Consider the following 140753-nt stretch of genomic DNA (forward strand, 5'->3'; position numbering starts at 1 on the left):
ATTACCCACCTCAATTCGCAATATAAGATCTATAACAATGGTAATTCAATGTAATTCTATACGCGCCAACGTCCTCCTTCGGGGATTCACCTCTTACTATTTGTAAGTTTGTCTAGATAAATTACAATTAAGAATCTACAATCTACATCGCTTGGCAACAATACAAACATACCTTAAACTCAACTCGTTGAGATATATGGCATCAATTCCCTTCATATTTGCATAAATTCTTGCTAACTTAAATCCGTATTCATCACACTTCTTGATTCAGAAAGATATAACTATTCTTTCTTTTTGTTATTATTGTATTTAGATTCAGCTAAGTAAATCCCTTATCCATAATGATTTCATTAGAAAATCTCCTCTTCGTAATCCTAGAGAAAGTCAAATCAAACCATCATCAAGGTGGAATTCACTCTCTCAATTTTGAGTCGAGGAGGGCCAATTTTCTTGTATTTTTATGTTTCGGCAGTGGATCAAGCCCTCATGAAATTAACTATCATTTGAATGTATGAAATTCTTCGGTTACACTTTAATCAAAAGATTTTCATAACTAGTAGATATGGTGGTGCAATCTCTAAATCTCTCCTCTTCAACTTATCACCGATTTTCACGCTTAAAGTCGATAAATCCCAACATGTGGGATTTGTTAGCGATTAACTGAACTAATTTAGAGTTGGGACTAAAGTACATAATTATTCGCTATTGGCTATTTTAGATACTCAATCAGTCATGAGTTCAAAGTAAAGTTTCGCATCATTATTGGTCCACAATTGATATTAAATTTACTTACTAAATTACAAGTTTAAGTTTTTAAATGAATTGGTAACATTTTACAAAATCTTTCACTGCATTTAATCTTCCATGATAGCTTTTCATGAATTATTGCAGATTCATAAAAAAAGTGTTATGGCTTTACCGGGAAAATGAATTAATAGTAGCTTTTAAACAAATTTGGTCGCTTTAAATGACTTGGAGCGTGATTACATCGACTGCACTTAACTGGAGCACTCGAGTTATAATTCAATCATTTATATAAGTCTCATTTCAATGCCTAACGACTTTTGCTCCCTTCCTCCCTCCCTCTCCTTCCAAGTTTTGTTCAAGAAGAAAAGGAAAAAAATGGCCTTTGAACTTTTACCAAACGTGTAATGTCATTCCTAAATTTTCAATTTGTCCAATGTGATCTCTAAATTATTGATAAATGTTCAATATAATTCTTCATTTTGCTCACATGACAATCTAGATATTTTTTGATGATGTGGATTATTATTTGCTTAATTTGATATTTAAAAATAATGAGTCAATATATCCATCTTTCTATCTATCATGAGCGTCACTTACCGCTTTCTTTCGAGTTTGGACACGAGCTGGAGTCCAGAATGGGCTCATGACCTCTCTTTAGTCTGTGCTCATCACATGCATGTGTCACGGGTCGAAAGAAGGTCAACCCGAGAGGTTCCTCGGGTCGACCATGACTTGTCCGCGGTAAACTTCCTGTGCTCGCTTGGGTTCCCACCAAGACTTCTCCCGGAGATTTCCAAGGTGGACATCACTGTCATTACGCCTGATTCTAGAAGTCTCCTTTCATTAATGTCGGTAGCTGGTAGTTGAATATTTATGTCGATAGTTGAGGTGGTGGGATCTCGTCCGCCGATAGAATTCTAGATTGATGGTTGTAATCCAAGGCCCTCAACTATAAAAGGGGTGTCCTCCTTCATTTGTAAGCATCCACTACTTCCACAATATAAAGTTTCTATCTTTCCAGAGCTCTTCTCTCTAGATTCTTTCTCTCTCTACGATCCGGGTAAGGTGAGCGAGTGAGCGTTCGATCGAGCAAGGCTTGGCTTAGGTGCTTCGGCGATCCAATCTGATCCTTAAGTGCCCGAGTCGCCGCGTGGTCACGATCCCAATCGATTGGCCCCTGACAAGTGGTATCAGAGCAAAAGAGAGATCCGTTTCCAAGAGATTGAAGAGCGCCAACTGTTTGAGAGAATGTCAAGCCAAGAAGCGGCTATAGTTGGAGAGGCCAGGCAAGTCAAAGAGACCTACGGCCGATCAAAGAAGAGGGAGACCTCGATGGATGCTGCGGCTACGTTTGATGAGAAGATCGGGAAGGTCCGGAGTGCCATGCTCGAACTCATGGAAGGTCTTGACGATGTGCGAGACCGGATCATGGAGGTTGAGGGCTCGCTTCGTGAAGACTTCACGACCGGCATTAACCAAGCCACGGCTCCATTGTTCGACAAGGATGAAGCTCTCAAAGCATCGATCGATGGTTTGAACGAGCATGTCCAAGTGATCGAAGAGGTAAGTCTGTGTAGGGAAGAGGTCGAAGCCATGAAGGCGGAGATCCAAGAGCTCAAGACCAAGCTCACCCTATGCAAACTTAGCATCACGAACGGTGCAGTGCCTACTCAAGCGATGCCCAAAATTGAGGTGTCGAAACCAAAGGAGTTCAAAGGCAACCAATCCGCCTAAGAGGTGGACAACTTCGTGTGGAGCATGGAGCAATACTTTGGTGCTGTCAACATCCGAGACGAGTCGATCAAGGTATGAACCGCTTCCATGTTCCTTATTGATATGGCAATGCTGTGGTGGTGCAATAGGTGCGACGAGATTAGACGTGGCGCTGATCCCGTGAGCTCGTGGGATGACTTCGTGAGGGAGTTTCGCGACTACTTTTTCCCCGAGTTCGCTCAACAAGAAGCTCGTAGCATGCTTTATTGCCTCGAGCAAAGAGGCGCGATCCGAGAGTATGTGAAGGAGTTCGCGGAGCTCAAACTCCAAATTCGCAACCTAAGTGAAGAGGAGGCTTTCGGAGTGTTCATGGATGGATTGAAGCCATGGGCACAACTCGAGTTGAAGCAGCGGGATGTGAGTAGCCTTGCGAGGGCACTAAGCATGGCCGAGTCTCTCGTCGACCTCACCAAGGTTGAGCCGAGGAACAACCGAGCAAGAGATTGGAGGTTGAATCGACCCGAAGACGACACGAGAAGCACTTCCCGAGGCACGCATGATCAAGGCGGCTGAGCCAAAACATGGGGAGAAGGGACTTCTAAGCCGTCCTTCCAAAGGGGTTGACCGTTGACGGACTACGCGAGTAAGTTCAATCAACCTCTGCCCTCTCCTTGCTTTATTTGCAAAGGTCCACACTGGACCCAAAAGTGCTCGAAGAGGGGTCGCATCAACGCCCTCCTAGCCATCGAAGAGGTGGAGGAGGAGCCCAAAGAAGAAAGGCGACAAATCCGACTTGGAGGTGTTAGACGATCAATTCCGTCCAAGCTCGATTGCCATCCAAAGAAAAAGCTGCGTCGAACTCAGAAATGTTCTTCGTGGAGGTCGACGTGTGCGACCGAACACTCTTCGCCTTGGTCGACACGGGAGCATCGAACATGTTCATGTCGACCGAAGTAGCGAAGGCCCTAAAGCTTCGTGTGGAGCCAACCGGAAATACCTTCAAGCCAATCAACTCGGAGGGTGTCCATGGCGTAGGAGCAACTTCAGATGTGGACATCAAGATTGGCGGATGGAAGGGTAAAATGGATTTCGAGGTAATTCCTCTCGACGATTATGATCTCATCCTTGGTATTCAATTCTTCGATAGCGTGAGAGCCATGATCGACATGAGGACCAAGTGCATTGTGATCCTTGACCTACAATACCCGACGACGATCCCCATGATCAAATGGGTGGTCGACACCAAGACCATCGCCTCGATCCGACGCCTCGACAAGAACTTGAAGTCTGTGAAGCGACTAAACAATCTGGCTGAGGTGAAGCCGAAAGTAGAGTTGGATCCTACTCCAACACACGCCATGCCCATCCAAGTGCTCTTCCCCGAAGTTGAGTGCTCGCCACATGCTCCGTCCAAGCCGAAGATGGAGCCCCGTGCCAAGTCTGATTTCATCGTTGAAGGTTGCGGTCCTTCGTTCGTGAGCGTCCGAGCGAAGCAAAACAAGAACAAGAAAGCTCGTGCCAAAGCCCGTGCTCGTGCCAAGAAGGCCGACTGTCAAGCTATGAGCGACGAGGACGTCACTCGATTGAGTGGGGGAGAATGTCATGAGTCGAAAGAAGGTCGACCCGAGAGGTTCCCCGGGGTCGACCATGACTCGTCCGTGGTAAACTTCCTGTGCTTGCTCGGGTTCCCACCAAGACTTCTCCCAGAGATTCCCAAGGGTGGACATCACCGTCATTACGCCTGATTCTAGAAGTTTCATTTCATTAATGTCGGTAGCTGGTAGTTGAATATTTATGTTGATAGTTGAGGTGGTGCGATCTCGTCCGCCGATAGAATTCTAGATCGATGGTTGTAATCCGAGGCCCTCAACTATAAAAAGGGGTGTCCTCCTTCATTTGTAAGCATCCACTACTTCCGCAATATAAAGCTTCTATCTTTCCAGAGTTCTTCTCTCTAGATTCTTTCTCTTTCTACGATCCGTGTGAGGTGAGTGAGTGAGCGTTCGATCAAGCAAGGCTTGGCTTAGGCGCTTCGGTGATTCAGTCCGATCCTAAAGTGCCCGAGTCACTGCGCGGTCACGATCCCAATCGATTGGCCCATGACACATGCCTCAGTTAGTGTTGTTCCTTGTTGGAAAACAGATTCCCTTAAACGACAATCCAATACTCAATCGAATGCCGAAAAACGAATGCAGAAAAAAACAAGCCCATAAAACATGTTACATCGATCATAAGGTATATTACGGAGTCGAACGTACCTTGTCTTTCACAGATTAAACACCGTACACATATTAAATACCGTGCAGTTTGATGAGGAATTCTGATACTGTACTGTACTTTTTGGGAGAAACTTTGAGAAACTAAGAGAGCGTGAAATAGAGAGGAACTGTATTCTCTCCTTTTCACAGATTATGTAACTTCTTCAAAAAAATAAAATAATCAACTGATTAGATTTTATTTATTTTTATTCAAAAAATCCCCATTTTCTTTTATCTACAGTAACCGCCTCTTCTTCTATGGGCCCTTCATTTATGGGCTGGGTTTTTAGGCCCAACATGGGTGGACCCATCATTCCTAAAAATGAGACCGAGGTTTTGTTTGTTTCCATGAAAACATGTCATGGATCTATTTGAAATATTTTCATCTCACTTGGGAACCCCGTTGCTCGGGGTTTTGCTTAAAATGGAGCCGAAACGGAAACTGGGTCGGTCTCGTGCCTTTTGTCGAGTTTGAGCGTCACTTGCTGCTTTCTTTTGAGTCTGGGCACGAGCTTGAGTCCAGAATGGGCTTATGACCTCTTTTTAGTCTGTGCTCATCACATGCTTGATGTAATGCCTTAGTGTTGTTCCTGAAAATGAGACCGAGGTTTTGTTTGTTTCCGTGAAAGCATGTCATAGATCTGTTTGAAATATTTACATCTCACTTGAGGTGTCCGCCGATTGATGTAGGACGAACACAACACTGAAATGTCCGTTCATCGGAATGCTATATCACTTTTAGTTGAACGCTAAAGACTTGCTCGATGAAATGTTTATGAGGGAATTGTTTAAGAAATGGCTTATATTTTTTTTGCTTGAATCCGAAGGTACGTCTAGATGCGGTTGGTTCGGTCATTACTTGTTAAGCTTGATTTTCATGAACAATGAAAGTCACTGCATCTTGCGTTTCAAGGGGTGACCGGCATGATGGGCCAGTTTAATATGGTTTTGGGCCGGCCCAAATACGGAGCTTGGGCTTGGCTCAAGTGGGAATTGGGCTGAAGCCTTTTTACCTTTAGTGACTTAGGCTGAGCCAATTAGATAGGTGGGCTTTAGAGAATTAGGTTTAGGTGTAGCTTAGGGGTTTGGTCGGACCGGGCTTGGTAGCTCGGTGAAACCCGGGTCCGATTTTCTTTATTGAGAATTATTAAAAAAAATTAACTTTTAAAAAATTCGATTTTTTTTTTTTTCTAAAATTTAGGAAAAGGTTTTGAAATTAGATCTTGAGTAGTTTTTCTAGAATTTAATGTCAATTCTAGTTTAGAATTAGTTTAATTTGTCCTAAATTATAATTCACATAATTTTGATAAACATCTTAGAGTTAGCATAGTCTAAAAAAATGTGAAAATCTTTGGACAAAAATTCAACCCAATTTGAACAAAGCACATAGGGCTTTACAATAGGGTATTCGGTGCTCTTAGAGGCCATCGTTAGAGTGCTATTTGTGCATTTCAATTATGATTTTACTTGATTGCGCTTTTTCAATATATTGATTGTTATTATTCTTTTAAGCGTGGTTAGGATGAATCTTTGGCATTGCATGAACACTTATCGGATGAGAACCTTAGACTCATGATTAGTGAAAAGAACAAATGAGCACGTTAGTTGATAAACAATTAAATATAGGTACCGAAAGGATGCCGGTTAGATGTCTAGTTATGTAGAAGGTGAGATATACTTCCTTGCTTCACTTAGTTTCTAATTGATCCAAATTGACTAATGGTGAGTCCTTATACAAAATACACAAAGTCAATTAATTAAAAAAAAATTGAGTTTTTCAACATCACATGGATAAGGGCTTGAGAGAGTTCGTGCCTAATCGAGAGCTGTTGGCCCATCTCTTAGGGAATATCCGTAGATTTATATGTCTTTTCCTCTCTGATGGAAAAAATAGGTTGCGACAATTGCTGCTCAGACCACATCTCCCTCAAGGATTGCAAGATCCACAACGGCATGGGACTTGAGCTATATTACAATCGATCCATCCCTTGCCGTCCATGTCCCCTCCTTCCACTCTGGTGAATTCCTCTAGTCTATGGAAGCTTAGGTTTTTGTTTTTGGAATCGTAGAAGCCATCGCAAAGAGTGTGATCAGGTGGATGTGAGGATGATGTTTCTGCTGCTATGACTTTATTGGTGAAGATTCAGTTGTGTGCGTACGTGTGTTATAGGATCGTTTTTAGTGGTTTGTTTGATAGATGTATGTTTTTGCCGACACTATCATGGACTGCATGTTTGTCTTAATAGATTGCGATTTTTCTTATTCGGAATGAAATCAAGTGCTATGAAATCAAAGTCAAGATTGAATGTCCGAATTGGTTGGTCACGAAATGGTATCAATTTATAGAGGCAACTTTCCTCCTCTTTGATCGTATATTTAGTGGTGCAAGTTTTTAAAGAGTAATTAGGTTTTACGATAAAAATAAACCACATCAGTATGTGTTTAGAAAGATCCATTAAATAATCCCTACCAGTTGCAGTGATTTTTGAATTATGCCGATGGAATGGCTCTATAAATAGAGCTTGATCTTCATTCATGTACATATTCTATGTTCCTCCACCAACACCTCCTTCCACTATTGTAAAACCATTAGGGGTGATCGGGTCTAGGGTGGGTAGGGTCTCCACCTGGACCCTGTACCCTGTACTCGACCTTGTTATAATCAGTTCATTTTTTGGACCATGTACCCGACCCTGTTTATATTGGACCCGTACCCAACTCACCCTATTTTTCCAATCCGATTCCGGGGCAACCCTGTTTCCACTGGAACTTGTTTCGCAACCTCCTGATATCCTATATGACTTCAAATTTTACATTAATATGCGAGAAAATAACATAACCTTCCTAACTTGTATTGAAACATTAAGCACTTGTAACAAATAAATACATGAATTTTTTGACTAAATGAAAAAATTAAAGATCCATAGGACTAATTATCATAAATAAAATCATAAGACAAAACAAAAATCATAACATTGCATAAATATTATCAACAAACATGAGTCTAATATTAGTCTTATTCCCAACATGTGGGATTTGTTAGTGACTAACTGAACTAATTTAGAGTTGGGAATAAAGTAAACGATTATTTACTATTGGCTAATTTATATACTCTATCAGTCATGAATTCAAAGTAAAGTTTCGCATCATTATTGGTCCACAATTTATATTAAATTAAATTTACTAGTTTAAATTTTTAAATGAATTGGTACCGATTTTACAAAATCTTTCACTTTCACTGCATTTAATATGCCATAATAGCTTTTCATGAATTATTGCAGATTTATTTTTAAAAAAAAAAGTGTTTAGGTTTTACCGGGAAAATGAATTAATAGTAGCTTTAAAAAAAAAAAATTGGCGGCTTTAAATGACTTGGAACGTGATTACCTCGACTGCACTTAAGTGACGCACTCGGGGTATAATTCAATCATTTATATAAGTCTCATTTCAATGCCTAACGACTTTATGGGACCCTCCCTCCCTCCCTCTCCTTCCAAGTTTTGTTCAAGAAAAAACAAGAAAAATGATCTTTGAACTTTTACCAAACGTGTAATATCATTCCTAAACTTTTAATTTATCCAATAAAGTCTCTAAATTATTGATTAATGTTCAATATAATTCTCAATTTGGTCATGTGAACTAGATATTATTTGATGATGTGAATTATTATATGCTAAAAATGAGTCAATATAACCATCTTTCTATCCATCAATTTTATATGCTTACATGAATATATTATACGAATAATCCACATGTAGCTTTTTTTTTAATCGTTTAAACTTAATGAATTGAAAGTTATATTAGTATCATTAATTTGAAGTAATCATAAGATGACATTGCACATTTTCATATAGTATAGGAACTATATTGTACGTTTACTAATAATTCATTGATCATATCGAACACGTTAAAATTTAGGGTTGAAATTGTATATCAAAGCCAAATGGAGGGACCATTTGCGTAATTTTCTCTTTCTTCAACAATTGCACACAAACGGAGGACCACACAAGCCCATGAAGAATCTAAGTAACAGTTGCATTCAGCTTTGGAGCTTTGGTCTTCAAAACAATGAGATTCGGCTCCACAACTTCGCCATCTGGCTAAGAGTATTTTCGATTCTTGCGTGGGGACCTAACGGACATTTAGAACTTGGTGGTTGCTTTGGCAAAGTAGGTAAAAGTAAGGGGAAAAGTGTCAAAGAAATTCATAAATCCTTTATATTTGTACCAATTTAATTCTAAACATTTTATTTATGTCAATTTAGTTTTAAATCTTTTGATTTGGTGGCAACTCAATCTTTCCAGCTAATTTCGGCCAGAATTTGTTGATTGAGCGTTAGTCGGTTGATGTGGATAACTTTTAATAATATTTTAATATTTTTTGAATTTTTGAATTTTATTTTATTTTATTTTTTTTTTTTTTCCTTCTCCTCCTCCTTTCTCCAGTCGATCGCTAGACCTTGACGACTAGTAAGAGGCAATGGCTGGTGAGGTCAAGGTCAACCTTGCCAGCCTTTGTCGAGCCTCACCGGCCATTAGCAAGGGCTTGAGCCCTTGTAGGCGCGACCTTGCGGCCTCTAAGACTGGTGAGGCTTGATAGTAGATCAGGTGAGGGCAAGCCTCACTATCTTGAACTAGCCTGACTAGAGGCATTGTCGGTGAGGGGAGCCTCATTGCCTAGTGTGAGCAGCCCTCATAGCCTCGGTGAGGACTTGAGCCTTGCTGGTGGTCGACGAGGCCGGTTGCTAGAGGAAAGGGGGAGGAGAAAAAAAAAGAAAAAAGAAAAAAAAACAAAAATATTATTAAAAGTTGTCAATGTCAATGTTGATTGTGTCATGTCAGCAGACTGGTGCGTAGTCAGCAAAATCTGACTGAATTAGTCAAAAAGGACTGAATTGATATCAAATGAAAATATTTATGACTAAATTTGCATAAATACAAAAAATTTAGGATTTTTTTTTTTTGACAATTTTCCCTAAAAGGAAGTGCTTGCACCATCGAGCGCTTCTTGGCTGTCAAAAAGGATAAACGGAGTAATTGCTTGCCATGTGCTAGGCTTAAGAAACAGTCGGACTTCCTGTGAAATCAACTAACCTGTTTATGCTCGACGATAATGTTCATGTAATTTCCTCTAGGAAGCTTTGAATTTCATTTCTGATGCAGCTTCATTCGAGTAGTTGATCTACCGATCGAACCAAATAACCAAATAGCTTTTAGTTGAAATCATAATTCAAAATTATATGACTTTTGTATTACATCCTGTCAGCTTGGGGTTTGTCTTTTGTGTCACGCGATTTCGTTTGAGTTTTGAAGCATTCTTCCTTCTTAAACTTCACGTTGCAATCTCGCTTGTTGGGATTTTTATCTAGTTGATGCTTGAAAATGTATTGGGCTTCACAGTAGCATGGTGTTGGTTCACATTTGGCCTTCATTTCCTGTGAGCAATTAAATCGGCCATATTGGAGTGTTTCTATTGTTGCCATTTTGTGATTTGTTGGTTCTTCAGTGAGGAAATTAAAACATAGTCGGGGAAAAGAATACCTTCACTTGCTAATCTTTTTTAGTTATTCATTTAAATGTTGGCATTTTTTTTTTTACAATTTGCATGATCACCCCCCGGACAAATTTGCATTGTCCATTCATTTTTATTTTTATTTTATTTTTTTATCGTCCATTTTTTACAAGGATTATCTTTCCAAATTTTATACAGCAAGAAATGCATTTCCAATTTGAATGGTGTCAATATAAGGTAATCGCATAATACTATTGTTCTATTCCAAAAAGTATGGACGTTTCCCATACGGATAAATTTCGATGAGCGTGGTAATTTATGAGTAACTAACACATAATATCATGAAATTACCGATTTTCTTATAATCTGCAAATGACCAATTTTTGCAATAACTTATAACTTTTATTTAACTTATTAACATGTCAAGTTTGGTACCTTTTATATGAAATAATCAACCAAAATTAGAGTGATTTACTAACTTTTGTCAAATTAAGGTCCTAACTAGTTTTGGATCGAGTTACTTACAACTTTAATGGCTGTTTTGTAATTTACTAATTATTCTATTGAGTTACCATTTTTTTTTTGTGTGTGTGTATGTTAGCAAACTTTAACATGCAACTTAATTCCCTTAAGAGTCGCTGCTAATCTATCACGGGTCGGTTAGAGACCCAAGGGAGAACATTTTACTACTGCCAATAAGAGATTCATGGATTCGGGGGCTTCGTTACACTAGATAAATCTAATGACCTTCTGGTATTTTCTCTCTTTATTTCAAAAATAATTTGCATGCAGTCTTGTTCAATTTCAACCTTAATCCACTAACATGTAGGAAATGATTAAGTAAGAAATGATCATGCGAGTGTGTAAACATGATTTTTTTTTTTTTTTGATAACCGAGGATCCGCAACGTCCTCTTATGGGGTCACCCATCCCTAGTAGTGTCTCGGCTTAGCACATCCGGGCTCGCGTCAATACCTCGGGGGGACTAGCACATGACCCTAACACCATGACCCCTCATTTACAACGCTAGCAACTGCGGGTTTCTAACTCTCGACCTCGGCGATGAGGGAGGGACTCTCAATCAATGCAGCTGCCCACGGTTGGGTGCGTAAACATGAATTTGATACTCAATAAATCAAAGGGTGAGGAACCTCAATGTGTGATGCAAAGCAAAAGTGAAGCTTCATTATCATCCAATGCACCTAGTTTTTCTGCAAAATATTAACAAAAGGCCAAAGAATGCATGCATGCCCTAGACATGATTTCTAAATGCAATGACAGTTATTTTTGGGTTATTGCTCTTTATGCAAACTAAACTATATGCAGTGCATGAGATGCAATTTTAATCTAGATTATGTTTACACGAATTCCAACTTGAATTTATGATATATAACATGAGCTTGTATTAATGATATATGCCCTGGTGGCGCGGACACAGCGACGACCGAAACGACTACCGAGAACAGCATGCGATGACCAGCGACGCAAAGCCGAGAAAACTCTTCGGGCGTGAGGAGGTTTTGTGACTTCATCCCGTCTCCTCTCTCGGGTAAGGTGAGCGTTTGTATGTCTGATTGTTTGCCTGTTAGAGCCGAGACCTACCTTCACGCGTGTCCTTATAAAATTGAGGAAGTTGGAGAAGATATCTCCATTCTTACGCTCCCTTTTGTTAGTGATTAATCAAATACATCATCCCTTTGTTTGTTTCTTCCTTCTAAACTTAGACATAAATTTGGCTCTTTATTGTTTGTGCCCAAGCCATGAATCTCTCCCCGTCAAATCCTTCTTTCTTTTGTTAATTTAATCGTGTGCCCATTATCTTTTAATTACCAAAGACCACACATATTCAGCCCACATTTTTGCTGTATCTTTCCTTTTTGAAGGCCGAGAATTATAAAGAATATGCTCTCTTGCTTTCAAAATGTTTCCAACTTAGAACATCCATGTGCTAGGCACGTGCAAGGTAGAATTTTATGCTCTTACGGGTCTATCCAAATAATTTATTTAAGTTTAGAACCTCTCTGCATCAATCCAATTATAATGCAATTTATATGGGCTTATGATAATGCTCGGTAATATGTGAATTAATAATATTTTTATTTAGAGGTCAGGTTGACTCTTAATTTGCTACGTACTGAATGACTAAATATGACGCCAAAATTTATGTTATTAATTCTTATTCGAGTTTTTTTCACAATGTTTATTAATTTTTTTATTAGCCAAGTTTTTTTTTTCAAAGTTTAAATGGCTAAATATAAGGAAAACAAAACCTTTACCTATTGTCATAAATTTAATACGACCTTTCACACTAAAAAGAACTCAAAATTTTACTACTATGACAAATTTAACTAAACTGGTACAAAAAATATTGCACAACTTTGTAGCACTTTGACTAAATAGCACTCTCGGGTATTACATTTATTCTCGCCATTATCTTGGCCACCTGGCAACAAATTGACTCTTTCAACGTTGACCGCTAGTGTTGTGCCTCCCCCCCCCCCAACTTCTTTTTAAAGTTAGAAAGGTCGTGTTAAATTTGCCACAAAAGTAAAAGATTGTGCTTTTTTTTTTTTTAATAGTATTTTTCCAACTTCTATTTGCATTCTAGTAGCCCTAAAGTTTGCAACTCTTTTTAACGGAGAAAAGTTGCTATGTCACGTAGACGTGGTTGGTGATTTTACACAATAGTTGGCAAATTAAAAAAGTGTTGATAAGAAAGGTAAATAAAAGTTTGTAAAAGATAAGAGGCTTTTTGGATTGCTAGAGACAAGAGAAGTTGGTAATTTTGAGAAAGAATCACACTAATGTTAATAATTAAATAAAAAAGTGTTGAAAATGCAAAACTAGTTGATAACTTAATTGGAAAAAGAGTTTGTAAAAGCTCTAATTGAAGTTGATAATTTTTTTACAAGAGTTGGAAGTTTAAAAAGTTGAGCGAGTCAAGTAAAAGTAGTGACTCAATAGATTTGTTCGTGAATTTAAGGGGAAAAAAATATACATTGGTAAATGACTAAAAAATGAGATTCGGTGTTACAAAATTATTGGATAACCTAGTTAGAAAAAAAGGAAAAATTCACAGGGTTAAAGTGGACAATTTCATTTAGAAGTTTGTAGATTTAATCGGTGGTAAGAAAGGTAAATATAAAGTTGGTAAACACTTAGAGAAATTTCTTTTAGAGATGAGATAAGTTGGTAATTCTAAAAGAGAATCCAACAAATATTGTTCACTCTGGCTCTTTTAGAAAGATTATTGTTCCACGCGCAAGTTTGAATTTGTGAATAGCTAGTTGAAGAAGCATGGAATGTAAGTCTGAGCAGGGCTGACATGGCACTAGTGTACTTACTTCTCTTGTCTCTTCGTCGTGGGGACGGGACGACATATTTGGTACCCATGAGAAAATATTAGGTGCAGTTGGGGTGGCCACCTTAACATTGCACCAGTTCATTTCACGAGTAATGTGAGTGACATGTGTCGTTTGCGGGCTCACATTGAAGAAAAGTTGCAAGTCCCCTCTCTCTCCTTTGTTTCTCTCTCACTATACTCTCTCTCTCTCCCCGAAACCCACTTGTAGACTTCCGCCTTCTCTCTTTTTGTTATTATTGTATTTAGATTTAGCTTAGTAAATCCCTTATCCATAATGATTTCATTGGAAAATCTCCTGTTCGTATTCCTAGAGAAAGTCAAGTCAAACCATCATCAAGATGGTATTCACTCCCTCAATCTTGAGTCGAGGAGCACCAATTTTCTTCCATTTTATGCTTCGGCAGTGGATCGAGCCCTCATGAAATTAACTATCATTTGGATGTATGAAATTCCTCGGTTACAGTTTAATCAAAAGATTTTTATAACTAGTAGATATGGTGGTGCGATCTCTAAATCTCTCCTCTGACCCTTCAACTTATCACCAGTTTTCACACTTAAAATCAATAAATCCGAACTTATGGGATTTGTTTGCGATTAACTGAACTAATTTAGAGTTGGGAATAAAGTATATAATTATTTGCTATTGGCTATTTTAGATACTCTATCAGTCACGAGTTCAAAGTAAAGTTTCTCATCATTATTGGTCCACAATTGATGTTAGATTTACTTACTAAATTACTAGTTTATATTTTTAAAAGAATTGGTAACGATTTTACAAAATCTTTCACTTTCACTGCAATTAATCTGCCATATTAGCTTCTCAAGAATTATTGCAGATTTATAAAAAAAAATGAGTAATGACTTTACCGGGAAAATGAATTAATAGTAGCTTTTAAATTTTTTTTGGTGGCTTTAAATGATTGGGAACGTGATTACCTCGACTGCACTTAAATGATACACTCGAGGTATAATTCAATCTTTTATATAAGTCTCATTTCAATGCCCAATGACTTTACGGAACTCTCCCTCCCTCCCTCCCTCCCTCCCTCTCCTTCCAAGTTTCGTTCAAGAAGAAATGAAAAAAGTAATATTTGAACTTTTATCCAACGTCCCATATTATGTTTAAAGTTTCAATTTGTACAATGTAATCTTTAAATTATTGATAATGTTCAATATAATTCTTCATTTTGCTCACATGAAAAACTAGATATTATTTGATGACGTGGTTATTATGATTAATTTGATGTTTAAAAATAAATAGTTAATATATCCATCTTTCTGTCCATCAACTTTATATGCTTACATGAACATTTTATATGAATAATCCACATGAAGTTCTATCATTTGAACTTAATGGATTGAAAGTTATATTAATATAGTTAATTTGAATTAATCAAAAGACGACGTTGCACATTTTCATATAATTTAGGAACTAGATTTGACATTTATTAATAATTCAAGAATCACATTGAACACATTAAAATATAGGGGCAAAATTGCGCGTCTAACCTAAGTGGAGGGATCATTTACGTAATTTTCCCTTTCTTCAACAGTTGCATGCAAATGGGTGACCACACACATCCATGAAGAATCAAGTAACAGTTGCATTGGGCTTTGGAACTTTGGTCTTCAAAACGATGAGGTCCGGCTCCATGACTTCGCGATTTGGCTAAGAGTATTTCGATTCTCGCGCGTGGACCCGGACGTTTATAACTTGCTGATTGCTTTGGGTGAGTAGGTAAAAGCAAGTGCTTGCACCATCCACTGCCTCTTGGCTGTCAAAAGGATGAACAGAGTGATTGCTTGCCATGTACTAGGCCTAAGAAACAGTCGAACTTCCTGTGAAATCAACGAACCTGTTTATGCTTGACGATAATGTTCATGTAATTTCCCCTTGGAGGCTTTGAATTTCATTTCCAGTGCAATTTCATTTAGGTAGCTGATGTTCCGATTGAACCAAATAACCAAATAGCTTTTGGTTTGAATCATAGTTCGAAATTAAATGACTTTTGAGCTTACATCCAGTCAACTGGTGGTTAGTTTTTTGCGTCACGCGATTTCGTTTGAGTTTTGAAGCATTTTTCCCTTCTCAAGCATTTTTATCTAGTTGATGCTTGAAGGTGCATTGGGCTTCACAGTAGCTTGGCGTTGGTTCACATGTGGCCTTCGTTTCCTGTTAGCAATAAAATCGGCCATATTGGAGTGTTTCTGTTGTTGCCATTTTGTGATTTTTTGGTTCTTCAGTGAGGAAATTAAAACGTAGCCGGGGAAAAGAATTCCTGTACTTGTTATTGTCCATTCATTTGACAAGGATTATCTGTCCAAATTTTATACAGCAACAAATGTATTCCCAATTTCAATGGTGTCAATATGAGGCATGTTCTATGTCAAAAGTATGGACGTTTCCCATACGTATAAATTTCGACGTGTTGATAAGCAAGAAGATACGTTGGTAGAAAAATGATTGGTGACTGTTTCAAGCTAATTTATGAGTAACTAACAAACGTTCTTATGAAATTACCAATTTTCTTATAATCTGCAAATGACCAATTTTTGCAATAACTTATAACTTTTATTTGCATAACTTATTAACATGTCGAGTTTACTACCTTTTATATGAAATAATCAACCTAAATTAGAGTGATTTACTAACTTTTGTCAAATTAAGGTCCTAACTAGTTTTGGATCGAGTTACTTACCAACTTTAATGGCTGTTTTGTAATTTACTATTTATTCTATTGAGTTACCAATTTTTATTTGTGTATGTTAGCAAACTTTATATTTACTGATTCTTTATATAGCTAACAATATAAATGACTGTGACTCCCTAACTTTTCTCCTATTAATTTTACATCTACTATGGGGTGTATTGCGACCTTTCCTGAGGTGAACTACCAAAAGGAGAGCTAATAGATTACTAAGGCTTAGCGCGAAGTATCCCAAGCCCATACTAATTACAACTTTGGGGTTTTGATTTAATTAATTTAACATGCAATTCGATTCCCTTAAGAGTTGCCACTAATCTAGCATGGTTTGGTTAGAGACCCAAGTAAAATATGGGAGAACATTTTACCGTTGCCAGTCAAAGATTCAAGGATTTGGAGACTTCATTACGCTAGATAAATCTAATGAGCTTTTGGTACTTTTTCTCTTTATTTCAAGAATAATTTGCATGTAGTCTTGGTCAAGTTTAACCTTAATCCACTAACATGTAAGAAATAAACATGAATTTGACACTCAATAAATCAAAGGGTAAAGAACCTCAATGTGTGATGCAAAGCAAAAGCGAAGCTTCATTATCATCCAATGCACCTAGTGTTTCTGCAAAGTATCAACGAAAGACCAAGAATGAATGCATACCCTAGACATGTTTTCTAAATACAATGTTAGTTATTTTTGGGTTATTTCTCTTTATGAAAACTAAACTATATGCAACGCATGAGATGCAATTTTAATCTAGATTATGTCTACACGAATTCTAACTTGAAACAATGATATATAACATGAACTTGAATTAATGATATATGACATGGTGGCGCGGATACAGCGACGACCGAAGCGACGACCGAGAACAGCATGCGATGACCAGCGAGGCAATGGCAGATTGAAGATGAGAGCAGCGACGCAAAGCCGAGAAAACTCTTCGGGTGTGAGGAGGTCTCGTGAATTCACCAGCCGTCTGCTCTCTCAGGTAAGGTGAGCGTTTGTACGTCTCGTGAATTCACGTGTGTGTGTCCTTATAATATTGACGGAGAAGATAACTCCATTCTTACTCTCCCTTTTGTTAGCAATTAATACAATATATCATCCCTTTGTCTGTTTCTTCCTTCTAAACTTAGACAAAAATTTGGCTCTTTATTGTTTGTGCCCAAGCCATGAATCTCTCCCCGTCAAATCCTTCTTTCTTTTGTTAATTTAATCGTGTACCCATTATCTTTTACTTACCAAAGACCTCATATATTCAGCCCACACATTTGCCGTGTCTTTCCTTTTCATGCCGAGAATTATAAAGAAAATGTTCTCTTGATTTTAAGATGTTTCCAACTTAGAACATCCGTGTGCTAGGCACGTGCAATTTTCAGCTATGTGGTGGTATTCAATGGACTTGGTCGAATATTATGCTCTTATGGGTTTATCCAAATAATTTAGTTAAGCGCAGAACCTTTCCGCATCAATCCAATTACAACACAATTTATATGGGCTTATGATCATACTCGTAATATGCAAATAAATAATACGTTTGTTTAGGGCCAGGATTGTTTCTTAATTTACTATGCAATAAATGACTAAATATGATGCCAAAATTCATGTGTCAATAGGGTTATTAACTCTTACTCAAGTTATTTCACAGTGTTTAATTAATCTTTTTATTGGCCAAGTTTTTTTTTAAATGTTAATTGGCCAAATATAATAAAAACACAACCTTTAACTATTGTTATAAATTTAACATGACCTTTCAACTAAAAAGAACGCAACATTTTACCACGATGACAAATTTAACAAAACTTGTAAAAAAAATTGCACAACGTTGTAGCACTTTGACAAAATAGCATCCTGGGGTATTTCTGTCCATTCTCGCCATTAGCTTAGCCACCTGGCAGCCACTTGACTCTTTCAGCGTTGATTTCTCCTGATATCTAGTGTTGTGCTTGACTGCTTGCTATGTTTGAAAAGTCTCGTTAAATGTGCCACAAAACTAAAAGATTGTGCCTTTCTTAGGGCGTGCATGACAAACTTTCTATTTCTCGATTTCTCTGTTTCTCTGTTCCCCGGAACAGGTTTGGAATAAAAATCCGTTTGGTAACGCAATTTGATTTCTCTATTTCTGAAACAGATTTCTATTCCGAAATAGAGAAATTGAAGAAATAGAAGCTGAAATTTTTAACTTTTCAGTTTTAAATAGAAATCAGAAACCGAAATCAAACTATATAAAAGAACCCTGCGCTTTCTTGCTAACTTAATTCACTCATGACCACAACTTCACAAATTATTGCTAATTTTCTTTTTCTTATTTTGCTCATGTTGTTTTTCGCATTTTTTTTTTCAATTTTTTTTTGATAACTTCCTCTTTAGAATGAAAGGCAATCGAATGGGTCCCCAATTTTAAAAAAACGACCAAAGTTCTTAAATGCTTACTTAAAAACAATAGGGCTTTTTCCTCCTAGAAAAGGCACATGCATGGCCAGTTAAAAAAAAAGTTCTTACGTAATAGATGAATAAAAAACGTGTCTAGAAATTTAACTTTATTTTTTTACGGATTCAAAATTCTTGCAAAATCAAAATAATTAGATTGTTACACAATTTTGAATTTTAATTCGAAGGCAAGAGATTCAAGAGAATCTCTTTTTTTGCTATGCAAGAGCCATTAAAGGTTCATTGAGTAACAATAAAGAAATTAGAGATGAGCAACTCTACTGATTCAATTCGAGAATCAAAATAAACAGACCTTCCCCCGATTGGTTCCTAACCATAAACGTTACTTTAAAGTAGAATTCTTATATATTCCTTTACACCATTAATTTTATTTTGTTGATAATCTTATATAATACTAGTTTTTGATAAAATGACAAGGTTGTATAGGCGCCATTGATGGCATCCATATTCATGCTTCCGCAGTACTTGTCTGAACCTACGTATGATGAGCTTGCAAACGATATATTGACTGAGGAGGGAAACCAAATAAATACGCTTAGGAAAACAATTGCTAATAAAATGGTAATGGATAATAATATGCCGGAAATTCCATGAAATTGTATTTTCAACTTTTGTAATGTATTAGTATTATTTCGACTATTATTTTGTATTTGAGGATTTCCTATGTTGTTTTAGTATTATTTCGACTATTATTTTGTATTTGAGGATTTTCTATGTTGTTATCTAATCAATTTCTATTCCTAGAAATAGAAATTTTGTTCTCTTATCAAACGAATTTCTGTTTCAGAAATAGAAAATTTGAGTCGTTATCAAATGGGTTTCTTTGCTTAGAAACTTATCCGGGGAATAGAAATTAAGAAATTGATTTTTGACCAGAAATCAATTTTTGTTTAAGAAATTTTGTCATGCGCAGCCTTAGTATCTGGCCAACTTCTTTTTGCATTTCTGCTAGCCCCTAAAGTTGACAGCTCTTTTTAACGGAGATAAGTTGCTTTGTTATGTCACGTACACGTGGTTAATGATTTTATACGGTAGTGGTAAACTAGAAGGTGTTGATAAGAAAGGTAAATAAAAGTTTGTAAAAGATAAGAGGGTCTTTTTATTGCTAGAGACAAAATAAGTTGGTAGTTTGGAGAAAGAATCACACCAATGCTAACAATTAACTAAAAAAGCATTGAAAATGCAAGATTAGTTGATAACTTAATTGGAAAAAGAGTTCATAAAATCTCTAATTGAAGTTGATAATTTTTTACAGGAGTTGGAAATTTAAAAAGTTGAGTGAGTAAAGTAAAAGCAGTGATTCAATAGATTTTTCATTAATTCAAGGGGAAAAAATATACACCGGTAAATAACCGAAAGTGAGATTCGGTATTACAGAATTAATGGATAACCTAGCTGGGAAAAAGTAATAAGTCACACAGTTAAAGTGGACATAGTTTGAAGATTTAATCGGTGGTAAGAAAGGTAAATATAAAGTTGGTAAACACTTAGAGAAATTTCTTTATGAGATAAGATAAGTGATATTAAAAAAGGATCCAACAAATATTGGTCATTCTGGTTCTTTTAGAAAGACATTGTTCCATATGCAAGTTTGAATTTGTGAACAACTAGTGTTTTTTATTTTTCTTTTTTTTGTCAAAGATAACTTTTTTGATTGCTATCAAAGATGGATTACAATCCACATACCAAATACGAGACATAAAATTAATCGAGGGCAATGAGGGGGACAAGCAACCTAACCATCCAACCCGTGGCTCCACTTGTTTTGTTTTTTTTTTTTTTTTTTGGTCGAAGTCTCCACTAGTTGAAGAGGAGTAGGACAAATCGGAGACACGTTCACTTTCGCCAGGCAGTGCCCGATATTAATTTCGAAGCGCGCTGACATGGCGTTAGGGTGCCTATTTTTCCTTTTTGAGGTGCCTTGTCAGGACAGGAACGCGAGAAAACCCAAATTTGAAACGCAAAGAGGTCTACGCAAAGAGTTTTGCTCCAGTACCCTCCTTTCACCATTTATCTCCTTCGTTTCTCTATCTTCATCATTTCTCTCCCTCGTTTCTCTATCTACACCATCTATCTCCTTCGTTTCTCTATCTTCATCATTTCTCTCCTTCGTTTCTCTATCTTCACCATTTATCTCCTTCGTTTCTCTCTCTTCACCATTTCTCTCCTTCGTTTCTCTCTCTTCACCATTTCTTTCTTTTTTTGTTCAAGGTGAGCCTATGGACCAGTGCAATGCTCAGTAGGCTACAAAGTTAATCTACCCTCATCACAGGCGTGTACTAATTATCTGAGGCCAGATTGCTTGCTAACTCTCCCCTCCATTTCTCCGACTTCCCGCCCAAAAACTCATTCGCCATGGCCACCCAGAGCTTCACCATCACCACCAACGATGATTTCATTCTCACCACAGTCACCGCTGACCCAGCCACTACCACCAATTGGATCTCCAACGTCCGCCGGATCCACAGTGAAGTGAACCCGCTCATCATCGGCTTTGCTATCGAATACTGCCAATCTCCTGAGCAACTTCGTGAACCCGTCGACACCCTGCAACTGTGTGACGGAAACGCCTGCCTCGTCTTCCAAATCCGTCACGCAGCTGTGATCCCTGATTCACTGCGAGAGTTCTTGAATGATCCCAACAACGTTTTCGTGGGAGTCAGAATCCTCCCTGACTGCAACAAGCTTTTCGCCTATCATGGACTCCGCATTGGCAACCGAGCGATGGCATTTGATCTCCGTTCTCCTTTTATGGCAAGGAGCGAGGGCCAACTTCGACCGGGGTCTTGGGGGTACCGAAGACTGGTGAAGGAGATCCTGGGGAAAGACTATGCGCCACCAAGGGGTTTGCTGAACTCGTGGGACAACGAAGTGCTAACATATGAACAGGTGAAGTATGCATGTCTTGACGCATTTTACTGTTTTGAGATGGGGAAGGTCCTGGCAGTTGGTCGGCTCCCAGTGCCGGCATGACTGACGAAGGTTGGATCATGTGTTTAAAAGGATCAAGTCTTGGTTAGGGTTCTTGAGAAAATAAGAGTGGGTAGCAGTTTGGAATATACGCGTCAAAATTTATTCATCTTTGGTTTTTGTGGGGAACATTTGATTATAATAATTGTTTTGTTTATTTGGTTTCTTTCTTTTTCTTTATCCATTTTTGAGTAATCGAGTTAAGATGCTTTAGTGTTATTGAGGAGATCATGAGCATGATTCTTGGTTCGTAGCAATTTAGCAGATGATAACCATTAGGTACTTTTAGACTTTCTTGATTTTCCCTTTTGAAAAGCCTCAAGTATTGCTTAATTTGGAGGAGAAAATAAAAAGGCGCTTATTGACTGCAATTTGTGGAGAAAAATGATTTCCTCTGATGACTGAGTGATGGTTTGATATAGTTTTGCTGGTTAAATTGCATCTTTTTTACAATAAGTTGGGATGTTCTATATCTTCTCTGCTGGTCGTAATCTTATTAGATATGGAAATAGTGTTAGGATGTTGTTTGCTTCTCATAGACACAGTAGTAAAAATAGATACTCGAATGTTTTCTTTACGCGAACTGAATAAAGAAAACATGTGGGAAAGGAGAGTAATGTCTTTTCTGGAGGCTCCGTCCGTTCATGTGGGAAAGCAGAGTAATGTCTTCATTGGCTTTAGACAGAATATTCTTGCTTCGTTAAAATTTAGGTATGGTCCGACAATAATGTATTTCCCATTAGGCATTACCGTCAATTTTTGCGTTAGCGCGTCACGTCTGGTACAGTTTTTTCTTTTTTCAAAAAAGTTGCGGCTATCATCATCAACTTTTCTCTCTCCTTTCTCTCTCACTAAAGGGTTCTGCTTCTTTTATATATGTTATACTGTTCATGGAAAACACAAACACCGCGAGAATGAGATTTACCGGTGATTGCCATGCGGCACTTTTTCTTCTTTTTTTCATGTACAAGGAGTGGTGACAATGACAAGGAATGGAAAGAGCTGACTCAAACCTAGCATCTCTCTGCTTCAATGTGAGTATCACATGACTCACGGCAGATTAGCTGGTTTCAAATCAGGTCTGCAATGCCTACGTTTTAATACAGGTCTTCTTGTATGTTGGCTAAGAAACACCAATATCAACACATGACGTGTGTCGCGACATGCCAATATGTCGTTTATAAAAAACTAAAAAATTTCGACACATTAGAACATTGTATATATTAAATGTAAATTTTTATATATACATGATAATTATTTGAATCAAATTAGTTTGATTCAAAATCACAAATAAATAAATAATAGAAAAATGGTTTAGAATAAATTTACACTAAAAACATTAATCAAGCATTTGTTAACATCATTTATTGTTTCAATTTGACAAATTCAATTTCATTTTAATAATTCATAAAACTTGGAGGAAAAAAAAAGCAATCCACTTTTTAAACATGTCGAAGATAAGAGAAAAAACTCAAGGGTGAATCGTGTGTCGAGGAAGTGAGAGTTGAAAGAAAAGAGAAGACTAGATTTTTCTTCTTTTCCCATTTATTATTTTTATTATATTTTATTTTTTTACATATTTACATTTTGACTTCTTTATTGAAATTTTTGAAAATTGCCCCTTATGTGTTGGAAATACTGACATGTATCATTCGACGTTGAAGAGTGTCAGACATGTGTTAAAATATCCGACATGATAGGAAGGCTTTTGGAGAATATCGGTCTTCATAGCCCGTTGGTATATGAGTTTCATCAACATCTAGGTTTCTTCATCACAATCTACATGTTTTTTTTTTTTTTATACCCACAATCTACATGTTTATAGCTTCATTGCTTACTAAAATCAAGTTTGTCAGCAGTTGCCTCGGTAATTCTTGTGATTAGTGTAGCTGTACGATGGCAAAAGAATATGGACAGAACCTGATGGCGTCGTCCTCACTAGCGGGACTTTCCTTTTGCGAATCACCGCTCTCTTCTTCCATTTAAACTTCTATAATTCCTCAAACCATGTGCGTGTTCCTGTGATAAAGGTCTTTACTGTGATTGGATTCATCGAAATGAAGATGAGGATTGAGGAATGAGCCTGAGCCATGCACAATACGATAGTTTGCTTGCAGCTCGAGACTGATCGAACATATATGAGCACTCGTAATTAATCTTGTGCATGCTCATTCTTGTTCCACATTTGAAGATATCGGAGATTTGATGTATTAATTCACATTTTTCGCACTGATTATACTCAAATTTACGCTGCATTACAAAACAAATGTGCCATCCATATTTTTTTGGTTGTGCATGCACTGAGCGGGATTTTGATGCTCATGAAGTTGGTGTCAACGCGTATACATGATTACTAGGATTTTGTACAATCCTTTGCTTCTAATATTTGCATCTTCGCTCTTCAACACGAGAGAAGGTGATGCATTTAAAGAACTTGCAGGATCTAATCAAGAACTGTTAATTAGCTTTCCAGGTTGCGATGATTGACCGCGTTCACCGTGTCGGCGGTAGATCCCCTGCAGCCTTAGTATTTTCCTATCCAGAGGGGGATATCTTGACCTTATGAAGTTTCATTTCCTAGACCTTTGAAATCCTAAGCTGCAAAATAAAATTCGAACGTTTATTCTTATCGAATAACTGTTCGAATTTTTTAGATGAACCAGAAATCATTGTGCAAGATCCTACCCTTCACGACATATAACCAAAGGACAAATCCAAAAAAAAAAAAAATCCCAAACTTTTTCTCTGTGGTACATTAAATAATCCAAATCTTTTTTTGTCTCATCAATACCCCAAACTTGCGCCAATAGCTCAAGGAAGACCTTCCCTTAGATTTCCATTCATAATGGCTGTTAGAAATCAGACATGGCAGCATTTAGGACAACGCCGGGCAAATGGATTTAACGTGGCAATGGACATATGTTGCCATGTCGACCAATATTATAGCCGCGTCAGAATTTTAACGGCCATGTACATTGCTACATCGGATTTTTTATGCCCTATGGACGAAAGGTACATTTGGGTCATTAGTACAAGTTTGGTGGTATTGATGAGATGGAAAAATAGTCCGGGTTATTGGTGTCTAGTGGGAAATTTTTAAATATTTTTGGTAAGATTATCCCAATATTAATCATAATTTCTATTAATTACTCTCCATCAATGGCTGTATACAAGTCTACCGCGATCCTGATTAACTGAACTAATGAGCCATTTTCAGTTGACAAAATTTCCCATTTCTTGGCCCGACGAATATACCAGATTCTCTTTATCTCCCTTCTTTTCTTCAACCTTTCGATCATCACTACCCAAAAGAAAACCCATCTTGACTCGCTGCACGCTTTCCTGCGCAACTTCAACAACACCTTCGTGGGCAATAGCATCCGCAGCTCCTCCTTCACGCACAACCACGACTATGGGCTTAGCATCTCGAGGACCGTCGATCTACGTCAATTGATGGGTGCAAACTTTGGCAACACCCTGTCCCAGGGCATGAGGCCTGTGGGATTGGTGAGGCGGGTGCTCGACTAGGAGTAAGTGAGTTGGTGGTGATTCTGTGGAGGAAGTGGGATGCCGGACCCTGCCGCTAAACATGGTGTGTTACACCTACATCGATGCTTTCATTTGTTTCAAAATGGGGAGAGAGATGGATGCTCATAGTCTGGTGTAAATTCTCAAGATTAGGGTTCTTGAGGCGATTGAGCTGGCGATGACCGTTTATTCATTGTTTGGTCATGATCCAACCGGGAAGTGTTGAATAGCTAGGGTTTCTTGAATGTCTAGGGTTTCAAAAAAATGATCTTGATGAAGTTGAGCTTAGTTTCTGTCTTGCAGTGAGCTTTTATTCATACTGTTGATCACACAAGGGCGGTTATGGGACGCACGTTCTTGATCAATTGGATAAACAGTTATCTTTTTTGATTGGTATGAATAGTTAGTTGAATCCAATCAGAGATTGAAGATTAGTAAATTGAAATATATATTTTTTTTCACATTCTTTGATATATCTTCTTCATTTTATTTCTGGGCTCCAATTCTTGACATATCTTCTTGAGTTGGTCATATATCTTAAAAAGGATGAGACAAACCTAAGTCTGAGCACGTAATGATGATTGCCGTGTAGTAATATTTCTTTCACAATCAAAGTGTAGTATTCGATTCGGTCCATGTAGACAAATTTCTGGACCTGAAACATTACACAGCTTAATTCACAATTTAAGATCTATCACCATAGTAATTCGATGTACTCCTGTACGCGCCAACATCCTGCTTCAGTGATTTACCTCTCACTATTTGCAAATGTCTAATAAATTACAACTAAGAATCTACATTATATCGCTCAACAACTTTACTACTGGACCTAAACCCAGATTGGTTAGCACACTTTAATTCTTGCTTAACTTTAATCGATATTCATCACACCTTATGATTCAGAAATGTGACATCCTGAAATTCGAGCCCTCTGAGGGATGCGTGAAGGTGAATTTCGTCAATGCATTGTTGGTTGATCTCACTCGGAATTGATCACTCCTGAGATACTGACCTTGAGGGGAAAGGCTAATGAGGACATAACTCGAACGACTAAAGGACTCGACCTAGGAAAACGACTTGACTGTGAGATTTACGTGAGGACGATCCTGTAGATAGGCAGGCCGATTTTAAGGACGACTAAAAGTCGATTCGCGGACAGAACATAATGGGACGACGGGTGATTCCGTTTACTGTTATCGAATCCACGAACGACCCTATGTCGATCCTCAGTAATCGTGTACTTTGAAATAAGAATCTATCCCCCGTAATTTCATACAGTCAAGGTCGTCCATGTGTCGAGATGTCTTGAACGTGGTTTGGCACTAGTTAGTCACGCGTGAATCCTCACAAGCCACCTGTCAGTCTGAGTTGTAATCGAAATGGCATTTGGTGAAATTGACATGGCAAGAGAACTTAGGATTGGACTTCGAATTATCGGGAATGTCCGGGACGGACTTTGGATGAAGCTACATCAAACAGTCGACAGAGCCAGTGAAGCCGAGCAATTGAAAAAGGGATTTTCGGACCGAGGAAGCAAGCCCGTGAGGAAGTGGGCCGAGCCAAGCCAGTGTGGGCCTTAGGCCCAAGGTGGGACAACCACCATAGTGGGCCTAAGCCAAGCAAATGAGCCAATTGGGCCTAAACCAACTATTCATCTTCTAAGCCCATGGGCCAATTCTTGGCCATTTCAAGCCCATTCCTATTCATGGCCAAGCCCAATCCTTAGGCCCGTCCACCAATTTCAGCCCAAGGTTAGATGAGTAATTTGTGCAAGGTGGAAATGACCTAAATGCCCCTAAAAGCATGTGGATAAGGCAAAGGAAGAGAGAGAAGATGATGTCACTTTGTATGGGGAATTGAAGTGGCCATTTAATGGCCTTAATGAGGTGTGACACCAGCCCTCACATCTCTCTCTCTCCCCCATTCGGCTTCCAAGCGGACGAGCTCCTCTCTTCCTCGTTTTCCCTCTCCTCCAATTTCTGCTCCAACTGACCCTTCGGTGAAGAATCGAGTCAAAAGTGGTCTTCCCGGATGAATAAGCCAACGAGCCCAATTTTGTCCCGAATGGAGCCGCCGGCCGGCCTGGGTGCCGCTGTGAAGGAACCGGTCGCCGGTCCGTCGGTCCTTTGCAGCCTGCACTTGTTTCGCGTTTTCGGCCATTTTCTCCCATTCGACCCTTCCTTTGCCCATCCCAACCTCCAGCAAGACCCCAAGACCCCGGTGTCGCCGGTTGCCGGCCAAACCCCTCGCCGGAGCTCCGCCAAGCCGTTCAACTCGGTTTCTCCTCGGCGGGGCTGTTTTTTGTGTTTCGGTGGGAGTCCGAGTTGTGGTTGCTGTGTTGAGCTTGGGACCGCCTTGGATCGTCGTTGTTGAGGTCCCAGTGTGTAGCCACCATCGTCGCTGCCGCGTCGGTGTCTCCAGCCCGCTTAATGGGTAAGTTTAGCTCCTAATCCTTCGATTAGTGCCTAAACTTGCTTAGGGTTGGTTTAGTTAGATTTAATTCTACATTAAGTGATTTAATTAAGTTGTATTAGCCCTAAGATAGGTGGTTAGATTAATGGATAATATTAGTTTAGCTTAATTTTACTTTATTAGCTTAATGATACTTATGTGGTTAATTAAGCATGTTTATCTTAATTGATTGGTTTCCTTAATTTAATTATTGTTTTAATGATTTCTGAATATAATTTATTGTTTATTAAATTCTGGGAATTACTGTTCATGCGCACTGTTCACGATGTACTGTTCACAAAACACTATTCACCCCCGAGAACGAAAAGTGTCTAATTTCGTGTGTGTTTAATCCTATGAAGTGATTGGATGTGTTATTGCATAAACATCCGCATGAATTGAGTGATAATTTGTGTAATTGTGTGATAATTGTGAAATATAGGTATTTTAATTAGAAAATACCGGGCGTTGGTTTACAACGCCAAAAATGTGTATAGTGGACCCATGGTAGGTTATACATCACCTCGGAGAAGGCACGTGGGCTTAGTGAGTTGGTCTATCACCTGGGAAAATGCACGTGGGCTCGGTGATTAAGTATGGCATCTTGAAAGAGACACGTGGGCTTGGTAATTTGATGCATTACCTCGGAGAATGCACGTGGTCTCAATGAGTATATTTGGCATCTTAAAAAGACATGTGGGCTCGATGACTTGATGCATCGCCTTAGAGAATGCACGTGGGCTCACTGATTCAGTATGGCATCTTAAAGAGACACGTGGGCTCGGTGACCTGATGCATTACCTTGGAGAATGCACGTGGGCTCTATGAATAAGTATGTCATCTTGAAGAATGCATGTAGGCTCGACGACTAGATATTCCATCATGAGAGAAATGTACGGTATCAATTAAGTGACCGAGGCAAGGTCAAGTTGACATGTAATCGACTGAGTCGATTGATCGATAGCTCGATCTGAATCGATGCATTGATGTGTGAAATTGTTATATGCATTAATTATATGCGTAAGTGAATCACATCGTTTATGGCACACACGCATGAGTCGATAACGTGCAGAGTGTGGCAATGGCCAAGTGAGATTGCTTGTGACGCGACTCGTATGTGATTGATGACATGTATCAGCTAATGGCCATGTGCTTTGTGTGTATCATGCTGAGTGATATCGTGCAGGGTATGTCATACCAGGTAAGGTTGTATGCGAATCGACTGTTGGTTGGTGCTTGTGGTGGGGTAGTTCTGGATAGATACCCCGAGTTGAGTTGGTGTACTAACCGGGGCTTAGGGGTGGAACTTGCTGAGATTTATATCTCACTGGTTATTGAATAACCATTTTCAGGTCCCTAGTGTGAAGAGCCGGGAGCTTGAAGCGGAAGGGTCAGGAGCATAGGTGGCTCAATAGTTCTTTATGACATAAACCTTCTGTATAAGCTTGAAGTGTTTATAAAAGCATAGGAGCTTTTCTATCACATGTATGTTGTTGTCAGGGGATTAGTTAATTTGCTTATGCATGTGTAATAAAAAGAAAAGGGTCGGCGACGCGTCCTGGGAACGTCGCAAATTTCTATCGACCACCGAGGGATGTGCGTGCGCTCGAGGTTCGGGGCGTGACAAGAAAGATATAAGATTTTACTTTTCTTTTTGTTATTGTTGAATTTAGACTTAGGGTTAGTAAATCCCTTATCCATGCTGATTTCGTTGGAAAATCTTGTGTTCATATTCCTAGAGAAAGTTGACCCAAACCATCATAAAGATGTTAATCACTTTTTCAATATTTAGTCAAGGAGGTTTGAATGCATGAAATTCTTCAAGTTACACTGTAATCTAGCGATTTTGACAAGTAATCTGGACATGATGCTACATCATATTATATAACCTTGTGGATATGTTGGTGCAATTTCTAAATTCTTCCTTTCACTCTTCAATTTTGTCACCAATTTTCATGCTTAGTAAGTCTATAAATCCCAACATTAGCAATTAACTGAACTAATTTGGAGTTGGGAATGTTATCACTATTTCAGATACTCTATCAGTTTTGAGTCCAAAACAAAGTTTCGCATTAAACCGGTCTGCAACTGAAATTTAATTCACTTATTAAATCATTAGTTTTTTTTTTTAAATTTCATTTCAAGTGCATTTAACCTCCCATAATATCTTTTTATGAATTATGGCAAATTTAAAAAAAAAATCATGGCTTCACCGTGAAAATGAATTAATAGTAACTCTTAAAAAAAAATTAAAAATGACTTTAAATGACCTTGAACTTGAGTTCTACACAAAACTTCTAATTTTAGATGCTCAAAATATATAATATAAGTTAAAAAGAATCACTATAATCACAGCGTTAGTTAGTCGAAAAAGAAAAAAGAAGATAAAGGGGTGGGAATTCAATTGCCTGTTTGGCCTGAAAAGAAGCTGCAATCACTTAAATGATGCTCTTGACATACAATTCGATCATTTATAAAAGTTTCGTTTCAATGCCTAACGAATGTACCGGCCTCTCCCTCTCTCTCTCCCCCCCTCCCTCCTTACTTCGTTTTCTTCGACGCGCACTCCATTCTTGCCTTAGAATGAGTTATAGAGCTCATCTGACACGGGTCTCTCTCTCTCTCTCTCTCTGACCCGCGTTTGATCTTGATCCTTGCAATACCATGGCTTTGTACAGGAGATCACAAGCATACCTGAAAAGTTCTGATTTGGAGGGGGCCAAGGGTGATATTAAGAAGGCGTTAATTCTCCAACCAGATGATAGGTATGCGAATTGGCCATGTGACTCTTCATGATCAGAAGGCTACTGGATTGGATTATTTCCTTCATTCAGTCAGAACTAAAAACTCAAGTTTTGCTTAATCGAACTTATCTTGCGTTTGCTGAGTTGCAGAGATGTGAAACTTGTGTCCAAGGAGCATTGAATGACAAGCAAAAGGAACATAAGGCCGAGATATCTCGGACAATCCTCTCAACGATGGCCTCAAACAGAGCAAAGCATCGAACTGCAGATCTTCTATTAAAGCTGTTCTTCTTTTGTACAACTTAGACTGTGAAGTTCACTCTAGGGACAATGGACAGATTCCATGTTTCTTCCTAGCAGCTTGCTTAGTCTCCAGAGTCAGCGAGATAGCTCTGCGACTTCAATTAGCCGAAGGTGTTAAATTTTTAGTTTAACAGACACTTTCTCTCTACGAATCAAATGGTTCTTGGCAAGTTAGCAAGATAAAGAGAGTATAATGGTCTCATTCTGAAATAGCAACAAGAAGCTGGTGAAAGGTGTTGGATCTTTCCATTCTTTGCCAATTGGCTAATTTTTAAGGAAACAGGTCAAGCTCCAGAAATTTAGAAGCATTACAAGGCTCAGAAAGGTCTTGATTCACTGCAAGATACAATCTTCTGCAAAGAACATCTAATATAAATTTTTAACACTTAGATTTGTGTAGATGTATTGCTCTACAACGGGTAAACCCGCATGTCATTGGTTTTGCTATCGAATACTACCGAGATTTAGGGCACCTACAAAAACCTCGACACCCTGCAACCGCGTGATGGAAATGGCTGCCTCATCTTCCAAATCCAGCAAGCAGCTTTGATACCTGACTCGCTGCAAGAGTTCTTGGACGATCCTAACAACATGTTTGTGGAAGTCAGAATCCGCTCCTACAGCAACAGGCCTTTTGCCTATTGTGGAATCTGGATCGGTGACCAAGCGAGGACAATTTGGATTGTCGCGCATGACAACACTTCTTGGCTGGGGAAGAGTTTTTTTTTTAGAAATAGTTTTTTTCTATTTCTATTACAGGGAACAATTTCTGAGTAAAAGAACCTGTTTGGTAATTACACAAAATTTCTACTCTTGGAATAGAAAAATAATATAAATGCATTTGGTAACGCAACTGATAACGCAACAGTTTCTTTTTTGTATTTATTCGTTTTTTATTCTTGCTCATGGATTGTTGACCGCCAACCGTCGCCGCTCGCTACCGCCGCCCATCGCCGGCGGTTGGCGGCCGGCGGCCGATGGCTGTGTGGCAGCGGTCGGTGGTGACAATCGCAGCTGGTGATCGGGCGGCGGCAACGGGTGGGCGGGCAGCGACGGGCGGCGGAGGCCAGCGGCGGCGGCGGCGGAGGCCGGCAACCGGCGGTCGACAGTGGCTCTGGGCGGTTGAAGGTGGCTGCGACAAGAGAGAAGAATAAAAGAAAAATAATTTTTTTTTACTTATATCTAGAAATTGTTCCTAGGAACATAAGTAATTTTTTTTTTTGTTTCTCGTTTTTGCTCCAAATCTATTCCTGGTCTAACTTTCTATTCTCCGGAATAGAAAAACAACTTGGCGTTACCAAATAGGTTTCTATTTTTTTTTTTTTAATATTCAGCGGAACAGAAGAACAGAAATTGGGAGAAACAAAATTGTTACCGCCTTTATCTCCGTTCTGCTTTTATTGCAAGGAGCGAAGACAAACTCCGGCCGTGGTTTTGAGAATGGTTAAGGACATTCCTGGGAAGATGTATGCGCTGTCGAGGGGTTAGCTGGGCTCGTGGGACAAAGAAGTGCTATGGTTTGAGCAGATGAAGTATGTGTGCCTTGACGCATTTTATAGTTTTGAGATGGGGACGGTCCTATTGGTAGCTGGTCGGCTCCTAGTGCCGCCATGACTGACGAAGGTTGGATCTCATGGGCAGCTTTAAAGTATAATAGGATCAAGTATTGGTTAGGGTTCTTGAGGCGCTGACAGCGATGAGTAGTTCTTTGGAAAATACGCGTAAAAACTTTTCATCTCGGCTTTTCTTTCTTATACTTAATGATGAGCATTTTAGGAAGAACCGGTTACAAAAAACGTAGGGACCAATTTTTATGATAAATAAAAATGATTGATTGAGGAATTTGGCTCACTAGCTCATCCTAATATTTCTGCGATGAAAAGCATGTTACATTAGTTGTGTTATTTTTTTAGTTATAGTTGGGGAAAATTGTCAAAAAAATCATAAATTTATTGTATTTTTGCCAATTCACTCCTAAACATTTTTATTTCGCCAATTAAGTCCTAAACATTTTCACATTTTGCTAATTGAGTCCATTTAGCCAATTTTAGCTAGAAATTACTAACATGGACAGTTGGTGCTAACATGGCACTGTTTAATAATATTTTAATGGTTTTTAAATACTTTTTGAATTTTTTATGCTTTAAAAAAGAAAAAAGCTTTACCCTTGTTGGCCACAAGCGTGGGTCGGCTGACCCTCACTAGCCATAGGCAAGGGCTGGCCGACCCTCGCTAGCCCCAGGTGAGGGCCACAATGCCCTTAGCCAAGTGAGGGCTTGGCTATCCTCACCAATTCTATGTGAGGGCTTGCGTGCCCTCACTTTGGCTAGTGAGGGCCCTAATGCCCTCACCTAAGGCCAATAAGGGTCGGTTGGCCCTTGCCCCCCGTTGACCTCGAGCAAGGTTGTGCATCTTGCTTGGGGCTGGCAAGGGTCGCCAAGCCCTCGCCTAGCTAGATCTATCAAGGGCATCGCGGCCCTCATTGATTTTGCATGGGGGTTTACTTGACCTCGCTTTAGCCGACAAGGGGCAATCGACCTTCACCTATGGCTGGTGAGGGTCGGCCCTCGCCCCCTGTCGACCCTGAGTGAGGTCACGCTCACCTGATGTCGGCGAGGGTGTTGCGACCTTCACCGATTCTATGCGAGAGCTCGCATGCCCTTACTTTGGCTAGGAAGGGCCCTAACTCTCCCCACTCCCCTTGGCTGGCAAGGAGCACTGGCCCTCGCCCCTCCCTAGCCACCCTCGCTAGCCCTCTCTCCAAAATCCTAAAAAAAAATAAAAAAAAATAAAAGTAAAATAAAGAAAAAAAGCATAAGAATTCAAAAAATTATTAAATATCATTAAAATATTATTAAAGAGTGCCATGTCATTGTCGGCTATCCATGTCAGCAATTTTTGGCCAAAATTGGTTGTCGGATGGACTCAATTGATAAAATGTGAAAATATTTAGGATTTGATTAGGAAAATTGAAAAATCTTAGAACTGAATTGATAAAAGTGTAATAGGTTTATGACTTTCTAGATAATTTTTCCATTATAGTTGAGCATGCATTAGATGGTATGGTTAACTGCACTTGCGTCATTTTAGTCAGCGAGATGCGAGATTAATTAGGAAATTCATCACGTTTGAATTAATCCACGTAAATAAATTAGACAATGCAAAAATATATATCTTTTTTGCATATATCCAGAGATATTAGCTTATTAGTACAATAAGCACTTTCAATGGAGCATCCTACGCTGACGACACCAGCGCTACACGAAAAGCAGTTCTCCGGTCATGATCAGAGCCTAAGTGACAAGTCCAACCCTCCATTTTCGAGTCCCTGAGTGCCGGAGGAGCTTCCATTGGCAAAAACATTGGCAAATGGTGGTCTCGGTCCTGTGCTCTGAGGAGGAACCTTGGTACAGAAGTGAGGGTCGCCATTATAGTTCATAGGTCGATACGCCATTCCATTCAGCTGATTCGCCATGGCCGGTCGAGGCCACGCTGAGGCTTGAGGATTCATTATCATTGTCCGCTTCAGCGTCCACCCATAGGTAGGTTCGACAACATTGGTAGGCGCGGGAAAAGCACGAGGCCTAGCACGAGGCCTACAGGCCATGGGGTGCCCCGGGACAGGAATTGCCTGCACACCAAAACAACTTGGGTCAAAATAAGGGTTCGCCTGAGAGAAGGCATAAGTGTTCCACGTTCTCTCTTTCGCCTGCCTTTCCGCGGCACGCTGGCGCCTGTGGGCGTTCTGGTGGCCCCCCAAGGACTGCAAGGTGTCGAACTTCGCCTTGCAGTACTTGCAACCGTAAGCCCGGGTCGCGAGGGAATTGTTGAAATTTCGTTTCGGTCTGTCGGGTTTATTTCGAAGAATGTTTTCAAGGGAATTCAACAGATTGATCGCGGGTGCAGATCCATGGTGATCATCACTAGAGAGCTTCACTTCAAGAACTGAAGGACCCGATATTCGCTCCGCCATCCCTTCCGCATCTCCGGAGAGAAGGGTCACCAGGAATTTCTCTCCAGAGGGTGTTTGAACTTGTTCCATGGCAATATTGTGAATGATGGATGTGATTGAAAGAGAACAAAGAACGGAATATTTGTAGTGGGAAGATGTTGCCATGCTTGGAAGGATATCTCACTTGTTTTATGATATATACACTAACATGGTAATTTTGCAATCGGAGATTTAATTTCACGCGGCCTGGACTTCAAAATGAGGAACTAAAATCTTGGGAGTCCAATAATATAAGTGCTTTCCTTTTAAATCAAAAGGTGTGAGTTAAGCATGGATTAAGTAGCCTTATACAGAGCACCTAGACGTCTTAAGGAGTCCTCTAATTTTTGTGTTTGTTGTAAATTAAATGCAAGAAGCTTAAATGAATCGCATTAATCCATTTGTCGGCCGCCGCCTCTACGTGAATATAGCGGATTGTCCTATATCGATAAATTACTTTGGTAAGAAAGTTATCTTGGGCAGGACGTATGTTCAATCGTAAACTTATGTACGACCCTCCTATTTCACGTGCTATCACAATTTTTATCATTTCAATCTTAGGTTGCGTTTGGTAGTCCGGATTTGAGTCCGGATAGGATAATTTGTTATCCTATCCAATGTTTGGGAATGTCTACCGGATCGGACAAACCTGGATATATCCGGATAAAACGCCGGATAAAAAACCGGGGGGGGGGTGGGATAAACCTGGATTGGATAAGATTTTTATTTTTTAAGGAAAGAAATAACTTAACAAAAAGAGAAGATATCACTTGCCGTTTTCAATGGTGGCCCTTTGCGGAGGTGGCCACAATTCCTAGATCTAGGGTTTTTCCATGGCCTTTAATTAATTGAATTTTCTATTTTTTTAATTTTATAATTTAAATGAATATCATATTTATTTTTAATCTTATCCTGAAATACACCAAACACTTGATAGGATTAAATATGTCCGCATTTATTATCCAAATGATTTAATATCTTACTTTATCCTATCATATCCTGATTTTTATCCAGACAACCAAACATAGCCTTAGAGTTTAAAAATGTACGACATATGAAAGAGCAGGGGATTTGCGCCTCGTATTCCTGGATCTTTAATTCCTTTATAGGCTTGTTATTCTCTCTCTCTCTCTCTCTCTCTCTCTCTCTCTCTCTCTCTCTCTCTAGCTTGGCATATATAATAATGGAAAAATGATACAAGTAATCCGTAAACTTTAACCTAATGTGCAATATTGTCCATCAACTTTTAATTTGTTCAATATAATTCGTAAAATTCAGTACAATGTGTAACATCATATCTAAACTTTTATTTGTTTAATGTGGTGTTTGAACCTTTGATATTTACTTAATTCAAAACCCTGGAGTATACGAAAACGTTTGTCCTTAAATTAAATCAAGTTAACATAATCTATTCATCTACCTTCCAATCCAGTACGTTTGAATGGTGGAAAAAAAAAGGTCACACGTAGATTATTCACATAAGATATTCAATTCAAATCAGAATATAAAAATTCTTTTAGTTTGTTTAATGTGTTAAATATGAAAAATGATTATCCATGTTATTTGACAACGTAGATTATTATATTCTAATTTGAGTAAAATATCTTATGGAGATAATCCATATGTAACGTTATTTTGTTATCCACCGTTCAAACTTACTAGATTGGAAGCAAAATTAGAAATTTTCATTGGAAGGATGATAATAGATATTTTCATATAATTTTGGAATTATTTTGAACATTTATTGAAAGCTCGGGTTCACATTAAAAAAATTAAAAGTTGAGAGATAACATCGCACATTGGGATAAAATTTAGAGATCGCATTCAACAAATTTAAAATTTAGAAATGATGTTGTACATTAGACTATAGCTCAGGGATCATTTGTGTAATTACCTACTTTATTCTTATGCACTCTTTCATCCAAGCAAGGAGATTCATGTAGCTAATAATATATAGATTTTGAAGTGCAACAAATGGATAGATATTTCGCTAATTATATCGGATTGCGACTTTTTTCTGAAAAAAAAAATTATATTCAGAAAGAGACTCATAAATTTCTATTACATTTAATCATTGAGATTACGCAAAGGCCGTTGTTGGCGTTATTTTGTTAGTTATACTTGAACATGCGTTAAATTATTATGGTTAATGGCACTTGTCTCCATTTAGATGGCATAAATTAGGTTATTCATCACATTTAATTAATCCACATTACGTAGACAATGTGAAACAGATATTTTGCAATATATTCTAGAAAATTTCAGCTTGTTAGTGACACATGAACTTGAATGGAGCATCCTATATTGATGACACCAAAGCTATATGAAAAGCAGTTCTCTGGTCACGATCAGAGCCTAAGTGACAAGTCCAACCCCTCATTTTCGAGTCCCTGGGTGGTGAAGGAGTTTCTATTGGCAAGAACATTGGCAAATGGTGGTCTCGGTCCTGTGCTCTGAGGAGAAACCGTAGTAGGAAAGTTAGGGTCACCATTACTTTTCATAAGTCAATGGACCATTTCGTTTAGCCAATCCGCCATGGCCGGTTGGTGCCGCGCCGAGGCTTGAGGGCTTCTTGTTGTCATCGGCTCGGGCGTCCACCCATAGGCAGGTGCGACAACATCAGCAGGTGCAGGCCAAGTAAGAGGGCCATAGGCAACGGGTTGCCCCGGAACAGGAATTGCCTGCATGCCAAAATAATCTTGGTTAAAGTTGGAGTCCACCTGAGAAAAGTCATGAGCAATCCGATTCATCGCTTGCGCCGGCTTTTTTGCACCATGCCCACACCTGTGGGCTTTCTGGTGACCCCCCAACGACTGCGAGGTGTCAAATTTCGCCTTGCAGTACCTACAATAGTAAGCCCGGGTTGGGAGGGTATTGTTGAAATTTCGTTTTGGCGTTTCGGGTTTCTTCTGGGGAGCTTTTTCAAGAGAATTCAATGGATTGATCGTGAGTGCAGATCCACGACGATCATCAGTAGAGAGCTTCGCTTCAAGTAATGAAGCCACCCTGCCCTTCGCGTCTCCAGAGAGAAGAATCCCTGGGGATTTCTCTTTTGAGAGGGTTGCACTTGTTTCATGGCAAGGTTATGTCTCATGTCCTTGCATGAGAACAAAGAATTGAGTATATGTAGTGCGAATATGTTGCTATACATGGAAGGATATCTAACTCGTTTTGATTTTACATACACTAAGTTGGTAATCTTGTAATTGGAGTTTCAATAGGACGCGCTTTGACATCAGTTCGGGCAACTAAGACCTTGTGAGTTCAACTTAATTATAAGAATGGATGTAAGATTCCCAAGCTTATAGAAGTGCTTTCCATAATGATCACAAGGAGTGAGATATCCATGGAAGATCTAGTCATAAATAGCGCATCTAGACGTCAGAATACTAGAGGTGTCAACTGTCTCATTTTTTTTTTTTATGAATGAATTGTAAATGGGTTGTCAGCAATTGAAGGCCTGGCTAAAAATGAGTTCAAAGAGCTAAGGTTGAATTAGATGGGTCAAAAATGGGTCACGTGTGAAACTTGATATGTACGTCGTAAATCAAATGCAACAAGCTCGAGCGAATCGCGTTGTCTTATATTGAAGATTGCTTTGGAAAGAAGGTTTCCAGAACCTGAACATATGGTCAATTGCCATCATATCCATGGCCCTGCTATTTTACATACTATAACAATGTTTATCTCATCTTAGTCTTAGAGTCTAACTAAAAGAAAGTGCACGACACATGGTCTTTGGAATTTTAGTTTTCTGGACTACAGGTGTTGTGAAGACTAATTAGCTAGCCGCATTGACAATTGTGTAGATTACATCTTTGATCTCCGACGTCTGCTGCGTCCATGGTGGAGCAATCCTGCTCGTCATCAGCTTTGCAATCGAAATCGACCGACCTTTCGGGCACCGAAAAGAACCCACTAGTGGACTATGCAACTGCGAAACGACAACAACTGCCTCATCTTACGTATCCGACATGCAGCTTCGATCCGGGACTCGCTACGTGAGTTCGTGAATGATCCGGACAACATGTTCGTGGAGTCGGAATCCTCCCCAGATGCAACAAGCTTGTCGGCTCTCTCATATTGATGTTGTCCTACATCGATTGTGGCAATGACTAGGGGTTAGTTTATAAGTATGAGGGAAAATTTCACCATTTGAGCAAGCTTTTAGAGTGAAAGATGGCCAAAGACTGCCCAACATTGGTATCAAAGCTCTTGTTGTCAACAAGTCAATGCGAGAGAAAGTCTCATTTTTTGAGCTAACTTTTGAAGTAAGAGTGGCCCAAGAGCACCCAACATCCTGGACTCCGCATTGGCGACTGAGCGAGGACCTTCCCGATGTGTGGAGGGGAGATTGTTGAGATTGTCCCACATTGATTGGTGGCCAGGCGAGGACCATCGATCAATTGGCGGCCAGGCGAGGACCAAACTTTGGCCATGGATTTGGGTGTTGGTAGTTTGTTTATAAAACCTAAGAGGTGCATTATCCCATATTGAAAAGTTGTGAACGTGGACGTGGACTGGATTTAGCACGAATCCTTGTTTTTTTATTTTGTTTATTGATTAAAATTCCAATTTATACAACTTGATTGTTTATAACAGAATCACGATTATTTTTTATTATTATTTAATTTTGAATTTATTATTTTTTCCTAATGGATATTAGGTGCTCCTACAACCTTTGGAAGGTTGTCTATTTAGACACAACTTCTTCATCTTCGAAAGATTGTATTTATTTAAATATATTTATTCAACATTTCTATTCAACACTTTAAGTTTCATTTTTTTCATTTTCTTTCAAAAGATACACAACCGTTATTTTCAATTGTTTCCCTTCAAGAGTTTCTGAAGAAATAATATAATTACTATTTGATATTTACAACTCCATACTTCTTCCCGATCAAATTTTTACCAACATTGGGTCCCCCAAAGACTGGTCAAGGAGATTCTCAAGAAGAAGTATGCATCGCTGAGGGTTTTGCTGAGCTCCTGGGATAACAAAGTGCTATCGTTTGAGCAGATGAAGTATGCCCTTCTTGACGCATTTTATTGTTTTGAGATGGGGGACAGTCCTATTGGCAACTGGTCGGCAACCAGTGCCGCGGTGACTGATGACAGCTGGAATTATGAGCAGCTTTAGGGTTTCATAAGATCAATTTTTGCTAGAGTTCTTGACGTGATGAGAGTGATGGTAGTTCTTTGGAAGATAGGCGTCACAACTTTTCATCGTAGGTTTTTGAAGGGAAACATTGCTTATAAGCAATGGTGTGTCTTCTTTCTTCCCTTCCTCTTCTTCAGCCATTTTTTGAGTAATTAAATAACGAAAAAGTATTAAAAAATTTTATATTGACACGAATTCAATTATAAAGCTTTCAATTAGATCAATTTAGTCCTAAACATTTTGCACTTGTACCAATTTAATTTATCCAGTCAATTTTGACAAAAAATTGCTGCTATAGATGCTAGACGTTCTATGGGATATGACTAGTGCTAACATAGACAACATTTACAAAAAAAAAAATTGAAGTTTGAGGTTTTTTTTTTTTTTTTTTGTTCTTGTTTATTTTTCCTTTCATTTTGGCCGGTGAGGGCAGCACCCTCACTAGCAAGGAAGAGGGCCTTTGTGACCTTGCACATAGGACCGTTGTGGACTTTGTGGACCATCTAGTGAGGGCCATTGCGGCCTCCCTTTACAAGCAAGGCTGTCAAAGCACTCTCACCTATGGCCTCTAGCTCTGGTTGAGGGCCGCGACCATTGCCTGCAGTTGGCAAGGGCTTGCTTGCCCTCATTGGCCAAAATGAAAGGAAAAATAATAAGAAGAAAGAAACAAAAATGTTTAGGCTAGCGTCGGCGCACCATGCGGGATGATCGGTGTCAACATTAGCGATTTCAGATTAAAATTGGTTGAATGAACTTAATCAGCAAAAATACAAGAAGTTTAATATTAAATTGGTATAATTAAAATATTTATGACTAAATACTAATATAATAGGTTTAAGACTTTTTGATACTTTTCTAGGCATTAGTGTTCTTGACGTGATCATGAGCTTGACTTGTGAGTGTTTGCACCTTTGCACATTATAAACATTCTTGACTTTCTTGATTTTCCCTTTGAGAGGATTGCTCAATTTGACATCCATGGAGCGTTTGTTTCATGGTAAACAAATGATTGGAAAAACATTTTCCAAAAAATATCTCTTGAATCGCTTATAAAAATGAACGAATGAAAAATATTTTTATTTTTTGCAAAATTATTTAAAGATAAATTGTTGTTGATAATTAAAACATTTTTAATTGACTAATTATCTCAAACAATACAAATAATTATTTTTTGGAATATATTTTTCAAATTATTCATTTTTCAAAAACAAACAAAACCTCAATTTTTTGCTTTTCTAGTTAGGTGCCTCTTTTGTACAATTTTTTTTTTTCTCTTTTTAACCTCCTCATTTGGAAGAGAATGGGATTTACTCTTTCCTCTAAATCTATAATTCCTTGTAAGGCTTGTGACATGTAAGAGAACTCCAATGAGATATCTTACTTTAAAGGAATGGGTGTATTGAAAATCCTAAAACTAGTCATAAAGGTACAATTAAGTGCTAAAACTTGTAAAAGGTACTATTAAATCATAAAACTAGTCAAGATGGTGTAATCAAATCTTAAAATTTGTCAAGTTTTTGCTATCAAATTCTAAAACTTACTAGCAATTTTCCATTTGTTAAGTTAGAAGGAGTTTATGGAAAGATTTTATTGCACTAATTTGATAAGTTTTAGGATTTGATTGCACTTTTTGAAAATTTTATTACTCAATTACACTGGCATGACAAATTTTATAATTTTATCATATGATTTTAAAGTTTTAGAACTTAATTGCACTTTTGTATCATTGTATTTAACTTTAGTATTAGTGAAATTACAATAATAATGTAGAAAATATATATTTTAAGGTAAAGAAATGACGGATGAGAAGGGAATGGTGGATTAGTACCAAGTACACAAACTCCATTGTAAATATTTGTACTTCTTTAAGTTTACGTAATTGTCCACGCGCATCACATATTTTTACCATACTTAATGACCGGCATTTAAGGAAGAAGTGATTTACCAAAAATGTAGGAACCGCTTCTAATCGTATCTTGAATTTATTGATCGAGGAATTTGGCTCGCTGTCTCACTTGAATATCTTCGCAATGAAAAGCATTGGATCTTTTTTAGGTAAATTTCACATCTATTTGATCATCGAGATTATAGGAAAGTCGTTATTGGCGTTATTTTGTGAGTTAAAGTTGAGTATGCATTAGATTAACATGATTAACCGCACTTGCGTCATTCAATAAACGAGATGCCATAAGATTAATTACGATAACTACCACATTTTATTTATCCACAAATAGTACTTAGACAACGACAAACAGATATTTTTGCAACACGAACTTGAATGGAGCATCCCAAAGTGATGACACCAAAGTTACATGAAAAGCAATGAAAAGCAGTTCTCTGGTCATGATCAGAGCCGAAGTGATAAGTCCAGCTCGTCATTTTCGAGTCCCTCAGTTCCCGAGGAACTGCCACAGGCAAGAACATTGGCAGGCGGTGATTTCGGTCCCGTGCTCTGAGGAGAAATCGCAGTAGAAAAGTTATGGTTAATAAGTGGATCTCCCATTCCGATTGGCTGCTCCACCATGGCAGGTCGGTGCCCCACCGAGGCTTGAGGAGTGACTATCGTTGTCGGCTTTGGCATCCACCCATTGGTAGGTTTGACAACACCGGCAGGCGCGGGCCAAGCATGAGGCCTATAGGCAATGGGGTGCCCCGAGGCTGGAATTGCCTGCATACCAAAATAATTTGGATTTGCAATCGTCGTTGGCTTCGGCGTTGCCCTGTACATGGGCCTAAAGGCATTAGCAGGTACATACCAAGTACAAGGCCAAAAGGCAGCGGGGTTCCTCGGAATGGGAACCTTCGGAACAGGAGCTGCCTGCATGCCAAAATAATAGGGGTTAGGGCTATGAGAAATGGCATTAGTAGTTTGATTCATCACTTGTGCCCGCTTTTCAGCAACATGCTCGCGCCTGTGGGCGTTCTGGTGGCCCCCCAACGACTGCCATGTACCAAACTTCGCCTTGCAGTACTTGCAACGGTAAGTTCCGGTCACGGGGATTTTGGTGACATTTCGTTCCGGCATTTCGGGTTTCTTTTGAGAAGCTATAATAGTAGAATCCAATAGATTGGTTGGGGGTGCAGATCCACGGGGATCATTGTTAGAGGGCTTCGCTTCTAGTAATGAAGGACCCGATATTTGCGCCGCCTTCCTCTCCACATCTCCTGAGCGAATAGTCATCGGGGAATTGTCTTTTGAGACTGGTTGTACTCATTCCATGGAAAAGTTATAAATGTCTCATGTGCTTGAATGAGAACAAAGAATGGTGTATTTGTAGTGAGAAGATGTCGCCAAGCATGGAAGGAAATCTCACCTGCTTTTGATTTTAAACAAACTAAGTTATAATCCGGTTTTGACTTCATTTCGGGCAACTAAAATCTTGTGAGTCCCACTTAATGTCGGAAAGGAAGTGAATGGGAAACTTAAATCAGTGCTTTCCATTTAGGTTTTTTTTTGGGGGGTCGGTGCTTTCCATTTAAGTTAAAAGGTGTGATATTTGCATTGGAATAGTTGTAAATGGAGCATCTAGAAGTCAGTATGGCTATCAGATCCATGTAGTAATTGAAGAAATATATCAGTCGTTAGAAGTAAATAATTGTCAAGTCTTAAAGAGTCCTCTAATTCTTATGTAGCAAATTAAATGTTACAAGCTCAATTGGAATTGTTGGTTGTTGCTAGAAAAATTACCAAACAAATCAAAAACCTAATACATTTTTATTAATTTAGTCCTAAACATTTTAATTATATTAATTGAATCTTAAATATTTTTTACATTTTGAGTTAATTCGGCCAATTTTAACTGGTAACCACTGAGATAGATTGGCTATCCTACGTGGCATGACTAATGCTGACATGAATAATTTTAAATAATATTTTAACATTTTTTTCAAACTATTTTATTAATTTTTTGTTTTTCTTTTTTTACAACTTTGGCCAGCGGCGCCAGCACCTAGTTTGGGCAAGGGCCTTCACATCCTCTTTGGCCACAGGCAGGTGTTGGAATCTCACCCAAATCTAGGTGAGGGCCGACACCCTCACTTGTTAGTTAGCAAGGGCTATGACGTCCTTTGCCTGGTTTAGGTGAGGGCCACGAGTCTCTTATGTCACGGGCCGATCGATTGGGATCCCGAGTCTCACTTAAACGTAGAGGGAGAATGTTTCTATAGAGAGAAGCTCTAGGAGAAAAAGGAGCCTTTGATTACTAAATAGTTGGATGAATGCAAATGAGGGGGAGAGCATCTCTTCTTATACTAGAGGTCCTCTGATTACAACCATTAATCAAGATTTCATCCAGTGGACGAGATCGTATTGCCCAACGTACCAACTACCGACACTAATGGCAAGAGAGTTCTAGACCTCGACGCAATTACCGTATCGCTCACCCTTGGAATGTTCCGGAAACTCTCTTGCGGGAAACCGTGGTGATCTCGGGAGGTCCTCCTTGAAAACGCATGGTCCTTTAGCCAGAGAAACCTCTTGACCATGACACTTGTCTGTGGCCAATGAGGACATTATTGGGGTGAAGGCCCAACATCCTCGATTGGTTCTTAAAAAGGGCCGCAATGCCTTCACCCAGATCAAGTGATAGTCGTTGATTCTCGCTTGTGGTTGATGACCTTGCTAGTTAGAGTTGTAAAAAATAACAAGAAAAAGAAAAAAATTAGAAAAAAAATATTACAATATTATTAAAAATTGTCAATGTCAACACTGTTTGTGTTATGTAAGATGAATGACGTTCATGTCACTAATTTCTCATAAAAATTATCCGGATATGCTTAATTAGCAAAAATAAAATAAGTATATAACTCAATTGGCATGATTAAAAGCTTTAGAATTGAATAAATAAAAATTGCAACCGATTTCAGACTTTTTAGACAATTTTCCCTCACTTCTACTTGCACATATCGGATTATTGAACATTGCTTTGAAAATAAGGTTATCTTGAACCTGTTCAATCCTAATCATATCGATTATTTAATTGAATCAAGCACAGTTTGATTATTTATGTTAGTTTTCATAATGCCTTTTCCATTTATTAATTTCATTATTATCGTGACCTTTTCGGAGGTGAACTACTAATGAAAAGTTAAGGGACTTACTAAACCAGAATGAAAGCCCCTCTAGAAAGGCAATTACTTGCGTTTAGTGCGGACTTTCGCATGCCCATGTGACCGCAAAAAGTTTTAACAACCTGGATGCACTAAGCAAACAAAATGTATTTATCCATCACTTAGAAAAATATATAAACAGAATGCACGACTGTTATGGATGATTGTGAATGAACTAAGACTAACTATTATGTAATCTATACTAATTTTTTTATATTTTTCTCAATCAACATGCATAATTTAAGAAAATGCGAGGACTAATTAAACCGCACAATTAAAATGCTAGGTAACATGAACCATATGAGTTCTAAGCTATATGTTATGAAATTAATTCTAAGCATTATCCATGTGAGATATCAATTAAAATTAATTCTAAATGGCATGAATCTACTAAATAGCATGCGATGTGCATATTAAAATTGACATTCCTAATTAATGCAACTTAAATGATATGATCTAATTTAATTTTAGATCTTTTCCTTTTATTAATTAGCGATGGACAAGTGACTCTAAATTCTCCTAACTAAATGATCATGTATTAATTTCTAGGGAAAAAACCATAAAAAAAAACTCCAAATTTTGCTCGGTATGACAAATTTACTCCTAACTTTTTTTCTATGATACAAAAAATTTCAAATGTTGTCAACTATGACATATTTACCCCAAATTCTATGGTCGAAGGTATTTTTGTCTTTTATTTTTCATTTTTTCTCCTTCCTTTTTTTTGTTTTTCCCTTTTTGTTTTTCTTTTGTTCATTTTTTCTTTTTCTCTCTTCCCACAGCGGAGGGAAGCCCAACTCAGGCGAGGGCCGCCATCACCAATGTCCGGCTAGGGTCACCCTCGTCGGATTCAACCTAGGCAAGGGCTGCTCTCACTTGCATTGGGCGAAGGTTGCCCTCGCCTACATCGGACAAGGGTTGCCCTCCCCAGATTTGGCGAGGGCCACCCTCGCTTACGTCGAGCGAGGGTTGCCCTCCCTGGATTTGGCGAGGGCCACCCTCACCTGCCCAGGCAAGGGTGGCCTTTGCTTGAGTTCGGCTTCTCTCAGCTGGCCATGGCAAAGGGAAGAAAGAAGGAGAAAAAAGAAAAGAAAAAGTAAAAGACGAAAATGCCCTATAGTTAATCGGTGGCTCCAACTTGGTGTTTTGTTGTCCTGCTGTTTTTTGTTTCTCCCTTGTTTCTCTGTCTCTTGTGCGGGCTACCTTGTTTGGCCCTTCTCTCCTTTGCTGTGGCTGTTGTTTTAGCCTTTTTCTTTGCTGATGTTCTTTCTTTCCCTATTATGCAGCTTTACCCCCGGTACCATTTCACTCTGTTGACTACCATGTCTTCTGAGTGTAAGCTTTTTGGTTCCAAGGTCCTTAGCTGTACAATTGTATAGCCTCTTGGTTCAAAAGTCAATATAATACTTACCTTTTACCCAAAAAAAAAAAAAAACGCTCTATAGTCTGGGGTAAATGTGTCAAGAACAAATTTGGAGTTTTTTGTGTCACGAAAAACATTTTGGAATAAATGTATCACGGCTAGTAAAGTTTGAGGTTTCTTGTGTCACAAGAAAAAGTTTGTAATAAATTTGTCACACCGGGCAAAGTTTGGAATTTTTTGCGGCTTTTTCCCTAATATCTAATCATGCATGAATTAGATTAACATGAATAACCTAAGTTACGACTTGATTAGTGAAAATGCAATCTAAGTCCTAGGTGCAAGATGAAAAATTTTAAATGTATGTGTGCAGTCCTAAATTAGCATGCATGAATGTCGGGAGCACGAAAATAAGTTAACTCTATAATGCAAACTATATGAAATACCATTTCCATTTTTATTTTTATAACAGTAAATTTAAATCCTAGCACTCTGATGCGACCTCAAAACTAGCCAGTAAATTATTATTTAACTAATAACATTAACTCATATTTTCAAGCTATATGAACTATATAGCATGCGGACAATGCATCTAATGCAATTTATACTTAAAACTATCTACATGATATGATTATAAAAAACAATTATTCTACATGACGTGCATTATATGATATGCGAGTGATTAAACATTAGTCTGTATGCAATTAAAATGGGACTTTAATGGCATTTTTTGTTGGATTTTATTTGTCTAATGATAACTATGAATTATTCTAAATCTATATGTATTTTAAGATCAACTAACATTGTCCTTAATATGAAAGGATTGCGCTTTTTCCACCATTTTTACTAATTCACTCCCTTTCAAAGTATTTTGACCATTTGATCCATTGTGGTCCCACGTTTTTTTAATCTGTTTCTGGGAACGCTGAGCTCGCTGAACGTTCTGGTCACAAGGCGCCTAGGCTGCTCGAGGTTCGCCGGAGTGACCGGGACGAGTGGGAGGATTGCCAGAACACTGGAGATCACCTGGACGGCTCGGCGAGAAACTAATGATGAAGAAGCGGGAGCGAATGCTAGCGCGACCGAAGGGCAGAGGACTCCTCAGTACTGGCACGGGCTGATCGGCAGACGCCAGAGATATTTCGCCGGACTTGCTTACTACTGTCGCTCCGCGTTCGTCGGAAACATTATTAATTTATTAGGTTATTGGACGTTGGGACTCTTTCGCAAACGCCGCATCGCCATTGGGAAAGAGCCACGGACGGCCAGAGTTAACTGGAACTTCTATGAAGTTGTGAAAGGAAAATACAGGGCCTTGTTAATGACTGATACATCTCTTTCAATTTTTTTTCTAGTAAAAGTTAATATAACGAAAAAACCCCAAATTAATACACATGATAAATTTATCTTAAATTAATTTTTTGACCACAAAAAATCTTAAATCAATATATATATATATATATATATATATGTGTGTGTGTGTGTGTGTGTGTGTGTGTGTGAGATAAATTTATCTCAAATTAATTATTTTTTACTACCCAAAACCTTAAATTGATACATTTAAAACAAATTTATCATCTACCAAATTCCATTAAATTTGATTAATACCATGTAAAACCTGAAAATGGATACACTTGTTAGTCGACACGTGTCATCTAACTTAGTATTTTGATGGAAATTAACGAAGAGTGAAATTGTCTCCAGTTTGGGGTTTTTATGATAAATTTGTTACAGGTGTACTAATTTGAGATTTTTCGTTATATTAACCCAATAAGTAAAAGGTAATTCCATCTTTCCTTCCTCTAGAGGCCGGCTACGCTCAGCACCACTATCTGTCGATTTCCTATGGAGTTTTATTCCATATACACATCGAGGCTTCCTCCTCCTTTCCCTTCATTGTGGCCGGAATACATAACTCCACCATCGCTCGCTGAATGTGGGGTTTCCGTATAAAGCGATCTTGCCTTGTCAATCATGAAAGTTCCCATTTGCCTTTTCGTGGCCGAATTCGCAAGATCTCTATGCGATGTTCGCTGATATGAATATTTTTAATCTTTCATTTAGGAGTGGAGTCGATCGCTAAATTTTTTTGAGATGAACGACAAATGTGGAATAACCAAAATTTAGGTGTCAATAATTATTTCAATCATCGCTAAGAAACATTAAAAAAAAAAAGAGGAGAATATTATGCATCAAACAAACCGTATATGACATTGATAAAATTGATGAATAAAAGAAAAGTTGAATAGACGACTTTGGATCGATTCGGTTCCGTATTGAAATTGAGTAAATTAATGTCAAGTTTTCAAGCTTTAATTTTGGCCGAAATTGTGTTGGTGTATAATATGCATTAGCATATTGCTTGGTCAATGATTCTTGTTCGTACCCACTCGAGCTGTCCAACCAATCTAGTTCGATCCGAGACCCAGATCGGATCGCTCATAGATATAGATTCGGTTCCCAATTTTAGTGGAAACAAGTCCGATTCCTAGTTCCCGATTCCAAATTTTTGAACTATTTTTGTGTGGAAAGGTTTCCGGTTTTGGGTATTGAATCTACCCCACCCACCCACCCGGCGGTTAGATTAGAACCTAATTTTTTGGGTCACGCTATTTCCACCCCTGCATGACTAAATCCACCCAATTTTCACCAAAATGACAAAATCACCCTCAATTATTCAACTGTAATTTAAAGTACTCATCCTAAATTTATTTACTTTCCTTATTTTTATGTTTTTTTCTATTTCTATGTAGGATCTAAATGCCATATTTAGAATTTCATATTTTTTGGTTTTGTTTATTGTGGAGACTACGTTTTGTTTTTAATTTTTTAGAGTTTAGCTTTGTAGGAATTATTTTTGTCGAAAAGAAGAAATTCCAAAGATCTAATTTTTTTCTACATTGTCAAGCAAATTAATGGATAAACTATCATGTAAAATTTAATAAAGTTTTAACATATACGTTCTTAGAACACAACTACTTGTTTATAAACTTTCACTTATTGTGCATATCACCATTAAACATTTTCTTATCAGTTGTCTTTTATACACATATACATATAATGGAGCGATAGGATGAAACATAAAAAAAATAAAAATAAACTCTTTGTTACATATCTGATGTAAAACTTTAAAAGACGAAATTTTATTCAATTAAAACATTGTTTACAATAAGACTTTTTTCTAAAAAAGTGTGATGAAATCTCATCATATTAGATCAACAAAAATCAATATATTCCGCAATATGTTTACGAAAAAAATAGCAAAATGCTTCATTATGCATTACTTTTTAATGTCGATTTTTTAGAATATTCATCGATATATGCTCCGTGTAAAAACATTTCAGCAATAGTAACGAAAAATGACAAATTCTTTGATGTTGTAAATGAAGAGAGTTGATATATATATACACACAAATATATTTCTTGGAAATTTCTCTTTTCAACAAAAAATATTTCTATGGAAGTAAAATCTAAAAATAGAAAAGAAAACATAGTGCGTCCTTTTTGGTATAAGAATATAGTGCCTTTAATATACATGGGGTACCTACAATATGCAAAAGTAAAACATGTGAAACTTAATTGTAGTAACTAAATCTTAAATAGAAATAAAAATAAACAAATCTAAGGGTCCGTTTGTTTCATGGAAAATGGGCAATTTCCGGAAAATATTTTCCCATAAGTCATTTTCCAGGAAAATGATAATATTTTTTCGTGTTTGGCTAAAAACTGAAAATGTTTCGGAAAATATTTTCCAGTGTTCAATAAGGAAAATATTTTTTAAGACTTCACCACTTAAGCATGAATCACTTATCAACTTATAAATTCATCAAATATGAACTTGCCTATAAATTCAGGCAAACTTACTTCATATGTACCCTCACTCTAAAAAAATGTTCGTATGGATTTTAAAAAGAAGCAAAAGAGAAAAGAAGCAAAGCATGTACAGCCCTCATGAGAATCTTCTAGTTGAGTGGCCTGTTCTCCCCCCGCGTCTTTTGTGTTCTAATAAACAAAAGAAAAAAAAAAAGTAAAGCATGTAGAGCTCTTTGCTTGAGCAATGTATAAAATAAATAAAGAAAATGATAAGCAAGAGTGTAGAGAGCGAGCTTGAGATCGACGAGCTTGAGGTTCGCCTGGCAATGGCCGATGACTAGCCAAGAAAGAAGACGATGGGAAACAAAGAAAAGAAAATGAAAAAGAAAAAGAAAAGAAAAGGAATAGAAAAGAAAAAGGAAATTAAAAATAATTCGAATTAAAAAGAAAAAGAAAATTAAAAAATAATTCGAACAAAAAAAAAAGAAAAGAAGAAAAAGAAATGGGATTAGATACTGAGGATTTATAGAGGTGTGAGATAAAAGAGATCAAGTGAGAATTGAAAAACATTTTCCTTTAATTTAAAAAACTTTTTTCCTTTCATGAAAAACATTTTCCCCAAGGAATTCATTTTCCGTGAAACGAACGCCAGAAAAATCCGGAAAACATTTATTTGTTTTATGGCAACATTTTACTTTGAATTGTTTCGTTTATTCATATTATTTTGCTATAATTGTTGTTAGTCTTGTTTTTTTTTTTTTTTTTTAGAATGAAACAAAAAAAATCGATTTTTGAGTAGACCCTAGAACTAGATCAAATAAGCATGGTAGATTTCAAGGTCAATTCAAAAACAAATATGACGGGTTTCGGGTTTTAAAATTTAAGAACCATTTAATAGGTTAGGTTCCAAATTCTAGGTTTGGAATCTACCCACCCTTGTTAACAATAAAGAAACCGTCTGTTTCCATTTTTCCGACTTCCGATCTTACAAACTCAATTGTCATGGCCACTCAAATCTTGACCATCCCCATCAATGACTTCTTCTTTGTCATTACCGTCACAGCCGTGACCACCAGTTGGATCTGCAACATCCGTTGCATCCCTTGCTCACTTATCATAAATAGAAATGGTTGTTTGAGGAATTTGGCTCCCTCGCTCGCTCTAATATCTCTTAATATAAAGCACTTTTACCTTATTCACGCAACATGTCGGCTATTTGAAACGGAAATACTGATATTTTTCCAGGTAATGGTCTAATCGAATTGAACATCAAGATAATCAAAAGTCGTTATTGACGTTATTTTGTTAGTTATAGTCGAGTACGCATTAAATTGGTACGATTAACTGCACCTGTGTCATTTTAATAGGAGAGATGCCAAGATCAATAAGGATTTCTACCGCATATAATCAATCCTCAAATACTAAGACGATGCGATTAGTCAAACATGCAATTCAATGGACTAAAAAAAGCAGTTCTCTGGTCACGATCAGAGCCTAAGGGTCAAGTCCAGCTCTTCGTCTTCAAGTCCATGGGTGCTGAAGGAGCTTCCATCAGCAAGACAATTAGCAGGCGGTGGTCTCGGTCGTGTGCTCCGAGCAGGAACCTCTGGACAAAAGGTAGGGTCGCCATTGCTCATAGGTTCATATACTGTTCCCTTTCGCTGATTCGCCATGGCAGGACGGTGCGGTGCCGGCGCCTGAGGGTTTGTTACTGTTGTCGGCTTCGGGTTCGGCGTCCCCCCGTGGGCAGGTCCGACGATATCCGCAGGCAAGGGCCTTGTACGGGGCTCACGGGCAATGGGGTGCCTCAGGATAGGATTTGCCCGCATGCCAGAAAAATTGGGCTTAGATCTAAGTCTCACCCGAGAGAAGGCATAAACGATCCGATTCATCACTCGCGCCCGCTTCTTTTCGGCACGCTCGCGCCTGTGGGCATTTTGGTGGCCCCCCAACGACTGCAAGGTGCTGAATTTTGCCTCGCAGAACTTGCAACCGTAACCTCGGGTCGCAAGGATATGGTCGGAATTTGGTTTGGGCAGTTCGAGTTTCTTTAGAGGATTTTTTTCGAGAGGATTTAAAGAACTGATCGTGGGTTGTGCTTTTTTCATGGCAAAGTTATAAATGTCTCATGTGCTTGAACGAGAACCAAGACTGGAGTATTTGTAGGATGAATTTGGGTCTATGCATGGAAGGATATCTAAGTTGCAATTGGAGTTTTAACTCACCCAGCCTTGACTTATATACATGCTTTCCGCTTATGCCAAAAGTGGTCGATATGCATGCATTTTAGGGGATTAGTCATTAATAGAGAATCTAGATGGTCAATATGGCTTTGTTGTCAATGTAATAATTGAAGAATATATCATTTATCGAAAGTTCATAATGAAATGTTAATGAGTCGTCTAGTTTTCTTATGTATGTTGTAAATTAAGTGTAACAAGCTCAAGCTTATCGCATTAATCCGATTTACCAGCCACCGCCTCTATGCACAGAAATCGGATTTCCTTATATCCAAGATTTCGTTGGAAAGTAGGTTATCGCGAACCTTAACATATGTTCAATACAAAACATATGCACGACCCTCCTATTTCGCTTACCATCGCAACATTTATCATCTTAATGTCATATTCTAACTAATTTAAGTGTGGAACTAATTATTTAGACATGTTGGCGATCGTGTAAATTATATATTTGATATCAAAGTAACAGTAGATAATGCGTGGCCCTGGAAATATTTAAATAAAATGAACAGCTTGGAAAAGGAGGGGACTATGATCTTTGGTAGGCGAAATCTTAGATGAGAATGCTTCATTTCGAGCTAGTTGCACAATATCATTCAACTAAATAATTCAATCGAGCAAATTGGTTACTTACGTCATTTCGGAAAGCTTTCTCCATTTCATATTTTAGTTTGCGCATAAAGAGAGAGAGAGAGAGAGAGAGAGAGAGAGAGAGAGTACCCTACATTAAACGGACCCTATAAGCTTCTTGTTAAGAGTGTCCTAAAAGTCCTATCGAATAGTCCATAATTTGATATAAAAAGAAAATTCTCTTTAAGTCCGGATCAACGGTAGTATGTAACTGCTAATTATCGATGTAGTTCAAGAATCGTATCCGATCATGCTAATCACTACCTCCTCCTGCATCTTGCATTTTTGCAAGTGTTGTCATCAAATCAGCACCATAGGCAATGCTTTCTCTTCCTCTAAGGTACAATCTCGGGTCAACAAATGCGTCGATCAAGAAGAGGAACTAATGAAAAAGAAAAAGGAACTAATGAAAGCAATCGCACACATCAATGCCACTGACCCAATCAACGCTTCACAAAGAATACAAGAATCTTTTCCTTATTCTAGCAGTTAAATAATTGCTTCTCGCCGTCCGTGGTCTTTCTCTGGTTCTTCATACCGCCTGGAACTCCACAAAGAATAGGTTTTGCGCCTAATATATTCTCTCTGCAGTGGAGACAGGACGCAGAAAGATGACGATGACTGTGATGTTATCTTTGCTACCCCGCTCAGCAGCTTCGGTCGCCAATCTCTTGGAACACATGCCCGGCTCCTTAACCGTGTCTTTGATGATGCTTATGACCTCTTCGCTGGTCAAGATATCCCATAGCCCATCACTAGCCATCACCTGGCATTCGCCATTATAGGAGGTGTTAATGTGCTGTTCTCGCGTCACACCACTTGATGTTTAAACCAAGATTTGGATTCACAACTTATTTCTCATAGAAAAACTGCAGCCAAACTGCCGCAAGATAATAGTCTTTACCAGATACTCATCCTCCACTGAAAGAACGGTTTCAGTGATCTCAGGTTCGGCAGTTACAGCAGGCTTCAGATCATCATCTCCGATGGAGCGAGTAACCTATACATGCGAAATAACAGTCAAGTACATGTTAACAGAAATACACAAACAAAATGTGAAAAAAGTGTAACTAGATTAAGAACTTCAAACAATCCAACTAAAAGAAGATCCTTGTTCGATGCTTGGTAAAAGCACAGGAGTGGTTATTACTCCAGCTTTTGGACTAAGATAAAGTACTATAAATACTACATCTTCAAAGTGGGACCCTCCGATATATATATTAACAGTTAAAGAAAGCAACCTGGAGTGCAGCAGCACCAACTCGCCAAGTATCAATTTGCCATTTAACTTGCCCTCCTGCATTGACGATGCGCTCTCTCTCTTTAGGGCAGCTTGCAACATGATCCTGACATGTTGAGGCCAAGTGGCTCAGGAGCAGCAACAAAGCTCCTAATGATAATTTACATGAAGGAGCAACAGACAAAGCTTACCTTACTAAGAGCAATAGGTCTACCGGCTCGACATAAGATTGTTTTGCAATCACCAGCATTAGCAACATAAAGCATATTTCTGACTATGAGGGCAACTATCGCAGTGCAACCAGGATGCCAGTCTTTCTGGATTACACCCTTGGACTTCCGATAGGTATCCAATTCATTTCTAAACTCCATGTCTGTCTTGATGAACGCTTCCAGCAATGCATCCAGAGGACTGCATTTACATGCTACCGTTACTGAACACACAATAAAAACAAGATGTAACAGTGAAATGTTTATTTCTTGATAAAAAGAAAACCTTTTTGTAGGACCAAAATTCTGCAAAATTCCAGGCAAAGCTTGAGCTGAGAACTCAGCAGCTGCGGCACCTAAACATAGCGAAGAGAAGTCAATATTTAGTCGGAAAACTAGAATTAACATCCCAAATGCTCACAAAACAACCAATAAATATTTACAATTGAACCATTTAAAAGGGAAGAGAGAAACCAGACCAGAAACCTTTTCTTATGCTTGTGACTATTTGTTTCTCACAGTTATTAGAAAAGAGTCAAGACAAGGAAGACAAGTAGAAAAAACCGTGTGACTTTCTAAATAATAATAATAAAAAATTATTATAACAACAATGATAAAAAAAAAAATAATAATAATGATGATGATGAAAAAATACTAATCATACCATCTATAAACCATATCCAGAGGTTTCAAAATGCTGAGCACTTTAAATGACAGCTGGTTAAATATACATTGACTATTCAAAAATAGTATATGGAAATTCTAACAACTGATCAGAGCCAAGCATGAAGAGGATACCGGAAGGAAAAGTAAGAAAGCAGTACCAGATTGACATATATACCAACACCCATTGAGTTTCTTCCTTGGAATAATAGTTTTAACAGATAAATCAAGTGAAAAGTCTTCAAAGGAAATTATCAACATAAAAGTTATTTACTTTAAATTTCAACAGTTTCTAGAAGCATGCCTCTATTTCTCTTAGTATAGCTGTCTCACCCTAAAGGAAAAAAAAGAAAAAGTTTACCACGCTTAAGCACCTCTATGACCATCAAAGATGCCAAAGATATGTATATCCTTCTGATTCCCAATGTTAGGTAAAAGGAAATGCATATCCTCCATGGTCTCCCTTCTCCCACATGTCGCAAAGGAACCTGAGGAAAGAGTAGGGCAATATCCCGAAGGATCACTGGAAACATCAAGCGGAAATCTTACAGCAGAATCAGCTGCAAGAGAGGCTCTCTTGGACAAATGTTCACCCTGAAGGGACCAGTTCACACTTTCTTGATAAGCTTGAACATTGGTCTCATCAGTAACAACAGAGGTGTTATTACTATGAATCATTTGTTCTTTCTTCATCATTTTTCTGCTTTGCAAGACTGCCTCAAGCTCCGCCACTATGTCATCAAAAGAAGGCCTATGAGAAGGATTCCCATCCCAACACCTCTGTATTAATGATGATAGACTCTCTGGCACCCCCAACTCCAGACCAGCAAGAACTGGTCGCAGCCCATCAGAGACAACAGCTGCAGTAAGTTGCTGCTCAGTATAGTTCATTTCAAGTACTGTATGGGCCTGCCAGCAGAACAAGCATGAAACCTTGAATAAATACAAATTGAGGCACCACAAACTTGTAGAGTCAATAATCAGAGGCCAACCTGTGCTTCTGCGCGGAGATCAGTATATGGGACAACACCAGTAAGAAGTTCACTGCACATACGAAATTACAATTTGATGCTTATGACAACTGAAAATTTACAAAAACCAACAGTATAACTTCTCAAATGCAGACATCACTAACTCAGGACTCAGTTATATGTTCAAATTCAAAATCAAAACCAACAACTAATAGATATTAGAGTCTTAAGCTTAACCAACAAGTGAAAATTTACAAAAACCAACAGTATAAGCTCTCAAATGCAGACATAACTAACTCAGGACTCAGTTATACATTCAAATTCAAAATCAAAACCAACAACTAATAGATATTAGAGTCTTAAGCTTAACCAGCCTCAACCCTATGACTTTCAGTCTACCTACAAGACTACAAGAAAATTATCTCGAGAAAATCAACTTTTCACTTCCCCGTTGCTTCTAACTCTGTGATTCTTATTAATTTGTTTGCAGAGACAGTTCTAATTGCTATGTTTACAAGGCAGCTTCAAGTATGTACTTTTCTTTTTTTCAGTTGGAATCTCTTACTATGCACTCAAATCAAATGGCATACAAGATAACTCACTTCAACCTTCGGTCCTTTACAAATTGGAATTGGATCATTATGAGAAGTCAAAATCTTGCACGAGATAGCACTTAGCATGTCACATATGGCTCCAACACAGCTCAGTGTATTTCCTCCTCCATAAAAGGGGAAAAAAACTTCCAAAGGCAGCATTCAGAAAAATAACTAGAAGCAGAGAGCTACAAAGCCATATCATGAGCAGACAATATCTAGCCAGATAAGGAATAGCTAACATGCTAAGAACTTCTCCAATTAAATAGTCAGTGAAAAGGGCCACAGAAGATGCCAAACGCCGGCAGAATTCAACCATAGAATTATACGTATCCTCACAAAAACACAACTATTAAAAGAACTTACTTTATAGATACTCCATAACTGTAAACATCCGATTTTTCAGTATGTATCTCTTTCCTTAATATTTCAGGTGCCATGTAGATAAGGGTGCCAACCATATTTTTCTTGTGGAAGCCACCAGTTGGCTTGCCAGAAGACTTCCAAGTTTCAACAGAAACTTCTTTAAGATGTTCCCTGTATGTTGCCAAACCAAAATCAGCTAGGTGTGGAGAGGACTCTTTGTCAAGCTGCAAAACAGCCATACCTCCATCAGCATTACTACTTGAGGTTATCACATGATGATTAAAGAAATGTAAAAAAGAAAAGGGGGAAAAAAAGAGTATATTTCTGGTGGGATGAATTCAACGTAAGCAAATTTCGAATGGGAATCTTAAAAGAAGACAATTACAAGAACATTTGCAGGTTTCACATCCCTGTGGACAATCCCCTGGTTATGAAGATACTGCACAGCCTTTGCTGGGAACAAACAAAACAAACAAGAAATAATGAGAAAATCAATCAAAGAAAGGAAAAACAAACTAAACAAGTATGAGAAAAACTAGAAAAGGGAAAATCCTAATGAAGATCAGTCTGAGACATGCGCATCAAAAAGGTGAAAAGAACTTCCATGACATGACTGCTTCTGCCAGTGTCCATATGAAGAAATTATGAGAAACACTATCCCTTAGCTACTCGCATTGATGAGAAACTACTTCTCCCATTTAATGATAATAATCTAGATCATGGATTGATTAAGAGAAATCCAAGGATGGTTTTTTTTTTCTTTACCAGTGTTGGCAAATGACTTCCATGATCATCAAGAAGATAAAAGAACACATTAAACAGCTCATTCAAGTATACCATAGCGTATACAGGCTACCTTGTGATGTTCATAATAATCTACAATATCCCTGTGCAAACACCGGATGTTTTAATTGACACAGACTAAAAGTCTATCTCCAACTTATGAATTGCCACACAAGAATGGAATTTAATGTGTCTAGTTTAAATACACACAAGACCAGAGAAGAATTATCAAAGAAATACTTAAAAGATCAACAAAGAGCATCAGTTCAAATGATGACATGCACCAATAATAATTAATCATCACCATATGTATAGACTGTATATAAACTAGCACATACACGTGCGAACTGACTTCTTCGCAAAAAGCAAAAATTCAGGTGACAAATATGCCCACCAAATTGAATTTATCAACTAAAAGCAAGAACACTGTAGAAAACGAGGAACGCTAAATCTTTGCAAAAAGCAACAAAATGACCAAAAAGCACAGACATGCTATCCAAGAAATATACCTAGGTGCATGGCAATCATGAGCGCATGATCGAGATCAGGGATCCACTCCTCGACATGTAGCTTATCAGAGAGAGACCGGGACTCGTAGAATTTGAAGAAGAACATGTAATTGGGCGGCTTCGCATGGGCAGCAACGAGAGTCGCAATGCCGGGATGATCCAGCTTGCTTCAGCAACAAACCACAAACCAATACAACACAGCACCATATAAGCAGAGGAACTGCAGCCCCACATAGTAATTGCCACTACTCAGCTACAACACCACATCTTTTCTTTATCCAAACACCGACCAGATGGTCCAACAAGCAAAGAAAAGCACACAAAATCAAGAAATCACCGACAATCATAAAGACAGAGAGGGGGGAGAGAGAGAGAGAGACCAGAGCAGTTGGAGCTCCTTGTGGAACTTGTCGATGTCATCGGAGGTGGCCAAGATGGGTTTCTTGACGGCGACCCTCTTGCCATCCAGGACCGCCTCGTACACGACGCTCTCGGCCCCTGCAGGATTCGCCAACACAATTAGACTGCCCGGCGCATCAAAGAAGAAATTGGGCGAAGGAGCAGAAACCATCAAGGAAAATGGGTAGAGAGAGAGAGAGACCTCGAGCGATGGGAGAGAGGAGGGAGTAGGAAGAAGGAGGGAGGTGGAGAGGGATGGATTGGCTGGAACAGCAACCTCGGATGCACGTGTTGGGCTCCACCATCTCAATGCCCATCTCTCTCTCTCTCTGTAAAGATGGAGGAGGAGGAGGAGGAGGGCGAGATGAGAAATGGGTGCGGTGCAAGTTCTGAGCTTTTTGCGTTTTGAGCTTGAGAATCGGTTGCTGTGTCGGGGCGGAGAGAAGTTTCGTGGCCAGAAAAATGACGAAGCAGAGGCGACCTGGCCTCGCCGCCACCCTTGTACCGGAAAGAGATTCCAAAATCCCGACCTTCCTACTTCTCCGACGACGACAACGCGATTTGTCAGTTGATGGGTCCATTATTAATGCAAAAAGATTTTGTTAAAAAATTTGTTGAGGCAATGATTAAACATCCAAATAAAATAAAAACTACCACTTTCAAAAGGATATTCTTTTTCATGCCATGCACAATCAGTACATTGCAAATCTTATTTGAAGTGTTTCGGGACCTGGCCGATGGCCCGTTCTCCCGGGCTAGCCCAAACTGCCCATTCTGGCACATGCAAGAAGATCCCCTATCGAGATAACTTGGACATTGGAGGGTCCTCCAATGGCCAAATCCGGGGCGGTTGGATGAGTAGGTCGAGTTGGATTTACATTAAGTCGAAAATAGTCCGACCCATATTAACCTATTTAACTCACCTAGCATCAGCGAGCGAGCGAGCGACGAGGCTCAAGCCTCGTTAGGTCAACGAGCTCGAGCCTCGCCTAATTGGTCACCAGCCATTGCCAAGCTAGCCACCGGCTAAGGAAAAAGGAAGAAAAAGAAAGAAAAATGAAATATAAAAAAAAAATTCTAATTACAATTTTTATATAAAAAAATATTTTTATAAGTTAAAGGGGGAAAGAGAGAGTGTGAGGTTCGGGTTGGAAATGGATTTTTAAGTCCAATCAATTTAAAACCCATTTAATAATCTCTTCAATATATAAATGACCTATTTATGATTTAAATGGGTTATATATAGGTTTAAGACCCATAAACCCAACCAACTGCATTTTGATTGTTCAATACTCGTCATTACTTGAGCACAAATTGCTAGGAGTCATTCCATTTTTCGTAGATTACTCTGAAAGTGGGTTTGAAGTGTTAATTTACAAATTTTCAATAGAAAATTGCTAAATTTCATCGCTAAGATTATCCTTTTAATGGTGTAAATTGATAGAATTGTAAGCATAAGACTATTTCCTATATGCATTAATGTTTGATATATCTTAATATAAATTGGTAAGCCCCTCTTATGCTACTAATGTCAATGGAAGATTTTATTTTAAAAGGTAAGTTCATGAACATGTCGATAACTTAGGGTGCGTTTAGTAAGTAACCAAATAGTGACCAATTCTATTATTTTGTTCCCAGGAATAGATTTAAAACAAAAATCCGTTTGATGAATTTTTTGTTCTAGAGAACAAAAATCCATTTATTTGCTCACAAGAATAGATTTGGAACAGAATCTAAAAGTAGAAAAAAAAAAATTATTGATTTGTTCTTAGAAACAATTCCAAACTCAAGCCCAAACTTATTTTTCTTATTTTTTTCTTTTATCCTACTCTCTTCTTCTTCCCCCCGCCGGTCACAGGCCATTGCAGTCGCCAGCAACTGGCTACAAAGAAGGAGGAAGAAGAAGAGAAAAGGAAAAATAAAAAGAAAAATAGGAAAAATATAATACAAGTACTAAAATTTAAAAGAAACAAAAAAATTTAAGAGTTCTACTAAATGCATTTCTACTTCGAGAATAAAAATTTTGAACATTTAACAAACGCTTTCAAATGCTCAGAAATTATTCTTGGGAATAAAATAAAATAAAAAATCATTTATAAGTGGAAATTGTTTCTGGGAACAGAGTAGAGTTTGTAATTTAAGTTCGTAAAGTATGAACTTGATTGATTGCTTACTAATTTAAGAGGTAATAAAAACTTAAAACTCGCGCAAGATTTAATTTCTTTCACATGCTTTTTGTGTAAGAGTTTTCCTGATGTGGACTACATTAATTGATATTGTAATTTATCATTTTACGATTACCGTTTTATGGGGTTAGTCTAAGGTGAGATTGAAGGTTTTTTAATTAGTCTTATATGGGGTTGGTTAGTGTGGATCGAGTTAAGCTTGGCTCATAATGAGAGGATCTGATTGGAAACGTAACGCAAAAGGGTAAGGAGGCCATCTCATTGAGCTGCCAGTGGTACATAGGGCAATAGATGATAAAGACTTATGCGTAAATCATTGCTTTTCTGCTTCCGCATCAAGAACTATGGATTACAAAATAGGTGCGTTCATCTTTCTACTCAATCATCTATCATCTTGTTTTGGTTATGAAGATCTTGGGGTTGCACGTATTGCATCCTACATTTTGTTGCTACATAAGACCATCCGACTGACACTCTTCAATTTGCTCAACTTGCGAAGGACCCTTTGATTTCTGAAGAGGAAGCTGTCTGTCAAACCGAAAAATCCAGCACCATCAACCAATTTGAAGTCACAGAACTATGTTGCTGATTGAAAGAAAGTAAGCAAACTGCTATGAAGAAACATATAATCTATTCATTGTCCTTCAACTCTTCTCTGCTACAGTGATAAAAAAAAATGAGCATGTGCTCATGACACACTAGACTGCACTTTACAGGCTACATGATGTTAGACTGCATCGTACAAGGAAGAACAATTTTAATGGGAAGATTTGCAGTTCGATGCTTGTAACTGCTCTTGCTCTGTTTTAAGCCATCCGTGAGAGCATTGTCCGAGATATCTCGGCCTGATATACCTTGTATTCCTTTTGCTTGTCTTTTAGCTCCTTGTACACAAGTTTCACATCTCTGCAATTCATCAAAGGCAAGAGAAATTCGACTAATCAAAACATGAAGTATCGGTTCTAACTGAATGAAAAAAAAAAACCAAAAGCTAGTTGCCTTCTGATCAAGGAGAGTCACATGGCAAATTTTGCATACCTATTCTCTGGTTGGAGAATCAACGCCTTGTTAATATCACTCTCGGCCTCATCGAAATCACAACTTTTCAGGTATGCTTGTGATCTCCTGTACAAAGCCTTGATATTGCAAGGATCAAGATCCAAGGCCTGTCACAGAGAGAGTGTGAATGTATAAATTTGTTCCTTCCTTACTGGAATCGGGTGTACTAAGTCATTTAACAAGGCAAGAACTCTGTTCATCCTGAGAGAGAGACCTTTGTACAGAATTTTGTGGCTCCACTGTAGTCCCCCAATCTAAGTTTACAAGCAGCATTGTTCAAATAGCATGATAGCCGTAACGCATTCACTGAGCTCTTCTCTTCATCAGTAAAACAGTGATCAAACTGTACATATTTCTCAGCCTGCAGGCAGATTATAAGTCAATAGTAGTGGTGAAATATATCACTCAGCCATAAAAATTTGTGATGGCATTTTCCATTGGTTACCTTCTCGTATTTCTTCGATGCACACCAGAACCTCCCGGTCTTGAACAGAGAATTTCCATCGTTCTTTGTGCTTTCGCATGCTTCTAACTTTTCACAGGCATTCATCTTCCAAAACGGTTTGTCCTGTAAAGAACAGAACTTCATTCTATGTGTAGCAACAAATCGGATCAAGTAATGAAGAACGTGAAAATGACCTTGGTAAAGTCAATCAATTCAACTTCATAACTCAACACTGAATTTGTCGAGACCACCGAATCATCTAGACCGACAGAGTTGGTTCTCATAGTCACAAGGGCTTGTTCTCCTTTCTTCATGCTCAGGATTGCCCTGTCTAGGCCCTCATTGACTTGTTCTGAGCAGGCATAAACATTCATAATCAGCTTCTGCTCATTTGACGAAGTTGCAAATTGCTGTCTGGGAGTGCGAATGAATGCATAATACCTTCAAGTGCTACATACTCGAAAGGCTCCTCAGTCGATCCCTTCCTCTCAAAAATGCTTCCGTCTTCAAATTTACCAGTATATGCCACTGAAAGAAAGAACTCATTAGCACAATGACTAAACGGGAGAACTCTGTATGGACGTTTACATTTTAAGAGATCGTTCCACTATGCTTACAGTAATTCACCTTTGACAACCGATCCTTCATCAGGATGGTCAAAGCCTTCACCGGCTCTTACAATCTTCTTGAGCACTTTCTTATCTCCAGTAACATCAACAACACTTTTCCACGCGATTAACTCAAACTGGATGACTAGATTGGAATCAGCCGAGGCACCAAGTTCAATGCTTTCAGGTACAGTTCTCCCCCTGAAGCCATCTGAAGAAAGCATAGGTAATCTATATTCATGTGTGTCTACCTTGGAGGGAAGAAATAGTAGCAGTGACTTACAAGAAAACTTCACAGCTAGCTCTGCTTTCTCACCCTTCCTCATGGTTTTCACCGCTATGCTCATCGCTGGACACAGATGCACTTTTTCGAAACTAGAATCTGAAGAATCACTAGGAACATTTCAGAGTGCCTCTCTCATTTCTACCAGGGGACGTGAAGCTATTAAATATAATACGAGGCAAGTTCGAGTTCAACCCACCTTGCCCGATTTGAAACTCCACATCTCCGTCGGACTTCAAGATGACAGTTCCGTCCTCAAGCATCACCTCGTATCTGACTGCAACAAGATCAGTTATTTGTTATTTGTTAATACCCTCTTATTCTCAATATGTAGAAAGATGCCGAAAGTTCTTTTCTTTTTCCCCTGGAATCTTGTCCTGGCGCATTTGTCATTAGTACCTTACTAGGAAGAAAAAACAACCTAACAATCTTGAAACTCTGTACTCAAACTCGTGTGGTTGAGTGTGACGGTGCAGTTTAAAAGATATCGGACGATTTTTCCCTGTTTCCAGACAAGAGGCAATTCGCCGATTGTTTAATATATTAACCAAAAGAAGTGATTACCTGAAACTTCATCAGCGTCCCGAGGAGTAGCCCAGCCCTCCCCCTCTTTGATAATCTTCTTCAGGACTCCTCCATCTCCTGTCAAATCCCTGACGCTGGTCCACGATACCATCTCGATGTCAAAAACGAGAGTGGCGTTCGGAGGGACGAGTGGAGGAGACCCCGATTCGCCATAAGCCAAGTTCGGTGGTATCGTGAAGATCGCTCTCTCTCCCTTCTTCATCGTGGCAACTCCTTCGTCCCATCCTTCTATCACCTCACCTTAAATTTAGTACACTGTCTCATCAGCAAGGAGACAACCTAAACTCACAGGCAGCATGAAAGAAAGTTCACAGATATTTGCATTGAGTGATATTAGATACGTCACGCTTGTACAAGAATTTAGCACTCCCATCTTTCAGCAAGTAATTCCAGTATAGAGAGACAGAAAATAGTCGTGTTCTCATGATCAAGCTTCAAAACCCAACTCCAGAAGTAAAACCAATCTGCTGAAATAATCGAGTGCAACTTGTAGGTCTTTCGCTGCTCACATTGGCCTAACTTGAACTCCATTGCGGTACTCCCTCCACCGCCCGAATCGAGAAGAGCGCCGTCCTTGACTCGCCCACTGTAGCGAACTGCAATCCAAACGAGAATAAATGAAATCCCGTCCATCATTCGCTCGTTCAGAGCATGGAAAACGCCAAAAAAAAGTCGTGTCTGAGTACCATGTACTTGGTCGCCGGGACAAGGAGTCCGCCACGAATTTCCCTTCCTGAGAATCCGCTTCCTGAGCCCGCCTTTCCCGATTTGAACTTCCTTCTCCGGGAGTCCCGAAAGCTCGACGCCATCGCTTCGAGCTATCAAGCAGGAAGCTGCCATTTAGATATGAGAGAGTGAGTGTACAGAGTGAAGAGTTTTCAGTTAGAAGAAGATAAGCCTGTCATCGGTTTCCCTCCATTCCTGTGATTCTGCAGTTGAGATTTTTCTGTTATTTCCTCTGTGGACTTTGGGCTCGGTATTGGGCCATCTTCTGGGCCTATTCATTAGGTAATGTGGGATAAGGATCAAAGCACTGTTTTTTCTTTTTTTAAACCAATAATATGACAAATGATGCCTCAACTTTGGTCCAATATGCATTATAATCCTTAATCTTTTAATTTTTTTTAGGTGGTTCATGAAGTTTTGATATATATTCAATTTAATTTTCAAACTATGTAAAAATGTTCAATGTCGTTACTAAATTTGAATTAATAGAATAATAATATTAAATATTTTCAAATAGGTCGATTAAATTGAACATGTACGAAAACTTCATGAATTATATCGAATAAATTAAAAGTTCATGATTAAATTGCATATTTAAATAAAGTTCAAGAACTACATTGGACAAATTAAATATTTAGATATTATATTGCAAGTTCAGCCGAAATTCATATACTATTTAAGTTATTATCCGTAATATAAAATGCACGAGTCCCTTGCACGGCTCGACATACCCAATTTTTCAAAATATCTTATCACCGTTCAAGACCACGACATAAGTGCATTCGCCTTCGCATATATTTCGCGATTAATCATCTTAACAAAATTTTATCCTAGTGCGACATCCTTTCACGACGTCTGACAATTCGGCGGACGCTCCCCTCGAGCACGAAGACAACGTTCGAGGTAGAATCGGGAAACCGCCGTGACAGGGTCGGCAATTTCAAACCGACGAACTAAGTAGCACTAGCACCGACACGCGATACATGACATAGCACGCCGATACATCATTTCTCAAAAAACAGAAAATTTCGATACGTTAAGACATGTTGTATATTAAATATATATTTTTATATATACATAAATGATTATTTCAAATTCATAAATAAATAAATAAATAAAATAAGCATATAATGAATTTACACTAAAAACATCAATCCGCCATTTATTAATATCATTTATTGTTTCAATGTGACAAATTCAACTATCTTTCAATATTCTGGACTCGCATATTAAATATGTTGGAAGATGATAAAAAATAACTTAAGAGGTGAATTGTGTATCGAGAATAAGAAGATAAGAGAATACTAAGTTTTTCTTCTTTTTCCATTTATTATTTTTATTATTGTATTTTTTTTTCACATATATATTTTCATTTCTCATTTATTGAATTTTTAAAATTCACGTCGATATCGGAATCATGTGTCGAAAACTCATATGTAGGAATTTCGACTCGAGTGTAGAGAGTGTCGGGAAAGTTGATTAAATGTCGGAGAGTGTTGGACACGTTCGAAGTGTCCGACACGACACGAGTTTTTGAAGAGTGTCGGTGCTTCATAACCAACAAGTCGAGGCTTAGCAAGCAAAATTTATTTGAAATCCAAAGTTTTTACGAGAGCCAATCCCCAGCCTCCACGTGGCGTCCGGTCTCAACGGATAAGGGCGGGAGGCCAAAATCTTTCCTCCGTCACCACTTTCTCTCTCTCTCTCTCTCTATCATGTCGCCTGCAACGATGACCGCCGCTCGCGCGCCTCCGTCGCCGTTGGCCTTCCTCTCGGCTCCGGCCCCTCCGAAATCTCCTGGAAAGACCTCCGTCCGAGCCGCATTCCGCCGCGAGGTCGAGGGCGGCGGCCGGCTCGAGAGGAGGGAGCTCCTGAAGCGAGGGACGGCGGCTCTGGCCCTGGCCCCCCTCCTGTGGAGCACGCCGCCGGGCGTGCTGCCGGCGGCGGCGGCGAAGGAGGTGGAGGTCGGCTCGTACCTCCCGCCGTCGCCCTCCGACCCTTCCTTCGTCTTCTTCAAGGCTTCCCCGAAAGACACCCCCGCGCTCCGCGCAGGTAAAACCGCCGTCCTTCCGCCCTTCGGTCACTCTCTCGTTCGTCGGCGTTTCCTTTCGATGTGCGAGTGATCGGCTCTGCATGAATTTGCGTGCGGGAAGATTGTGGAGTGTGCAAGGTGGCGTTTTTGATGTTGTAAAGTGGTGAATTTGATCATTTCTGCACTCGATCCTTCCCCCAATGTAGACATTGTTGGCTAAATGAGACCGCTTTCCATCATCTTCGTTTTCCAATTCCGAATCTAATCGTATGCATCACGTATAATGTCGATTGCAGAGTGTTTTTTGTACCGAATATGCTGGAGGGTAAGTGTTAATTATGTCTGCTGATGATGAAATGCGGATGGTGTTGACTCCTGTGGCTGTTGGTGTTGTCAGATTCAAATGATACTCGAAATTTAGTGATCTGCAGGGAATGTTGAACCCTACCAATTCATCCTCCCCCCGACCTGGAAACAGATGCGGGTGGCCAACATATTGTCGGGCAATTACTGCCAGCCGAAGTGCGCGGAGCCGTGGGTGGAGGTGAAGTTCGAGGACGACAGGCAAGGGAAAGTTCAGGTGGTGGCCTCCCCTCTCGTACGCCTCACGAATAAGCCCAATGCGTCCATCGAGGAGATCGGGAGCCCGGAGAAGTTGATCGCCTCTCTCGGCCCTTTCGTGACGGGGAACACGCTCGACCCGGATGAGCTCTTGGAAGCATCAGTTGAAAAGCTCGGTGATCAGACGGTATTCACATTCTGTCTGCTCATTCTGTCGTCACACGATAGGCGCTTTGAGTAGGATTTTGTTTTCGGTTTGGTCGAGTTCCATTATACTCGGGGATATTCGGATTCGTGTTCTGGAAGTTGCATCCCCAATGGGAACTTCTGTTCCCTGATAGATGCTAGATTTATATGCTTACACATTAGCGGCCAGACCTTAAGAAATCTGGGTATTTCATACGACTTAGCCCTTAAGCTAGCTGGTCAAGTCATTGCATGGAAATGAGTCTCATAAAGTTCAAGAGAGCAGAATAAAAGTTCACACATGAGACTTGGCTAATCATCATCAATTCGTGGGCTTTCCATGAAAATTGGTTGGCTTTTTGCGGTTTTACCAAAAAAAATATAAAACTGACAAAATGAGTTGGGGAGTTCTAGCTGGCGGCCACATTCAACTTCAAGAACCTAAGGCAATTTTCTTGCTTCCTTCTTCCCTTCTTTCTTTCTTTTTACATTTTTGGGTCCAAGCGGGGGTGTTTTCTCCACTTCATTTGCCAACAACAGTAGTAGGAGGGTACCATTGCGACCCGCCATTTAAATTTTGGTCGAATTCCAGTTAAATGATCTTAAAGCTTTGATGTCACATTTCATTTCCTTCCAGTCGTTCAGGTTAGACATAATCAATGACAGAGGCCCATCCTTATCTTCTCCCTCCTCATAGTTCAGGTTGCACATGATGCAAACTAAGAGAAGATTGTCTTGAGGAGGGCAAAAATTTGTTGGTCCTTTATGCTGAGCTTCACACGTTTATACTTAACCTGTTGATTTGATACTTGGCTGTTATTTACATTGTGGATGCAGTATTACAAGTACGTGCTAGAGACTCCATATGCTCTAACGGGTTCACACAATCTTGCTAAGGCGACGGCAAAAGGGAACACTGTCGTTTTATTTGTTGCCAGTGCGAACGACAAACAGTGGCAAGCATCTGAAAAGACTCTGAGAGCAATGCTGGATTCTTTTCAAGTTTAGTAATCTAAGGGAAGGGAAACAGGATGTGGTTAAAACGTTACTTTCGGAGGAGAAGATTCAATCCTCTCGGCGGGAGTCCGGAAACAAGATAATACTGTATTGTACGTGGCCTATAGCCAATTACTCTTCTTTTACCGATCCTATATCCATCTAGTTGGGATTTTGGAGCTTCCTGATGTGGTCTAAATTGTACCCATTTTCCATATCTTGTCGATCACTTTTCGAACATGATGCCTAAATGTAAACATTCGACATCATGAAAACCGAGAGGAATTGATTGCGATTCTTGAAAGCGGATCACACGGGGTTTCATCTTTTTACCTGAAACTGCATCTAGTGACAAACTAAAAAAAGAAGAGTAAGTCTTTACAGGTGTGCTGATCCTTTGCTTCATCAGTAATGAAATCTTGATGGAATTGTCTAATGATGATCCATCGTGCATAATCATCAACGAAACTGGCTTACGCTTTAAGCGACAAGGAGGAGGCAGAGACTTTTTTAAGTCGGTGTTGACCTTGGAAAGCGAAATCTCAAGATAAAATTTGCAATATTTAGAGACTAATAATTGATACGTAAGATGATTTGATTGAATACTTTTGTGAATTAATTGGCTCAGTTGAATCTGAGCTGTCAGTGATGAGATACCAGTACCCCCTTTATCAAACCCCATTGAAGTGGCAAAGAGGATTGTTTATCCTTGGCTCATTTAACATTTAATCTAAATCTTGTTTATGTGCCAAATCATCAATTGCTGATCCCTAGGAAGATCTAAAAAAGGTGGACGGTATAACTAAGGATTTGAGAAAATTATTGCTCCTGGGTCCATAATTAGGTCGTCCCTATCATGTGCTCTGTTTAAGTCAAGTGTTAAGAGGACAAAAGATTTTTAATCACCTTTTAAGTTTGACAGACAACCTTTGTAACCACATACCAACGCCACAAAAAGGAGAGTAAAAAAGGACTGCCTCGTGCAATATGCATTGTCCCTTTTTACCAGATCCAGTTTGTACTGTCCCTTTTTACCAGATCCAGTTCACTTAATCACGTTACCGCATCAGGCCTGAAGAACTTTGACGAAGTTTAAACCCCTCTTGGGGTATCAAAAGTTAGAAACAAAACCGAGAAACAACCACACAAAATCACATGATCTTTATGTAAATGAACCTTGGAAGGGGAAAGGCCAAAAACGAATGGCATGGAAGGGTTAAATTGAAACCACTGAACCCTTTGCCCAAAATCGAAGAAACGCGAACAAGATTCCTCAGCTCAATTTAAGGAATGATAGTGACAAACTAGAAGGAGAAGATCGTGAGGATGTTCAGACAAAGGACTTGTGTTTTACCGACAAAGCCACATGTTGTAGTGATTAGCAAACAAGAGAACAAGAACTTCACTAGGATATCCAGAAACTTAGTAGAGGAAACCAAAGGAGAACTCGACTTTTATCTGGTACATTCGCAAGCAATCCAAACGTGACTTAGCATCTAATAAGTTACAGCAGAGTTGCAATCCAAGTTGGGGAGGGGAAGCTAATATGCCAGAACCAGAGGGTGAAAATGCAAAGCGAATCACTAGGCATAAGCTTCTGGACTAACCGTTCAGATAATACCCTGAGAAGAATACTCACCGGAAGCATCCCAACAGCGAAATAAAAACGCGTAGTTCACATCAAAGGTTCCATCTATTAATCAAAAGCAGAATTCCCTAACAAAACTAGGCATTCGGATCATGACCACCTGTTTGTAGCCACTCCACATACAGGATATCAGCTTTCTCTCCCTCTCTTTCTGAGAAAAGACTGCAGAAAACTTATAAGCACCGATTCAGACTAAATCATCAAGGTCCATAGTTGATAGGGCATACAACAATCTGCATCCATATAATAATGTCCCTTCTCTGAACAGTTACAGTTCCCCTCAAAGTGGGGCTTTTAAAGTCTTCCCTGGAGTTAATGTACAGAAAGTTGAGTTCCGACTCTAAACAATAACTAAGTAGAGGAAACTTAAGCATAAAAGATTCCGCTCAATGTCCTCGAATTTCAAGAAATCAGAGATGGCCAGCATTATTGTTATCACCTGCAAGCTTTAAGATCTGGCGTTTCGTCCCCCAGCGAGAACCCCTCATCCGAACAAAAGCTCTGATATGCACAAGAACTCATCTCATCTCCAAGCTGCAGTTTAATGGAAACTATAATAGACTGAGGTCGACGAATTCCACCTTCTGCAACATTTCAGAATTGGTGGTAGATGTTTGCCAAGAGCGACCATCGCATGATGATCAACGCCTCAAGAGAAAAAGGATCAATAGAACATACAGACTGGTACCAACAGTTTACCCAAAACATGTAGGAGCCCACATGAAGGACGACACGAGTCGACAATACCCACCAGTCCCACTCATCAAATGTAGGCATGCGGTCAATTACGCGACAGAGGCCTCTCGATGAAGCCAATTTAAGCTCTAGTGGAAGTCCATATCCAATTGCTCCACTAAAAGCTTTCACCATCACCTACTAAAAGGCAACTAGGACAACATAGAGCAACTAACGCCTAAACCATAGACTAAACAGTTGTTACCCACAGATTACAGACACCACATTGCACATGACACAATAATAGGATCATCAAGAGTAAAAAAACAGCAAAATCAAAGAAAAAACTGCAACTACTGCCCAAGTTCAATCATCTCCAGTTGGGAAGAGAGTGAGAACTTTCCTGCCACCGTTTGCATTAGCAGATTCCAAGTCCTCCACATAAGGTTGCACCGGATTGTGAATCGGTGCTCCCATCCTATGAATTGGCCCCGCTTGCCTCGACAAGAAAGGATGCTCAAATTGCCCGTTCGGCGGCGGCCCGAAATGCCCCACCTGCCTGTGATACTGCGGTTGTAGCTGTGGGTGGCCGGCCGCGGCCGCCATCTGGTGGTGTTGCAGCGCAACCGGCACGAACGGCAAGTAATGCTCCGAGCTGGGCCGGACCGGATGCAAGAAATGCGCCGGCACGGGCGAGCTCGCGAACAGATGATCGGTAGCAGGATCAGACGATGCAGCCAGGCCGCCGCCCCCGCCCCCGCCGCCGCCGCCCCCGACGGACAATCCCTGCATGCGCTTGAGGTAAAGGCGGTACTTTTGCAAGTGGCTGGCCACATTCTCCCGGGTCAACCCATCCACGCTCATCAGCTGCATGATGGTCTTGGGCACGGCGTTCTTGATCCCCAGGTGGGCGACCGCGTCGACGAACCGCTTGTGGAGCTGGGGCGTCCAGACGAGGCGCGGCCGCTTGAGGGTGCGGGCCGGCTCGTCGCCGCCGGAGTTGGGCCCGAGCTCGCTGGAGTCGGCGAACTCGGCCGAGATGGGCTGGGTGACGGAGCTCGGCGGGGGAGGTGGCCGGAGTGGTTGGTCGGGGTGGGGGCGGGTGGCGCGGGGGCTGGTCGGGGACGGGTTGGCGTGCGGCGGCGTCGGGATGTCGAAGGCGAGGGCGAGATCGGGGGTGATTAGGGTTTGAGAGAGCGGGGTGAGCTCGTCAGGCGACGGCAGCTCGTCTTCCCATTTGGAGAACCAATTCGAGTCCTCTTCCCTCATTCTTGCCTCGCTCTCTCTCTCCCTCTCTCTCTTCTTGCTCGCGAAATTCGAGACACCCACTTCGCAAATTTGCGTTCTTGATCCAGGAAATCGGCCTAATTCTGCGCGAGGAGAAGATTTAGCGCAGGTGTTGGACGAGACAGACCGGAAAATTGGGTTAACGAGAAAAAAGGGGAGAGCTTGCGAGGCGTAACGGGGAGGGAGAAAAACGAAAACGCGAAAGGGGAACAGGGCTATCAAGAAAACGAGCAAACGAGACTGGACTTTCTCCAAGAATCTCCGTCTCCCCCCTCTCTCTCTCTCTCTCTCTCTCTCAAGATTGGACGAGGAAGACAGAGAGAGAGAGAGACGGTGCTGGCGGCGGCGGCGGCGGCGGCGGCGGAGGTGGATATGGTGGAGGAGGAGGAGGAGGAGGGAGAGCAGGGTGGAGAGAGAATCGAGGTGGATCTTGTATTCTTATGATCAGCTTTTATTCAGGGGAGGGAGGAGTGTACTGTAGCCGATGCTTTCGGTCTTTTCCCCTCAAAACTCTGATTTTCTCGTGGGATTTTCCCCCGTTTTTCTTTCTCTCTCTCTCTCTCTTTCTTAAGAGCCCCCAATCCCTCCGCCTCCTCCACTGATTCGCTCGCCTGTCCGTATACAACATCATCGTATCTACATTAAAATAATCGAAATAGGATTTTCCTCCTCTCCCACCCCCTCCTCCCCTTTTCCTAATATCCTTTTTTTTTTTTCCCGGGATTTCGGGGTCGCGTCGCAGCATCAGTACTTCCCACTCGCGCCGGCCGAAACGGGGAAAAACAGAGGAAAAACAGAGGAGGACGTCGGTTCACGGCCGCGGGTGGCGCGTGCGGGAGGCTAGGATGAGCTTGAGCTGAGCAGAGAGAGAGAGAGAGAGAGAGAGAGAAAATAATAGAATAAGGGGGATTAACATGATGGAATTCGGAATAGAAAAATTTGGCGTTGCTGCCATATAGGGGAGCTGTACCATGTCGTATCAGACATTGTACGCACTGGAGCAGACCCGCACTGGCGGTGCGTGCTGCGTGGTCCTTTCCCTCGCCTTTTCTCGTATGTACTGCTTTCTCTTGTCACTCCCCTCGCTTTGCTGGGCGAATAAGGAAGATTTCCGGACCGGGAAAATTTACCATAAACATCTCGTTTGCTGTTTTCGCAACCTCTGTTTTCGAATCGCACGCCTCTGTTTTTGAATTACACGGTTCCTGTCTGAATTTCACCCCTTCTAGTGTAACTACTTCTGCGGCTCTGTTCATACCAGTGAATTTTTCACCTTTTTATGTGAATATCATTTGGTTACTGTCCAAAGTATATGAAATGATATATATGTTCAAATGCGCTTTACGATACTATGGCCCGATCCCTTAGGATTATTTCCCGTCCTTCTCCTTGTGATCAGTTAAAAACCTTTTATTTTCTTTTTTCTACCAAATCAGTCCATTCGAACCCATTAGTGGTATCTAGTAATGAATTGCTCGATAAATGAAATATCTTTAACATCTCATTTTCCAAGATTTAGTTGTCCGTATCGTAGATCAAGTCAATCTCAATCATCTATTGTGGTAGGGACCTCACATGGATTGAGTTCCAAGATTGATTATGCATTGTTTATTGGTGGGGCCGATGCTAGAATCTCTTCCTAATGACTGACTTTTACTTATAGGAAATTTTTTTATTTATTTTTAGCTAAAGTTTGATATCACTTGAGCTTTTTCACTTTCCTTTTCGAGCGAAGTCGTTCCGGTCTTCTTCTCTCTATGTCATCGCATTTGAGGAGATTTCTAACAAGTTGAACGGGGATTGAGAACAAGATACTATTTTATCTCATTTAAGGACTTGTGATTAAAATATTTGGACACCTTAAATTGACTTAACTCTAGAATTTCGAAAGCGACTGCTTCCGCATGATCAGCATGCTTATGTTTTATTAATAGCCTTTGATCAGCACTTAGACTTGGAACCCAAAAAAAACAAAAAAACCTAGGGTTTACTTATGAAAAAATAAATATAAATTATATTATGATATGATATAAGTGATACGGAATATGATGTAGCGAATCTATACAATCAAGTTGAAATTTTTTTAAATGATAAGACAATCAACATTAATACAATGCCGCGACATGCATTTTTATCCATATTCTTAATTTCAAGAATGCGTAAAAAATTAATTTTGTCAAGAACTGGCCTGCCCTTAATATGTGTTTGGCAAAATACTTTAGAAATCAAATAATGAAGCATATAAAAATTGGCAAGTTACTTTACAAATCAATTTTTTTTTTTAAATATCATTTCAAAATTAAAACTCGAATTGAGAGAATATAATAATTAAAAGTGCGATTGATTCCAGAGTGGTATATTTCATATTAAGAATTTGAAAGTTATCATGTCAGAGCCAATTCTTAATATTTGGAGTCGAGAATCAAAGCGATCCATTCTGCAACTGCAATTCAGCTCCAAACTGGATCCAAGATCCACCCGAGAACTAGCCTGCATTCACGAGGACAAACGAGTCCAGTCTTTGCAACATTAACCCATCCTCAACATCGTTCTCAACCAACAAGTACTTGCCCTTTTCTCTGCTGTCAGTCTTGGACTCTCTCTCTCTCTCTCTCTCTACATGATGAGCATCGGGGGAGTCTCTCCCAGGTCCTATCCGCTCCTTCGATCCGATCGGGAGGAACGACCCACTTGATTCTTGATTATCCAGAGAATCATCACTCCTTTGGCCGACAGTCGATGATATCCTCCAATACCCGATGATGCTTCTAGTTCTGATTGTCTGTCTGTCAACTCTCAAGCTCAGATTTTTCTTCATTTCCGCCTAGGGAGAGAGGGACAGGTTGCGGCCGGACTAATCGAGATTAGGGGATGATTGGACGTGGACGATAAAAAAAATGATTGAAATTTCCCGAATAATTCGTGGGGATTTCATGCAGCCAAGAAAAGAAAAAACAAAACATAAAGTACTAATAAATTTTAGAAAATTATATTTGTGTAAATGGGCTAGTGGGGAATCAGCCGAGTTTCGTGTTAGGTATGGGGGATAACATTATTATTATTATTATTATTTACTTATTATGTTTAATCAATTGATTTTTGTGGATGGGTGTACTGTACTGGCCTGCCCCTAGGGAAGAATATCTTGAGCAGCCAACCTGTCCTAAAATTAGTAATTTTACCCCTCCTGATTTTTCAAAAATTTTGGGTGAAGATAAACATGGGAGAGGATAGTGGAGGTTTGACTCCCAAGCCCCTAAAGAAAAGAGAAAAAGGAGGGGCTTTTGCTGATCTACTTGTTTTATCTTTCTTTTCTTTTTCTAGTGACGTTAACGTGGGGGCTTAATGCCAGATACAAAATATCACATCCGCCATTCCATGATCTGACAAGAGGACAAATCAGATTCCCTAATGGAAAACATCCACAAAAAAAAAAAAAAAAAGAGAAGAACCAACCCCACTTCACCTTTTCTAAATCTAGAATCTCATTAGGGTGCTGTTCTTGTTTGAGGTTCAAAGCACATCTCCCATGGGTGTTTTAGCCACGGTGGACGGGCGCGGGGCACCGACCCGAACAGGGCAGTCAAGGGAGGCGAGGAGAATGGCAGGGCGTGGAATGGTGCGGGGTGGGGTCATTGATGGCCCTGTCCCCTTAACACCCTTTTTCATCGTTGAAGTAGGTATTTTTATGATACATGAGTGGATTCCATTTAGCTCTACGTTATGTCATGTATTGTGATAAGTATATTTTCGCAATTATTTTATCTAAATCTCAATATTTTTAATGATACGTGGATGAATTCCATTTAACTTTACGTTATGTCATGTATTGCGATAAATATATATATTTGCGATTAATTTATCCATATCTCTACTGCTATTAAATTAGAGGAACGATAAATAAATCTTAACAAAATAATTTGAAAGATTAATGTTGGCATAAAAGAATGTGAGATTTGACAGTCACTTCTTTTTAACATCAACTTCACTCAAATATGAAAAAAAAAATTGTGAAAATTAGATTCTAAGTGCAGCTATAAAAATATATGCGGTATGCAAAAATCAGCAATTGACTCGACTAATAGTGATAATTGTAATGATCTTTGTGAGTTTGGTGTATGTTAAACTTACATTCTTTCCTTGATACATTAGTTACACAGTAGAATATAATTATTTTCTAAGTCCGTTTGCACATGTCTAATTATAATTTGATAAAATAATTTGGGAGAACCAATAAAAACGACCTTAGCCAAACAATGCGACAAATTATTCATACAATCTTAGCACAAAAATGTACAATTAGAGTTACTTGATAACCAACTCTTTCTATGAACAGTTTTTTTTCTTTTTTTGGGTCGAACTTTCTATAAACAGTTGAAGTGTGTGAAAAACGTCTGCTAAAAGTAAATTCTAAATTTAGTTATCAAAATAGACTTAATTCGTAGAAAGCATTACTCAACTTCTCTGCTAATGCTAGTTATAATGTTCTTTTGTAATTAAATGCTTGCAAAACCTCCATATGTCCCCTTCATGATATTGCGTCAGTTAAAATTGTCAAATCAGTAGAATCATTTTCTAAGTCCCTTAATGTATTTATAACTTGAAAAAAATCATTTCGTAAACAAATAAAACGGCTCAGGGTAAATAAAATGTAGAATTATTTAAACAATCTCAGCAAAAAAAAAAAAAAAAAAATGTACAACTACTCGATAATTGCCTTTTATTTATTATTATCAGCTTAAGTATGGAGAAAACAAATTTCAAAAGTAAATTCCAAGTGGAGGAAAACCTACGTAGACTCAATGCCTAAAAGTCATTAGTAAATTTTATGGTTGCATTTATAATTCTCTCTTGTAAGTTAATGTTTATAAAACCTACATTTGTCCCCCACCACCCCCCCTTCCCCGGGTTTATTGCGTTAGTTGACGGGAACAAATTAGTACAATTATTTTTCAAGTACTATCCGCATATATCTATCTATGATTTGAGTAGAGAATCATTCAGAAGAACAAATAAAGTAATCTCCATGCCACAATATAAAAACTTATTTAAACGATGTTCGGAAAACATTTTCCAAGTTACAGGACAATGATCTTTTTTTCTTTTCTTTTCTTTTCTAAGAACATAAGTACGAAAAGCAATCCGCTAAAAAATAAAATGAGTAAAATCGACTTTAGGAATTATGATTAATACATATCTGAAACCAAAAAAACAACAATTGTATTCTAGAAAAAACAAAGAAAACCCGGCCCATCAAAATCCGACCCGACCGTCCCGTCCACAATTCTGTGGGGACCCACAGATTCAGCCCCGAACACGTGGGGCCCCGCCTTCCTCCTGCCTCGTCTTCTCTGACAACCTAATTCTAGAACTTCTAGACAAAATGCCGGAACTTCAAAGCTTCCCAACCGATATTTTTCCTTTTTTCAAATTAGGGAAGGAGATAGATAATCCACGGATTATGAAAAATAAATATTGATTTATTTTGGAGAGATATATTACAAAATTACTAAATTTCAGGCACAATAATATCATAATGCTGATGATCGTTAAAGGGTATAAACGTGTTGTGCCTACTCGGATATTACTAGAATGCCTTCACTCAATAACTTGAGAGAATCAAATCGAGCCAACCCGGGCATCAACTTGAAAATATCCAGCTTCAATAACTCATGTATCTAATTAACTAGAAGACCGTGTTCCCTAAACATGTCTTGATTTTAGCTTTTACAACTAAAAGAATGTCACGATTATTCTAAATATTCAGTTAAATGTTAAATATCAATTTGTCAAGGATAAGAATTGAAGTAAAAAGCTTAAACAAAGTTCATCCCAAAATTTCTTTTTATATTGGCTGAATTAAGAGGTACATCGTTGCATGTATACTAAAAGTTGACCCCTTTACAATCATTTCACTTAAATAATGGGCAGCAGATCACAATGAATACTATAAACATCAAGCTGTTTGCATATACTACGTTACTGTCCGTCATGTGCTGTCTAATTAATTTCTAAAAAGAAATTATTTTTCATATGATTGCAGTTTATCGATGTCGAGGACGAAGATGCTGCATACAAGAAAGTAAAATCAGCTTTAGCATTCCCATATAATTTATGAATTAGCAGTTCATCTCGATTAATATGAAAAGGACAGGGTTACAACTAATTCAAAACGATGCGACGGCTGAACTATTGCTCGCAACTACTTGTCAGTTTGCAGATGGAAAATCAAAACCAAACCCAACCTTGCATTCGGTAGAGTGGGAAACAAGCATCCGAAAGCGTTGCCATCGATCAACCAAGATTCCCATTTTCCAGACAGTGAACGGAGGTCTATTCTAGAGCAGGAACTCAGGACATGATGGACGTGGAATCGACCAAAGACCTGCAGCAAAACAAAGAGTAACTTCAGGCAGAAGGCTTCTCACAAGCTGTCGGCGGTTCGGTGCATATAAATATTTGATTTTCAGCTGAAGACTCGAAAATGAGAATACCAACACACAGAATAAGATGCGTTAGCCAGACATGAGACCGGTTTGATCCACTAATTACCTTGATTTTGGATCTCATTTATGTCTGGATAAAACGAGCCTCTGAAATTGAGTCGAAAGCTCTTCGTAAGACTCGACTGCCGATGGACGCACTTGATTTATTGCGTTTCTGAAATGCTTCATTGCCACTTCCAAAGCGTCAAGATCCTCCTAATAGCATTAAAATTCATGGGAAACCAAATTGTTCAATACGACATCGCAGCTGGAAGATAGAAAAAGAAAAAAAAAAAAAAAAAGCAAATAGACTATAGAGACCTCCATAGCTGCAACTGCAGCCTCCCGGCAGATGAGTGCTATGTCAGCCCCTGTACAGCCTTCGGTGAGATGAGCCAACTCCTTTATGTCCACATCCAAACTGCAAGGGACTTTACGTAGATGGATGCAGAATATTTCTTGCCTATCTGCCTCATTTGGAGGTCCGACGTATAGCAGCCTATCAAAGCGTCCTGTTGAATTACATAACATGTTAATATCCAACTTGGATGGTGACAAATGAGTTCATAAACCCCCGGAACTTGAACACAAGAAAGAGAGTTTTACATAGAGAGAGAGAGAGAGGGAGAGACCTGGTCTTAACAGGGCTGGATCAATATTATCGGGCCTATTGGTCGCACCAATAACGGTGACATCAACTCTCTGCTGCAGTCCTATGCTCCAAAAAAGACGTTACGTCATTACGAGAACAACTAAAACAAAGTAAATACTAAATAAAAGGCCTTTCAAAAAGTGATTATCGTAGACCAATTTGAAGCAATTAGGGCCACAGCAGTAAGAATATGCTCATTGACGAACATTTGAAGATTTCTCTCTCCAATTCTATCTTGTCATAAGAAAGGCCAAAATAAAAAACAGTTTTTTCTGTCACCACAAGGGAGTAAACTCCTTACCATCTAGTTCAATAAGAAGCTGACTTATAACTCTATCCGAAACTGAAACACCATCACTTTCGTTTCCACGAATATTTGCAAGTCCATCAATTTCGTCAAAAAATATGATTGATGGAGCATTAGCCCTTGCTTTTGCAAAGACAGATCTTACGGCCTTCTCAGATTCCCCAACCCATTTATTGAAGAGTTCTGGGCCCTTTACTGCAATGAAATTCAGCCCAGCTTCAGAGGCAACTGCACGAGCCATGAGGGTTTTGCTACAACCAGGAGGACCAAACAATAATACACCTCTGGGAGGGCGGGTCCCTATGCGACTTAAGGCATCATGATGTTTTTGAGACCACTCCACTGCTTCCTTTAGTTGAGTTTTAACTTCTCTTTGCCCACCAACATCTTCCCATTTGACCTTTGGTACCTCGAGTATCACCTAAAGGTTAAAGCAGAGATGGAGAACACAGATAAGTGGGTTGTCCTGTCTATCAATACTCATCCACCAACAAGAAGGCCTTACAACAGACTTCTCAAAATCAAGTCATATAGTCTAATCAACGATAAACATGATACAAGGAAACTATCTTATTCTAGTAGACCAGCAGTCTTCATATGGAATACTTCACATCACTCACAAACAATCTAGCCTGATCAGTTCCTAGTCTGTACCAATCCGCACAGGATGGAAATTAAAAATCACCTTATGCAGGAGGTTAATCATCTATTTGAAATGATTTTACAGACAAAACCAATCGGTTAAAAAATAGAAGCAATTTCAAATGCAAACTTGAAAGGACACTCCCATTCAATTTGCTCCATTATTTTCAAATAGCTCCTGCACTAACATTCACATATCAAAGACGATCTACTTTCATATCTGGTGAGGATTCCAGTCCTTAATAGCTGAAAAGGAAGCTAAACAGCAAGAGAAGAGGCAAGTACTCTTCAGCGGAGTGTCTACTGATAGCAATCCTACATATAGTGCCTAGATCTCCTTAACATTTTTTGTCCGATCAATTCATCAACAGCAAATATGATGATTCCCCGATAGGATTTCCCATATCAACATTGGAACTAGAGGAAATAAATCACTGTCAAATATAGCTTTTCTTTTCTTTTTTGCTTGGCATATCACAAGTTCAACTTAATTAAGAAAGGATCAAGCTTATTCATTATGTAGTCAACAAAATCCAAATAGTCCAGGCAGTCTATGTACCATCTGGGCACAGCCGAATAAACAACATCAAACCATAACATTCAACAAGCTGACTTATTCATATTAAACACTGCAGTCATAACAAAATGCTTCTCAATCAAAACAAGACTCAATACCAAAGATACAACAATCATACCTCTCTCATAGCACTAGGCCTCACTTTCATTCTGGCCTTCTCAAAGTCCTCAAAAGCTACGGTCAGCGTACAATTTCTGTCCACTAAACCTCTAGGGCACTGCATCCCATCTTCCTTTTCTGTGACAGTTTGCTTGGGCACGGAAGATGGTGATATATCCGAGGAAACAAGTAATGTGGACAAAGAACGTAAATAATCCTGCCTCGCATCTCTTATATCCCCCAAAGAACTAGATTCTTCTGTTGCAACATTAGCACTAAACTCAAAATCCATCTGTGATTTAGAATAAGACTCTCCCTGTGACTTCTTAAAACAATTATAGCGCCTGAGGCATACCAATGCTGCTTCATTGCAAAGGGCTGCCAGATCACCACCCACAAAACCATGTGTAGACATTGCCAGTTGTTGAATTTGTGATTCCAAGAGTGAATGTTCCATTAGACCGAGAAGTGTAAATAGTATTTCAAATCTTTGCTTGGAAGATGGGACACCTGCACGCAGAAATTACAGAAAAAGAGTTTTAGAGGAACCTATTTACCTTTCAATTAAGTGAATAATCTATTCTTGCATTGTTCATGTACGACTCTCTTGAGGTTATTGATGAACCTGCTCATTGGGAAATTGGGAATATAGTGAACTCAGACTTTCTCTATGGTGCTTGGAATAGCAGTGGGACTGCAGCTACATCTTTCAAAAAGTTTGCTTTAACCTCAAAAGGGTGTTTGATCAATATGTTAGAGCTGTAGTGTCTAATGAATATTTTTAACGAAATTGCTCCACTTGCTGCTATACTTCAAGATGCTGGAGCTTCATCTATTGTGTTACCAAAAGCACTAATTATGCCACTAACAGCACATCATAGCACAGTTAAGACATAGTATGGTACATGAATAATAAATGAAATCTTGTAAAGAAGGAGAAAACTTATTTTAGCCATCCCTAAAATAATTGTTGCTGAAAACTTGGAGGGAACGAATAAGAGGATTTTAATAAAAAGCAAAGATTTTTTGTTAAAGCAAGGACTTTCTGTTTTTTACCTTGCACTTGGGGTTTATGCGTGACAACCCTTCTACAAATTTTAGAGCCATCAGTATCCCTTTTCTTGTAGATAATTGTTTGTATAGATTAGTGCCCTCATGCTGTATTGACGAAACCTTTTTGACCAATTAAAAAAGGGTCTATGTTATTTATTATCAGTAGTAATGTATGACTGATCAAGATTGCAATCTGGTCAAGTGTTAATTAATCCCACAAATAGGTCAACGGAGCTAAGCTGATTTCTTAAACCAGCTTAAAATTGCTTGGTGCTGAAGCCCAAATGACAACTTCCCATCCCCCTTCTTTACAACCAGTGCCAGAAAATAGAAAATAAAGAAACAAAGGTCATATGGCCCCAACACAACAAATAAAGGTCTCAGAAACGTGTTCACTTTCCAATTCCACATTGCTCAACCTGAGGAATAGTGGAGAAAATGAACACACAGAACAGCTTAGGTGGCTCTTCCAGTCCCACTTCACTGACTTAAGGCTTCTTCGGCTAAGATTTATCCAACATATCATATGCTATGTGCCTCCAAATACCCCAGTCCCCAACCCCAAGTAGCCAAAGAGAAAAGGATAAGACCTGTTGATTCCACTCCAGTTGTTCCAAATAGATAGGTTGGCATTGCATGCATAAAAATGAGTACTTGCGTGAACAAAAATCACTGGAATATTTAAGTTACGGGAATGTCGTACCTATTTCAATTTCCCTGTCAAACCGACCAGGACGCCTTAAGGCAGGCTCAATACTTTCTGGTCTATTTGTTGCAGCAATGACAAGGAGTTTATCAGTTTTATTAATCCCGTCCATTAAACTCAATAATGTACCAACCATTCTATGAGAAAGTTCTTCCCCTCCATCTTTTCGAGCAGGTGCAATAGCATCCAACTCATCTATGAAAACCTGCATAAGATGACATTTGCAAAGAAAGGCATAACTCAATCGAAACAAAAATAAAAAAATATAACTAATGTAATTAAATTAGAAAATCTAGTTTTCAAAGATCAGTTTTGGTTGAGAAGTTAACAGAGCTATCATAATGCCTCACTGTTTCCCAAAAAGGCAATTATTCCCTTTGTCCTTAAGCTTCCTTAAAGTTACATGAAAATCAACAGGATATTTACACCAAGATCGGGAATATTTAAAAGCGCATGTTCATGCAATAAATATTGATTGCTAACATCATTGCTGCAGTAGGAATGCTCAATTAAGTTCAATAATTAATTAAAATACAAACTACAACAGTAAGTATTATGCAGGTTTGCAAGGCAAAACATTAAAAAGAATAGACGAGGGAAAAGAAACTGGAAGTTTGAAGAAGCCTCACCACAGCAGGGGTAGCATGGCTAGCAGAATCAAAAACTTCTCGCAAGGCTTGCTCACTTTCACCATAATACTGTCTCACAATTTCAGGTCCATTCACCAAGAATAAATTAACACCAGCATCGTGGGCACATAGTTGAGCCAAAGATGTCTTTCCTGTACCTGGTGGACCGTGAAGAAGCACTCCTTTCGTAGGCCGCAGACCAAACCTTATAAGATAACAACATCATGGTGTGTCAGATAGAATTTCTTCTCTAGATGAAGCTGAAATACAAGTATTCTGGAGAAAAGCGAGAAAAGGTATAACAATATGTTTCATCCAAGATAATTCAGGTCTTTCTAATACATGTTACCAATTGGTGGATTCTTCCACACAAGCATTAACTGACTAATAAAATACTCAAATTCTACACAAGCTAAAACTACAAAAAAATACTGCTCATTCTATTGCTTAAGTTTTAAAAAAAAAATAAGAGAAGTGGCATTCTCTAAATGTTTGACCCAAAACATAGCTGCAGAGGTAAAAGGCTGGGGCAAAGATATACAGCTGCAGCTCCACCAATTGTCAGAGTTAAAAAGTACAATACCTTGATATAGGGTCCTTCGAAATAGAGGAAGTAATTATATCCTTCAAATCAGTATACTCTTTACACAATCCACCCAATTTAATGTCATCACCTTTGGTGTTAGCTTTACAATATGTATGCTCAAGCTTCCCAACAAGTGATCCCGTCACAGATGGAGTTACTAGTGTCATGTTCATAGGAGAAGACAGATGTATGTTTGTTCTGCTCGTCACACTGAAAGCATGAATAACATAGTCTGGCGATTGGGAAATGTTGGGGGATGAACCTTCAGTACTTTGGTCTATAATGGATTGATGCTTACGATCAGATGGTTGTCGAGCACCAATCACGTGGAAAAGCCAAAGCTTGGAAAGTATTGGGATGACCACCAGGTTCCCTTGAAGCAGAAAACGAGAACACAGCCATGATTTGGTGCATGCCTGCAAAAGGTTCTTGGTGCTTTCATCTTCCAACAGCTGGACAATATCATATGAATTAACCACTGGACACATCTGACTGGTTGAACTTGATAGTGATAATGGTGAACGAAATTGATCATGTGCAGGAGAGCTCATCTTTGACTGATAGACCGGCGTCCTAGGAGATCCAAAAGTTACATTTTCATCGAGAGGTATCTCACCAGCAGGTTTCACTAGAGACAGTGCCCTTTTATTTGTTGTGAACTCCTTTCTAGAAGCCAGCTCCAAGCACAATTCCTCACAATTCTGTATTGCGAATAAGCCAAGACTGTGGTGCTGCAATTTGTCAATCCCATTGACCAGACCACCAGAGATCCAACTCTGTACTGGAAAGACAAACAGAACTCTACCTGAAGTGGGACACCCCATCGTATATGAAAGATTTAATGATAATCGCACTCCATTCCTAAGAACCTGACGGGAATAATGGAGGAGTCAAACAATATGTAGTTGACTGATATCCGACCTCTGTATGGACAACAAGGCAGCTATTGAGAATGGAATCTTCCTACGCCACCAAAAATAAATAAATAAATAAAAGCAAATAACTGGACCTACTACTAAATGGCTGAAAGACAGATTTCATATTCCATAAGTGAAAATGCTAATTTTTTGTGGAAAAAAGCTATGATCTTAAAATCCAAAAAGTTTGATTCAAAAGCTCAATATTTCAGGATTTTTCTCCATATTCACCAGAATACTGAATAATTTAAAGAGACAAGGAGCCTTATCAAGCTTAATTGATAGCAATTCCATTCCAGATGTCAATATGGCATGCTCCTCATGACTCTACAAAGTCTTTTTCACTGTTATTAGATGATTGTGATAACGTGAGTGGAATGAGGACTGACTTGATTCAAGCTGAACTCTGTAGTTCTTGAAGGAAGACTCCAAATGACATGGGAGAGGACATGCCCTAAGTAACAAAAGGCCTTGGAATGGCATTGCTGACACATTCAAAAGTGTTTTACCATCAAGGGTAACATCTTTCACATTCAGTAGATGCTTGCCAGTTTCTATTCTTCCTGACTTTTACACGGGGCATGGATTTCACATCAAGTTCAAATCCATAAAGATAATGTTCCTAGATTTCTTGGATCAAGGTAAAAGTCATCGAAATAAAACACCAGAAAAATAAAAAAAATAAAAAATACAGAGATGAGAGAAAATGTAGTCTCATAATTAAAAAAGAAAATTAAGCCTATACTTCTCATGCCAAAGTTATTTATGCTTATGAGCTATTGAAAAACCATCAATGAAGAAAATCCTATCCTCAGCCTGATAAAAATGTTTCCATACCCTTTTACGACGACCCAAAATCACACATTATGAAGGGGCTTAGCTTAGACATGATTTGTAGTGTTTCACCATAAACGCATCACCCCTTGTGCTTTTCCTCTGCCTTCCCCATATATATCAAGAAGTATTTCAATCCTTAAATCAGTTTTTCTAGGAGAATAGATGATATTGTAACATAAGTTGCACTCAAACCTTAGAAGAAGGAAACACAGTGGCAAGAGCAAAGAAATCCCCAGCTTCATTTGTCATTTTGTTCCCGGGATTAATCCCAGTATGTCTAGCACATTCATCAGCAAATGAGCATAAAGGGATACCAAGTGAAATTTGACTTCTTGAAGAAGCAAGGCACACCTGTTATGCAAAGATATGGAAACATCAGCAACAAAAGATTTTGGGGCACTAAAACTCTGATAAAGAACAAAAAAAGAAAACATATATGATGCTATAAACTAGAGCAGAGCAATCAAGGAAGGAAATCGCATAAAGGCTTTGTTTGGGAGAGATGCAAAGGGGAGAAAACGAGAAGCGAGAGTGGATAAGCTAACCATCCTAAATTTGGAGGGAATTTAAAAAAAAATTCAACCGTCCTATATTCCTTCCCCTGTCTCTCTCTCCAAAACAAGGCCAGAGGGGTCATAAGATAAGCTAACTGAAGAAAAGGTGGGAAAACACAAACTGGCTCTCCTGGCGTTGAGACTATACCCACATATATAGCAAATCTCATTACTTTCCGTGCTTCCACTGACCTCCAACGTCATTAACATGTGCTAGCCTTAAAATCACGCTCTTATCAATTTACGGCAGTGAAAAGAATTTGGTTGCCTAAATTCTTATCCAAACTATGAAAAAAACAGGGCAGCATGTACTTGGCATGAAAGTAAATAAGGCTGTTCTCCATGTACAGGAGGACAGATTTCACTTCTGAATTCCAACAACTACGACATACATCATTAGCAGTCAGCAAGCCCACTACTGTAGTCTTTGCAGTCATCTTATTCTCTGTTAAATGTTTTGGGGTGGGTTGAGTTCAAGACCAAGGGCAAGATTCGAGCTAACACTATGTTCAACAGAAAAGGATTGCACATAAACCCCAAAATAGCCAATTATGGGGATAAAAATGTTCACTTCTGACTACTCATACGCAAATTATCTGCTATTGGACGTTTTGGGTCGGCAGGCTTCAAGACCAAGAACAATGTTCCCGATAGTCCACTTCAGCAGAATACGATTCCACCAAAATTCTACAATTGCCAAGCATGGGAACAAAAACTCATATCTGATTAATCATCCTCGGACAAATTCAGGTACACGGCAATAATCGAAATCTACCAACACAAATCGACGCTAAATAACTCAATGGGCGGCCATTTACCGACACGATTGAACCGGGCGCGATGGATGAAGCCACCATGGCAGGCTCCGAGAGCCAAATCTTGCAGCCCTTGGCCTCCGCGTCCGCCGCGTCGGAGACCCGGCCGACGAAAGCGGATTCGCGGATCAGGCGCGGGAATCTGGCGGAAGCCGCCCGGAGGGCGACGGGGATATCGTCCTCGGCGACTTCCGAGTCCGCCAAAGAGGAGGAGGCCGGAGACGGCGTCCGAGGGGACGCGCAAGGGTCCGAGCTTCGCCGCGGCCGCGGCGGCGACCTCAGCTGAGACCGGGAGTGCTTCTTCTTGCTCGAAGGCATCGGTGGTGGTGGTGGTGGTGGGGGGCCGAATCCAAAGGCGAGACCTTTTTCTTCGACTGGCTTGAAAATGGCGGAAAGGAATTGCAGAATTTCTAGAGAGAGAGAGAGAGAGAGAGAGGGGCTAAACCCTTGGGCAGGGGAAGGGTTTTGGACAGTGGCGCGAAGACGAAACAAACCGGACCGGGTCCGACCGGCGGGATGGCTGGACCGGTAAGGAAGAGGATCGTCGGGGCAGGAGAATCCGAATTAAAAGAATGGGTTTTGGGTCGTCCACATGAATGTTCTCGATTACACATATTGTCGAAAGACAAGGGAGAGAAAGAATTGATGCCCCAAAAAAAAAAAGAATGGTTTTTACTTTTTTTCTCTAGAAAGGGACTTTTTTTTTTTATACATTCGAAGCGTTTTTATTTGAGCATTTTTCGAAATTAAAACCGATCACAATATTTAAGATACCCAATGATGCCTAATTTTTGCCCAAATACATTCTTTTTTTGCTCAAAGAATGTTGAATTGAAAACTCCATACATTTTCATTTTGCTAAACCAATATTGAATTGAAAACTCCATATATTCTTGGTTCCCAATTATACAGCAGCCAATGTTTCCTTCAACGAATTAAACGAATCTTCAAACAAGTGAAAGGAGAAGAATTCCAGTCAACAACAAAAGTCACCAATCCGTGACTGTAAAAAAAAAGCACACTACTGATGACACGACAGTCATCATCATCGATATCAATCTGTCATTTTTCTCTGGCCGAGAACAAACTCAAAAGCTGTGTGCACTCGTCTCTCCTCTCTCTCTTGTAGTTATAGCAGAGCCTTTCGTCAAGAAGAGGACGCCAACGACGAAGAAGACGACAGACCACCGCCTTCGCAAAGCAGAGCCTTGGCCGGCGGGATCAGGGCCACGCCTTCTCTCTGAGAACTCGAGTACTTCTTGTACACCACCTGCAGCTTGTTCTCTTTCGCCTTCGCGTGGTATCCCACCAGCAGCCTCGCGCAGTCCCTGTTCGACGAAAAGCCACACAGAAAAAAAGAAACGAACGCACCCCCAAGTTAAAATTTTTACTATCGAGAGAGGCCTCCCTCATGTTCATATATTAAGGGCTACTACCCCTCTTTGATGCAAACACTTACATGAGCTGGGATTCGGAGAAGCCGGTGTGAAGCTTGAGGGTGTCGTTCCATAGCGGGGTTAGGCCGAGAGTGCACCGCGCCGCGTACACCGCCGAGGCCGCCACCATGGAGGGGCAGTACGTGAGCGTCGCGTAGTTCATCACCCCGAGCTCGGCCAGGAAGTACACCATGTTCTCCAACTGCTCCACCAAATTGTTGAGATTTTTTTTAGCGACATGCGAGGGCTAATGTATTCGCACTGGAAGAGATGAAACAGGAGTGTATATGAAAAGAAAGTAATAAAGGAACGGACTTTGCGATCGCCGAGCGACGCCTTGATGAATCGAACGAGGAAGACGTAGTGGGTGGGCACGGTGAGCGTCCACTCCAGCTTCCCCAGGATCGTCTTCTCCATCGCCAGCACTTGCTCATGGCTGTAGGCTCTGTCCGCGATGCACACCAGATCGTTCACCTCGGGAGCCCAGATCTCTTCGTACTTGGAGGCGGTGAAGAGAGCGCCCATGCCCAGCAGCTGGAGCTCCCGCCTCGGGACTGCCTTCACCGAGAGGAACCGGTCGATGATGTTGATGGTGAGGTAGAGGGTCTCGGGCATGAGGTCGAACTTGTTGTGGATCTCGATCAGCCAGTCCACCAGGATCGCCCTCATCTTCTCGTTTATCTCCGGCTGGGACGACATGTAGTTACGGGGCAGGCTCTCATTCTGGCATTCCAAAAAGGTGTTTGGACAAACATCATTAGCCAAAGGAAACCATTGGTGTCTTTCAGGCATCTTTTAAGTTCTTTAACGTGAATATATTGAGTGTACCTCAGCCTCCTTGTAGTAAGTGTAGATGTCTTCGATATATTCGAATGCAGCCAACTCGTTGTGGGCGTCACCCGCGTCGATGTCGACGACCTTCTCTTTGGGTTTTTTAGTCATCCCACAAGCTGCCTTGCTTCGAGCAGTGAGGACCGAAGTGAGAGTGGGCTTATTCCTTCTCGATGATTTCTCTCCTTCCTTCTTCGTAGGCTCATGATGTTGTTGCTTCTTCTTGGCCTCGATCGCTCCTTCCGAATCCGACGTTAAATCGATAACTTCAGCCTTTTGTTTCGGTTTAACGACTTTCTTTTGAGCAGCTTTTGCCGCCGCCGCCGCCGCAGGCTCGGCTCTTTTGCCTGCTCCAGGTACATCAAGAATGGACGGCGCTCCATTCACGTTAACTACAGCTTGTTTCTGCAGAATTGTTTTAGAAAAACTTAGTCCAGCCATAATGTGAACTGCGAAGAACAAGAAGAAGATCCAGGCTTCAAGAGGTAACCTTGTTGTTTTCGGCAGCCGCGGCAGCTTGTGCATTTGCCAGTAGTTGTGCGCAGAAGCTTCTGAGGTTAAGGCCACAATATTGTCAGTAAGGAACATGAGCACACACTGGATCTAACAATTTGAGAGAGAGAGAGAGAGAGAAACCTTGTGATGGGGCGATGAGGCTGAACCTTGCCTTCGATGCCTCGAACAGTGACGAGATTGCCAATGTCGCCGAGGGCTTTGCGGTTTCTTCCTTCTGCTGCGCCGTTCTTCTTCTGCTGCTTACCCGCTCCTCCTCCTATCGCTGCCTCGCCTATATCATGGTCGCATAAGAATACAATCAGCATGGATATTAACGATTAATTGGATAAATTACATATACGATAGAAAAAACATAAACAAGCTGCGGTCAATTTGGTTGCCCAGAAAATCCTTTGGCATTTGCCATTTGATTGCTTCTCAGAATTTTCTGAAAAAAACACGAATTGAAGGGGAAAAAGCCCCGATTTTCAGAGGGATTATTCGCTCATCAAGGTCTGGGTTTCACACAAACACTTGTCCACATAAGAAATCGTCGTCGACAGAAGCACGAGATCTTCAACGTAATACAAGAACATTCCTAAGAAGATGCACGCACGGGTCTGCTAATTTCCAAGACTACAGAACAGAACCCATCAAGAACAGAACATCAAGACAGCCAAGGGAGTCCCACGAATTATCGCACAGGGCCGGGGGGGTTCAAAGAAATCATCCCAGAAATAGTCACTGAAAGAGATTGAATATACTATTCGGCAAACGAAAGCCCCCCCAAAATCTGATTTTTATTACCTCTCGCTTGCACGGGGACAATGGGTCTTGAAGCCATTTCGATCAAAGAACAAAAAGCTCCTCCGAATCTGATTGGCGAGGCGAAACCCTACCCACGAGAGAACCTGTGCCTTCTCCTCTGGTCTCTCTCACAGTGAGATCCTGTGCAGGAAGAAACGAGAATGAGAGCTTTCTTTCTCTATCTCTCCCCTTTATGAAGCTGGCCAAGCGGCGCTTCACTTACAACGGTCTTCTCCCCTTCAATTTCTGGCCGCTGGATCTGCTTCTTAATCCGACGGCCGCGGATGGGTCCTGCGGAGATATAGCCGTTGGGAGAAAGTTACCGTTCTCGCTTATGGGAATATGAAAAAAAGGGTAATATATTTAAGGGGAATGCGCTGGCTGTGACGGGGGGTCAGGGAGGGTCCGTGCAACCCCCTTCCCGAACTGTCCACGTGGCGATGGGGAATTGGGAAAGAAAAAGGGGAACTAGGGAAGATGGAATGTTCCCTTCCAGGATCGCCATGATACTATTGAAGGATTTTGGAAGAAAATGGGATCATCGAAATTTCCTTTCTTCGGTTCGTGGTTATTATAAACTTAAAAAAAAAAAAAATTGAACTAGATTAAGGCAATTTATAGTCGAATCATGGAGTCGTTTATGAATCGTTCCTTCTGAAGGTTGTTTGTCCATAATTTCGATTCTCAATATAATTCATATGTCAAGTATGTTAAGACTTGTCAATTTAATGCGTAGATGTATAATCCAAGTCGAGGGTAGAGACATGAAGAAGCAAAGGACAACAGAAAGATAGTGGGAAATAGGAAAGTAATCAGTAGCTGCACATAGGTATATTGATTCAATTTGAAGATTTTTATGTTTACAATATTGTCCACATATTTGATATATTTAAAATTTCGAGACTGTGGAATTGAAGGAAGTAAAGATCAAAGTAATTACCTCAAGATTTTGAAAACTCGTGATGGTACTTGATATGAGTAGTTTATAGTTATTATTATTATTATTATTATTATTATTATTATTATTATTGTTGTTGTTGTTGTTGTTGTTGTTTATGATGTTATGGACTAGTTAAGATGGAGGGGCTAAAATCTAAGGGCGCACATGATAAAATTTATATTTCTCGATTTTTCTGTTTCTCTATTTAGAACAAGTTTGGAATAGAAATCTATTTGGTAACGCAATTTGATTTCTCTATTTTTGAAACGATTTCTATTCCGAAATAGAGAAATCGAAGAAATCGAAACCGAAATTAAACCATATAAAAGAACTTTGCGCTTTCTTGCTAACTTAATTCACTCATAACCACAACTTCACAAATTATTGCTAATTTTATTTTTCTTATTTTGCTCGTGTTTTTTTTTTTTTTTTTTTATAACTTCCTCTGTAGGATGAAAGGCAATCAAATGGGTCCCCAATTTTAAAAACGACCAAAATTCTTAAATGCTTACTTAAAAACAATGTGGCTCTTTCCTCCTAGAAAAGGCACGCGCATGGCCAGTTGAAGAAAAAGTTCTTACGCAATAGATGAATAAAAACGTGCCTAGAAATTTAACCTTGTTTCTTTACGAATTCAAAATTCTTACAAAATGAAAATAATTAGATTGTTACACAATCTTGAATTTTTAGAAAGCAAGAGATCCAATAGAATATCCCTCTTTGCTATGCAAGGGCCATTAAAGGTTCATTGAGCAAAAATAAAGAAATTAGGGATGAGGAACTGGACTGATTCAATTTGAGAATCAAAATAAACCAACCTTCCCCCGATTGATTCCTAACCATAAACGTTATTTCATGATAGAATTCTCATATATTCCTTTACACCATCAATTTTATTTTTTTGATAATCTTATATAATACAGTCTTTGATAAAATGACAAGACTGTATAGGTACCATTGATGCCACCCATATTCATGCTTCTGTACCTGTGTCGAAGCAAATCCCATTTAGAGGTAGGAAATGAATCACCATTCAGAATGTGATGTGCGCTTGTTCATTTGATATGAAATTTATTTTTGTATATGCTAATTGGGAAGGTTCTGTCAACAATTGTCGAGTGCTTACAGCAGCACTGGAGACTCCTCGCTTTGAATTTCCTAGGCCGCCACCGGGTATTTGCTTGTCCTTTAAAGAGTAATTTTCTTTATGATCATATTTATAGTTACAAATTATAACCAATGTGTGAATACATTGTTGTAGGCAAATACTATGTTGTGGATTCTGGTTATGTAGTAACTCCGAGATTTTTAACTCATTTTAAAGGTAAACGATATCATTTAAATGATTATAGGGGTACAGCGAGACGGCCAACAACTGCAAGAGAATTGTTCAACTATATGCACTCTTATCAAACGGATTTTTATTTCAGAAATAAAAATTTTGAGTCGTTATCAAATGGATTTCTTTGCTCAGAAACTTATTCAGGGAATAGAAATTGAGAAAAATTTATGGAACAGAAATTTTGTCATGTGCCCCCTAAGTGACTAAGCCAAACATTAAATTTTTGGTCCTTCGAGATGTGAAAATAAAACTTGTATTGCAAGTCGGACCATAGTGCATCGCACCACATACATGAGCCCATCGCCTTAGTATTGGAAATTCAACAAAGCAAACACGAATTTTCAGTTCTAAACTGGATGAAGAACATAATCCAATCTCGTCACCTTCCATTCATGAAGAATGAGCTTACATATAATGATTATACGATAAATATGGTCATGAACTGAAAAATCATGTTTTGCTTGATCGAATCTCTCCCAAGTTTGACGAGTTGCGGAGATGCGGAAACTCGTGTACAAGGAGCTCTCAAAGACAAGCAAGAGGAATATATAAGGTATCCGGCGGAGATTATCTCGGACAATGCTTTCTAAAATGGCCTAAAACAGAGCTAAAGCAATAGTTCCGGGCATCCAAATAAATAATTAAATAAAACAAAAATATATATTATTAAAAATTATCTATGTCAGCACTAGCATTTATGCTGGTGATATTCAATCAAAATTAGTCGGATGAGCTCAATTAGTAAAATGTAAAAGATGTTTAGAATTAAATTGGCACAATTAAAAGATTTATAATTGAATTGACAAAAATATAATAAGTTTATGATTTTTTGACAATTTCATTTTTCTCAAAGAGTCAAAGGTTATTGTTTTTTAATTTAATAAACTTATGATAAAACAATATTGACATGACATGACAAAAGAGAAATCCTCTTCATATGACTTTCCCTTAATGCATTTTTAGCCGCCCAATATGTTTTTCTATCCCTGCCCACAAGCCCCTCCAATTCACTTAGTCAAATCTCATGGGCTATTTCGTAAATATTTGTACTGTGATCATCATATAGTTTGACATTAACCCGCACTTTATGCTGATTATTCAATAAACTTATGATAAAATTGGATGTACAATACATTTACGCAATAACACAACTTAAACGGAACAAGGTTGAATAGATCGAAAAAGTACATTATTAGATTATAAGGATTATTATCTAAACTTAATATGAAGAACTTGGGGCAGTGTTAATAAGTAAAATTAATGACATTGTATTGTGGAAGTTAAGATAAAGATGCTTTTTCAATGTATATAAAGGAGTTACTGTCTTAAATGGAGAAACAATGAAGTGAAAGAAGAGGAGAGAGATGAGTAATGGATAGCATCGTGTGAGGAAGAAGAAACCCTAATATTGCCAAAGCTCTAGAATCGCCTCATTAGCAATAGCTTTTTCATTGTACATATAGATGTACATAACTTCCTTTTTAACCTCGTCTTTTGTAATAAATAAATAAATAACAGTAATTAATCTTTCACTCTATTTATCCCCCACTAAATAAACATGAAGCAATAAATATCATGAGATTTTCATTTCTCTTTAAAGAAAATATTATGAGATTTTCATTTCTCTTTAAAGAAAATATTTCAAGAGATTTGATATGCCTAATTGAATGTAATCACTCGATGTTCTAGAAAGATTTATTTGTCACTCCTTTCATTCAGAGGCAAGAATGATTATTTGGCCATCATTATGTAAAATAGGGTTGAGATCCGGTTCAACCCAATATCGACCCTAAACCGAACTCATTTTAACCATGTTTATTGTTTGTTTTGTTTTAATGTAGTTAAAATTTGAAGCAATCTTTTTATAAATGAATGAGGAATGAAATTTTATAATCTATGTTTTATGTGATGTGTTTTGAACTTTTATTAATTATCTTATTTTTTGTGTTCATCTTTTATGAATTATTACTTTGGCATATAGATATTTCTTCCGTTGCTTTTTTTCGTTTCACTTGACTAAAAGTATGAGTTGGATGTAACCCCATTGCTATCTGGCTTTTGCTAGTGTTTCTCTTCTTACCATTTTCTTACTAGGCATTATATATATGTACTTTGAAAGAGTAAATTTGTCATTTCAAGAAATACAAGAAAATAACCCAAAAAAAAAAAAAGAAAAGCCGATGCCCTAAACCGGAATCGGACCAGACCGACAAGGGCGGTCCAAGGTCTACAGTGTCAGTTCTAGGTTCTAAAAACGTCCAAATACGCACTCTTACTCACCTTCTATAGCGGCGATTTTACATCTACGTGACGTATTGACTGAATATCTCCTTCAAACGGAACTCACCACATGGAACTCGATCGAGCATCGGTTCTCAACATACATCGGATGATGATTGTGGGCGTTCAGCTTTAAGACCAGACGGATTGGGGGAGTATTATTGTTTCGCAGCAAGAATCGTCTTCAAGAGCATAACTCAAGCAAGCAGTCTGCTGATCAAATCAATCATTATATATACCCAAAAACATGTTACATCAGATGATTAGGCGGGAAGAAAAAACAACGCCTAAAACCACACGACAAGATTAGCGAAGCACAACCATTTGCAGCAAAACACACATGGTCGCTTAGGGAAATAGAAAGGGAAAAGAAGAAAGGAAGAATCGCGAAGACATTTAGTCTTTTCCACGATAATCAGACCCATGCACACGACTAAACCTATTTAAAAACTGATCATAATCACACTTTAAAAAGAATTTCAGTCAGTGAAGCGGGCCTTCAGAGATGATCATCTGGTCCACCAAGCATTACCTGTTGATCAGGAAAAATTTTAAGTTGCAATATAAACACCTCGAAATGAAGACTGAATTTGTTTAAACCTGGCCTTAAGTGATTAAAGAAGCGACTTTTATGGGAAAGATGCTTGCAGTGAAATGGAAAAGGAAAAGTGATGTATCAAGCGAAATGAGGGCAGAGTACATACATTGCAATCTAGGGCATATTTTCTTGCGAGCATTATAGCTGCATTTCTGTCCCGCTCTGATTCGAAGGTTAATACAAATGACGACCCTTTTCTCGGTTGCCAAAATAACCCCTTGGCTGCCGCACTGCCATCGCTTCTGTCTCCACATAACTGGATTTAAAAAAAGATAAAGAATGAGAAATGCCCAATATTGAAACTGCTTCACATAAATGAAGATAAGTATCGCGATTATGCACTCTTAGTTGGGGTTTCTAGCTGGTTCAATGGATGAACCTAATGGAACTTATAGATCATTTCTCTTGTTAAAGAGTAATTTGATTTTGGTAAGTATTGCACCCACTTGATGCCTATCCAGGAATTTATTTACTAGAGAGAACAGAACATTTTATGCATGTAGATTTGCACAGCATATTAACACTTCCATGCATGTACCTGCATTGATGTTGAGTATATGTCTCTGGCCTTGGTTATCCATCCTCTGCAAAGTTTTACCCTTGTTTTCCCCACATGAAACATATGAGATGAATGCGACTGATGATCTTGACCATTCATCTGAGAAATAGTTACCTGTGTGACAGAGTAAAAGTTAACTTGAAGGCATGAAGTCACTGCATCAAGTAAGACAGGAAATGTAAAGGGAGTAGTATCTTCCAACAATCACACTGCTTGAGAAGAAAAAATGTCTCTATTTATACATAAATATGAAACCAGTATTGATATCATGATACACACTTTGGATAAAGAGTGAGATAACATACAGTAAATTCAGCATTGGATTTCCGCATCAATGTCTCTACATGGCTTTCCAGTCCTGCAACTGTTAGACATTCAATCGACTTCAGAGGAGAATCATTATTGAGCAGCCACAGCATAACTGCTAAGCTTTTTAATAAATTCAAAAGTACTAAGAAAAATAGAGCAGAATGAAAAGTAGAGAACCGTGTCAAAGCTTGTAGAGGAATCAAATATAATGAAGCACTTTATTCGGGTATATGGTGAGTGTAAACCTACCAGGATCGATGGGACCGATGGTTGCCACGGAATCTTTGTTGCCATTTAAGATTATTTCAGCTACTAAGATTCGTCCAACATCCAAGGGTTCAGGAGCATAACTTGGTGAGTTGGCACCTAAGGGAAATAAAAGCAAAAACTAATTAATGCTTTTCAATTTTCTGGGTAGAGCAAGCTACTATATTCGTCGCAGAAATCAAAGAGCTAAACTCAAGATAAGGTAAGACAATCAAATTTGATATTAGGTTGGAAAAGCACAAAATCATCAGATAGACAGAGCAATATACATAATGAGTAAGAGAATTCAGAGTCCGGATAGTGCAGTCCCATTAATCTTCACAAAGATTGTTGATGGGACAGATTGGAAAGCTCGCATAATTTGTGTGCTCACACATGCCAAACAGCCCCTTTCAATGACCACTGAACTTGCAAAAGCAAAGTCAATGAAGAAGAAAATTTAGTTTTTGATCGGTAACATCCATGGAAGAAGCTCGTTTCTTCTTTTCCATACTGTAAACCAGTTTCCTTCATGATGAAGCAGCAATACTTTCTTTGTCATATTGCTTTTGTGAATAATAAATCTAGATGATGCAAACATTTAGCAATCATCCACTTTGAGTTATTATTTTTAGTTTGCAATTATGCAACTATAGCTCTGAACTCGAGTCTTTGGGGACTTGAAAAGCATAAAATGATAAAAGTGGATAAATTCCTTCACCAGAGATGTGATGAACCTTGGCATTTAATTTGCAGAGATCGAACCTCCCAGATACTGCTACATATTATTTTGTTAAGTTTTAATTTTTTAGGAGTTTCTGGCTTTTATGTCTAATGAACACACAAACTTCATGAACTCAAGCGAATCATCGTGACATCATTGGTATTCTACCTAAAATTATTACTCCATGCAAATGCAAGGACCAAACTTTGACATCATTGCAAATCTAAATTTCCTCACAAAACATCATAATAAATCAGAAAATACAGAACAATTTTTGCTCCTCCAAGTTTGGAGGGTTAACAAAATGTCCGCATTGAAATAATAATGCAAATGCAAACACACGGTATTATAGAGATAATCTATCAGGTCCCACATATCCTCAACATACATGATCAGAATGCATATGGTAGCAGGACAAAACCTTCCATCCTCTAGCCATTATTATACTTGGAAACCATGTAGTATTATACAAACAAAATCAAGAGTGCCAGCGAGCACGATTAAGTTTACGCATAGTAAGACTTGAAGTGAATAATTTATTTAAATGGTTACCTGAAATGGCATCTCTTTGGCTTCCATCAGAAGATATGCGAAACCACTGAATGGAACACTTGCAAAGTGCTGGAGCATTTTCTGCACAAGGACGGACCCGTAGATTTGACCCAAGAGCCTCACAACCATCTAATATATATAGACGAGATCTGTTCTCTTCAGCTCTCCTGCTCATGGTCAGCTGTAAGACAACGGCTGAGATTAGCTCAAGAAAACACCTAATCAATAAGGACAGACTAGCCTAATTAAAAAGATGCATAGTGACAAATTAGTCATGCAAATCACCAAGAAGAGTACAGCATCCACTACAGAAGAGATCTAAGTGCTAAAAAGCCATAATGCCACTGGCTGAAAGTGGCTGCAAATATGTGCCAGAGCCCAGCTCATACAATGCAGACAGTCAACCAGAAGAAAACTTTTTAAACACTCAAGTTGTATTTTCCTTATTTTGTTTTCCTCTTTATTTTTATTAATCCAATCAAAGATAAGTCAATATTTTGTTATTTTTTGGTTCCCCAACTTATCTTTTAATTGTAGCATTGTGATTAGTTTATTATACATTTCCAAATCAATCCACTCATGTATCTTTTATGGTTTTAAATTTTTCTATTTTACTTTGTTGATGGACCTTTAAAAAAAAATGCAATTGAATGCAAATATGGAAAAATCATTTCAATTTTGTTGAATGCATTTATTACGTGACAAATCAAATTTAAGATCATGGAAAAGGAATACTAAAATGTTGTTGCCACAATAACCTCTATCCCAATCAGTATGTATTCCATTAAGGGTTGTGTATAGAAGGGGCTGCCACGTATATTGCCAACTCTCTAACTTTTTATTTTTTTTAACACCACTAACAATAAAGTGTATATATTTATTCATTTATCATTTTGTCTGAACATGAAGATAAAGCTCATTATTTTGTAGAAATTATTTTATACTCATATAATTGATTCTCTTATTAAATTAGTTGATTTTACCAACCTAAAGCAAAAAAATAATTAGTCTAATATATAATATAGGCAAAACAATGAATGAATTTGCCAATAAAATTTAGTTCCCTTCACCAAATCAGTTCATTTTAGTTTTTCTTATTGAATCATACAAATGTATTTTTATATAAGTACATCTTTTTTTAATAGACTACTGTTATGTATGCATTAATCTTTTATTGTAAGAATATAAAATTTATAGGTAAATCATATTTTTTCATCAAATCTAATACAATATGGAACAGAAATTCGTACTTTTTTATAGAAATACTGGGATAAGTTATCGAGTGTCTTGAAAAAGTTCATATTTTTATTTTGTAAAGAGGAAAAACTAGAATTTTAATGCGCTATATTGAGACAATCTAATAATATCACATTGGAGGACATAATTCTCTAATGAGCAAAATGTGTTACATTTTTATCTTTGATCATAATAAATTTCGACAGACTCATTCATTAGTAAAGAGAGATAAGGATAATCTATTTTGCTAAGAGAAGAATTGCACAGAAAATTTAATTTTCTCCACTGCAACGCGATGCCCTGTTTTATTTAATACCAAAGTGAAGAAAAAAACTTCTGCTTTGGTCTCTCAACTTGTGTTTATACTTTCCAATTTAAAGGTTGATTTTGGTCCCTTCAACACACAATGTTTTCCCGGTAGCCTAACTTTGCTTTCAAAATCATTAATTTTGATGGATAATGTGTTGAAATAACCAAAATCACTTCGTGAGAAAGTGAAAATAAAATTTTTCAAGGAACATACTCTGAAGATGACACAAGTCGAGGAACCTAATCTACACATGAACCCGGAGTGTATCAAATGGCTATGAAACCCAAAATTATGGCTGCACATTCTGTCAATAAGACGCTTTTGAGTAATTCATTAACCAATCAAATATTCAATTTCGCAGCAAACAAACGAAATGACAAGTGCTTAATAAAGGAGTCATGTCCTTTGAAAGAACTATAGAGACAGAAGCTTGATTCTCCGATTCTCCAGGGGCAGGAGTATTACCACTTATTATATCTTTTTATTTTGTTCACTAGTTCTGAATTTATTTTATAACAATAGAAAGACAAACATAATACTGGAAGAGAAATAACTATAAATCCATGCCATTTCTGTTATCCTGGATCAAATGAAATCTGGCCTTATGTAATGTGCTGATAATTGACGGACCTCTTTCTGAAGCTTGAAGGAAAATATAGATTTCTCTCGAATTTGAAGTCTGAGCGCACGAAGCTCGTGTTCCATATCCATAACCTGCACAAAAGCATATATTCCTCCTGAGGCAAAGTCTCTGTTACAAGAACTCTACAGAATGAGCCAAGTACAAGTTGTAATTCGATATATCTGCCGTAGAGAGAAGTGACTTCATTCATTTAGGTAGATCAAGGATACTGTGTTAATTGGACTTGTCACGGTTGTATTTCCTTACTCTTTTGGTTTCATTCAAAGTAGAGTTAAACGTATGCAAAAGGATCAAGGGAAGTCTCACATATTTACAAATCTCATATATCTAGAATTATTGCTTCCGCCATTGATTTGTGGCCAATTTATCAGCCAACAATATTCATGGCATAGGCAAACACGGTACTAGAAGGTCGATTCTGAGGTGGTAAAGGTGGCCTTTCTTTATAATAATTCATGCGTATACCCTCGATGAGAACTAATAAGTAATTGGGTTAACTTACCGACAAAAAATTACAGGCAACAGAACCTCTTGCATACAAAAAAATTCTGACAGATTATCTTTTCCAAACAATTAATTCCAGGAATTGCCCTTAGTTTTCAATAATCAATAACAATTTCCAAAGATGTGCTACAAAGTAACACTGATAATACACGTTAAGGAAATTATATTTGCTACTGGAAATATAAGATACAATGATAATGCACCTTGCTTGGCTGGTGCAGCAATTTGATTCTCCTGGCCTCTTGAACCTCCTGCAGCAATTCTTCCACATCCTATGACAACCAAAGAACACAAGTACATATATGAGTGATATGTTTTAGCACATCACCAGATAAAAAAATATGGTTGAACACGTTTATGTTTCATTTTAAACCATGAGTCACCGAAGATGAAACTTGAAGATTTTAAGTGATGCATTAGGATCACCAGGCACCCTTGCAGTGTAAATTAGAGTACAGCAGAAATGCAAGTCATCAGGTATTATATTTTTTTTTTCACTGAGATTACCAAAAGCAACACATGCACTATATAGCAGCAGTCATTAAAGCCAGGAAGTTAATAGTAGGACAAAAGAAAGGTTGGGTCAGAAATTATAGACAAAGGTTGACTAATTTGGTCTATTGGCATTTGCCTCCAATAGCCGAACTCGAAGATATCATTAGATCATATTTAAATTAACGATAAGACAGCTTGTGACAATTGAACGAAGAGAGAGAGAGAGAGAATTTATCAAAATTAAGTAATGCAGGGCTTCTTCATGTGGTTTTTGAGATGTTTGGAGAAATTTTGTCAGTTTTTCACAGAAAATTTGAAAAGTTTCCAGGATGAGTGAGTTGAATAGATATGTCTTTAATTCCTGTCTCAGGCTCACCACTACCATGCAGCTCTAGTGGGGGAAACCATTGCCCACCATGAAGTAAAACAGAAGGACGTAAAGTTAAAAGAGGGTGAGCTTCATTTCCATTATTTTTACGAGTTGATCCAGATAATGCAAAATTTTTACACATGCCAATAAACCTATATTTCTTCATAACATATGTAAGCTTGACGGGATGTTGTTGCTAATTAACAATTAAGCATCAAACTCCATACCTGTTTTTTGGATGTTTGGGAGTTTCTCTCTTCCTCTTCAAGGGCCTCCCCAAATCGCTGTACTACTGCTCTAGCACTCTCAATTTCAGCACAAGCAAAGGAATTTTCTTGGCTAACAAGCTTCTTAGCATCTTCAGAAGCCTGCATACAGAGAACTTAAATGAGAAAAAGGACATCCCTACTAAAGAGAGTACAGAAACTTAACTTGAAACACTTTGCAAGTGCAGATACCGTACTGAAATTCCTGGAACAATGGCTACAGTTACATATATGTACAAAAGAGAATGGTGAACGAGGCTAAGTTTCTAATTTATGTCCCTAGGATGAAAGCTAGCTTGGATATTAAGAATATATCTTCAATCTATCATTAGCACCATCTTTTTCCATAAGACTGTCCTCGAGTTCCTCTAGCATAGCATACCTGTTTGAGAAAGTTTACAAGCTTCTTCACTTCGAACTTTTCTTGGATTAGCTCTCCTTCTTTTTGAGTCAACTTGACTGCTAAAGCTTCCACCTGTGTGGCAATCACAGTCCAAAAAACTCAGTCATAATGCAGAACAATATGTGCTCAGGAAGATAGCCACTATATGCGGTCATTCCTCTCCATTACATAAAGGATCTTGTTCAAAGAGAAGAAGTCAAGACCTATGTGAAGCATTCATTCATCATAGAAGGATGATGATGGATTCCCAGCTCAACATATATGTGACAAGACAGCAACTAATAGCTAATCTCACTAAAAAGACAGCTAGGCACTCAAAAGTGAAGAGGACATTCCTTGCCTAAAGAACATGGCAAAAGGAGAAATGAGGAACCAGAGATGATACTGAACAAAGATCCTCAGAAACTAACTGGTGATAGTTTTATAGTAGGTTCTTGTGATTCGATGTATTTCAACTTGCAAGGCAGGAAAATATGGCTCCATGCATGCATGTTCAGATTCATCTGATAAAGCTAACAGCAAAAGAGAGGTCCAGCTACTTTTTGTGCAAGGAATGAATTACATTTACAGATCAAGTGATGAAGTAGAGACAGAAGAAAGAACAAGGAATAGAGTTCTGGTTCTCTATTGTATTTCCAAATGTCCACAGCAGACTACTTAGGCCTGTCTTGATTATCTACCCTTTTCAACTTGCATCGGGTTAAAAGAATGCGTTTAATAAAAAGAGTCAGTTCAATGAAGGTTTATTAACAAAAAAATAAAGAGTGATAAGGATAAGAACATTGACTTTTTCTCTATGTCAATGTTGCTGCAATACACTTCAGTAAATATGGCTATCCTTCAGTGCACTAGACAGCCAAATACAATCACAATCCAAAACGCGTTTCCTCAACCAGAGGAACCAAGAACTGAACTAGTCCATTAGGTCATGGAATAAGGGATTCGAGCAACATGGGGATAATTAGCATAAGAACTAACCATTGAGATCGCTTTCTCTACATCCTCCTTGTTTTGCCCAGATAATCGGCCCCTTAATGATTCCAATGCATCTCTAAGCTTCTTTAGGAGCACGTGGCCCTCCAAAGAGGCAACTTCTTCCCTCAGTTTTGCCTGATATACAGCAAAGTTTTATCAACGGTAACTCTCTGGAAAGTTGATAAATTTCCAGGACGAAAAATAAAAAAATTAAAATAATAAATAAATAAAAAACACAGAAGACTTTTCTAAAAACCAATTGGAAGAAACCAATTCAAGTTTCCTTACGTGGTAAACTCCAATGGAACAAGGCTAATGCCAATACCGGGATAAAGTTGGGGCATAATTTATCAAAGGTCTAGCACAATATCAAATTCATTAATATGATCAAATTTGGACAACTTCTATATGTATTCAGTACAAAGTTCAGCAAAATTGTAGACTTAAATACCTCATTAGACAATTTAGCTGCAGCAGCCAAGTTTTTATCAAATTTACTGGCAAGGTCACGAACAGAGAGGCGCTTATGTTGCTCTGACAACTGGGCAGTTTCTTTTTCCACAACTTCCTTTAAGGATGGACCTTTATTATCATCCTTTGGCTCTTCCAAAATCTGATTATCTGGACCTAACTTGTACTTTGGAAAGCAATCAGAAGCAAAGCTAACATCCGCTGACACTGCCAGAACTTCTTGAGACCCCATGCCACCGAGTTCAGGACTCACTTTCGTCATCCTTCAGACAATTCTCTGTTCAAAAAGAGCAAGACTTTTGAGAACAAAGAGCAAGATAACGAAATGGGCCAAAAAAAGGATGGAACATAGAATCACAAATTTAAGGAAAAAAAAAGTAGTGATGTTCCTAATCCAGGCACATCTATAAGCCACCTCCAAAACCATGGATAATCAAGCTGGTTGTGTTAGACGCTCCAGTTAAAGGATTATCAAGTTGGTTTTGTAAAGCAACAGTAAATCGAGATCACGCAAGAACCTTTGAATCACCATGAAGAGAGAAAAAGAATGAAGCAGGAGCAGCCAGGGACATGAAAAAGGATAAAGAAAAGAAAAGAACAGAAAAGAGAGTTCATACGGAAGAGAACTGGGTATCAATTAGCTGGAGCTAATTATTTGAATTTCAGATTTAACAGGAACCAGTAGCACCAGATCAGTGATTTTAAGGCTAAACAGTCCATATTCGACTAGATATGATCTCACTTTTCAAGTAAGGTAATCCCAGAAAGAGAACAGACTAAATTCCACCCACAATAGTAACTTCCACCGAAAGCTGAATATCCTCATTTGTCAACACATACATCAAGACTAGAGCACCAAAGAGGCTTCCAAATCTACCGGATTCACCAATAAAAGGACGGCCACCCTCTATCCGGGAGATTGAAGCGCCCAGTCGCATGCATCATTTACAACGAAGAGGAAGAACCAAAGGACAAAAATACTCATAAATGAAAAAAAAAAAGGAAAAAAAAAAAGAACTTGATCATCTCCGTCGCGAAGATACATTCCCAATAAAATACCCAGAAGTACCTCAATAGAAGCGGATTTGTTTTTCCATGACTAGACTTTCCTAGGCAATCTGGTCCAGTTCTTTCTTGCATATTAAGCAATAAAAGAGCCAGAAAACAGCCCCGTACAAAGCTATCGCACAAATTTTAAAATAGGGATATGTCCCAAGTAGAGTAATTCACAACCATTTTTTTTAACAAAATACGAACAAAACTCGCATACGAAAGCAGTAACATGTGACCACATCACATATAGCAAAACTGGGAAAAAAAAAAGGGAACTCCATAGCAGAAAAGCTTCGGATTTCAAGCTCCCGGCGACCAAAAAGGAAGGACCCAGGAAAGGAAAGAAGAGAGAAGAAAAGAAAAATGGTAATGCGGCTCCACACGGAACGTCGGAATCACAGAACTTACTGAGTATCACCACCACCGGAGCAATGCCCGGCGAAGAAGAAGAAGAAGCGGAAGCCCGGAGCAGCCTCAGTCAAATGGCGCTGCGAGACAGAGGCACTCCGCCTCTCCCCAAAAGTCCAGACAGCATATGAAGGAGAAAGGGTAGAGAGAGAGAGAGAGAGAGGGAGAGTGATGATGGCGAAGAGAAGAATCTTAGGAATGCTGCTTCAGCTTTTTTCCCCTTTTAAAAATGGCCCAAGAACACTCAAAAGAAGAAGAGGAGCTTAGAGAGAGAAAAAAAAGAACACAAGGGGCCTCTCTCTCTCTCTCTCTCTCCCTGCTCAGCCTCTCTGACCTCCAATGCCTGTGTGTGTGTGTCTCTCTCTCTCCTCTTCTCCTTGCAACAGCATGAGTGAGAAGGCAGGCAGGACGCAGAGGTTCTTGTTCCTCTTTTTCTTTTCACACCATCATGACTCCCCTCCCCTCTCTCTCTGCTTAACCAGAAAAAAAAAAAAACAAAAAAAAGCAAAGAAATAAAATAAAGGTGAAAAGGGAAATTATAAAAAAGCTGAATTGACTTCTTTTACAGCTAGGACCATAATGTCACAATTCACAAACGGAAAGCTTAAGTCGCAGTCACGGCGACCCGAATCAACATGAGTAAAAATAATCCCTAATTTGTAGTGATAATATCGAGATTCCCATAAATGATACGAAACGGGAGAAATTATGTGCATATAAAGAGTGTATAAATCTTAAAATGATAAATTGGGCTTATCTTACATGCATACCGTATCAACTAACATATGAAATTGAATCGATTTTTAACAGCACAATTAGATATTTGATCCAAAAAATCAAATTAGTAAGTTAGGATAGGTAATATGCAATTAAGAAGCGATACTGGATTCTTTAATAGTTTGCTCTTCTTACACTGATTATGATGATTGTAAGATTAATTTTTTATTTATATTTGTGGGGTTGGGGGGTGTTGTGAGAATTTATTTATTTTTCTTCTATTAATTTCCCGAAAGGAAGAAAGAAATTTCTGGCAGGAAAGAAAAAAAAGAATAGTGGGAAAATGCAAAAAGCGAGGCCCGATACCTTCTCCCCCCCACGCGCTCGGACCGCCTTGTCTCCGCGTGGGTCCCGGCCGCTCGCAAAAATCCCCTTTTCTTTTCTTTCCGCTAATCGCGTGAAAGCGCGTGGCTGAAGGCGCGTGGGGAAATGGCAGCACGTCACGGGCCGAGCCGTCTGGCGGTGGAGTTAGTTTGCGATTATTCCCGGCGGTGGTTACTGGTTAGTAACCGATCTTGATTGCGTCACAAATTACGGCGATGACATCGTATTTAAGAAAAGTACGCTGTCCAAAATGTCCGTCAACCCCATAATATAAACTATAATCATTTTTTTCTTTAGGGCCAATACCATAAAAGACACTTATAATATGCCCAAAATGGCCATCAACCGAAACTTTTTTATGTCGCTCAAAAGCTCTAATTATGCCCATAGTAATTTTTAACACTTTAAACTCTCTTTTTTGTCTCCAAATCCTCAACTTTGCATCCGCGTGAGAAAAAAAAAATCTCAAATTTTTATCGTAGTGGGACAAGTTTTGAAATACTCATGACACGAAAAAAGAGTGTGGTATTAATGTTATGTTGGGAAAAAACGTAGGATTTTTTGTGGTAGATAGATGATATTTTTATGACATGTACTCAAAAAAAAAAAAAATTGGGGCCATTTCCTTGACGTGTATTGATGATAATTCGGCCCCGTGTGATATTAAGGAAAAAAATAGCCATATGGTGGTGAAATTGTTTATGGACCTTGTACACACCGCCTGTTGCACTATGGGAGTTGGGACCAAAAAGCTTATTTTCGGCTAGGCCTCGGGATATTAAGGTCGTGATGAGCAAAGTTTGAAATTTTGTTGATGGTGTTTTTCCTTATTTTTATTTCAATAAAAATAGATTATGTAACCTATCAAACACGGAGGATGAGTCCAAATCCACATGCATGTGTGAAAATAAATAAATAAAAATGGAAAAAAAAATATTATATGGGATTTGGGATTTGGGATTTGTTGAGTTTATGGGATCATGGAAGTATCGTTTTCATTAATTCTATTTTCGTTTTTTGGACAGCCTACTTTTCCATTAGATATGTTCATTCTTGGCCCCCCAAGAAAGACGTCAAAAGAAAAGTTGAGTTCTAGTTGGCAGCTCATATTAACTAATTTTATTTTTATAATCACCCACGTGGTTGAGGTCCCTTACGTGTTGAAGTAGATGGATAGGGTTCTATTATGTGTGCAATTGCCTTCATCAAATATTTTTTAATAGCGAAAATATAGAAGTGTTCGCAATTCAATTATATAATTTTCCCCATTTCAAAATCCGCCAAAAGGCAAGAGAGCAAGACAAACGGCAAGTCGGCAACTAACTACTAAGCAAAGCACTTAGGATAATAATTAATTAATAAATAAATATATAGTTCAGATGAATTGGTCGGTCAATTTATTGCACTGCGATCGAAGTATATGAGTGGAACAAAATTTTTCTTGTCCTGTCGTTTTCAATTTTTCAATGAAAGAGACCTCCAGGAGAACAAGAGGGCGAAAGATATGTTCGTTTCCTTTTTATTTTATTTTTCAGTGACGCCATGCATGAGGCATCGACGTACAAGTTGTGGCAATAACTTTTTTTTTTTTTTGGTCAGAGGCAATAACTTAATTTGAAGTATATAGGGGATTCTCATCGAGAGAAAAACTTACGGTGAACCAAACGAAATATATATGCTTAAATTCAGAAGATTAATTTTTTTCTTTTTAAAGTTATATATGAACATATCATAGCATTTGGACTCAAGACTTCAATGACTATGCTCCGATCCCTAGCGGCCAGCCTTGAGTCCTCTGAGGATAGGCCTGTGTCCCGGCACCCAAACTTGTGATATTGCAACTTTTTGTCGATTATGTATTTCGTCATTTTCTTGTAACAAGCATACAAAATGCCATTAATGCAATTTATAAATACATCCAAACCTAGAAAAATGATATTACCATCCTAGGATTCCATTTTCAAGTATCGTGACCAAAACGAACTCCCATTTATCTTCCTCGAAGATAAATTTCTTCGAAGATATTTTCCAATCGAAGCTGTAATTCCGATTTTTTTTTTCCTTTTCTGCATTTTGAGCTTTCATGTTTCTTTAAATTTTATCCACTATAGAGCTGAAAATAACGCTCCAGGTCAATTCAAATAGAAAATAAGATATTCAAACTCAAATTTTTTAACTCATTTCCATACCAATCGAGTGGGCTTGAGCTCAAACTTAAAATGTTTCTATATTGTTCATGTACTACAATAACATTGACGTATATAAAGTTATTTAATATTTTTTAATAAAGTAATAAAAACTTGATTAGGGTTTCAAACCTATCTAGCTGAATATTGGTAAGCTCGAGCTTAACCTAAAAAAGCACGCAAGTATCCTGACTTCAAGCTTTGCTCAAATTCAAGTGACTTGGTTTTGAGTAACCATCGAGTTGAACCCGAGGGACTCGAAGCTTGATTCGGTTTTGCCCACCTACTTTTCTTGTCCTTGTCTTACAATAGGTCGATATTCAATTAATTGCCGTTTTAGTATTGTCAACTTCTATAGTTATAATGAAGGAAACCTTTTCCCAACTGCCTTCATACAATAGAGAAACTCCAACTGTCTTTTCCAACTAAAGAAAGGAAAGGAAGGTGACAGAATATTTCACGTCCTAGTCTTCCAGTAGGTTGCACTTCAATTAAGTAGCATTTAGGGTTGTGGTTGCTACAGTGTTCACGAAGGAGGCCTTTTTCTTCCAACTACCCTGATATAATTATGGAAGTTACATGTGTCTTTTCCAATTAAAGGAACATGATAGCTTCCTCCTTGACAAACTAAATTGAAAGATCCAGATGATTAACCCTTGTTTTTACTTAGTCTGGCCCAAAAAAAAAAAAACAAAAATGATGGGATATTTATCTTGCTTGTTGTGCACCCTATAGCACCAACAAACATTCAGGAATCAAGAGAATACTTGGGTTATAAGACGGCTTGCAGTGAAAGTGCTGTCGAATCTAAGGATTTTTAACTAGCACAGTCAATTGTCAAAACTTAACTCCATCTGATGGAACCAATCGACATTTAGAGTCGGTGCATTGAACAATTTTCGGCTTAGGAATTAGAGGTCCTCTGTTTAAATTTCATCAAGTGCATGCAAGTCGTGGTGGGTCAAGGCCAATTGCATGTGACAAAAGTTCCTACTTAGTTTATGAGGTTTGTAGAGTATCCATTGTATTTCTAAGTAAATCTTGGCACTCGAGTCCCTAAATTATTACAAAAGAATATTAAAACCTCTTGCGAGAATTGATTGTTGTTAGGAGTGATGGATATATGCATTTTCAAAAGAGACCGTGCTTGCCATTAATTAACAAAAAGCAGTTGGCAATGGATCCTATATGCTTCATGCGTGTGCAGAAAGTTGTAGAATCGAAATTATCTTTAACAATTAGAGTTAATACCATTAACAATCCTAAAAGAATACTATTATGACGCATTTATTGCAAATTAATTTATGTCTCATAAAAAACCTCAAACGGTACTCCCATAACACAATTATTCTTAAATTAATTTTTGTCTCACAGAAAGTCTCAAATTAGTAACCTGGATCCGAATATAACCTTAGTTAAACGACACACATTAACTTTTCACGTTGGATCCATCAATTTTCCAAGTCAAGTCTCTCTTATTGTCATTCGGCACTTCTGTTCACATATGCATTTCAATGGAATGTTGGATGGAATGCTGATGGAGAGTGATTCTGGGTAAGTGGTACCGGATTGTGGTTTTTTTTGTGAGTCCAAAATTAGTTTAGATAAACATATCGGGAGGTATTAGTATTGAATCTTTAATGGCATTGGCTCAAACGATTAGCATGGTACGAAAGTACAAATGTATATCACGTTTGGTGTGAAAGCAACCACTCATGCGGCCTTGAAACCACAATCGATGCAGACTTTCCACGAGCCTCCCTAAGATTGGAGGCTATTCAACAACTGGTTTTCAGTTTCTGACTTCGGATGTTTGGTACGCCAGGCTGTCTGATTTCCATAACCAGTCAAAGAGGCAAACCTGAAGTCAAATATGGAGCCACTCCTTCTGGCTTAGATGCTTTTGGTATTTTAAGTGAAATTGACTATAAAGATCGGAATGTATAACTTGATTAACAACTTTATTGCTCATTATTGCAAGGACCATTTAATCATAGTTATAGAAGTATACGTTAGAACATCTAAATATTAAATTACATCCTCATTTAATAGTATATATTTTAGATAGTATCAGAGCATGAAGTATTGAGTTTAAATCTTTATAAACTAGTTATTGTCTTCCGAATTATACATTTTCTCACTGTATTCTCAGACCAAAGTCCAGCTATGCTCGAGGGGGATCGTTAAGATATTTGATTATTGAACCACACATACATTAAATGAGTTATTAAAATCAAAATTCGTAACCATTAAGTTACTAATGAAGTTTTCCGGCCCCCTTCGAGCCGGCACGGGGAGTGCGTGGGGGCCGACGGAGCTGGCGGCGCGTCTCCGCTGGAGTGGTGGGCGGACTATTTTAGATTCAGAGATGATAACGGCTACCTTAGGTGCTTTGAGGTCTAAGATAAGGCTTTATAAATTAATCGTGGGTGGGGAGCATAGGTTAGGTAAACACGGGGAAGCAACTCAATTGTCTCCCCCCTCTCCTTAATCATCACCACCTAAATATAATGCCCCGGTGATTATGAGGCCGATGGAGGTGAGGGACCCCCCTCCATAGGAATCTTATGGAAGCCTGTCTAACCCACCCTTGCTTTTTCGAACATTAAAAAGAAGAAAAATAGAACTTATCGTTGCATTGTCGATACACCGAATCGATAAATTAAAGTGACATGGCCGACTAAGAATGAAAAGGCCAAGCAGGTGCTTGGTGATTTCGCTGCATTTGCGGGAATATGTTGCTCGATACGAGCAGAACTTCGAGTTTTGTGGTCATCATTGTGATCGACTCTGAAGCCATCGCTGATCTTGTTAGTTCAGAGCTTATGATTGATAATGCTGACACTACTTAAAGATATTAGAAGACTGCTATGCTTTTGCTTCAAATTTAAAGTGTGGCGTAACTTTTGAAAAGGAAATCGCTCTACTAATTGATTTGTTAATTGATTTGTTGATCTTGAAATCGATAAGGGCTTGGATACTCAATTCTTTTCATTACCTCCTAGAGAGAGTTACTCGTGCTTCATTAAGTGATAAAATAGAGATAATATATTTACAAAGTTAAAATTTTATATTCGGCTTAAACCCTTTTTCATACCTAAAAAGATAGTTAATTAGGTCATGTGGTATATTCGATGCCTATAATGATTTTTACGTTGCTTGGCACACTAATTTAGTAGATCCGTCCGAAAATTTCGGGCATTATTTCTATATGTCTCGATGGACTTAGTGTATGGTTGTTTTAATCCTTATATGTCGAGGATTTTAGTGTATGGTTTGGCCATGGGCGGTCCAACCGACCTTCATAACCTTTCTCTAAGTACGTTTTATTAATCATCGGTCATTTAGGCTTACACACACGCCGATGTACGGTGTCGTTTGACCACGTCGTGTGTTCTAAACATCTTTTCAGCTAGATTAACACGCATGGGGTCCGTTAATTGCGAAGATTAGCTTTTTCTCTTTGAAGCCTCTCCAACTGTTCAGTTTCTTTTCTCTCTTTTCTAGAAGCGTAAATTATTGGTGGGTTTACTATTGTAATCTGAAAGCTGGAAATGTAACCCCGTCACATGCCGTAATCTTTAAGAGTACTTAACTTGTATTTACTTGGCGTATAAGTGAATTTGACCCGATGATTTGTGAGTTTTTATGCCTGTAAATTCTTTGGACTACAAATTTGACGATAACGACGTCACTGAACGAGTTCGAGTCGTAACAAAAGAATTTCCAAACATAGACCCCCATCTCAGCTAGAGGTGATCACGAGTCCAATGGTCTGCTCAATAAAAGGGGGAGGCCTAGGCAGGCAATTCTCTTCTCAGGTGGACGTCTTACCGGCCAAGCCTGCTGAGACCTGATCAATTTTGTAGATAAAAAATTCTTTGGGAAAGAGTGTTGGAAAAGTTCTAGACTTATTACATTGTTTCCAATATAATCCTAAACATTTTAATGATATCACTTTACTCTTAAACTATTTGTTGACATAGATAATTTTAAATAATTTTTTAATAATTTTTTATTTACTATTACTGATTTTCTTTTTTTTTTCTCTCCCTCTTTCTTCTTCCTTTTGTGGTAACCAACCATTGGGCATGGCGATGCTTGGGTGAGGCCGAGTCTTGCTTGGGCAAGGGTAGCCTCGACGAGGGCTCCCCTCACCAAATCTAGCAAGGTCGACCCTCGTCAAGGCTTGGTCTTGCCGTGACTAGGGAAGGCCAACCCACCCACTCATGGCCGGTGGCTAACCATCGCTTATGGCTAGTGGTCAATCATTGGTAAAAGGAAGAATAAAGGAATGAGAGAAAAGAAGAAAAAAATCAGAAAAATAATAAAACAATCATTAAAAAATTCCACATCATTGCCATAGTATCACGTAAGTTGGTCATCATTCATATCATCAATATTCAACCAACATTGGCTAAAAAGACTAAAGTAGTATCAAGTCAAAAGGTTTAAAATTAAACAAGCACCTTTAAGTTTATATTTGGTGTATGGATTTCTAACTAGAATAAAATTGGATAAAATATAATATGAAATCCAAGGAATTTTGTTATATCCTATGGTTGTAATAATAAAGTTGGATATATTCATATCATATCATATATATTGTTTGGTTAAAACGTCATATCAATATAAATAAATCATAAATTTTATAGATAGAGATGGTAAAAATCTTTTATAACACTCTTGTCAACTTTATTTTATTTTATTTTCCTCTCTTTTTTAGTTATTATTTTTATTTCTTTCCTCCCCTTCCATTATTCACCAATAAAATTTTATTAATAGAAAAATATAGTAGTATACCTAAAACACTAAAATTCCCCAAATATGTAACACATATGGATATATAATATATATATTATATATTATATATATATATTTATATATTGAATTTTATATTAGAAGATCGAATTGAATTCGAATACATAGATAATAATAAGATTAAATTAAAAAAATTATTTTTTTGTTATTTTGAATTTCTTCTATTGTAATTCAAATATTATTTATATTGAAATATAATTTTAAATTTGTTAATTTAAGAAGTTTTTATTTGAGAAAAAACTTTCCTATTATAGATATAAGAATTCATATTCACATTTATCCCACTTTTCCCATGGGACATTTTTATTTGACATCTATCCATTTTATATTCAATTTTATCTTGTCTTGAGAAAGCACCAAACGAGGGATATGAATTTTACCAAATGTAGCCTAAAAGGTTTAAGACTAAATTAACACAAATGTAATATGTCCAGGACTTTTTTTGACACTTTTCCCAAAATTATTCACTTATTAATGATGTCCAAACTACCAACATATTGATTAGGTACTAAAATCCACTCGTATTCGATGCTAATGAATATAATCGACTAATATCGCATATTATGTTAAAAGTTCAGAGGCTCTATCTCTAAAGATCAAAGAGCTGAATTGCGAAAATTACAAAACTTTCACGTTATCAAGTTTAGTTTATTTCACAAAAAATTAATAATTTAAAAAAATTCTAAAAATCATCGCTTTCATGTCGCATTGCTTGCATCTCTTTGGGGATGCCTTTCACCATAAACAAAATAAAGCAGACTCTCACGCCATGCCATCGCTCGACCAAATGCAAAGCCAACTTTCCAAGCACCAAACGAAAACCGGGTCCAATGCCGGGTCCCCGAATTTCAACCCGGGTTGTCCGGCGTTCCTGCCTTCTTTACGAAAGCAAATTAACTATTTGATAAATCAAGGGGGAGAGCAATCGAAGAAGTCAATCAGCAAGCCAGCCGAGCGGATGCGTGGATTCTTTACTAACTTGGCAGAGAAGCCTTTGGAACCCCCTCCTTTGATTATGGTAAAAAGCCATGATTGCACGGTTTTGATAGCAAATCCTCAACACCCTTCACATGGGTAGGACCCATCTCCTCGATAAGTTTTGCAATCTGTCGCGCCGGATTCGTGCAATCTTTATCTGGCCCCGTTCTCCTATAGCCCGAGGCCACCCCCCCACATGCGTCTAAGCGCGGTACACCTAGGCCTAACTCCTCTATATATTAGTTCGTAGGAGTGGCTAAAGATATACTCTCGGAGATGTGAACATGAGGCGTTGGGTTTGATTCTTGCCGGGCTCTTGTCAACCTCTCGAGATAATACCATTGGAGCTCAAAAGGTCTGCTTGGTAATCGACTAAATAGTAATTAATTATGTTCTTTTTATTCCTTGGGACAAAAAAGAAATCGAAATTTATTTGGTAAAGTTTCTGTTCTTGGAAATAGATTTAAAATTGAATTAAGAAGTAGAAAAAAAATTTCTACCTAGGAACAACTTAAGAATTAAACCAAAACTATTTTCATTCTCTTTTCTTCCTCTTTTTCTTAAGAAAGTTAAAAAAAAAGGAAAAGAAGAAAAAGAGAAAATGTACTAAAATTATTTAGAATTAAAAGAAATTTTAAGTCAAAAAATTTGAGGGTTGCACCGAATTTTATTCCGGAAATAAATTTTTGTATAATTATCAAACATCTTAAAATGCTCAAAAATTCGTCTAAATAACAAAACAAAAAAAAAAAACTATGTGAGATTTTGTGGGCTAAAAAGTTTAAGTTGATGAAAGTGTGATTTCATAATTAAATATTTTATCACTCCCCCTCATTCTTAATTAGATCTCTCTTTTTTTTTGGCTTAGTGGACGTATTTAATTTAGGAGACAAATGAGACTTGAAATTATTCGAATTTAAGACCACCGACTTTAATACTATATGAGATTTTGTTGGACCATAATCAATTATTCTAAAAATTAAAGTTGTTAGATAAAAACGTGATTTAACATTTAAATATTTTATTAAACTTTTTTCTGAGTTGAAATTATTCTCAGGACTAGGAATATTTACCAAATGCACCCGAAACAAGTTGAGCCACAGAGAGCGTGATCTCTTGCGAGGCCTCTCGGTCTCGATGCTTGACTATCAACCCCGTCTTTGGGGTAACGTGAGGGGCGGCCCTTGGCGTAAAAGAGAAGGGAGGAAATCAATTAGGGGAGCGTGCATGAATGAGGATGGAGATTCATGAGCGGCCGAAAGCGACGGCTCCTTTGGTACCGATCCACCAAGGACCTGCTATGGTCTAGACGGCATGTATATAATAATGTGAAGTAGATGTGGATAGGGATGTTTGTATTGAACCGTCAAAGTAGGGGGGTTTCGCATTATCTGATCCTTTTGGGTGCACCTGAGGTCAAAGTCTACGCGACAGATTCGCATCCATCTTGGTATCTTTTCCGGGACCCAACGAAACCTGTGGAATTCGTAAAATTTAGGTCAATTCTCGTGGCGACGCCGAACACAAACGGTTTCGCGTTTGGGCCATATGATCGAGCTTTATCTTATCACGCCCTGCCTGGTCATATAAGATCGGTTGAGGTGTTTCTCCGTGGGTTCGCGGCCTACGCATCGTCACGGGACTCGGATCGTGGAAAAGAGCAAAAGAGAGAGACAAGATTGCTCTTCAGTTTTCTCCTTGCTTGGGAAAGATAGGCATTAGAGCAGATATGGCCCGAAAGAGGCAGGAATTAGAGCATGGAAAGATGATGGATTGACATGAACAGAAGCACCAGGCTCTTTTCAGGCCCAATCTCATAATATCTACTGGACCAGGAAGCTGTCTCTCTCTCTCTTTCTCTCTCTTACATTTGGATCGAATTGAGTTTCTGATAAGAAACGGGCCATGGAATGAGCAAGCGTGCTTAAAATGGCTCGTGCATTAGGGGATGACAATTGAGCTGAGATGGCTCAATTGTGAGATTGTGCAATGCTCTTGGGGGGCCCAAAGCAAAACTAGAGCTACGAACGAATTCTCTGCCGAGATGAGAATGGGTTGTCTAGTGTAAAATTGAAAAAATCACTCCGAGTGTGTTTGTCTTCTGGAAAACTTCTTGATAGAGAAAAACGATTTCAAGTCAAGGAAAATTTCCCCCTTTTTTAGATTAAGGAATTTCATTTTTCTAATTTTAAGTATGAATATTTTCTTTGACCGCAAACGAATTTCCATTAACTCATTATTTTCAGGGACACAAACGCGTGAAAATTCGAAATTTTTCACAAAGAATTCTTTCACCAAACTGATCGCGAAATCAAATCCGTAAGTCATCGGAAGTGTTAGGATCAATGTCAAGCTACTCAAAACAATTATGGCTTCTTCAATGTGCTTCTATGCCCAATGATTGGTCATGGGTTGGCTTAATGGTTAAGGCCCAGTATTATAACTTGTGTGGTTTACGCCCATGGCATGGATGAACAGTTTTGTATCGTTACCCATTTGGGCTCAAGCCTGCATCTTATTTAGTCCATCGGATTTCAGATCTTCTTGTCATGAAACGAATTTATACCAATCATAACTATTTGCGGGGACAACAAATAGAATTTTTCTCTCAAAGCATCAATAATGACTAAAAAGAAATGGACATCGGAATGCGTGCTCCATCAATTTCAAAATGCACCGTAAGTACACACATGTACACCACGTTGATACTTTTTTATAGGTAAGCGACCGGCTTATCTACTATGGCAAATTAAATTAAAATATGATGTTATTTCTATAGCACGAAACGAGTACAGTTGTAACTCGATAAATTACGAATACCCTCCATGGGATTCCCCTCATTGACACCTGTTGTCCCACATCTTCCAACCTAAAAAATTATGGTCCTAGAGAAAACAATTGGATTAAGCACAGTTGGTCTTGTGATCAAAGCAATTCCCCAATATAATAAAGCTAAGCAGTCGTAAGGATGCTTACACCCTAAACCAAGCAACGTGGATTCCTAGCTGATTGGGCCCTCGGACTAACCGTGGTGTCCGGTCAAATCCTTACCGCGGTTAAGAGAGGGGGGATGGAGTGAGTCCCAACATCTTTGCTGGCATAACGTGGCAGATCACATGTCGATTTCGCTCCCCTCATGTGATCTGCTGCACAATGCACATTCTGGGACCTACCTTTTTGCTCCCCAAGGTGCTGCCCGGAGAAAATCCACTTCCATTTGGTTTTTAATCTCCATCGTTAGATGGCTGAGACCAAAAACAAAAAATCTCTACCTAACTAGGAACTCCATAAGTTTTTTATATATATATATATGGTAAGCCACTTTAATATAAAAATTAAGATGAGATGTATGAAATTTCAATTTTTTTTGACTGAATTATTGATCTTTCAATGGATCACGTTATTATCTTTGCTCTAGAGATGAAAAGATATCTCATATTGAAAATTTCAAAATTTCCGTATATAATTTAATAAAATTGTCGATCTTTCGATTGATTCGATAAAATCCTCAATCTTTGTAAGGAAATGTGATCAAAGCGCAATCAAGGCCCCTTGAGCCAATTTTCACTTGATTTTTCTTGCTCGATGGTCTAACCATCTTTATCCATTAGATCTATCACAAAAACCTTGGGGAGCTCCATTTATAATCAATGTTGAGCTCGTGGGTTCAAGATAGATTTAGGAATCACAACTTTGCTCAAATCATACATTGCTTCAATGGATTAAGATACTACCGTCGACAGATCCATAGAAATGAAAGGTTCGCAATAACATCCCGAGATTGCTCCCAACGTTACTTAAACAACAAGTCATTTGATTCACCATTCGCAACGTCTCATGCGTTCGACGATTGATGATGTGTCGAAAGATATGGATTCCCGAGTACCCGATAAAACTTTTCGAATCCAATTGCCCCTCCCGAGTGGGAGCCACCATTCAAATAAAATCGGGTGCATGTGAATCCAGTGCACCGTAGCCGTCCGATCGGACGGAGATTCCCAAAGAACAGGGATTATGGATGATGTACGGATGTAATTCGAGCAAGCAATGATCAGATGGATGTGGATCACCTTAAAATTCGCCGAACGCACATGTTTTTAAAGAAAAACGGCAGAAACGAATCCGAGCCGTCCGCGGTCCCCATCGGACGGCACCGCAAGGGACCCCATCGCCGAAAAAGGAAGGAAACGACTCTCGCCGTCCGATCTACCGAAACCGCACCCCCCCCCGCCCCTCCGCTTCGCTCCCGCGTATATATAAACATTCCTCAGTCGCGCTGCCTCTTATCCTCTGCAATCCACACTCTCTCAGTCTCACTTCCGAGTCGCTCCATCTCCGTCGCCGATCCCCTTCCGATCCGCCGGATTCCGCCCGCATTTCTCCGGTGAGCTTCATCGCGCGCCCTTCGATCGATGCTCCGTCGTGCTTCGTTTTCTCTTCGTGTTTCGGTCGCCATTGATGAGGCGTTGTTGGTTTGCTCGATTCGAATGCCGTGGCTTGGAAATGCTTCCGATCCGTGTCGATGCGGCGCGCGCGTGTCGCGGCTGGTTCGAACTGTCGCTGCTGCACTGCGATCTATTCCCCGAGCAATCGGCGGGAGCTTCGCTCGATGTTTCGTTGTTTTCTGCACGTGATCTGTCGAAGTTGCGGCTCGTGCGTGCTCTCGAGCTGTAGATCCGTCGACCGGTCTTGATTTTTCGGTCTGCATTTGTTTGGACAGTCCGATCTGGCTGCGGGAGCTGCTTGAATAAGCAGATTCGTGTTTCTCATTCTAAAGCGAGTTGCATCTTTAAGAATTAGCGATCCACTGGAGTTTCGTTTTTGCTTAGATGAAGTGGGGTTGTCTTGTTTCGTGAGTGAGCTATAAGCTGGCTTGTCTTTCAGGTGAAGAGTTGGTCATACGGCAGTACCATTCGTTTTCTTTATCAGGGAAAGGGAGCTCTTCGATGATTGAATGCCTAGACAGTCGCGATCTATCTTGCTGTTTGTCATTTCTATGATCTGTTGTGCTTGGGTCAAACACACGACTTAAGTGATTGTTATCTGTATTGCATTCCACGAAGTTAGCTATAGTGACCATTATGAACTTGACTTTGGTCATTGTCCCTTGCCGTTGATGCTGATTTTAGTTTTTAATGTGTGCAGGCAAGATGAGAGAGATCCTTCATATTCAGGGTGGACAATGCGGTAACCAAATTGGATCCAAATTCTGGGAAGTCGTCTGTGACGAGCATGGGATAGATCCGACTGGTCATTACATTGGGACATCTGAGCTGCAGCTTGAGCGTGTCAATGTCTACTTCAATGAGGCATCTTGCGGTAGATTTGTTCCTCGAGCTGTGCTGATGGATCTTGAACCGGGCACCATGGATAGCATTAGAACTGGTCCCTATGGGCAGGTCTTCAGGCCTGATAATTTTGTCTTTGGCCAATCTGGTGCTGGAAATAACTGGGCCAAGGGGCACTATACTGAAGGCGCTGAACTTATTGATGCAGTTCTTGATGTTGTGAGAAAGGAGGCTGAGAACTGCGACTGTCTTCAAGGTAAAGATTGATTGCTGATTGTGTTGCACTTAATCATTTGTTCTATGATCGTAGACTCCAGTAATTATAAGTTGATAAACTTACATCTGTAGCTAATAAACATTTAAGAGATACTCTAGCTACTCCTTTTGGATCACTTCATGCTACATTTGCGCTCACCTTATTTCTCGGGGCAAATATCATCATATAATCTCGTTTTACTGTCCTCTACTCTATTTAATGTGGTGATTTCCTTTCTTTTAGGTGGTACTTGACTGATGCAGATAGGGGACTTCAAGTCATAGGAATAACTTAAAAAGAATGTTTTTCATCTACTGTGTGAAGATACCATAACATCGGGTGGTCTTTATGCAGGTTTCCAAGTATGCCATTCACTTGGTGGAGGAACTGGCTCTGGAATGGGCACTTTGCTCATCTCAAAAATCAGGGAGGAATATCCTGATAGGATGTTGATGACATTCTCTGTGTTCCCTTCTCCTAAGGTTTCTGATACAGTGGTCGAGCCTTACAATGCCACCCTTTCTGTCCATCAACTCGTGGAGAATGCAGATGAATGCATGGTTCTGGACAATGAAGCTTTGTATGATATTTGCTTCCGGACTCTCAAGCTGACAACTCCCAGCTGTAAGTAGACAAGAATTCATGGCTTTAGATATAGTTTCTTCATGATCTACTCTATTTGATTTATTTGGTTTACATCTGGCATGCTGAGTTGAAAGAGAAAAGTGGCCAAACAATAGAAATTCAGACATGCTGGCACCATCGCAAATTGTCTAGAATCTGGTGTTTACTGTTTTCTATTTGCTTATTGAATTATGGCCTTTTTACAATTCAATAATCATATCGCGAGTTCTTCAGCCTGGTCTGTTCAATTTAAACTAATTAAATAAGAATAGTTTAAGAAGTATGGACTTTATTTCTATCTTCTTGGCCTATGGAATAATGTTGTATCATTGGGCACTTTACTTCAGACTGCTGTCTCGTGCTTTTGTTGTCCTTTCTGTCGTGGATTACATTTTGTCAATCGATGATTGGCTGAAATCTTGGCTTGGGTTTTTATGCTTTTGTAGTTGGCGATCTGAACCACTTGATCTCTGCAACCATGAGTGGAGTTACTTGTTGCCTCCGTTTCCCGGGTCAACTGAACTCTGACCTGAGGAAACTTGCTGTTAACCTGATTCCCTTCCCTCGCCTGCACTTCTTTATGGTTGGTTTTTCCCCTCTGACCAGTCGCGGTTCCCAGCAGTATCGCGCATTGACAGTGCCAGAACTCACACAACAGATGTGGGATTCCAAGAACATGATGTGTGCTGCTGACCCAAGGCACGGCCGCTACCTTACTGCATCAGCGATGTTCAGGGGCAAGATGAGTACCAAGGAGGTTGATGAGCAAATGATAAATGTACAGAACAAGAACTCTTCCTACTTTGTGGAATGGATTCCTAACAATGTGAAGTCAAGCGTGTGTGACATTCCTCCCAAGGGGCTTTCCATGGCTTCCACATTCATCGGGAATTCAACTTCCATCCAGGAAATGTTTAGGAGGGTGAGCGAGCAGTTCACTGCCATGTTCAGGAGAAAGGCTTTCTTGCACTGGTATACTGGTGAAGGAATGGACGAAATGGAATTCACCGAGGCTGAGAGCAACATGAATGATCTTGTGTCCGAGTATCAGCAATATCAAGATGCGACTGCTGATGAGGAAGGCGAGTATGAGGATGAGGAGGAGGAGGAGGAGATAACGGATGACATGTGAGAGTTAGCAGCAGGAGTGTAATGGATCCTTGAGTGTTCGTTATTGCGTTATTACGTGCCTGCCGTAGTACGAGGGGATGATTGGACCGGTTGGGAAACCTACTTGCTAATATCGTTTTGGAAGGTCTGAGGTCGGGTGGTGTTCACGATATGTTTCTACCTTTCTATTGTTGGTTCCGAATGTGATGTCCTGTGTCACTTATGCTACAGACAAGAACATGAATCATATGAATCTATGATATGTTCATCTGCAAGCTCCAATTTTCTCGTCTCTGTGAATCCGTCTCTTATTTTTCGCTCGTCTCATAGATATCCTTCGGTGATAAAACTGCTCTTGTCGCATTTCGGTGTATTTTTTTTTTTTTTTTTTCAAGCCAAATGACTTTTAACTTCGTTCAGATAAAGTGGTAGTCTTCCTTTCTATAATTGAATATAACGCGCTGAATTCCAGACACAAAACACATCTAAATTCGTTAGAGACCCATTTCTTATGACCACAGAAGCAAATTCAGTGGGAGAACGTGAGACGCTCAAGCTGTTCCCTGGGAAACTGTAACCTAAGAAGTCTACACTTACGTGGTTTAAAGTAAATGAAATACGAGGATAGAACTGTATTAGCATCACATGGCTAAAAAAATTGAGGTCCTTATTGATGGCAAATTGCAATGTACAACTTCCAGCAAAGAAATCATCAACATCACCTCCTAAAATTCGACTCTAATGATTAACACCTAGTTGTCCTGCATCGTCTTCTGCTAAGACTACAACTATGAACAATGCGACTCTTGCTTGATCCCAAGTCCAAAGTCCTCGATCTCTTTGTGGCAAAATTGTTGGCTATGGACTTTCGGTCTTCAAACGCATGAAACCCGGCTCCGCGAAATCACCCTCTGTCGATGAGCTTTTGCAGTTCTGGCGCACGGGGGCTTATGATTCGCTGCCATCTCTGGGAGATCACACAAATCCAATGTCTGCACAGTCCGCCGCCTCTTGCCTGTTGAGAAGGAATAATAGAATTATGCCTTGCCGTGTATTAGTTTTATGGAAAAACTGACCATACTACGAAATCAATCAACTAACCCGTTTCTACTTTTTGGTAAAGTTCTTGCATCTTCCTCTTGGTGGCTTCATACTTAATGTCCGCCACAACTTCGTTCCAGCCTTTGGTCACCTGATTGGACCAAATGAACATGTCAGTTCATATCATCGGAAGGATACTCGGAAATTAAATTGGCTTTTCTACTTACGTCAATGGCATTTTGTCTTTTGCACCCCGTGATTGATCGGTTTGAGGTTTTCGACCGAAACATTCTCTCCTTCGCCAACTTCCATGATGCAACCTCGCTTGCCGGGGTTGTCCTCGAGTTAGTATTTGAGGACATATTGGGCTTCCCGGTGCCTGGTTGCTGGTTCACATTTAGCTTCCGCTTCTTTTTAGCAAGTGAAGCGGGCTCTTTGAAGTCGTATTTCTCCTGTGGCGGTTCCCCGATGTTCTGGTTCTTGACGGAAGATGTTGTTCCGTCTTCAACTTTGTGAGGATCTACAAAAGGAATTCAAGCACCCAGTTAAGAAAACTGGGCATCTGGGGCCTCCAGATAAAGAAGAAGAATGTTTGTGCAGTAAATAAATACCAGCAGCATCCCCTGTTCGGCAGCAAAACTTCTCCACCAAAGCCTTCCATCCCCTGCAAAGAAAAGAATCGTGCACTTAGTAATATTGTGGGCGAATTTGGACAGATAAATTCTACGAGATAACCTTATCCTATACTATAAACAGGACACTTTGCAAAACGAATGGATCACTTCATACATAGTAATGTTGTGGGCAAGCAGAGCAATCTGTTTCGACCCGCAATTCCTTCGGAGGTTGTTGACGCTTACCCCGATCTTAGTTTTCTACGAGAAGTCAGACAAATTAAACGATCAAGATACAGACGGTTGATGCAAAAAGAATGTACCATTCCATATAGAACTTCAATCAAACCTCCAATATATCCACAGTGATGCTCATCGACTGGAGTCTTCTCAGTGATTCATGCAACGCGGAATCAGACTGCCACACCAAGAAACAGGACGAAGTAAGATAGCATGCACTACAGAAGATCTCAAGAATGAATAGGGCTCGAAACACTTTGAAGGGTTTAGTGACACATTTATTTCCAAAAACTACATATCAAGGTCAATGGGTAAAGATTGGGGCAAGAAACAGAAATTCGCCAGCGATGAACGAAATTCAGGGTTGAGAAACTGACCTCACGTCGACTATTGTCCAAAACCCGCTTGATCCTTAGAACTTCGCGAACAACTTGAGAGGTCCATTCGATATCATCGCTGAATGTCTCAGCTTCACCATGACTGCAGTTTATGCTCACCACATCGTGCGCAGCATTACCCACGTGGCCGTTCGCCTTGCTTTCTTTACTCGTGGCTGCGCAATCACCTCCGGCCCGAGCAGCCTCGCGCGAGAAAAGCCGCTCCGCGATACGGCCTCTTCGTGACAGAAAATCTTTCGGGAAATCGAGCGCAGCGATCGTGATCGCCTTGTCTATGAACTCGAAGATGTCGGTGTCCGTCGTCCTGAAGAATACTCTCCATACATCGAGCGACTCCCCCATCGTGGAAACAATCCAATAGTAGATCACTCACAGCGCTTGAAAAACTGCGAGATAAATTTCCTTCCCTTAACAACCGAATCGATGGAAACGAATGACCCGTTTCGAAAGAGAAGCAGAACCATCGGCGCAACAGCGGAGGAAGATGATGGGCGAGAAAATCAGCGACTAACCTTGAGAGAGATGCTGCAGCTCTGCTATGTCAGAACAGGGGAGCGTAGCGTTTTGAGTGTCGCAGCAGAGCAGAAAAGGAGGGAATTTAAAGGACTTCGACTTTCCTATCTTAGATCGGAACAGAGCTAAGCCATCTCCACCGTTGGATTTCAATGATCGTCGAAGGAAATAATAACTAACGGGTCATTTGAGATCCGAACCGCCTCTCTCCTTCTTCCAATTGGAGTAATTATTTTCGATAAGTTTCGTAAATTTGAGTTAAATTAAATGTCCCTTGAATCTAATTTATGAAAATTGCCTTTTGCTGTTTTGGGGTTTACCAAACCCACGGAAAACTAATTAAAAGCAATGTCTAAAAACCATTGGATTTATATATCAATATCCAACATTATATTCTAACTTACCTGTTTATATGAAAAATTAATAATCACACGGAAAAGTTATAAACAAGTTTCATATAGCTTTTGAGTTACTTTTAACCTAGATATCTTCTTAGAGATATGAACAAATTGATAGCGAGAATTATTTCTGCAACAGAGATAATTAGAAGATATGTGTTTGCGTTTGTTTAAAAATTGTTTGGGAACGAGAAATAGAAAAAAGTGTTTTACGTTGCCGGAGAACAATTTTTGAACAAAACAATGCGTTTGGTAAACTTGTTCGGGAATAAAAAATAAACGAAACATGTTAGGTAAATTTGGATAATTTTTTTATTTCTTTTATTTTTCTATTTTTCCTTTTTTTCTTTTTCATTTTTTTTTTTTTTCTTCTTTTGGCCGGTCGCCGGCCGGCGAGGGTCGGCCTTGCCTTGATCCGGCGAGGCCGAGCTCGCCCGGCCGGCGGGCGGCGCGGCCTCGCAGGGCCACCGCCGGCGACGCCGACTCGCCCAGATTCGGCGAGGCCGAGGCTCGCCGGCCCAGGCGAGCTCGGCCTCGCCGGATCCAGGCGAGATCGAGCTCGCCCGGCCGGCGCGAGGTCGGCCTCGCCGGATCGGGCGAGATCGAGGTCGCCCGGGTCGGCGCGAGGTCGGCCTCGCCCGGCACGGCGAGCCTCGCCGTGTTTGGAGCGAGGCCGCCGGCCCCTCGTCGGCCGGTCGCCGGCCATGGCGGAGGGCGGCACCGGCCAAAAGAAAAAAGAACAAGAAAATAAGAGAAAAAAGAAAAAACAAAATAAGTGTTTCTTAAAAGTGTTTGAAACAAGAAACACAAAATGACAAACCATTTTTAAAAGTTACTAACTTGTGGGAGTTTACTTAAAAGGCGACAAAAGGTCAATAAGGGTTTACGGAAACATTTGATATTAGCATGAGAAGAATTAATCCAAAAAAGATTATTCAAGTTATTATTGTGTATGAATCATTATAATCTATTTGGAACTAACATAGCACAATCTACGTTTCTCCTAATTCTTTAAGGAACTAACTTTCATTAAATTTTAAATTTTTATATATATATATATATATATATATATATATATATATATATATATATTATAGATCTCTTCCTTATCTTCATCTATCGAATATTGTTAAAACTTTTTATGAAATTAAAATTTATTTGAAACCGACCACACATATCCACATTTATCTTAGTTTTTCAATGAGCTAAATTTCATTGAATTAAAGATATTTTCATGTAGCGATAATTTTAGAAACTTAAATGGGATTCTTTACCCCAAATTTGTTGGCGTCAAAGATTTACTTGTAAAAGCCAGATAGAAGCTGTTATCCTCTAGCTTTTGCCTTTCAGGAGAAAACATACTTTTAATAGTAGTTACTTTACTCCATGATATCAGTTTTTCTTTTTCATAAAAACCGCCAAGAGTTCATAACTTATAATTTTTAGAACAATACTTTACGAAAGAGAACTAGAAACTTCTCTAAGCTTATTTTAGGGAAGAATTATCCAATTAGTCATAAATCTATTGAATGGATGCTAATTTAGTCCTGTACCTTCAATATTGCCAATTTAATCCTAAATATTTGCCTAAAATTTCAAAGTAGTATTTCTGGTTAAATTTTGCAGGAAATTGCTGATGTGGCAATTCAATAATTGCTAGCCGTCTTGCATAGGACATTGCCATATCAGTGATTTCCTGTGAAAATTAATTAGGATTACTATTTTGGAATTTCGTGCAAAGATTTATAATTAAATTGGTAAGATTGAATATTTTAGGGCTTCGAATAATAGGGTTAGGATTGATTTGGACAATTTCCCCATTATTTTGGCTGGTTGAAAGATATTAACAGGATAAAACGATGAGACTAAAATTGCCTTGGGCTACGAGTCGGTTGATTCCCCATCTATTTCTTAGAATATTATTCTAATCTGAACAATGTATCGTCATAATTTTGAATTTGAATTTGGTTGTAATCCTATGTGGTCGATACTGATTTTAGTTTGTAGTGAATATGGGAAAGACGAGAGAGATCCTTCATGTTCAAGGTGGACGATGTGGAAACCAAATTGGTCGGTAACCAGATTGGATCCGAATTTTGTGAAGTCTTCTGCGACGAACATGGGATCCAACTGGTGGGTAAATCGGGACATCTGATCTGCAGTGTCGGTGTCTACTGCAATGAGGCATCTCGTGGTGGATTCGTTCCTCGAGCTGTGCTGATGGATCATGAACCAGGCACCATGGTTACCATTCGAACAGGTTCCTATGGGAAGATCTTCTGGCCTGGTAATATTGTATATGGGCAATCTGCTGCTGGTGATGACTGGGCCAGGGGGCACTGTAATGAAGCCGCACTGGGCTTATTAAAGCGGTTCCTGGTGTTGTGAGTGTTTGAAAAATATAGCTTGGAATCGGATAGAGCAATGAAATTGAATCTTTAGAGTATTTAAGTCGGATTTTGAGGTGACCGGCAAATTTAATTCAGGATACAATAAAGTCTGAAATAATAATACTATATAATAATTTTAGTATTTTTGAAGGGTCTTTCGAATATATTTTTCAAAAGAAAATGAAAAATGAAAGAAGAAGATTATGAAAATACTTGACAGTTCTACAAAGAATTGAAACAAATGCTGGATAAATACATTCGAACGAATACAACCTTTTAAAGTTGTATAAGTTATTTTCGAATAAAAACAACATTTCCATAGCTATGGAACATGGCACCACTTTGTTTGTCTACGAACAGCGAGATAGGAGGTCATGGTCTACGATTGTCTTCAAGGTAAAGATCGATTGCGATGTGCTTGATTATTTGTTCCAGTAAGCGTGAGTCGATAAAATTACTTCTGTAGCTAATAAACCTTTAAGAGACACAATAGCTCCTCCTTATGGATCACTTAATTTTACATTTGTATGCACCTTTTTTTCTTGGGAATAATTTCATTCTACAGTCCTCTACGGCATTTAGTATGTTGATTTCCTCTCTTTTAGTTGGTTTGGTGCATGACTGATGCAGATAGGGCACTTCAAGTTATAGGAATAACTTCGGAAGTAAGTTGTACCCACTGCCCGGGACCATGCTGACTTGGTGCACCGAGACCACCTAATATTTTCTCATGGAGATGCCACAACTCTGTCCAGTCTTTCTGAAGGTTTCCAAGTATGCCCCTCTCTCGGTGGAGGAACTGGCTCGTCACTGATGCATGAGTGTTTGTTATTGCGTTATACGCGTCTGCCGTAGCATCGGGGGATGATTGGAACGGTTGATCCTAATCTCAACTTTGGGAATAGAACTTGCTAATATCTGTTGCTAGGTGAGATTCGGAAGGTCCAACTTCGGGTGATGTTGGCGATATCTTTTACCTTAATGTGTGTCCACGTGTTGTCCGTTTCTTTTATGCTGCGGACAACAACATTTCATATCAACAGTCTCTTATGTTCATCTGCAACAACGTTTTATGCTCGTCTTTGTGACGTTAACTCTGCTGTTTTTTCCCCTCTCAGGAAGAAACTTCTTTTTCTTTTGTTAATTTCAGTTGCTTGCTACATGTCTCCTTCGATGATAAAACCACTTGTAACTTACATGCCAAACTAATTTTAACTTCATTCAGAGAAAGCGGTCGTCTCCCATGTTATAATTGAATTTAACGAGCTAAATTCTGGAGACACAAAGCACATCCGATTCATTAGTCATCCATTTCTTATGGCCACAGAAGCAATTCGTAGTAGGAGAACGTGAGACAGCCAAGCTGTAAAAGCAAACTAGGTTCTTATAGCTGAGAAATTAAAGTCTTGATTACAGGTCGCTAGATACAATTTCCGGCAAACACATCAACATTACCTCCTAGAACAGGACTCTATTGATTAGCTCCCAGAGCTTTTAATTGGCTTCAACTAAGAAGAAAACTATAAACTATAGAACTCTTGCTTGATTACCAGTCCAGTAACTTTGGTCTCTCTGTGCAAAATTGTTGGCTCTGTACTTTTGGTCTTCAGAAGGATGATACCAGGCTCTGCGAAAGCACCCTCTGCCGATGAGCTTTCCTAGTTGTTGTGCACGGAGCCTTAAGACTCGTCGCCATCTTTGGGAGATCACATAGATCCAATACCAGCACCGTCCGACGCCTTTTGTCTGTGAAAAGAAATGACGGAATTAGTGCTTGCTGTGCAATCGGTCCAAGAAACAGCTGACTATATAGTATGAAATCAATCTAATAACCTGTTTCTGCTTTTCGATGAAGTTCTTGTGTCTCCCTCTCGCTGGATTCAAACCCCACCTCTGCTACGACTTTGTTGGAGCATTTGATCTTTCGAATGAACCAAATGAACAAGTCAGTTCTTTCGGTTGAAAGGATACTTGGAAATCAAATTTGTTATTCTACTTACGTTCTGTCGACTGGCAAGTGGTCTTTTGCCCCCTGTGACAGTTTCATTCGACTTTTGAGACCGAAGCATTCTCTCCTTCTCAAACTTCCGCGACACAATCTCGCTTTGGGGGATTGTTCTCGGGTCAGCGTTTGAGGACATATTGGGCTTCACAGTGCCTCGGTGCTGGTTCACATTCAGCCTCCGGTTCCTGTCAGCTAGTGAACCTGCCTGGCTGACGTCGCACTGTTCTTGTCCTGGTTTCCTGATGTTCTTGACGGAAGATGTCGTTCTGTCTCCAACGTTGCAAGGATCTATAAAATTCAAGCACAAGATTAAAAAAAACTCGGCGCATGGGGGCTCAAAGAGCAAGGATGTTTCTGCAGTAAATTAATACCAGCAACATCCTCTGTGCTGCGGCTTATCTCTTCGACCATAGCCTTCCATCTCCTGCGAAGAAAAGAATCAAGCAGTTAGTATGAAACCATCGTGCTCTTGCAGGACCAAGTTCGACGGGCAAATTCTATGGAAATGACCTTAGCCTATGCTATAGACCAGAAACTATGCAAAAAAACAGGCGTTTCACTCCGTACATAGTAATGTCGTGGGCAAGCTGAGCAATCAGCTTTGATCCGCAGTTCCTTCGGAGACTGTTGACACTTATCCCGATCTTAGTTTTCTGCGAGAAATTGGACAAATTAGATTACCAAGTGTTGATGCAGAAAGCATGTACCACTCCCTATAGAATTTCAATCGAACCTTCAATGTTTTTAGAGTAATAGTCATAGATCGGAGTCTTCTCAACGATTCAAGCAGCGCGGACTCAGACTGTTATACCAAGAAAGGATACCAAGTTAGATTGCATGCTCTCCAGAAGATCTCAAGAAGCCATTTTTGACGTCATATCCACAAACTTATCTCCAAGAACCATTGACATCCGAAAACAATGGGTAAAGAATGGACGAGAAACAGAAATAAGCCATGCATGAACCAGATTTAGAGTTAGGACATTGACCTCATGCCGGCTATTGTCCAAAACCTGCTTGATCCTTAGAACTTCACAGACAACTAGAGAGGCCTCTTCGATATTGTTGCCGAATGATTCGGCTTCTCCATCACCGTGCTTTATGCTGCCCACACTGCTCGCAGCATTACCTGTGTCGCCGTTCGCCTTGCTTTCTTTACTCTCGGCTGCACAGTCACCTCCATCGCGAGCTGTCCCGCACGAGAACAGCTGCTCTGCGATACGGCCTCTTTGAGACAGAAAATCTTGGGGGCAATCAAGCGCGGCGATCGTGATGGCCTTGTCGATGAACTCAAAGACGTCGGTCACCGTCGTCCTGAAGAATTCTCTCCAGTCATCGAGCGACTCCCCCATCACAGAAACGACTGAAGAGGAAATCGCTTAGAGCGCAAGGAACGTCAAGAAACTGCTATCAACTGAATCGATCATAATGAAATAACAGTTTTGAATCAGCGGAAGTATCATCGGAATCAGTAAGAAAATAGTTACTAACCTGGAGAGATGTTGGAACGGAATAGCTTGCAGCCGAAGCACTCCGTGTGAATGTAATGTTGTGTTAAGTATCTTTCATACCAGAAATTGATTTTTAAGTCGATGTAACATAACTTGAGGCCAAATGCGACCTCCTTTATTAAGGCATTAAAGGTCCCAACCGAAGCCATACCCACTCCCACCGTTGGATTTCAAAGATTATAATTCCGGTCGTCTGAGATCAGAACCTTGTCTCTTCTTCTGCTATCCAATGAGATGCAACCGCAATCCATCCCACCACTTTTTGCTAACCCATTTAACGAATTCAAGAAAGAGGGTATGGACTATGGATTGCTGTAATTACTGACAGTGACGTTTAAATTAAATGAAAAGTTGCTCGAATCTGATTTTTTTGAATAATTAAAATTTTTGATCTGGGAAAACTTAGTAGTAATCAACTTGCTTGTTCTCACTTTTCCAATGTAGATATAACTGTCTACAAGTTACGGAAGTCATATGTAAAAGTTATAAACAAATTGTTGATGATTTTATAATTTACTTCAAAACTAGATGAGTTATTAGAATATGACCAAATTTCGAGTCATTGCCGTAACTGAAGTTACTTTTGCAATAGAGATAATTTCAATCTAATATAAAAAAAAATGGAAATTTACTTTAATATACATGGAATACGTAACTATGTTTAGAAGGTACTAACTAATTTGTGGTAGCCTAATTTTAGCCTTAAGAATTCACTAAAAAGGCAGCAAAATAAGGTTGTACCGCAAAACATTTGACATCGGCACGAGAAAAATAAATGGGAAAAATGATTATTCAGATTATTATTTTGTATAAATGGTCACAATTTATTTGGACCCGACGTAAGATCTCCCTTTCTCCTAATTTTTCTAGTTACTAACTCTCATCAAATTTTAAATATATTTTAATGATCTTATTTTTATTTTTATCTAGTGAAAATATTTTAATTTTTATGGGATTAGAATTTATTTGGAACCGACCAAGCATATCCACATTTATCAATCTCAAATTGATGATATTTTCTTGTCGTGAAAGATTTAGAAACTATTTATGGTATTCTTTACCCTTTATTTATGCTTCTTACTTTGGGCTTTTATCTCCTCTCTTTCGGTAATTGTTTTTGTTTGTTGAAAGATATTAATGGGATAAAATGATGAGGATGGGACTGCCTTCCGTTGTGAATAAGTCGATTCTTGATTATATATCTAAAATAAATCGCAAGAAAAAATTCTCAAGTTATTTTGACTTGATAATGTAACGTGAAATTTTATGATGAATATTAAAATATGATAGTTAAATAATAATTCAAACTAGATTTTGTGCTCTACAAACCATCATGAATAATAGCGTGTAAGAATTTGTGATTATCTTCAAATGCAATCTTTTGATTTAAAGCTAGGAGTGACAAATATCTACTTATGTATAGCATTCATAACATGTACTCAAAACTCTTATGTATAGCATTCATAACATGTACTCAAAACTGAGATATCTTTTTTGTAAGTTATGGATCTTACTAAAACATTCACAATAAAATGTACTTTACTTAAATTTTTAAATGTTTCACTTAATGTTCATGCAATTTGTCTGATTCCAATTCATGATTCAACTATTTGAGGTTCTGATTGACAATTCGTGTTCAAATTAAAAATTATGTCGTTGAGAAATTGAGATTTCTCTATTACAAGCAGTATCTTTATAGCAAGAGTGGTCCTACCCGGTTAGTAAAGTGAAACAGAAAAGAATTGCTTTTAGTTGGAGCTCCCAAAGTTATGTTGACTTTTAAGCCCCGTTATTTTATTTTATTTTTTGAATAGGCACGAGACCGTTGGTCACTCCACCAAATGACAATAAATTAAATTATCTGAAAATAAAAACATTTAATTTGAATGAGTGATGTCACATCAGTGTACCAGCCAATATTGTCATCTCATCACATGACAAATTACCCTAGTCATCACTTCTTTTGTAGAGAAAGTCCACAATGATGCACAAGTCGTCGCGCGTGCTGGACAGCAGAATATAAATGAGTAATTTGTCTACATTTACTGAAGAAAAAGAAATTAAACTAGAAGATATAAATTTTTATTGGATATTAGGGGTAAAAAAGAAGCTGACCGAGGCCTTACTTCTCTGAAAATCAGTGAGCGTAAGCTGCACAATTCAAATGAAACTCGGCATGGCATCCCCGTGTAAGTCAACAACAATCCACGTATGGGTGTTCTCGCGGACAAAGTCAAGCTATTCATTGTTCAGCTGGTTTAGAAAAGGATACGGGCAGTCCCAGTTATTCCTAAAAGATCACCAGAACAGGCATTCAGTCATGACATACACACAAATTTCAGCCATATCCATGCGTTTCATCCGTGTATGAGTCAACATGTTCGCATATCATTGTAGTGATAAGTATAATCATACCATAACCTCGAAAGTGCCTACACTTTTTAAGCACTTTTCTATCATGTCTGACACTTCAACACGTGTTTGACACGCGGTCAATAGGTGTCAGAAAATTCGATATGTAGCCAACTTTTTTGACACGCGAATTCATAATTTCAATACGCAATTTTAACACGCACGAGGTCGATTTTAAAGTTTTCAATAAATGATGGGTTAAAAAGTAAATATGTAAAAAAATAAAAAAATAAAAAATGAGAAGAAGAAAAACCAAATCTTTTTTCTTCACCAAAAAATAAAAAAACCAAATATTTTTTTCTCTTCTCTCCCCTCATGTGACTCACGATTCTGAGTGTAAATACATTCTAGTCTCTTTTTATTATACAATATGTTGGAATTCTCTTTTTTTTTTTTTTTCTAAAAATGATGTGTTGGCGCGTGTTGCATGTCTTGTGTCGGTGTTGTGCTACTTAGGCCATAACTATGTCATTCATGTCCATCTTCCTGGGCTGTGGAATGGTCTTGTATTGGGCACTTTTCTTTATACTACCCTCTCATCCTTTTGTAAATACATTCTACCCTCTCATCCTTCTTTATACTCCCCTCATGTGACTCACGATTCTTAGTGTAAATACATTCTAGTCTCTTTTTATTATACAATATGTTGGAATTCTCTTTTTTTTTTTTTTTTAAAAATGATGTGTTGGCGCGTGTTGCATGTCTTGTGGCGGTGTTGTGCTACTTAGGCCATAACTATGTCATCCATGTCCATCTTCTTGGGTTGTGGAATGGTCTTGTATTGGGCACTTTTCTTTATACTACCCTCTCATCCTTTTGTTGTTCTTTCCGTCGTGCACTACATTTTTGTCGATTGATGATTGTCTGAAACTTTGGCTCGGTACTGGGCACTTTTGTATTTGGCGATCTGAACCACTCAATCTCTGCAACCATGAGCGGGTCACACCTGTTGCCGCCGCTTCCCTCGTCAACTGAACTGGCTCCTGTAGAAACTTGCTGTTGACCTGATTATCTTCCCTCGCCTGCACTTCTTTATGGTTGGCTTTGATCCTCTGACCTCCGAGGGTTCCCAATAGTACCGCGCATCGACAGTGCTGGAACTCACAGAACCTTCAATATATCCACAGTGTTAATTATCGACCGGAGTCTTCTCAACGGTTCACGCAGCGTGAAATCAGACCGCCATACCAACAACTTGGGAGGTCTGTTCGATATCGTCGCTGAATGCTTCAGCTTCTCCATGACCGTAGTTTATGCTCTCCGTATCGTTCACATTATTACCCCCGCCGCCGTTCGCCTTGCTTTCTTTACTCGCGGCTGCGCAATCAACACGCTTCAGAGTTGTCCGCAAGAGTACAGTCGCTTCACGAGATGGCCTTTTCCTGACAGAAAATCTTTCACGAAATTGACTTGTCAATGAACCTGAAAACCTTTTCTTATTATTATTATTTTTTTGGTCGGGAAGATGAATGTACATGAAAAAGAAAATTGAATAGAAAACATAAGATTCTTTGAATACGTTACGATTTATGAGCGAATTATTCACTATACAACTAAATTATTCATTCTGCAGAACTAGCGATAAAAATCAAACGCTTACGGGCAAAAAGATACATACATGCGTTTGAGTTTTATCTGAACATTAGCGCAACAGGCATGCTGATGAGGGCCACTGCTCCCCTTAGTCACCATGTGCTTGATGTGATTTTTATATGAAATGCGTACATCGATAAAACATACCTGTTTCCAGATTAAAATATTTTTTCATCTAAAAACTAACATAAATTCAGTCTTTCATTAAATAGGATGAGTTGAGATAAATTGCGTCGAAGTAAAAAGATGCCTATGTTGATTGTACAGAACGGCAAAAAAAGTAAAGTCATATTGGTAGCAATGATGCCCCCCCCCCCTTCTTTTTTTCGTTGATATAATATTCCATGCATTGATATATTATACTCCGGTCGCCTAAATGAAATGCCTCACGTCTCTTCTACTGGACTATACATCCTTGTTCCTTTCCACGTGTCGATGACCGCAACTTCCAACAACCTCTCTGCGACCCACAATTCCAAACTTGGCGGCCAGCAAACTAAAGTTTAAGATCATTTTCAAGAAACCATGCGTTCCCTTAGGAGCTAAGAAACCCTAAGTGTATCTTTCTTTTTCATCAAGGACTGCGGTGAAGACGAGGGACTCCAAGATGTTTTTACTTGTGACCTCATGATATGGTGCATAAATCTATTCTGCTTCAATACTTAGCGAAATTCCTGTTGGTAGCTGTATATGCGACTTGCATTCGATTTGATCCGTGGACTGATGCTCATTTGTGTGTGCAAGTTTCGACTGGTTAATACTAAGTAAAGGAAGCCACCGAACAGGCTTGTAGACCTGTATATTAAGCAGTGTAGTTGGGTTGGGATCTACATATAGTACAGCAGAAATGCGTCCACTTTGTTGTTGGTCCAAGGTGAACTTATGGCAAACAATGAAGTCTAATTGAGTATATTAAACGATCAAATCTATTTTGTTTCTCCTTCTTGGCCTTGCCTTTCACTGTTCCTCGTCAATGGTGGCGCGAAGATTCCTCTTGGCGGCATTAGACTAAACACGGCAGTCGTTTTCAAGAACGCATCTCATTTTGATTTATATACGAGAGATCCCAACTCGAGTACACTGCTCAAAACACCAAAGCGAGATCATGGCTAAGTTAAAGATCATTGTCTCTGCGACGAGCCCCTACTGCACAAGAATCGAGTGGGCTCTAAAACTGAAGGGCCTCGAGTACGAGCTCACTGTTGAAGACTGGTTCAAGGCGAAGACCGAATTGCTTTTGAAGTCGAACCCGGTGCACAAGAAGGTCCCCGTGCTGTTGGACGATGGGGTCGTGATTGCGGAGTCCAAAGTGATTCTGGAGTACATCGATGAGAAGTGGAAGGGAGGTGAGTTTTATCCGTTGTTGCCTCAAGACCCTTATGAGAGAGCTCAAGCTCGTTTCTGGGCTCAGTTTGCTGATGACAAGGTGACTCTTGACTTTTTCCCCCAAATTTGGCTTTTCGTCTGTGTCTGTTGTTTTGTTCACGTTACGAGGAGTATGAGTTTTCTGTTGAATGATGTTCACTTCTTTGCCCCCAAAGTTGATTATTAGCAGGCTGAAAATGAATTGCCGTGCCGATGATTGGAATCTAGTTCAAGCTTGGTGCTGAATTGGCTCCGACTTTCCGTTAGATACTTCAATTCATCGTTCACTAGAAAAGCACAAAATCCATGCGAAAAGATTCTTCAAGTCAAGAAGTGCATGTTGTTCTGTTTAAGCAAAGTTCCAATTGCCCTGTGAGTTTATTCTGTGGATGCTTATCTTGCGTATTCACACTTGCTGGATGCATCAGAGAGAGAGAGAGAGAGAGAACAATATGAAGTAGAGCCATATTAACGTAACGGCGTGATGTTGGAGCGGCATGTATGAAGTAGAGCCATATTAACGTAGCGGCGTGATGTTGGAGCGGCATGTTAGCTTCCCTTGAATCCCCAGATTCCATCTATGGATACACAACACATATCAAGCTAAATGCCAGCTCCTGAATGGCAATCTAATGGCAGAATCAATACCATTGAATATGGACGAAGCTCTTTGTAATTAGGATTTCTTGTTTATATATGCTGGGACAACCAAAAATGCTATCTTACAAGGTTTTCTGATGAAACCGTGTCTGCAACTGAGAAAATTCCATTGAAAAGAACGAAACCTTAAATTCAATCGATGTAGAAAGTCGACCGTAGAGGTTGGCTTTGCCAAGGGGATGCCCACCCATATACCAAAAGAGTCAATGTTACTAAATCCTCTCGACAGTTGGAGATCTTCTTGTCTGTATTATAGGTCGGATTTTCTTCTGGCACCCATATATATAATTCACATTCTTCAGAAACGCAGGACTTTGTATCAGCATGTTTGTGGCTACAGCAGAATAAGTTTCCCATTCGAGTCAAATAATTCCTCCTGATGACAAACTTGCTTATGCATGTCACTGTGAACAGTGTATCTTCGGTGCTTTTCAAGCTCGTCTGGCCGAAGATGCGGAGGAAAAGGAGAAAGCAGTGGAGACTACATTAGAGTCTTTCACTTATCTTGAGAAGCAGATTGAAGGCAAGAAGTTTTTTGCGGGAGACAAGATGGGCTATTTGGATCTTGTGGCTGGTTGGATCCCGCATTGGCTCAGCGTCTTGGAAGAAACTGGGGGCATGAAGATATTTGATGCCGAGAGGTTCCCATCCCTTCATGAGTGGGCACAAAACTTCACCGAAATTCCGCTGATTAAGGAATGTCTTCCACCTAGAGATGTGGTGGTTGACCATTATATTCGTTTGCCTGAGGTCCGTGCGCTCCTTAAACCGAACAAGCCATAGAATAAACCCCTCGTTTAGATTGAGGAATGCGTTGTTTGTGTTTTTCTCCCCTGGTTTCCTCTGTTATATTTGTAACCTTCTGATATGGTGCGATAATATACTTACAATCATCTTTCTCTTGGGAGATTGTAAGTAAATTCAATATTATTCCTAGGATCACCGTTCCTTGTGTAAGCTTCCAGTGATTGAATGGGTTTGAATTAAATATAGGCCCCTAGGCAATGACATCTAACTCTGGATAAGGAGTTCATCAAGCAAGGAGCTTTACCTTGGGAATGCACTACCTCTCCCTGCTTCTGACGGTCTAACATTAAAGCCATGGCTTCAACCTGGTTTCATAAGATTGGTAACTTCATTTTGTGCAGATGTATCACTATCCAAAGTCCTGGTGTGATGTGAAGGTTGAATTAGTACTTGTTGGGAATAACGGATCCCTGAAAACCGGATTCGACACTAAATCGAACTCCTAAATCAATGCGGAAGACGAAGCCTGGGAAAACACGTATCACTGATCGTAAAGCACACCACGGATTCGAGCGTACCTTGTTAGCCACAGATTAGACACCGACGCCGATAGAGGAAGAAAATTTGTCCCTTGTTCGATCCAATGACGCCTTGAAGGGAAGACAACAGTGGCCTTGTGCTTATTGTTTTTCTTTGGAGAGGGAGAGCGCGGGGGAGAGGAGAAGACGTACGTAAATTCTAATTTCCAACAATTTTCTTCTCTCTCTCTCTCTCCTCCCTTTTATACCTTCCCCCATCCACGGGCCCTATTCCCGTGGGCCGGGCCTTTTGGGCCCAGCATGGGCGGACGGGCCTTAAGCCCATCACTAATTAAAACCATAATCTCCCATTCGCACATGGTGGGCTGAACAAGATTCTCTTTACCTCTCTTCAACATTCATACCGGTGAATAATCCATGCGACAAGCATACTTTGAGAGCTCGTTGCTATACATCTGTTATGAATATATAGCAGCTCATAATGGGCGTCACACTCCAAGTAGATTTAGTATGCAGTACCCTAGATCGATCGATCACATTTATATCTCTCTTAATCTCTTTTAAACAATGATATATATATTGTATTCACAATTATGATTATTTCAAAAACAGTCATAATTGGTTAACCGGTGAATACAAAACTACAATGTGATTCTCCAAAATCGATCTTCCTCTTTCCTTCAAACTCTCAATTTTAGTTCAGCTTGCTTTTCTAGAAATGCCCTATTAGATCGAATCATCTCATGACCATTGACAACATCCAAAGATAGCAAACACTAAATAAAAATCTTGAGAATAAGTAAAAGTCATGAGGGGACTAAAAAATTGAGGAACTCTTTTCCTCAAGAGTCTCACACGACATAAAAGTTGAGATCAAACTTTTGCCGCTCTCTTTGGTCGTTTCATGCATACGTTCCCATGGAGCGTATGTCTATACCTTTCAATACCGTACAGATGATAATTCAGACATACCCAATGTCTAACTTGAGTTCACGTATCTACTCATTTACAAAATTCATCAGAACTCACATCTGGCATCTTAGACAGATAAAGTAAAATATGTGGGGTATTTTACTTTCGGACATAGTTAGTATTATGTCCTCATCTTAACACTTAGTTAAGGCGACATATGTATTTTAAGCTTGAGCTCTCGATTATCACCTAGATAATAAGCCTAAAAACAGTCTCATATCTATTTATCACACAGTAAATAGAGGCGATTACCCGTGTGAATTGGCTAATCTTTTATCTGTTCGACATACTTTCTCAACTTAAAGTAATGCACTGAGCATTAAGATGCATAAAGATCAAACAAAGATTCATAGGCATTAATGATGAAAACACAAATTCATTAAATGTGAACACTTAGGGAAATTACAATATTCAGTATATCAGCCTCTACGCAATCTTAGAGATTTCACATGGCCACAAAACACATCTCTAGGTATTGGCTTTGTCATAGGATCTACTACCATTCTATGCGTAGTATGTACTCTAAGTTCACATCTTTTCGTGCAATCATATCCTTGACAAAAGTATACTTGGTATTTATATGTTTGGTCTTGCCATGATATTTTTTTTTATCTTTGGTGTACGCTTTTGCTGCTTGGCTATCACAGTTAACCAACAATGAATCTGCAGCATTTCAAATAACACCTAAATGATCCAATAATCTCTTAAGCCAAACATCTTTTATTGCTGTTGATAATGCCACGAACTCAGTTTCCATCGTGGATAAGGCTATACACTTTTGTTTCTTACTGCTCCAACATATGGTGCCATTATTCGGTAAGAAAACAAATCCACAGGTAAATTTCCTTTCATTTAAATCTCCTCTCCAATCAGCATCAGAATAGCCTTTGAGTTGCAGATTCTTTCCATAATAACTCAACGTATAATCAGCAGTCCCCTTTAGATACCTTAGTATTCTTTTAACGGCTTTCCAACGTGCTTGACCTGGATTGGATTGGTATCTACTCACCATTCCAACTGCAAAACATAAGTCAGGTCTTGTACACATCATAGCGTACATCAAGCTCCCAACAGCACTAGCATGAGGATCATATTTCGTTTGTTCCTTCTCTTGTGGAGTCCTTGGACACAATTTATGGCTCAATCCTTCACCTTTTGCAATAGGAGTGTCTATGGGTTTACAATCCCATATCATTCAATTCAAAATTGGAAGATAACCAACTTTTGACAGTATTGACAAGCTCCATATTGCTTCCAGCAATTAGTATATCATCAACATATAATGATATGATCACAAATAGACCTTTGGATCTTTTGATATATATACAATGATCCTCATCTATCATTGTAAAATCATATGCCATTATGGCATTATGAAATCATATATATCATTGTCTTGACGACTGCTTAAGGCCATATATCGACCTCAAAAGTCGACATACCTTTTCTTCTTGGCATTTCACTATGAAACTAGCAGGTTGTTCCATATATGTTCCTTCCTTTAACTCTCCATTGAGGGGAGCAGTCTTTATATCCATTTGATGTAACTCAAGATCCATACTAAACACTATTGCCAGAATTATGCGAATCAAGGTAAATCTCACTACAGGAGAAAATGTATCTTCATAATCAATATCTTCCTGTTGATTATACCCCTTCGCCACAAGGCGAGCCTTATGCCTTTCTATCGAGCCATCAGCCTTTCGCTTTATTTTGAGAACCCACTTGTTCCCAATAGCTCTGCGTCCTTTTGGAAGATCAACTAGTTCCCAGATTTGGTTTGATTTCATTGACTCAATTTCCTCTTTCATTTCATAAATCC

The 140753-nt window shown here is 39.0% G+C and overlaps 14 protein-coding genes across 23 annotated transcripts; 5 read left to right on the forward strand and 9 right to left on the reverse strand.

Annotated features, from left to right (window-relative positions):
* Positions 1-21102: 21102 nt before the first annotated feature.
* On the forward strand, positions 21103-21720 carry LOC104427459. Its single transcript, XM_010040555.1, has one exon. The coding sequence runs from the start codon at positions 21103-21105 to the stop codon at positions 21718-21720; it is 618 nt and encodes a 205-aa protein (XP_010038857.1).
* A 12309-nt stretch (positions 21721-34029) lies between these two features.
* Positions 34030-34785, reverse strand: LOC104427458 (zinc finger protein 8-like). Its single transcript, XM_010040554.1, has one exon. The coding sequence runs from the start codon at positions 34783-34785 to the stop codon at positions 34030-34032; it is 756 nt and encodes a 251-aa protein (XP_010038856.1).
* Positions 34786-53213: 18428 nt separating this feature from the next.
* LOC104425396 (protein kinase and PP2C-like domain-containing protein) lies at positions 53214-59304 on the reverse strand. 2 transcript variants are annotated; one of them, XM_010038087.2, is made up of 12 exons: positions 58983-59304; positions 58762-58879; positions 58382-58548; positions 57475-57542; positions 57090-57313; positions 56152-56203; positions 55534-56068; positions 54783-54852; positions 54479-54698; positions 54289-54393; positions 53952-54047; positions 53214-53813 (listed from the first exon to the last, which is right to left on the reverse strand). In XM_010038087.2, exons 1-12 carry the CDS (start codon positions 59095-59097, stop codon positions 53619-53621), a joined length of 1965 nt encoding a protein of 654 aa, XP_010036389.2. In that variant the 5' UTR covers positions 59098-59304; the 3' UTR covers positions 53214-53618. The 2 variants fall into 2 exon arrangements, with proteins under 2 accessions (XP_010036389.2, XP_039157166.1); XM_039301232.1 differs by lacking the exon at positions 58983-59304 and having other exon boundaries at positions 58382-58601.
* A 2224-nt stretch (positions 59305-61528) lies between these two features.
* On the reverse strand, positions 61529-64855 carry LOC104427455 (70 kDa peptidyl-prolyl isomerase). Its single transcript, XM_010040552.3, has 12 exons — positions 64633-64855; positions 64456-64542; positions 63926-64186; positions 63561-63638; positions 63362-63460; positions 63098-63289; positions 62912-62998; positions 62665-62822; positions 62471-62593; positions 62240-62386; positions 62005-62132; positions 61529-61872 (listed from the first exon to the last, which is right to left on the reverse strand). Exons 1-12 carry the CDS (start codon positions 64784-64786, stop codon positions 61773-61775), a joined length of 1614 nt encoding a protein of 537 aa, XP_010038854.2. The 5' UTR covers positions 64787-64855; the 3' UTR covers positions 61529-61772.
* A 1500-nt stretch (positions 64856-66355) lies between these two features.
* Positions 66356-68759, forward strand: LOC104425395 (psbP domain-containing protein 6, chloroplastic). The gene is made up of 3 exons (XM_010038085.3): positions 66356-66724; positions 67136-67452; positions 68289-68759. Exons 1-3 carry the CDS (start codon positions 66388-66390, stop codon positions 68457-68459), a joined length of 825 nt encoding a protein of 274 aa, XP_010036387.2. The 5' UTR covers positions 66356-66387; the 3' UTR covers positions 68460-68759.
* A 1499-nt stretch (positions 68760-70258) lies between these two features.
* On the reverse strand, positions 70259-72651 carry LOC104425394 (transcription factor MYBC1). The gene has a single exon (XM_010038084.3). The coding sequence runs from the start codon at positions 72037-72039 to the stop codon at positions 71137-71139; it is 903 nt and encodes a 300-aa protein (XP_010036386.2). The 5' UTR covers positions 72040-72651; the 3' UTR covers positions 70259-71136.
* A 5232-nt stretch (positions 72652-77883) lies between these two features.
* Positions 77884-87334, reverse strand: LOC104425393 (calmodulin-interacting protein 111). Of its 5 annotated transcripts, XR_721639.3 has the most exons (12): positions 86920-87334; positions 85740-85898; positions 83791-84662; positions 83208-83412; positions 82576-82783; positions 80839-81329; positions 79496-79922; positions 79175-79255; positions 78864-79054; positions 78610-78758; positions 78303-78442; positions 77884-78125 (listed from the first exon to the last, which is right to left on the reverse strand). XR_721639.3 is itself a non-coding variant. In XM_010038083.3 (11 exons), exons 1-10 carry the CDS (start codon positions 87232-87234, stop codon positions 78624-78626), a joined length of 3084 nt encoding a protein of 1027 aa, XP_010036385.2. In that variant the 5' UTR covers positions 87235-87334; the 3' UTR covers positions 78141-78442; positions 78610-78623. The 5 variants fall into 5 exon arrangements, 1 of the variants encoding a protein (XP_010036385.2); XR_005546558.1 differs by lacking the exon at positions 86920-87334 and having other exon boundaries at positions 83791-84716; positions 85740-85871; XR_005546557.1 differs by lacking the exon at positions 86920-87334 and having other exon boundaries at positions 83791-84756; positions 85740-85866.
* A 449-nt stretch (positions 87335-87783) lies between these two features.
* LOC104425392 (G2/mitotic-specific cyclin S13-7) lies at positions 87784-90666 on the reverse strand. Of its 2 annotated transcripts, none has more exons than XM_010038081.3 (7): positions 90486-90666; positions 89820-89970; positions 89674-89731; positions 89181-89588; positions 88668-89075; positions 88376-88554; positions 87784-88244 (listed from the first exon to the last, which is right to left on the reverse strand). In XM_010038081.3, the coding sequence occupies exons 1-7, from the start codon at positions 90520-90522 to the stop codon at positions 88064-88066; spliced, it is 1422 nt and encodes a 473-aa protein (XP_010036383.2). In that variant the 5' UTR covers positions 90523-90666; the 3' UTR covers positions 87784-88063. The 2 variants fall into 2 exon arrangements, with proteins under 2 accessions (XP_010036383.2, XP_010036382.2); XM_010038080.3 differs by having other exon boundaries at positions 89674-89734.
* Positions 90667-95258: 4592 nt separating this feature from the next.
* Positions 95259-105598, reverse strand: LOC104425391 (stomatal closure-related actin-binding protein 3). Of its 2 annotated transcripts, none has more exons than XM_010038079.3 (13): positions 105170-105598; positions 103689-103985; positions 103241-103372; positions 102242-102334; positions 101821-101961; positions 100932-101000; positions 100212-100295; positions 98036-98216; positions 96763-96879; positions 96510-96568; positions 96184-96318; positions 95752-95901; positions 95259-95579 (listed from the first exon to the last, which is right to left on the reverse strand). In XM_010038079.3, the coding sequence occupies exons 2-13, from the start codon at positions 103968-103970 to the stop codon at positions 95547-95549; spliced, it is 1476 nt and encodes a 491-aa protein (XP_010036381.1). In that variant the 5' UTR covers positions 103971-103985; positions 105170-105598; the 3' UTR covers positions 95259-95546. The 2 variants fall into 2 exon arrangements, with proteins under 2 accessions (XP_010036381.1, XP_039157175.1); XM_039301241.1 differs by lacking the exon at positions 105170-105598 and adding an exon at positions 104778-104795.
* A 12894-nt stretch (positions 105599-118492) lies between these two features.
* Positions 118493-121821, forward strand: LOC104425389 (tubulin beta-1 chain). The gene is made up of 4 exons (XM_010038078.3): positions 118493-118639; positions 119401-119799; positions 120154-120423; positions 120870-121821. The coding sequence occupies exons 2-4, from the start codon at positions 119406-119408 to the stop codon at positions 121553-121555; spliced, it is 1350 nt and encodes a 449-aa protein (XP_010036380.1). The 5' UTR covers positions 118493-118639; positions 119401-119405; the 3' UTR covers positions 121556-121821.
* A 587-nt stretch (positions 121822-122408) lies between these two features.
* Positions 122409-124168, reverse strand: LOC104427454 (probable mediator of RNA polymerase II transcription subunit 26a). The gene is made up of 7 exons (XM_039300341.1): positions 123806-124168; positions 123538-123606; positions 123364-123449; positions 123186-123238; positions 122802-123094; positions 122635-122725; positions 122409-122548 (listed from the first exon to the last, which is right to left on the reverse strand). The coding sequence occupies exons 1-7, from the start codon at positions 124166-124168 to the stop codon at positions 122409-122411; spliced, it is 1095 nt and encodes a 364-aa protein (XP_039156275.1).
* A 2606-nt stretch (positions 124169-126774) lies between these two features.
* LOC120287532 (tubulin beta-3 chain-like) lies at positions 126775-127125 on the forward strand. The gene has a single exon (XM_039300348.1). It carries the CDS (start codon positions 126775-126777, stop codon positions 127123-127125), a length of 351 nt encoding a protein of 116 aa, XP_039156282.1.
* Positions 127126-128491: 1366 nt separating this feature from the next.
* Positions 128492-130853, reverse strand: LOC120290306 (probable mediator of RNA polymerase II transcription subunit 26b). Of its 3 annotated transcripts, none has more exons than XM_039306238.1 (8): positions 130624-130853; positions 130122-130495; positions 129866-129934; positions 129700-129785; positions 129504-129556; positions 129128-129420; positions 128961-129048; positions 128492-128873 (listed from the first exon to the last, which is right to left on the reverse strand). In XM_039306238.1, the coding sequence occupies exons 1-8, from the start codon at positions 130790-130792 to the stop codon at positions 128734-128736; spliced, it is 1272 nt and encodes a 423-aa protein (XP_039162172.1). In that variant the 5' UTR covers positions 130793-130853; the 3' UTR covers positions 128492-128733. The 3 variants fall into 3 exon arrangements, with proteins under 3 accessions (XP_039162172.1, XP_039162174.1, XP_039162177.1); XM_039306240.1 differs by having other exon boundaries at positions 130122-130536; positions 130624-130711; XM_039306243.1 differs by having other exon boundaries at positions 130122-130546; positions 130624-130706.
* A 4785-nt stretch (positions 130854-135638) lies between these two features.
* On the forward strand, positions 135639-137661 carry LOC104425388 (glutathione transferase GST 23). Its single transcript, XM_010038077.3, has 2 exons — positions 135639-136074; positions 137088-137661. The coding sequence occupies exons 1-2, from the start codon at positions 135754-135756 to the stop codon at positions 137454-137456; spliced, it is 690 nt and encodes a 229-aa protein (XP_010036379.2). The 5' UTR covers positions 135639-135753; the 3' UTR covers positions 137457-137661.
* Positions 137662-140753: the final 3092 nt, after the last annotated feature.

Source organism: Eucalyptus grandis, chromosome 1 (genome assembly GCF_016545825.1).
Source record: "Eucalyptus grandis isolate ANBG69807.140 chromosome 1, ASM1654582v1, whole genome shotgun sequence".
NCBI classification, from domain to species: domain Eukaryota; kingdom Viridiplantae; phylum Streptophyta; class Magnoliopsida; order Myrtales; family Myrtaceae; genus Eucalyptus; species Eucalyptus grandis.

What these genes read in the sequence shown, in the direction of transcription:
- LOC104427459 (XM_010040555.1), top strand. Translation starts at nt 21,103, where the DNA reads ATGGCCACCCAGAGCTTCACCATCACCACCAACGATGATTTCATTCTC.
- LOC104427458 (XM_010040554.1), bottom strand. Translation starts at nt 34,785, where the DNA reads ATGGAACAAGTTCAAACACCCTCTGGAGAGAAATTCCTGGTGACCCTT.
- LOC104425396 (XM_010038087.2), bottom strand. Translation starts at nt 59,097, where the DNA reads ATGGGCATTGAGATGGTGGAGCCCAACACGTGCATCCGAGGTTGCTGT. An exon ending in AGTTATGGAGTATCTATAAA is followed by an intron (nt 56,204 to 57,089) that starts GTAAGTTCTTTT and finishes TCGTATGTGCAG; the next exon opens with TGAACTTCTTACTGGTGTTG. An exon ending in TTGGTGCTGCTGCACTCCAG is followed by an intron (nt 54,048 to 54,288) that starts GTTGCTTTCTTT and finishes TCGCATGTATAG; the next exon opens with GTTACTCGCTCCATCGGAGA.
- LOC104427455 (XM_010040552.3), bottom strand. Translation starts at nt 64,786, where the DNA reads ATGGCAGCTTCCTGCTTGATAGCTCGAAGCGATGGCGTCGAGCTTTCG. An exon ending in GGACGCTGATGAAGTTTCAG is followed by an intron (nt 63,639 to 63,925) that starts GTAATCACTTCT and finishes ATCTTGTTGCAG; the next exon opens with TCAGATACGAGGTGATGCTT. An exon ending in TGAAGGATCGGTTGTCAAAG is followed by an intron (nt 62,999 to 63,097) that starts GTGAATTACTGT and finishes TCTTTCTTTCAG; the next exon opens with TGGCATATACTGGTAAATTT.
- LOC104425395 (XM_010038085.3), top strand. Translation starts at nt 66,388, where the DNA reads ATGTCGCCTGCAACGATGACCGCCGCTCGCGCGCCTCCGTCGCCGTTG. An exon ending in CACCCCCGCGCTCCGCGCAG is followed by an intron (nt 66,725 to 67,135) that starts GTAAAACCGCCG and finishes AGTGATCTGCAG; the next exon opens with GGAATGTTGAACCCTACCAA. An exon ending in AAAAGCTCGGTGATCAGACG is followed by an intron (nt 67,453 to 68,288) that starts GTATTCACATTC and finishes TTGTGGATGCAG; the next exon opens with TATTACAAGTACGTGCTAGA.
- LOC104425394 (XM_010038084.3), bottom strand. Translation starts at nt 72,039, where the DNA reads ATGAGGGAAGAGGACTCGAATTGGTTCTCCAAATGGGAAGACGAGCTG.
- LOC104425393 (XM_010038083.3), bottom strand. Translation starts at nt 87,234, where the DNA reads ATGCCTTCGAGCAAGAAGAAGCACTCCCGGTCTCAGCTGAGGTCGCCG. An exon ending in GGCCTAGTGCTATGAGAGAG is followed by an intron (nt 79,923 to 80,838) that starts GTATGATTGTTG and finishes TTTAACCTTTAG; the next exon opens with GTGATACTCGAGGTACCAAA. An exon ending in TCCAGCCCTGTTAAGACCAG is followed by an intron (nt 79,055 to 79,174) that starts GTCTCTCCCTCT and finishes GTAATTCAACAG; the next exon opens with GACGCTTTGATAGGCTGCTA.
- LOC104425392 (XM_010038080.3), bottom strand. Translation starts at nt 90,522, where the DNA reads ATGGCTTCAAGACCCATTGTCCCCGTGCAAGCGAGAG. An exon ending in CCTCATCGCCCCATCACAAG is followed by an intron (nt 89,735 to 89,819) that starts GTTTCTCTCTCT and finishes CCTTAACCTCAG; the next exon opens with AAGCTTCTGCGCACAACTAC. An exon ending in TTCTCCGAATCCCAGCTCAT is followed by an intron (nt 88,245 to 88,375) that starts GTAAGTGTTTGC and finishes TTCGTCGAACAG; the next exon opens with GGACTGCGCGAGGCTGCTGG.
- LOC104425391 (XM_010038079.3), bottom strand. Translation starts at nt 103,970, where the DNA reads ATGACGAAAGTGAGTCCTGAACTCGGTGGCATGGGGTCTCAAGAAGTT. An exon ending in TTGTAAACTTTCTCAAACAG is followed by an intron (nt 101,962 to 102,241) that starts GTATGCTATGCT and finishes CTCTGTATGCAG; the next exon opens with GCTTCTGAAGATGCTAAGAA. An exon ending in TGCTGCACCAGCCAAGCAAG is followed by an intron (nt 100,296 to 100,931) that starts GTGCATTATCAT and finishes GCTTTTGTGCAG; the next exon opens with GTTATGGATATGGAACACGA.
- LOC104425389 (XM_010038078.3), top strand. Translation starts at nt 119,406, where the DNA reads ATGAGAGAGATCCTTCATATTCAGGGTGGACAATGCGGTAACCAAATT. An exon ending in GAACTGCGACTGTCTTCAAG is followed by an intron (nt 119,800 to 120,153) that starts GTAAAGATTGAT and finishes GTCTTTATGCAG; the next exon opens with GTTTCCAAGTATGCCATTCA. An exon ending in CAAGCTGACAACTCCCAGCT is followed by an intron (nt 120,424 to 120,869) that starts GTAAGTAGACAA and finishes ATGCTTTTGTAG; the next exon opens with TTGGCGATCTGAACCACTTG.
- LOC104427454 (XM_039300341.1), bottom strand. Translation starts at nt 124,168, where the DNA reads ATGGGGGAGTCGCTCGATGTATGGAGAGTATTCTTCAGGACGACGGAC. An exon ending in TGGACAATAGTCGACGTGAG is followed by an intron (nt 123,607 to 123,805) that starts GTCAGTTTCTCA and finishes TTGGTGTGGCAG; the next exon opens with TCTGATTCCGCGTTGCATGA. An exon ending in TCACTGTGGATATATTGGAG is followed by an intron (nt 123,450 to 123,537) that starts GTTTGATTGAAG and finishes GACTTCTCGTAG; the next exon opens with AAAACTAAGATCGGGGTAAG.
- LOC120287532 (XM_039300348.1), top strand. Translation starts at nt 126,775, where the DNA reads ATGTTCAAGGTGGACGATGTGGAAACCAAATTGGTCGGTAACCAGATT.
- LOC120290306 (XM_039306238.1), bottom strand. Translation starts at nt 130,792, where the DNA reads ATGGCTTCGGTTGGGACCTTTAATGCCTTAATAAAGGAGGTCGCATTT. An exon ending in CCGTTCCAACATCTCTCCAG is followed by an intron (nt 130,496 to 130,623) that starts GTTAGTAACTAT and finishes TTTCCTCTTCAG; the next exon opens with TCGTTTCTGTGATGGGGGAG. An exon ending in CAGCACAGAGGATGTTGCTG is followed by an intron (nt 129,421 to 129,503) that starts GTATTAATTTAC and finishes TGAATTTTATAG; the next exon opens with ATCCTTGCAACGTTGGAGAC.
- LOC104425388 (XM_010038077.3), top strand. Translation starts at nt 135,754, where the DNA reads ATGGCTAAGTTAAAGATCATTGTCTCTGCGACGAGCCCCTACTGCACA. An exon ending in CTCAGTTTGCTGATGACAAG is followed by an intron (nt 136,075 to 137,087) that starts GTGACTCTTGAC and finishes CACTGTGAACAG; the next exon opens with TGTATCTTCGGTGCTTTTCA.